Raw genomic sequence first — 101837 nt, 5'->3', positions numbered from 1 at the left:
ATTATTTATGTTCAAAGTAAAATCGTAGAAATTTGTTGCCACGAGATGATACAAAACTCAACACAATTGTAAATAACACGGTGTGTGTGTGGCCTTAAATGATATACAGTATTTTAGAGTAGATATAATAGGCAACGTTTTGGGCAATGGGCCTTCGTCATCGCTCATCAAGACAATGGTATGGGAGAATGTGTTTAGTTGTGGTTATTTGTGCTTGGGCACCACTAACCAACGCAGCATCACCAAATACTTTGTTAACTAATGTGGGAGAACTCCACTTATCCAAGCTCATGTCGGGACCAAGTGACCTTGGGTTTTTACTCCACTTATCCGCTGGGGGATAAAATACAATTGCAGATCGTCACGGTAAAATAGTACAGTCGCGTAGGTAAAAAATAAAATAAAATAAATGAAAACAACTCAATTAAATCACGACGTTTCGGGCGCAACACAAGCTCCCTTCTTCAGGTGGGGACAACTCAGCGAAAGCTACGAAGGACGCTTGTGTTGCGCCCGAAACGTCGTGATTTAATTGAGTTGTTTTCATTTAATTTATTTTATTTTGTACCTACGTGACTTTACCGAAAGAAAGCAAAGAGTATGAATCTTTGCGGTCACGAAAGCTTAAAATCTAGAATTAAAATAGTACAATTTTTGATTTAAAGCTTTCGTGACTGCAGGGATTCATATTCTTGGTTCTTTCGGTAACGTCACGTAGAAGAGAAATAATAAAATAAAAAATATATAAAAAACAATAAAAAAAAATAATGATTGTTTTATTTTATTATTTCCCTTCTACGTGACTTTACCGAAATAACCAATAATATAAAATTGTCCAGTTTATTTTATTTATCCAGATGAAAACTTTTGAGACCAGGATTGTCACAATCCTGACTTGGGTTCATCAACATGGCAAAACCAAAACAAACAATATAAAGTAATGTAAATAGCAATCAAACATAAATCAGAGCAAACACAACTGTGTGCCATGATAAATGGAACACATTGCACAAACGTAAATCAATGCTAAGTAATACATTTCCTGTAGCGTACGTTAACGAGGGCAGATTACTATTTGACTGCTCATAGCGCAATTACAAATTAAGTTATAGAAACATTTAACAAATGTCGGGCGACCATTGTTCTAATTTGTAAATATACGAAGATTTTTGCCTAATTGAATGGTAAGTGAAAGCTATTAAAAAAATCTACATCTCAGCATCAATTTGTAATTTAGATTTAGAAAGTAACCAATGACACCTTTGAAGCGATGGAATTCCACGTGTTTAGGGCACAAAAAGAGAATCGATAAGAGCCGTTTTTATACTGGTAGGAACCTCCTGGTTACACCAGCCCACAGGGGATTATTGTGTCCGTCCGTCGTGCAGGGAGGGGCTGGGTGGGGAGGGAGGGGCTGGGTGGGGAGGGGAGGGTGGGGAGGGGCTGGGTGGGGTGGGGAGGGTGGGGAGGGGAGGGTGGGGAGGGGCTGGGTGGGGAGGGTGGGGCTGGGTGGGGGGTGGGGCTGGGTGGGGAGGGGCTGGTCACCCCGTGGTGCCCTTATAAAACTCAACGTTTAACCTACTCACGCCGGCTTGTGCCCGCCCTCACAGTCGGCCATATTTGCGGAATACACCACGCCGCCGTTGACCCTGGCCATTGACCGAGCAACCCAACGTTCCTACCAGCTCCCTCCGCAGGAATGTGTTTTGCTACTTATCTTCCCTCTTCCGTGATCATGCGGGACACGAGAAAACCGTTTTGCAAAGTAGAGTGGGAAAACCCGCAGATGATTAGGGCACGGATAATGATTTGTCACGGACTTTACAGTTCCCGCAGATTATCGGCTCTGTGGGTAAGATGGTCACAGATACGAGAGCTTAGATTTGAAGTTTTCGTGACAACAGGGATCCATACTCTTTGGTTTTTTCGGTAAAATCACGTAGGTATAAAATAAATAAAATCACGACATTTCGACTGCAACACAAGCAATGATGATGATTGCTTGTGAAATTATTCGCTTGAGTGGCACGTGTTACCTGAATGGAATTTCTAAACAGAAATGTTTTAACTGGAGTGGAACATTGACACTTGCCTCGCAATTTAAACAGATTTGTTTTTTTTGGATTTGACATATAACCTTGCCTGTTTACGCACTAGTGCAATAATCACCCGAAATCCATTTTGATGTTTCCGTAACTTAATTTTACTTTGATTTAGTTTTTGTTTAATACTGTACGTAATTTGTCTGAGCCAACTGTCGCTACAGAAAAAAATATTTTCTTGAATATTGATTTATTGTTTGCTCAATGGACATAATGTATGCACCGCTTCGTTGTATTACTCCGATTTAAATTTGCTTCGATCTTGTCCTTGTTTGCATCGAATTAAAATTGCCATTTTGGTGACCCAAGTCACTCTTGAAAGATTCGAATATCATGCTCTCTTGGTAACTGTTCGTACGTGAAGAATAGCTGGTATACATTTCCACGTAAACACAATCCTGCGGAGGGAGCTGGTAGGAACATTGGGTTGCTTGGTCAATGGCCAGGGTCAACGGCGGCGTGGTGTATTCCGCAAATATGCCCGACTGTGAGGGCGGGCACAAGTCGGCGTGAGTAGGTTAAACGTTGAGTTTTATAAGGGCACCACGGGGTGACCAGTTCCTCCCCACCCAGCCCCACAACTCCCACCCAGTTCCACCCTCCCCACCCAGCCCCTTCCCACCCTCCCCACCCAGCCCCTCCCCACCCTCCCCACCCAGCCCCTCTCCACCCTCCCCTCCCCACCCAGCTCCTCCCTCCCCACCCAGCCCCACCCCACCCTGTCCTGACCACCCAGCCCCTCCCTCCCCACCCAGCCCCTCCCTGCACGACGGACGGACACAATAATCCCCTGTGGGCTGGTGTAACTAGGAGGTTCCTACCAGTATAAGCCACTTCATTGTGATATCATTTGTGGCCAGGTCGCTACTGAAAAAAGCTATATCGTTCAGTGGGCCTTACCTGGTAAAATAAAAATTAGTTTTTAGTTTATAGTATATGGCAATTTAAAAAATTGTTCATCAGGAAACATGAAAAAAAAATGCAATTCTCATCCGGCCCCATGCTTTTGCAGTCTCCGACTCTTTTAGTCCACTCCGTCATCTCAATTAATGACCTATGAAGAAGGTCCGTTGTCTAAAACGTCACCTATTATATCGTTTCGATTCAGTGTCACAGTGTTATTGACTAATGGGTTGGGGTTTGTGTTGTTTATACCCTCCTGAGTTTCACGCGTGATTAAGCAAAAGATACACTCGGGATTAAATGTTTTATTCAACAGGGCTGTGACTCACGTTGGCTGATCATATTCAGAATCTTTAGACTCGAGGAATCCGATGAGCTATGAAGATCTTTTACTGGTAGGAACCTCCTGGTTACACCAGCCCACAGGGGATTATGGTGTCCGCCCGTCCGTCGTGCATCCAAAAATGGGAGGGGTGGGGCTGGGTAGAGAGGGGAGGGTGGGGAGGGGCTGGGTGGGGAGGGGCTGGGGGGGAGGGGGAGGGTGGGGAGGGGCTGGGTGGGGGGTGGGGCTGGGTGGGGAGGGGCTGGTCACCCCGTGGTGCCCTTATAAAACTCAACGTTTATCCTACTCACGCCGGCTTGTGCCCGCCCTCACAGTCGGGCATTATTGCGGAATACACCACGCCGCCGTTGACCCTGGCCATTGACTGAGCAACCCAACGTTCCTACCAGCTCCCTCCGCAGGAATGTGTTTCACAGATGTCCAGTAGGGGCGGATCAGAAAGTTACAACAATACAAAAAAAACCCAATCGGAGTGCAAAATAGAGAATAGGTAAGCAAGTCACGAAGATAATATAAAAATGAATTAGGAATATAAGTACAAACTGTATACTGATAAGTACCGATAATGGTGGCACAAATTAGCATCTCGTTTTAACAGGCGTCAGGTATGGCAGCATGGCTCCACTGCTCTGATGATTCCTTCTAGATTTGAAGCTTTCGTGACTGCAAGGATTCATATTCTTAGGTTTTTTCGGTAAAGTCACGTAGGTAAAAAATTTAAATTAATAAAAGTAAAATAAAATAAAAATCACGACGTTTCGGAGGCAACACAAGCTGTATCAAGTGATACAGCTATCACTTGATACAGCTATCGCTTGATCAAGTGATAGCTGTATCAAGTGATACAGCTATCACTTGATACAGCTATCGCTTGATACAGCTATCGTGCTGTGACGGTTCCACCTGAAGACGGAGGCTTGTGTTGCCTCCGAAACGTCGTGATTTTTATTTTATTTTACTTTTATTAATTTAAATTTTTTACCTACGTGACTTTACCGAAAAAACCTGACGATTCCTAATGAAGGCGACACAGGAACGAACACCGATCGATGCCCTCTGCCTTCCTGCTGCCTCTCTCGTGAAAGACTCGAAGCCAAACGAGTCAGGGTCGCCTTCTCGGCGTTGGGAGGCGCTCTTCAGCCGCTCAGCTCTCCAGCCAATTTGGAAAACTGCTTCGGATTATTTGGTTTAACACATCCCATCAGCCACACGGCATATAATTTATATTAAAAAAATCACATATTACGTCTCGCTCCCATATCTGTCTCTCCGCATGAAAAATACAATTTATTTTTATTTGTACACATTTCATCAGCCACACAGCCTTCTGAGAGCGAATAATGAGAAATACCAGCCGAGAGGATCGATTCGGGAATTGAATTCGGGAATCGCGAGCCGGGGGGTTGAATTTGTGAATCCAGGAGGGTGGGTGGGGGGTGGAGGGGGGGGGGTTGACGGGGGGGGAGGTGTTAGAGGGGGGGTGTTGAGGGGGGGCGTTGAGGGGGGGGGGTTGGCGGGTGGGGGTGTGCGGGTGGGGGTGTGCGGGGGGGGTTGGAGGGGGGGGTTGGAGGGATGTTTGAGGGGAGGGGGGGCTAAGGGAAGGGGGGGGGGTTGGGGGAAGGGGGGTTGAGGGGAGGAGGGTTGAGGGGAGGGGGAGTTAAGGGGAGGGGGGGGGTTGAGGGGAGGGTGCTTGAGAGGAGGGGGATTGAGGGGAGGGGGTGTTGAGGAGAGGGGGGATTGAGGGGAGGGGGCATTGAGGGGAGGGGGGATTGAGGGGAGGGGGGATTGAGGGGACGGGGCATTGAGATAGGGGGGATTGATAGGGGGGTTGAGGGTAGGGGGATTGAGGGGAGGGGGAATTGAGATGGGGAGCGGGGGTTGAGGGGTGGGGGGGTTGAGGGGAGGGGGAATTGAGATGGGGAAATTGAGAGGGGGATTGAGGGGAGGGGGCTTGAGGGAGGGGCATTGAGGGGAGGGGGGGGAGCTACGTCACTTCCACGTCAGTGTGAGAGAGAGCTGAGCTGAGGGAGGGAGTGAGAGTGACAGTACAGTGCTGGTGGAGTGGGAGGGAGAGTGGCTGCCAGAGTCTACCCCCCACGCGGTCCCGGCCTTCTCTCTCTCTCCCTCTGTCTCTCTCTCTCTGTCTATCCGCCTGCTTCTCATAGAACTCGCCGAGGGGAGACGAGGCGACGGGGGAGACGAGGCGAGGCCACGGACGAAGCTTTCTCCGCCGCCGAGAGAGAGACGATGGCGCTCAGCTGACATCGCGACAGCGGTGAGGAGAGACGCGGCGGCGGGGAGACGCAGTGTGTACTGCGGTGTAACACGTGGACTGTCGGTACTCCGTGATACAGTACACGTGATACAGTACACGTGTGTACTGTATTACAGTGCACACGTGATACAGTAGACTGTGTAATGTATTACAGAGTACACACGTGTACTGTGATATAGTACACAGTGTACTGTATTACAGTACGCACGTGTGTACTGTAATACAGTACACACGTGTAAACTGTGCATTGTATGTGTGTACTGCATGGTGTTTGGACTATCTGTGCTGCTCACGCAGTACACGTGTGTACCGTGTGTAGTGTACCGTGTGTGTGTACCGTGTGTACCGTGCGTGTGTACCGTGTGTGTGTGTACTGTGTGTGTGTTTACTGTGTGTAGTGTACTGTGTGTGTACGTTTGTTAGTGTACTGTGTGTGTGTACGTGTGTTAGTGTACTGTGTGTGTGTACGTGTGTTAGTGTACTGTGTGTGTGTACGTGTGTTAGTGTACTGTGTGTGTACGTGTGTTAGTGTACTGTGTGTACGTGTGTTAGTGTACCGTGTGTAGTGCACTGTGTGTGTGTGTACTGTGTGTGTACCGTGTGTGTGTGTACTGTGTGTGTACCGTGTGTGTGTACTGTGTGTGTGTACTGTGTGTGGTGTACGTGTGTGTGTACCGTGTGTAGTGTACCGTGTGTGTGTACTGTAATGTGTGTGTGTACTGTGTAGTGTACTGTGTGTGTGTACTGTGTAGTGTACTGTGTGTGTGTACTGTGTGTAGTGTGCTGTGTGTGTGTACTATGTGTGTGTGTACCGTGTGTAGTGTACCGTGTGTGTGTACTGTGTGTGTGTACTGTGTGTGTGTACTGTGTGTGTGTGTACTGTGTGTGTGTGTACTGTGTGTGTGTGTACGTGTGTTAGTGTACTGTGTGTGTGTACGTGTGTTAGTGTACTGTGTGTGTACGTGTGTTAGTGTACTGTGTGTGTGTGTCCGTGTGTTAGTGTACTGTGTGTGTGTGTCCGTGTGTGTACTGTGTGTGTGTACTGTGGGTGTGTACTGTGTGTGTGTACCGTGTGTACTGTGTAGTGTACTGTGTATGTGTACTGTGTGTGTGTGTGTACCGTGTGTGTGTGTGTACCGTGTGTGTGTACTGTGTGTGTACCGTGTGTACCGTGTGTTGTGTACTGTGTGTGTGTACTGTATGTGTACTGTGTGTGTGTGTGTACCGTGTGTAGTGTACGGTGTGTGTGTACTGTGTGTGTGTACTGTGTGTGTACCATGTGTAGTGTACTGTGTGTGTGTACACACAGCAACATGTAGTGGCGGCGACTGCACCACGGCGCCTGTGCCAGGCTAGGTGCACATTGAGGCCACGTGAAGTGTCGAAGGCTCGCTACTGGCAGGTCATAGGTGCCTTGGGTTGACTGACTGAGACGGCCGGCAGGTGCAACACCTGTGCTCCATATTGTGCCAAATTGCTGTATTTTAACCGCCCGGGCACTCTGCCCGTTGTTGTGAGCGTCGCTCATCTGCCCTCCGCTGTTGGTGGAGGGCGACTGCCTCCAACTGCCCAGTAGCAGCGTCCTTTGCGAGCCTCCTCCGCAGAGGCCGATCTTGGCACCGCTGGTACCATTCAAGTTCACTCAGCTCCACATCCTCGTGTATCACATAAGCCCATTTCTCCTCTAGCCTGTGCCACGCTAGGAGTTGAGCCCCCTCTATCTGGCCACACACAGACTCGCGTGTACAGACACAGAGTTGGCTGTACACCTGAGTGCCTATTATGTAACTGTGGTTGTGACTCATTTATTGTGGCTGCATGAATGAATGGAGACCCGGATTTAGGATTCTTTTTTCGTTAACGAGCCACAGAATGGGCATCAGTAACCTCGATGGCCATAAGCCATTGGCGGGTATTTCAAATTGCTTGAGAATAAGCCTGGTAAAGTGTGGTAAAAAATAACCCCCACTATGACTGACGTGCCATGTGGTGGCAGTCATATCTAGCAGTCGACTGACAACAAGGGCTGTGGATTATTCCTCATCAGCTCATGATTCCGTTTTTCAGTTTCATTTATTAGGTATAGCCCTATGAGCCATGAGGCTCTTGACCCGGGTGCAACCGCAACAAATAAAAAACATGAACAAGGAACATCTTAGAGTGACGACGCACAACAGAAACGTCCAGGAGAAAACAGTAAAATCTTGTTGGGAAGAATGTCGATAATACTAAAAACTACTTTAATTTTTTTTATTTTACCAGCTAAGGCCCACTGAGCTGTACAGCTCTTTTTTCAGATCAATCGACCGCTGGATAAAGCGCTTCCCAAACCTACATCATCGCTGTATAAAATACGAGGTGAGCTCAAAATAACAAGATGCTTGTTTAAGACCAGAATATTTCTACATTTCGGGTGGCTTGTGACTTTGTAAATACTTTAAATAGTTTGGGTGGGTGATGTTGGGTAGTGAGTGACATGAGGTAATGGATTCACTGAATTTTCAATGAATCAGTCATCGGCATTTCAACCTTATGGCGGGACCCCGGGTCCCGAATAAACGGAAGTCAATTCGTAATGAAATCGTAATGAATTAAATTTTTGGCGACTCCGTCCCACCGTGCACATAAACGCCGCGACCCGCCTGGCACGGATCATTCTGTTGTCATGTCGTGTCCACGCGCAGCAGCGAGGACGAATGCGCACAAGAGCTGAACAAGCGAATGCACTCCATGCTCGGGTATGGGCAGGATGATAAGTCTTATCCAAAGCTGCTGCTAAAACTGCCTACACTACTTAAGTCCTTTATTTGTCATAACGTTATGCGTAAGACAGGGAAACTGCTGCCTTATCTTCATTATTATTTGTGACCTACCAATGTCTGCAGCCAGGATCAATCGATGACAATCCTATTACCTGCAGTTATTTAACAGATGAGATGCGTTGCACTCTTAATTCCTCTTGTTTGATAATACTTCTCTTGTCCGTATATATCTGCGCTGATAGTTATTTTTACGGGTAAGCCATCGTCCGCACATACCGCTCGTATCAATGCGGATAAGAGGAGCGGCGACCCACTACTCTGTAGAGTAACATTGGTATAAACGCTTGTTACAATATGAACAGCGCATTGAAAACGCGTACTATTTTATGTGCTGTTTACAAAGTGTGTTCACAAATCCACACTGAGAAATGCGATGATTGACAGAGGGGTGTAAATTATTTTTTCGATAGTGTATTCAAATAGAGGTACTGCAGGTAAGTAGTTTTCAGTTTTAAAGGCATAATCTAGATTTGAAGTTTTAAAGGCATAGTTTAACAAGACAACACTTGCCACCATCCTTCAAACCCATTGGTGAAAAAGAGCAAAGTTTTTGTTTACATTATAATTTAATGTTTATGCGAGACCCGGGGGCTTATGGGACCCCGGGGTCCCGCCATAAGGTTAATTTGAAAAAATACGTGGATTTTATTGTTTTTAAGGACATCCCATTCAGTTTTGCATCGTCTTGAAGGCCACAATGCTTGTTGACTCCCGAGTCTCACGGTGAGTCTTGAATCAGCCTGTATCCGAAATCCCTGTGGCAGGAGCCAGTCTGACAGAGCAACCATCAGAGTGATGCCCATTTCTGTTTGTCGGCCATGACCAAGGTTTTAACTCACAACCTTGTGATTCTGAGACACGTGCTTTAACAGAATCAGAATCTTTTCATTTTCCTGGAGAAATCCGATGAGCTATGAAGCTCTTTGTCACAGATGTCCAGTAGGGGCGGGACAGAAAGTTACACCTGTGCCACCACCAAGTAGGGCTAATGTTTTACACTGGTGGGAGAATGTTTATGTTGTTACTAGGAATGTCTTGTTGAATTTTGAGACGTATTTTGTCAGTGCCATCCTTTGTTTCCATTTTAGCCGATCGATTATTGAATATCTTTGTTCTGTGGATGAAAACTAGAGTGACCGGAGAAAACCCCATGCCTTCCAAGAGAGAACGCTCGCACAGTTCGCTACGCATGGAACTTGTCAGGAACCTACTTGCTATCCTGCCTCGTGCAAGTGCTGCCTTGCCTTCCTGCCGATAGGTGTTTCGTAGTACAGGTGCCATCACAGAGTGATCCGCCGACACCTGTGTATCGCAGCCGGAGTCAACGTGCTGCAGTGTCTCCTTGCAGTGAAGTCACTTTGTGAACTAATGGATGTACGTATTGACGGAACAAGAAATTACCCCGCGGCACTTTGGAATTACACCACCGCCCAATTGCGCGCGAACCGACAGGAGGAAGGAAGGGGGGAAGGCTGAGGTCTGGTGGCATCATCCACGACCTCTTCGCCTCCATTTGACAGGTTGGCCTCGTGATATTTGCAATGACCGCCATTGACTCTCTAAAAAGAGCTCTGCACGTTACTCATTTTGCTCCCACGTAGGATATGGAGGTTGTGCCGTACAGGTAGCTCTCCGACGTGTCTTCAGGATCCACTGTATCGCTGTGTGTTGTTTAGGCACATGGTCTGACGTTCACTCTGCGGTACTGGTTTTATCGAGGTTCAATGTCATTGGCCTGAAATAAGATTTAAGCTGGACCATAGCATCTCTAATTATCATCACGTTCATCTTCTTGGTTCTTTCGATAAAGTCACGTAGAAGGGAAATAATAAAATAATAAAAATAAAACATAATAAAATAATTCTCACGACGTTTCGGCCACAACGCAAGCAGCCGTCCTCAGGTGGAGAACAGGTCTGTCGAGGAGACATTCAGACTCTGTCTCCTCGACAGACCTGTTCTCCACCTGAGGACGGCTGCTTGCCGAAACGTCGTGAGAATTATTTTATTATGTTTTATTTTTATTATTTTATTATTTCCATTCTACGTGACTTTACCGAAAGAACCAAGAAGATGAATCCCTGCAGTCACGAAAGCTTTAAATCGAAAAATATCACGTTGATTATTATAAGACATGGTCACGAGATGCTGTTGCTAAGTCGTGGGGCTGTAATCGCAGGTGGTGTTTGAATGGGCGGTGACGAGACCACGGTGCCATGGCTGTTGTTTGCTAGGGGGTGCAGCACTGTAAGTAGGTCATCGTGTTCGGCCCTCAGTTCACTCCCATTCTCCTAATATGTTTTGTTAAACATTTTTGGAAAAAAAGTGGGCGCAGACAGACTACGCAAGCACAGCATAACGTGTTTATTATTTTACGTAGTCGGTTATGCAAATTGCATCTCGCAACGCTGTACAATTTGTAACACGCGCAACGGAAGCACGAGAAGCCACAGACGAAGATAGAGGCAGCCAGAACCGGTGCTCCCAACGATTGCCCAAGCTCGATGATCTGCAAAGAGGAGGCGATATTTGCCATGTTGTAATCCCAATTTATAATTTGCGAATCTTATTATAAAAGCCCGGCATTCCGTTTGTCCATTTGTCCTTCAACCTTTCAAAAGGCCTGAATGAAAAAGTTATAGAAAGTGGACCCCCCCCCCCCCAGATATGGGGTGTAAAACGTTGCTCCAACAGGTTTCAACAAATTGTCGATCCCTCCCCCCCCAAAAAAGTCACACCCTACACAGTGGCGTAGCTAAGATATTTTGCGCCCGGGGACAAACTATAAAATTGGCGCCCCCCCCGTTTAATCACATACCAAAATGTAATTACATGACATGTAGGCTGTGTGTGGCGGGATATATAAACTTTTAGGTTGAGGTGTAGATTTGTGCAGTAGTTTCAGGCTGCCGCGCCCGCCACAATAAGTTATAATGTAACGTTGTAAGCCTCATTTTGGCGCCCCTTTACCTTGGCGCCCGGGGACATATGTACCCCCCTGCCCCCCCTAGCTACGCCTCTGACCCTACATATAATCGAGTCAGTAATATCTGCACATATTTGGGGGGGGGGGGAAGAAGACGACATCAGTGGGGGCGATGGGCAAGGCGCGAAGCACCGAGAAGCCCTCCATAGGAGCTGGTATGAGGTGGCCATGGGCTGCTGAAATTCTAGTTTTGTCAAATGTGAAGCATGACACCGGCACACAATGGCCTTTCGTGAAAGACGTCAAGGGAGCTATAACGTCCACTGCGAAGCAGACCGCACGTAGTATTTTATGGTTTATTACACACCGCAGTAATAACCAGGGCTGCCTCTCGGTTTAGAATCTCGAACCCATGCAACAATCGGCGAACGATCAACCGCTTGGGCCGCCTCACCGCCTCAACAAGGTCTCCCGCACTTAATGTGAGCTCTTTACATTGAGCGTGATGTTTTTTTTACCAATTGTCAGGCCCAGGCAGTGCATAGCAACCTAATTTGCATTTGAATGGAGGAGACTGGCGAACGTGGAAAGGTGGACTGTGCTGGGCAAAACCCCACTTACAGCCACCTACTATAAATTATGGAGGCGGCAGTGGTGGCGCAGTGGTCAAGGCGCTGCACTGCGAAACCTTCAACCTGAGTTTGATTCCTGGCCACGGCTAATATAAGTTTGGCGAGTTATGTCAAAACTGGTACTTCTCCCTGCCCTTCCTCTTCACCAACCTGCGCCGGCCGGCGTGGTGAAGTATGATCAAACACGAACGAACAACCCCCATGGCTGGTATGGCGGAGGGAGGCATTCATGCAGCGGTGGATTGTGGTAGATGTTTTTTTTATGTTAAATTCCTTTTGGACGAAGAGGCAGGGTGATGCAGTCGTAAAGCTTGTGCCTCACAGCAAGAAAGGCCCGGGTTCGATTCCAGATTCGGGAGCCTTTCTGTGTGGAGTTTGTATGCCCCCCGCCCCCCCCCCCCCCGCACTGTTCTACATCCGTTCCCTCCCAGGTTCTCTGGTTTCCTCCCGTAGTTACTAAAAAACCCCCCCCATGCAACTTAACTGGTAATGCACAACAAATTTCCCGAAACTGAAAAACGACCCGCAAAGTACTCGGTTGGGATTACACGTAGCAGCAGCAGCAGCAGCATCGCACCTTGTTGCAGGAAACTGGGCAGCACCTTGCCGAAAAAAAGAGTCTTGTCACTGAGTGGGTCTTTCGTAGGGTAAACAAGCCTATTATAATAACATTAATAGGAAATAATTTTGTCCTGAAACCGAGAGAACTTCCTTGTGGAACTCGCAGCGAGCGGCACGACTTCACGCTGCTTTCTGTGGAACGGCTCTGGAGGGTGACGGCCACAACAGCGGTCATGCCAGAGCCGTTTCTCTCATCCCACACGGGCATACATGTGCAGCGCCGTTGGGTCCTCCACCCCAGGAGAGGAGCCGCGCCGAGCCCCCTCTCGACTCTTCCACGAAGAACCTGCATTGCGACAATTCGACCAATTGACCTTTTTAAGGAGAGCTCTTTGCGTATTTTTTGAGGAAGTCGTGGGAACAACCGGCAGCGTGTGCAGGACTTGTGGAACGCACGTGTGCGCGTACAGCCCCGTCTGTCAATCCACTTCTGGACAGAGGCCTGCCCAAGCCATCGCTGTCAATCGGCCGTGGTCAGGGTTCGGTAAGCAAAGTAAAAAGAAGAGACATTTTTGTTAATCCGGTTAAAAAAAGTTATTTCAAGATCCGCAATGCACTCTTTGGTTCTTTCGGTCAAGTCGCGTAGAAAGAAAAGAAATTAAATAATAATAGAATACGACGTTTCGATTGCAACACAAGCAACCATCATCAGGTAAGAATGAATGAGAAAAAAACATAGTAAACTTAGAAATATAATGCAATACAACACAGAGAGTTGGCTAACACAACAGTCAACACCCTACCTGGTCGATTACATTCTCCCAAAGATTGCTAAATTAGATGTTAAGTGTGAGTTGTGAGGAAATCCTCCCCGTAGAGGTGGTTCAAACTAGAATCGAAGCTTTCGTGACTGCAGGAATTACTCTTTGGTTCTTTCTGTAAAGTCACGTAGAAAGAAAATAAATAAAATTACCCGCAATGCATTTGAATACGAATTCTAAAGGGTACTTTAGAACTGCTTTTTGTGTTGACTTTGTTGTCCTTCCCCCACACCTCCGATTAAGACGGTTGGCTTCGTACGGTATGAAATTAGTTCAACATACATACATACTTAATCAATAATGTGACGAAGCAGACTTTAAAAAGTCACGTGGCTCCGGAGCCGCAGGTTGCCGACTCCTGGCCATGGTCAATTCACTGCTTCATCACGGCCTCTCCAAGCCCCGTGAGGTCGTGAGAATTACTTGACCGTACCTTGCCACGCCGGTCAGAGGTAGGTTTGGCGATGCATGCAGGCAGTGTAGAATTTCAGAACAGCGATGGATATTTCTGCAACTTGCCTCTGCACCCCACAATGTAGGCGCCGCCGCAGCTTTTGTTTTATGAGTGGTGGTTGCTCCCACCCAAGCACAATCCTGGCCAAAAATCCTGCTTAGCATCTGAGATATGATGGTGTTGGGTGCATTCCCAGCGATTTGGTCATGGGTAATATTTTACTTTCGACGGTTGAAAACATGTGTTTTCCAAACATGGTTCATCGCACGGCAATAATAGGTGGCATAGCAGCCGTCATCGTTTGTTCTCAAAGCTCATCTATAGAATGAGGTGAAGACACGGGCTGAGACCATCAACGCGCTACACTTGAGAATCCGGTTTAATCATGGGCGCCAGGCCCACTATGAGCCTCCAGAGAAACAGATCAACGCCGACACTTCTGACTTGAACACCGGACCTTGTTGTGGTTGGCTCAGCGTCTCTGTCACAGCCATTATGAGCCCTCTGTGAGATGAGAAACACCTATCCCCGGGATTTTAACCTGTGACGCTTGTTGATTGCCCCGACTGGCCACAGTGAACCGACGGAGGGAGAGGTCATTGACTCTCGGGCTGGATATCAAGGACTTCATTTACATTGGATTAGTGCCTGGACTGACACAGGCTTTACAAACCCCCGCGAACTTCCTTTTGCTCCGCGTCTGCGGCGTTTGCGTTTGAACGCGCGCGTGTGTTTCGTTCACGAGTTTCTGCGTCCTAACGCCCGTCCGCCCGCGCGTGTTTTTTGTCTGCGTGTTTCCCCTCCCACCACCACCACACCTCACCTGCAGCTGAACGAAGATGGGAAGTTCGGAAAAGGACGAGACGGTGGTGAACGAGGGGAAGGAGGATGAGATGGTACGTGAGGACTCCCGCTCCTCCCCCCTCTTTCTATCTCTCTGTCCGCCGCACGGTGCGGAATAGCCTTGCGGTGATTCTCCGCCTTCCCTGGCAATTCCAGGGATCGGTCACGATTCGAGTCATCAAGCGATGGTCGCTCGTCTCGCGGTTCTGTTTGTTGACGAGGGTTCTCTCTGTCGGTTTCCGCCGCGTGGCTCGGAGCAACTGCCCACCGATTCACCCCCAGCCTTCCTTGCCATTTGATAACCCGTCACGATTCGGGGCCGAGATTCCATTGATGAACCAATTGCTCGTCGTTTGCTTAGAATTCGCATACCGCACACACGATTCTGTGCACGTATCGCGGATGTGGGGAAGCCTAAAATGATTTCCTGCTCAAGATTAGCGGTGAGGATGGCATTCATCTCCCCCCTTCACAGGCCTGAGCCAGCGGTGGAGATTCTACATTCGTATGGTGGGGGCAATTTGACCCACAGGACAAATCGCCGTTGACTTCCCTAAAAATTAGTACTCATTTTGTTAACGGCGGAGGGGCGATCGGCTGAGTCAACCTGCAACCATTTGCATGCGCAAACTTCCGATTGCGAGCAGCTGGCTAGAGTTGGGCCAAGTAACGATGTGTGGATCCAGCGATTAAAATCGATCTTCATGTTCACGATACACGCGAATCGAATCGTGCGATGCATGCATCGATTATTTTGATGTTGTGTAAGTTGCATTTACTTACTCGCTTCACATCGCCCCCTGCAGCCAATGGAAATGCTGAATTCAACCCAACGGGGGTGATGTAACGCTTTCCGTATGCGTTTGCCCTTGGACGTATTTAATTAGCAGCCAGCAACGGCGAGCTGTCAGCAAAGCGCACGTTTGCCTCTGTGCAAACCGCACCACTGGCTGTAGTTTGCGTGTCTTTCAAGTTTTCAGCAACCCTTTGATGTAGTCCAAACGCAGAGGGTTGACGTGCGATGGTCAAGAATATTGACTGCGGCCTAGGAATGGAACGCGTCCCGAGAGGTCTGTCACCGGGGAGATGGAGCGATGAAATCTGCTCTTGCGCAGGTGTTGGGTGGAATGTTGCATCGCAGGAGAATGAGAGATGGCAGTGGCTTGGGGAGGACTTCATCCAGCAGTGGATTGACCATGACTCATGATGATGATGATGAATGACGTAAGCGTTGGAGCCAGATTAGATGATGACATCGCGTTGCACCTGACGTGGCATCACATGTGATGATATCATCAGACACATGCGCATGGCGTGTGACGTCATCGCCATGGGAAAAAGGCCAAACTTTGTTGAATTTATTGTCGAACTTTAGTCAAGCCTGTGATAAACGCTTCCCGGTTTTCAATCGGGGTATGTCCCCAATAGCGACGAAACATTAAACTTAAAGTTCCGATCATATTGAATTGTCTTTACAAGAGTTAAGTCCCCTTCCCTTAGTTGTAAATCATTAAAAAACTCTCCACAAATCCGAGTGTAAAATAATCCTACCCTACACACACCAGGGGTGCGGCGGTTATCGTGCTGCGTGATAACAAAAACTAACCCGAATTCGATTACCGACCACGGCTAATATCAGTGACAAGTAATGTCAAAATGGCTCTTTCCTCTCCCCAATGACCCGCAAGGTGTGGGCGAGGTCATACTTTCCGCCGCAGACGCCGAGGCGTGCTGCTGACGTCGCTTGAACACACGTGGGGATGATGCGGTGATGCCATGTGTCCTCACGCCATACTCGCTTGGCGTCATTAGCCCGGCCGCTGGCTCTGCTTGGTCCTGGGACAAAATTCAGATGTCTTGTGAGGCCAGGTTTACGCGGTTTAGTTCAAGAAGGGAAATAGCCAGCGGAAAACCACCCGTACCGTAATATGGCACAATGCTGGCTGTGCGCGGACAGGGATTGTGATTATGGCTGGGTTGGCCTGAAAGAACAGATGGCTTTGTCAGGACACTGAACCAGCAACTCTCTCACCTAGGGTAAAGTCCTGGTCTGTATGTCTCTCAGGGAGGTTGATACCCATATCAGTGATTTGAGCCAGAACCTTTTGAAGTTCTGCGATCAATCTCTGGGGCTGGGTGTGCCTGAAGGAAGAGATTTCCTTTGTGGGTTGATGAACCAGCAACGTTGATCTGCTAGGTTGAGATTGCAAAGCTGGGTGTTGTTATTCATTTCCCTCTGGCTCAGGGCCATTGCTTTGAACTCTGCACCAGCTGTTTTGATTACCGTCGATCATGAGGGGCCGTATGCATGTGTGAGCATTATGTGTTTACCTGGGAGTGTTCCTCGTGAAATGAGTGTACAGTCAGCTGAGGGTCAAAGTATGGGGAGATATCTGTGTGCTGGTTAGGAGGGGGTGATGGAGAAGTGAGGGCAGAGTTTGACCACAGTGGACCGGTGAGACGAACGCTGAGACAGCGTGGTTCTCATTTCTTCTGCATGCTTGCAACGCTACTGACGGCTGTGTTTCTATTCGGCTCGCTACGATATGGCGACTGGGGGCGATGACTTGGCCCGGCAAGAGCGCGTTTGCCACTTGTTGCAGGGGTTCGCGGTTCAAATTCGGCAAACCGCCCTGATCATTGCTGTGGAGTGTATTGACCAAAAAATACTACTACGCGTCATCTGTTTCGTAGTTGACGTAACAGATCCCTAGACATCATTTCGAAACGAGGTGTCAATTGTGTTGCCTGCGTCATATTCAAATGTTGCCACATTCGATAACATTACACTGCAAATTACTCACTGGTATTTCTACATAGCACTTCATCAACCCCTACTGGCAGAATAATGTCTGCCTGCAGGCCAAGTGTTAAGTCACCTTGTGTGCAACTGGGGGGTGTTCTTTAAAATGTTTGAGATGAGATATGATGCAAGTCGTTCATCGCGTGTAGAGCCCCGATGTAAACTAATATATTTTTTTATTCTACGATACTAGGCTCACAACAAACGTAGCATCCTATTTTGCAAAATATCTATTTCGTGATTCGTTTGCTCACGTTATGGGTAGCTGATATCACGATAACTGCCATATCGTGGAAATCAACGTGGTATCGTTGACGTGTTGTGTTTATATGAAGCGGGCACGCTGTGATTCACTCTCCCCGGTGATTCAATGCATTTGTCACAGTTCAACTCAAGGATCGATACTCTTCTGCGAATCGATGCTCTTCTCGTGTTTATTGTTTCCGTCGCGCTCTGTCTTGCTTGTATTTTCCTTCGCGCTTGGGTCATTCCATGCCAAATTCAACCAGAGCTGTTGCCTAACCATCTCAAATTTTGCCAGAAAAAAAATCACCTGGGGAGTTTTGGGCTCGCTGAGTTGAGAAATGCTCGTCATTTTTTTATATTTCATCCGAGCTATGACCTGACAAGGGTCAACCTAAAATAAAAATATGACCTTGACTAGAAAACTCACCCTGGGCTCAATGTAGATGCCAAAAAAACGAAATGCCTAATTTCTGAGTTGGCGTGGAATAACCCTGCTGTCAATTGTAGGTTTAATTGCTTGACTAATTCGGATAACACAGAAATACTGTAGCTGCAAATAAAAGTCCCACCTCTGTTCACATGTGTGCCGCTGGACGGGAGGTGATTGCTTGATGATGTCATCGGCATCATCAGCCATGTTACTCTGGGCGTGGCTTGTGTGGGGTTTCCTGCCTTCGGGAAGCAGGATGTGGATGGGCGGCTGCCATTTTTTAAGGGGCCGAAGTAAACAATCAGAAATAAGTAATATTAAAAAAAAAAAATTTAAAACACGCTTTAATGAAATGTACCGTACTAGTAATGGCAGAACTCCACGACTCCAGGAAGTGGCCCCGAGGCTTGCCACAACGTAGGGGACCCGTGGTGATTTACAGCCAACGTCAGTTGAGCGTGGACAATTAGAGCCGTAAAAAAGATTGTTTTAAAATATATTTTTAGAATTTTTAATGATAGAATATCATATTGTCATCAGTATGACATACCTATACCAAGTTTGCAGTCGATACGACATTGGGAAGACGGTTGAAATTGAGTTACAAGATTTGAGGATACGACAACAGACGGAGTGAGTTAAGTAAAAGCGTGTGATAAAATACTAGTCGATTATACATTTTTGTTGATTAATCAACTTGCTTGACTAAACTCTTTGTTTTTGTTCTGTAAAGTCGCGTAATTTTGCTGGAGCAGTCAACACCTGATGACGGTTGCTTGTGTTGCTTCCGAAACGTCGTGATTTCATTTTATTTGTTTTCATTTTAATTTATTTTATATATTTTTTTCACCTACGTGACTTTACCGAAAAAAACAAAGAGTATGGATCCTTGCAGTCACGAAATCTTCAATTCTAGAATTGATTGACTAATTTTCCAAACTCTACTTTTCTTAATTCTAGATTTGTCTGTCTGAACTTGTTTCAATAATTATACTAACCTAATGGGCCATTAACCATTCCACAATCTTAGTCTCGTTTTTAGCAACTAATTTGTATTCTTTCGTCATTTATTGTCTCATAAAATGTGTGTACATCATGAATCATCAATGCTTATATGCATAAATAATGTTTATCAGGGAATTGCGTCAGACCTAATATACAGTCGATCGTAATCATCATCCACGGTCTACCTACTGCTGGAGCAAAGCCCCCCCCCCTCCACCCCAAGCTGTCGCCATCTCTCATGGTCACGCGATGCAACTGACACATGTGGCTTCTCCGCATGAGCTGATTTAATCGCTCCATCTCTCGTGGTCATCGTCCTGTCGGGCGCGTTACCTCCTTTGGCCGCCACTCCGTTGTTAGTCTCGACCACCGGCTGTCAACCCTTCTCGTGACGTGTCCTGCCCCAGGTCCACTTATGCTTCCTATCAGACGTACAGGCGGTCCTTTTTGTCCGTTCGTGTTCATCCTACCCCCCCCCAACCTCTCCACTTGCACGCGGCCATATAGGCACACGGACACACGAATACACAAACAAGCACACGTGGACGTATTGTAATGAATACACAGAGAGGTGGATACACCAACACAACAGGTACATGAACATAAGGAAACACTGACACACTGAGGGACATGGATACACGGATACACGAACACATGGGGACCAGGAGTGGACAGTAGGCAGCAGATGGTGTTGGCTTTGTAGTGGCGACAAGTTGAATTTCTGGATGGGTGTTTACTCATACTATCATTCCTCTGGGGCAGAGAAATAAGTCCAGGTGGTCCATGCTTTTACGACGCCGCCACAATGCGTTCCTGGAAACCCCGTCGTAAATCCTGACCCTATTTTTTCCTAAACTCTCAAAACAGTAGAAACACCACTTGTGATTTAAACTTTTATCGGCCATATTTAACAGGGTTTAGGAGGTAAAAATCCACAAAACCACATGAGGATAACAAAAGCTCCACGCAAAGTGACAAGACCGACTGTTGAAATGCGTTCAGAGTCGTGTCGGAAAAGATGCCTCGTAAATTAAGTTTCTGCGTTGTGAATCGATCCACGGTCGAATAATATCAACGTCGTAAACCAGAGACCACCTGTATTTTATTGAAAAACAAAAACCATGGGAAAGTACGGCGTACGGTCAGACGTGGCCACGTACCGCTCACGCTTCTGAACAGAGCGCGAGTGGTAGAGTTTACTGCTGTGCCCAGAAACCGCGATAAAGTTGTCCTGCAACCAAGAGCATTTATGGTAGAATAGTAGATAAGAATTTCTCACGAATTCACCCTGAGGTTCTTAGAGGCTAGGGGCGTGGGGGCTCTGAAAGCCAAGCAAAACAGCTCCCCACACGCGTCTTTGCACACTTCTCAGTTTTGTGTTTCGTTTGCTTTGTCACGTTCATGAATTTGACACATTCTTGTAAAAGTTTAAAGGCTGCACAGACTAATTCGCATATCTTTTGCAGGCACAATGCTGTGTGGTGCTTTACCTTATCGAGTTAAGCTTCCAATAAGTGCTCGAACCTGCCCTAATCCACCTCTTCATTTCATCAACTTTATGTATACTCTTAGTTTTTTCGGTAAAGTCACGTAGGTAAAAAATGAAATGAAAATTAATGAAAATGAAATAATAATAAAATAAAAATCACGACGTTTCGGAGGCAACTTGATACAGCAAATCTAGCTGTGACGGTCCCACCTGATGACGGAGACTTGTGTTGCCTCCGAAACTTCGTGATTTTTATTATTTTATTTTTTTTAATTTTAATTTCATTTTTTACCTACGTGACTTTACCGAAAAAACTAAGAGTATGAATCCTTGCAGTCACGAAAGCTTCAAATCTAGAACTTTATGTATAATTACATAATTGTTGCTGGTGATGTTACTATTTTTATTCTCTCTGGCCTGGTGGCTCGGCAGTGGAGGGCAATCGTCAGGTTGAGTTAACTCAGCCCTTCAACCTTCTCGTGTCGATCAAACGAGTACCACTCTGTGGGGAAGCCAACAATGGTTGTCCTATGGATAGACTCGCCCCCGCCATTGAAATGTGGAATTTCCACTACTGGCTCATGGCTGTCAACAGGAGGTGTGCACCAGTGCCTCAAGGCTCATCTGAGCTGAAATTACTTTGAATCTTGACTTGTAACCACTGTAGCAATTAGTAGACTCCACTGTAGAAATTAGTAGAAATTTGATAGGTACAAGTGAATCGTCTTATATCATTTGCAATCGCCATGTTGTCCTACAACGGTAGCATAATGAATAACACGATATTCATGTTGTTGTAACAATTTAAACCTCTATACAACCTCTCTGATGTGTTTTCGGCTTGTACCGCCTGTTGTTGGTCACGGTGTGTGACGTTTCGCACCATGCGCTGGGAGCTTCGGCCATCATGCCGAGTAACACATTAGCGGTGCAACCCGTAGCGTACGGCCGCAGAGTGATACAGCACACAGCCGCCAAAACGGATGCAGTACAACCTGATGATGTATCAGTTTTACGATGCGGTATATACAGGGCCCATAAGTTATCTAAACTAAACTAAACATTTTATGAGAATTGGTTTTTTACCCTTCTATCTGGCAACAAAACTGACACCTTTTTTTACAAGGAGTCATGTTTGCATAGACCACAATACCTGCAGTCATAATGCAAAAAAAAACATAACTCTGATAATGTATGCACTGTCCTTGAAGTTGATTGGTCCACACCCGAGACAGCTTTCCTTAGAGCCTAGTCTCACATGGTGTTGGACCAGATGACGCATTATGACCGCAGGTATTGTGGTCAATGCAAACATGACTCCTTGTAAAAAAGGTGTCAGTTTTGTTGCCAGATAAAAGGGTAAAAAAACAATTATCATATTTTTTCTTCTGGCAAATGAGGTTCCAATGGTGTAAACATTTTATTTTACCAGCTAAAGCCCACTGAGCTATGTAGCTTTTTTTCATATGCTACCTGGCCAGAATTGATAGCTCAACGAAGTGGCTTCTCATGATGTGGGAATTTATTGCGGCCAAATACTCGAAATGCATGTTTCTAAATATAGAGGGAAAACCCAGAGGACCCGGAGAAATATCCACGGGGAGAGACATGCAAAGTCCAAACATACAGGCGTCATGGTCGTGATTGAACCCGCGACCTCCTGCTGCGTAGCAGGTGAGGTAGTGAACGTCACGCCACCGCGGCCCCCTCAACACTGGCAACTAAAGCAGGACTCTTAAAGCGCAGCTCGTGATGTTCGATTGCGCCTTCAACAAACATGTTATCGCGAGCACTTGCCCGGCGTTTCAGAGATCGACGTTCAAATATAAGCGCGTGGATTACCGTACCCAAGGGTTTAGGGGGGGGGGGAAAACAAAGGAGGGAACCGAGCTGGTGGTCGAAGTGACCTTGCCACGCGGCCGCAGTGATGCACCGCGCGCCGCCGCCGCAGCGCGACAACGCAGGCCGATTTAACAATTGACGCCCCGTATCGTCACAGTTGTTCGTCTGGTCATCGGTTATTGATTACTAACTAAACATGTGTTGATTCACTCTGGGCGATCGGATGAATTCTCACAATTTGCCACTAATGTTAGATATAAAAAAAATCGACTCGTCGCCCGCTGCTTTGTTTGCTCCCTTTGCCTAGAAAAACATTGGCGTCTGATTTGCATGCCAAGGTAAAGGTGCAGCCTTGCAATTGCTTGTTAACACCACTGTTGGGTCAAAAGGCCTTCTGCTAGAGGGAGTTCTAGAGAGCCCCACTCGAGAGAAGATATTTTGGAGGTGTCAAATACCCACACTTTACCCCACCGTATGTGACCTGCCGATCAATTTCAATGTAGTGTACCCATTTATGCTCCATGTGATTTGAATGCGATTTGCATGCATTGCAAATAATATAATCGGTGCCATTTATATGGCACTTAAGTGCCTTAGTAATTGAAACGGATACCCACAGCCCTTGGACTTAAACACAGGGTCTCACTTATACTGGCCTCATTGCCTTGGCATGGCTATTATAAATGCCCTGAGATAGAGAGATAGACGCTGTGGTGGCGAGATGTTAACTATCTCACCTGCTATACAGGAGGTTGTAGGTTCGACCCCAACCCTGACACCTGTATATTTGGAGTTTGCGTGTCTCTCTCCTCGTGGTCGCGTACATTTTTCTTCGGGTTTTCCCCCTTCACATTTAGAATCAATACGCATTTCGAGTATTTGGCTACTATAAATGTGCACGTGATAAGCCACTTTGTTGAGATTTCATTTGTGACCAGGTCGTTTCTGAAAAAGAGCTATACAGCTCGGTGGGACTTAACTGGTCAAGTTAAAAAAAAATAGTTTTAGTTACATCTTGGACCCAGCAGTGTGGTGATGCTGGTTAAGTGATGGGCCATAATGAGTCCTTTTAAGAGACCGAGAGACACCCAGTGATTGGGCTTAGACCCTGAACAATTGCTATTATGCCATGACCACCATGAACCCCAATGGGTCCACCAACCAGCTTGCTTGTCATTATTGTACAACGATGCTCATGTTTCGATTTAAAGCTTTCATGACTGCAGGGATTCATCTTCTTGGTTCTTTCGGTAAAGTCACGTAGAAGGAAAATAATAAAATAATACAAATAAAACATAATAAAATAATTCTCACAACGTTTCGGCCACAACGCAAGCACCCGTATTCAGGTGGAGAACAGGTCTGTCGAGAAGGCAGACTCTGCCTTCAGGTGGAGAACAGGTCTGTCGAGAAGGCAGACTCTGCCTTCTCGACAGACCTGTTCTCCACCTGAAGACGGCTGCTTGCGTTGTGGCCGAAACGTTGTGAGAATTATTTTATTGGTTTATTTTTATTATTTTATTATTTCCCTTCTACGTGACTTTACCGAAAGAACCAAGAAGATGCTCATGTTCCTGCAGGAATCGATGTTCTGGATGTGATGGATGCAGAACCGGCGCACGATCTTGGTTTTACATAGAAATAAACTCGACACTTTTGTTTCTAATACTGTGGCTTTATAGAGTCAGTATATAATAGGTGTACAGCACAGAGAGGACCCAGAGAGGTGGCCTTGCTGTTTGCTCTGAAAGAAAGGCCATTGCTGGAAATGTCACCTGTTGTATACTTTTTTAAGGCCACAGTGTCATTGACGAATTTTTAGACTTTTTGTTGTTGTTTGTGCTTGCGCACCACTGCCAATGCAGCATCGCCAATTAACTCGTTCAGTTTTTAAGTAGGTTTGTAACCGCACGTAAAATAAAAACCTCCGGTTGAAAACTGTTTACCGGTTTTCCGCGCCTAGAGAATTGTCTGGATCAGTGAAGATAACACCGATGCCTCTGGTGAGTGAGAAACAACGGCAGCTGCACGTTGGACTCTAGGTCCCAGGGGTCCACCGGTCGTGTCCCAGGTCAGCCATGACAGCTGAAATAACGGGGAGCACCAGCGCAGCATAACGCGCGGGCACCCAGCGTGCGGAGTAGCCGTCGCCCCAGACGGCACAGGACGGCCACCGGCCATCGCAGAACGAAGCCTTCATGCTGGCACATTGAAGTTCAACGCGTAGGCTTTCGCTGACCAATGTCCATAATAAAAGTTGTAATTTTTTTTGTGTTCGCTTGCGTGAATTTAAATGTGTCATTAACCAGCCACCACCAGACACAGCCAATTAGAAAGGTTTGTCACGTTAACAAAATGTGTCAATTAGTTACTGCTGCAGCACACCAGTGTGTTGGAGAGTAAACCTACGACATTTAGAATTTTAGTTGAATTGTAAATGTTGAAATATTAACTAATTGGCACGTTTTGTTCAGGTGACAAGCCTTACTAATTTGATGTGTGGGGTGGTGGTGGGTTCGCGACACATATTTACGCGATCTAACACGAACAAAATAACTTTTATTATGGCACATTAAAGATAACCAACACTATATCTTACCTTGAATGAGACGCCACTTAATAGTTGGTATAGCACAATAACCATAATAATTAACTTTTTACATGAGCACAATCTGCAGACTCAACACAATCCTAACTTCTAAACAGAGTTAGTGGGTTATCAGGTAATTTCAGGAAACTCTCTTAATTATGTATAAGCATGCATACAAATGTGCTTACTCACTGCATGTGTCGTACCTGGGTGTGCACACTACAAGGGGTGGAAAGTCCTCCACCACCCTGGCAGATAAACTTACAAACAAAATAACAAAGGGGTCATTGGAGTGTCACGTCACGGTGAGGTGTGGGAGAGCTTCTAGTTCCAGCTTACTGGTGGGATGCAGGCAAGCCAGATGAGTCGGATGCCTTTCTGTGACCTCCTGTCCTAGGTGCTGGCTAAAGTGGCCCCTCGGGATAGTCATCTTGTTGGGTGACTTTAATTGCTGAGTTATAAAACTCTCCAGTGTGCGACTGTGGTCGTTCAGAACAGACCATGCAATTTATATCAACGCAATGCCCCATCCACAAATACGAAGGAGACGTCACGGCGATAGACTCTGCTGCTCCTGATATGGTTATCTGGCTTGACCACCTCAATGTGAAATTGTCGTTGTTGCTCTACATCTACATCAGCCACATTGAAGAATACAGTCTGCCTCAGCAGCAGACTATGCTTTCCCACCTGATGACGGACGCTTGTGTTGCGCCCAAAATGTCGTGATTTATTTTATTTTATACCTACGTGACTTTACCGAAAGAACCAAAGAGTAAGAAGAAAGAATGTTTGAGTGGGTCATGGCACAGGCACCTGGACTGGAGTAATCTGAAGGCATGGACTAGATCGGTTCAATAACAATGCTAGGAGGCTGCTAGACTTCTGTGCTGCCCATGGATTTGTAATCGCCAACACGCTGTTCCACCATCGGAGCATCCACACAACATCATGGGTGTATGCCGGATCCAAGCAAGAACATCTGCTGCACTATATAAGGATGGAATAGTGAATGTGGCCCATGTCCTTGACACCAGGACCCACCGTTTGACTGATCTACCTGCTGATCATTGGCTTGTCATCTGTAAGATGCGCCTGCCATTCTTTCACTGTGGTTGCTAGCCATTCACCTGGGACCCATTTCAACCTCATAAGAACCTCGTCTCGGCTAGCTAATGAAAGTTGCAAGTGAAAATGTCACCATCACTTGCAGCTGGGTTTGGCATCATTCCCCCTCTCTTCCTGATGCCGAGGGGAAACAGGTGAGGTTCAGGGCTTTGGCTTATTCAGCTGCTATTGCTGCATTGGGTACACAGTCCAAACCTCCCTTGTAACCCTGGCTAACGGAGGAGGTGTTCTGGCTAGCTGAGAGAAAGCGACAACATCTCACGTCTGAGAATAAGGGGGCTTCCCGAAGCCCTTCGCTCAGAGGTTTACAGAGCCATGCAGCGCTGCAAGGATGAGTGGCTCTTGCGGGTTGCTGAGGAGATGGAAACTGCTTCATTAGTTCACGATCATAAATAACTCGTATATAACTTGCAGCACCACACCTAGTACTGTGGCTATAAGAAAAAGAGTGGTGATACGATATCTGACCCCCAGGAACAGGTCTGCAGGTTTTCTGAGCACATCTGTGAAGTCTTTGTGGAGGGGAAACCCCTCAGCCAAGTTAAGATCATGGGGCTAGGTGGGGTTGACCCTGCTGGGGCTTCCATGCTGGAGGTAGTAGCCACTCCCTGTGAGTGGCTGGCTAATGTGCCATCTGTTGACGAAGTACGAAAAGTAATCCAGAGTCTGAGCTGGGAAAAAGTGCCGTGCAGAGATGGCCTCCCAAGTGAACTGCTGAGGGAGGGTGGCAATTTTGTGCAGGCTGCCCTATGTGACATCATTATAACTGTCAGGATCACAGGACAGGTTCCGCAGAATTGTAAGGATTCCCTGGTGGTCAGTCCCTCATCTTAACCCTTTCCCATTCCGAGACGTCTGGGTTAATTCTATTTATAGAATCATAGCGCTGCTGTTTTTAAAGACATTGTACTCACCGCAGAGAACTGTAGCGACACGACCGCACTCTATGATAGGTGGCGTCAAACTGTACCAGACGCTCTCCCGCATGGCTTTGTGGGAGCCTCTGTACCAATAAAGTGATTTTATTTCTTATTCCAATTTTGTTCCAATAACGTGCGTGTACGTGATTGGATTGGGACCAGAAACAAAACAAATTATTTCCACGGGTACGTCATCAGAATGGGAAAGAGTTCAGAACGGGGTGCACACAGATTGTTACATCATTCTGAGCTTCTTGGTTCTTTCGGTAAAGTCACGTAGAAGGGAAATAATAAAATAATAAAAATAAAATGTAATAAAATACAATTCTCACGACGTTTCGGCCACAACGCAAGCAGCCGTCCTCAGGTGAAGAACAGGGCTGTCGGAAAGACAGCTGTATTTTATTATGTTTTATTTTTATTATTTTATTATTTCCCTTCGACGTGACTTGACCGAAAGAACCAAGAAGATGAATCCCTGCAGTCACGAAAGCTTTAAATCGAAATCATTCCGAGCATTACAATTGCAGTCATGATCCGGGTGGCTGCTGGATTCAAAGCCGTGATTGCGTGAACGCTAGGCCGTGTTACCGCCCTTCAAGCAGCGGTGGATCGATGTTGGTTGACGTCGCCCCCCCCCGCGTTAACGCGCACGCGCGTGTGTGTGTGTGCGCGTGTGAATGCGCAGGAAGTGCACGCCTTCCGCTGGTGCGCGTGGAAGCTCGTGCTGGTGGGGGTCGGCGCCGTGTGCACGGGCGGCCTGCTACTCCTTGCGCTCTACTGGCTGCCGCGCTGGAACGTGCGGGCGACGTGCTCGCGCTGCTCGCTGCTGCAAGCGAGCATCCTGCTGCTGCGCACAACGGTACGCAAACACGTGTGCAGGTTTGCGTATACGGGCGTGTACAAAGACAAAGATCCCCCGTACAGCCTTGACATACTTTTGGGGCAGGTGCTGTTAGCGAGCACCTATGGAAGGCCGGCAACGGCACACGAGGGGGTGGGTGGCCAGCACCACGCCCGACCGCCTTTGTCTCCCCGGTGGCGATGTTTTTACACGCTGTAGCAGGTACTCCATTAAGGCCGAGTCGACCTACGGGCGGCGTGTACATGCACACATGCAGGCGTGCTCGCTCACAAACACATACTTGCGCTGTTGCTGTGTGCGAGCATATTGCTACTGTGCGCCACAGTATTTGTGCGTGTGGGTGCACGTAGGTCTCGCACACATGCGGCATGCAGGCACACACACAGGTATGTACACAGGTGTGTGTATATACACGCAAGAATGTACGCACGCACGCACGCAGGTATGTACCCACATACATCTGCTGTACCCACGACAGCACATGAGCATATTGCTGAATGTGCACGCACGAGGGTGACGGTGTATGCGTGCACGTGCTTGTGTGTGCGCGTGCGCAGGACGAATTCAGTATCTGGTACCGCGTCAAAGTGCGTCACATGGTCAGCTCCTCCACCAATCAGAAGCCGCTGTCCATGGGGGCAGATGAGACCGATGACATCATTCGTCTGCTGAGCCCAACATCGTCGTCGGCATCCGCGGAGCACGAGCACAGCGTGAGCTCCAGCCCTGCCTGCCGCTCGCCCCCCACTCGCCCCCCACTCGCCCCCCACTCGCCCCCCACTCGCCCCCCACTCGCCCCCCACTCGCCCCCCACTCGCCCCCCACTCGCCCCCCACTCGCCCCCCCACTCTCCAGGCGCTCGCCAGCCGCTCGCCTGCCGTTTGCCCGCCGCTAGCCCGCCGCTAGCCCGCCGCTCACGAACCCTTGCGTGTGTGCGTGCCCACCACAGGTCCGCTACTTTGCACACCATTTCGTCAAGTACCTTTGGGATCCCATGAATTACAAGTTCATCCGCCTCAGGTGTGTACAGCAGTCGTGCACGCAGACATACCAACAACCAACCACGTACATACGCGTGTGTGTGTTTATGTATGCACACTATGACGGCTATACAGAGGATCTTTGTCTTTTTATACGCAAAGAAAGAGCTCCCATATATAGCGATGAGTAGACTTGCGGCAAGCGCTGTCAGCGAGCGGCTATGAAGGCTGGCACAGCACACAAGGGGGTGTGTAACTAGCACCACCATGCCTGGCCACCTTTGTCTCCCTGTGGCAGACATTTAATCACCACACGAGGTAATCTGTTAAGTCGACCTAGGGAAGGCGCAGGACCGGTTCAGATATGGTTCCTAATGCGGTGCGGGATCGTAATGCGGTGCGCTTGGCGCTGCACACCATTACCCAACTGTGCACGCCCATACATGTGCACGCCCAATAATACACACGTGCATGCATAAGCACACACAACTGCCATTTATCTACACACATCCAAACACTTGCATGCATGCACTCTCTCTGATAGTCACACATGCTCACAACAAAGACAAAGATCCCCCGTATAGCCTTAATAAACTGTTGGGAAAAGTGCTGTTAGTGAGCATCTATGAAGGCCGGCATGGCATGCAAGGTGGTGCGTGGCCAACGCCATGCCCGACCGCCTTTGTCTCCCTAGTGGCGATGTTTACACACCGCACCGGGAACTCATTTGTTGACCTCGGGGAGGCCCAGGACCGGTTTAGATAATCGTCACTTGTGTTGGCCGAGAGCGGGAAGCAAGGTTGGGTAGTTGTGTTCGTAGCACAGCACGCTAACTACTATACTACCGCTACCCATATGCTCACAGCAGTCACGCAGTCACACATACAAACACCTTCACAGTCACACAAAACAACAATAACAACCACCATTCACTACGAAGTGGCGGCTATGTGCGGCTATGTGCGGTTTCAGGCCACGTGAAGCGTCACATGCCCACTTAGTGACAGTCACACGCAGTCAGTCACACGTGCTTAATCACAGGCCAGCAGTAAAAAGTGCTACTATTATAGCCGAGTTCATCTGCTGTAAACTTGAATGAATTTCTTGCTTTGTGTTAAGAGGTTAATCGTCGTCACGAATAACATTGCTGACTGGTAAGTTGCCGTGTATCTGTTTTCTTAATTGATGAATGGGTGTGCTATTTAGATTGTTAATTAACGAGCTGCTCCGTCGGTTGCCTTATTTGACGGGCGGACCGGTTGTTTTGTCCTCTTCTACGCACGTTTTGTTACGAGCGGCTTCTGAACAAACAAACGCTTCCGCGGTCGCCCTCTCCCCCCCACACCGAGTGTTTTGTTGTCGTCCTCGGCCGCCCCCTCTCCCCCCCACCGAGTGTTTTGTTGTCGTCCTCGGCCGCCCCCTCTCCCCTCCACCGAGTGTTTTGTTGTCGTCCTCGGCCGCCCTCTCTCCCCCCCACCGAGTGTTTTGTTGTCGTCCTCGTCGCCCTCTCTCCCCCCCACCGAGTGTTTTGTTGTCGTCCTCGTCGCCCTCTCTCCCCCCCACCGAGTGTTTTGTTGTCGTCCTCGGCCGCCCTCTCTCCCCCCCACCGAGTGTTTTGTTGTCGTCCTCGGCCGCCCTCTCTCCCCCCCACCGAGTGTTTTGTTGTCGTCCTCGTCGCCCTCTCTCCCCCCCACCGAGTGTTTTGTTGTCGTCCTCGGCCGCCCTCTCTCCCCCCCACCGAGTGTTTTGTTGTCGTCCTCGTCGCCCTCTCTCCCCCCCACCGAGTGTTTTGTTGTCGTCCTCGGCCGCCCTCTCTCCCCCCCACCAAGTGTTTTGTTGTCGTCCTCGTCGCCCTCTCTCCCCCACACCGAGTGTTTTGTTGTCGTCCTCGGCCGCCCTCTCTCCCCCACACCGAGTGTTTCGTTGTCGTCCTCGGCCGCCCTCTCTCCCCCACACCGAGTGTTTTGTTGTCGTCCTCGTCGCCTCTGCCAGGGGTCTGGAGGAGGCGGTTCCTCTGGCGGCGTTTTACTCGACCCGCTCGCACGGCCTCCATGAGGAAGCGCAGCAGTACCTGTACGTACGCCGGCACACACACACTAAGACAAAGATCTCCCATGTAGCCTTCATATACTGTTGAGGCAGGTGCTGTTAGCGAGGCCGGCAACGGCAAACGAGGGGGTGGGTGGCCAGCACCACGCTCGGCTGCCATTTGTCTCCCGAGTGGCGATGTTTACACACCGTACCAGGTACTCATTTGAGGCTGAGTCGACCTAGGGGAGGCCCAGGACTGATTCAGATCGTCATCACTGGTGTTCGCCGTGAGCGGGAATCGAACTCGGGCCGCCAGGTTTGTAGCGCTGCGCGCTAACCACTACACTACCGCTCCCCACACACCAAGAGACCCCCCCCCCCCCGTGTAGCCTGAACTGCCTGTTGGGGAAAGTGCTGTTAGCGAGCACTTATGAAGGACGGCACGGTACACGCACATCTACGCACACACTCGTACACAGTGGGTGGGGATAGGCTGATATGCAATGGCACGCCATACGAAATGCGTTTACTGACACTTTTCAGATCGGTTTCCCTAATCCTGCACCATGATGTTTTTGTATAAGGGGAAACGGCGGTGAACATAGGCTGTGGCACAAAGAGCCCACATGTATATGCTCACATAAGAAGCTACGATCTCCCTCGTACCAGTCGAGGAAGTTATCATCTTGCTATTGCGGCACGTCAATGATGTGGGTGTAAGAAGCATCAAATTCTCGCTGTCTGCTTCACATTCAACGACGAAGATCTCCTGCCGCAATTCGAAACAGTCCAAATTTTGGTCAAATAAAAAAAATGCCTCGGTTGAGATTCCACGTAGCTAGATTGCTCGCCCCCTACGGTGCAACTACCCTCCTTGGCGAAAGCTTTGCTCTAGAGCAGTGGTTCTTCACCTTTGCTGCAGCCTTGCACCCGTTTGGTTCTCAATCGTAAAAAAAAATTGAATGTTAAACAAGACATAGGTTTGGTGAAACAAAGTAGTTGTACTTACGTGCCCATGCTTAATTTGTCTTTCGATAATTTACATTCTAAAAAAAATCTGGCCATGTCTCGCACCCCCCATCAAGGGCATCTCGCACTCCCAGGGGGCGCGTGCACCCTAGGTTAAGAACCACTGCTCTATAGCAATGGAGCGTGCAAAATCGTCGTTAATTGCTATCGTGTCTGTGTGTGCGCGTGCTCGTGTGCGTGTGTGTGTGTACGTGTGCTCGTGTGTGTGCGCGTGCTCGTGTGCGTGCAGGCGCACGTTTTACGAGGAGAACCAGATCGCCGTCAAGGTGCCGTCTCACCTCAAGCTGCTCTTCAAAGAGGTGCGCGGCCAATGGGCTACGGCAGCAGCAGGCGCAGCAGCAGGCGCAGCAGCAGGCGCAGCAGCAGCAGGCGCAGGAGCAGGCGCAGCAGGCGGAGCAGGCGCAGAAGCAGCAGCAGGCGCAGTAGCAGCTGTAGCAGTCGCAGCAGTAGGCGCAGGAGCAGCAGCAGCAGGCGCAATAGCAGCAGCAGCAGCGCAGTAGCAGCAGTAGCAGCAGCAAGCACAGTAGCAGTAGCAGCAGCAGCAGTAGGAGCAGGCACAGGCACAGCAGCAGGCACAGCAGCAGGCACAGCAGCAGGCCTTCTCGGTGTAAGTCGAGCATAGCATCGCCTCGTACGGTGATACCAATTGTCAGCCACAAGCCCCGTCTCCGTTCTGTAAGATGTGGGTGCTGTGCAGGCTGCATGGGCAGGCTAGGGATGTTTCTCTGCGCCATGAGACGACTCTTAAGGGCCCCTCACCTCTTGTCGGGAAGACGGCCACTGGAACTCCTGCTCGTCCTCGGGACGCAAGGAGAAACGTCCCTCTCCTGCCCTACGCGCACCCCTTCGCCTACCTCGTACGAAATGAGACTGGGCTTGGGGATGACAACAAATAACTCGGTATGTGAAGAGGCTGTTGTGTTGACGCCTTGCTGCGTGGAAAAGCTGCGAAGAGGGGTTATGTGTAAGCTGCTACATCGTTGGTACCTCGTTTGGCACAGACTGTTGTGTTTATTGCTGCGCTGTTGTGTTCCGGGTTTGATGTTCGCTCCCTCGTGGTGCACGTGAGTACATGGGAGAAGAGGCTCCTGGTCTTGGGTGTCCCGGTGGCGAGAGATGTTAACTACCTCTCCCGGTATACAGGAGGGTCATGGGTTCGATCCCGACCTTGACGCCCGTATATTTAGAGTTTGCGTGTTCTCCCCGTGGTCGCGTGGATTTTTCTCCGGGTCCTCCTCTTTTTCCCTCAAACATTTATAAACAACGTGTGTTCAGAGTTTTTGGCTCTGATATATTTACACGTGAAGAGCCACTTGGTTGAGCTATCATTTGTGACCAGGTCGCTTCTAGAAAACACATTCCTGCGGAAGGAGCTGGTAGGAACGTTGGGTTGCTCGGTCAATGGCCAGGGTCAACGGCGGCGTGGTGTATTCAGTAAACATGGCCGACTTTGAGGGCGGGCACAAGCCGGCGTGAGCAGGTTAAACGTTGAGTTTTATAAGGGCACCACGAGGTGACCAGCCCCAACCCGTCCCACCCCCCACCCAGCCCCACCCTCCCCACCCAGTCCCTCCCCACCCAGTCCCTCCCCACCCAGCCCCTCCCCACCCTCCCCACCCAGCCCCTCCCCACCCTCCCCTCTCCACCCAGCCCCACCCCTCCCATTTTTGGATGCACGACGGACGGACACAATTATCTCCTGTGGGCTGGTGTAACCAGGAGGTTCCTACCAGTAAAATATCTGTATAGCCTTACCTGGTAAAATGAACATCGTTTAGTCAAGAGTTTAGGCTCGTGTGAAATCTCCAGACGTGCATGCATCTCGCCCATCACCTCTGCAACCCGTTCCACCGCGTGGCAATGATGGCAACATTAAATGTCTTTTGAGGTGGCATTTCCACATAGGCCGGACAAAGTCTCGCCACGACTTGCATTACGTCTCATCCCTGCACACATTGAAAGGAGGGCACCCCCAGTGGCAGTTGTCCCTGTGAGCAAAATGCGACTCGGCACCTGTCCTGAGAACGGGCGTTAGTCTGCCAGTAGCGGGTAATTATTTCTGCGTGTAATTGCAATGTACTCATTTGCGGTGTAAGTTTGAATTTGGCAAATGCACAAAGGTGGATTTTTCTGCAGCTGCCCTCCGATGACAAAGTAGCCCAGAATGCAGCCCACCTCGCCCATTTAGTGACTGGTGGCCGCACGCCCAAGCACCGTCCAGGCTAAAGCCTGCTCAGCTTCTGAGACGAGACCAGATCGGGTGAATTCTGGGTAATTTGGTCGTAGGTTTCTATCCACATCGAAACATATGAAAGCAATGTCAGGCTAAGTGACTTTTGACTTGTTTTTTTTTAAGTGCTTTGTTTTATAATGTACATGAATGAATGTGATGTGTTATTCACACGCTTCATCCGTCCTGTATCCTCTTTGTATCTTTGTCCCCCCACTACCTGTGTTCTCCTTTCTGTGTGTGCCGATTTGTCACTCTCTCTTCCCATTCCTTCTCTTGTGTGTTGTGTGTGTTCATTTGTCCCCATGTGACCCCGTGTGTCACTGTGCCCCTGTGTGTCCCCGTGTTCTGTCTATTCTCCCTGCGTTGTCCTCGTGTTCCTCCCTTGATGCCTCTGTGTGTTCCCCCCATGCCCCCCTCGTATGCCCCTCGTATCCCTACCATGTCCCCCCCCTGTGTGTGCCCGCGTGCTCCCCCCGCGTGTCCCTGTACAGGTGCTGAACCCGTTCTACATCTTCCAGGCGTTCAGCGTGGCGCTGTGGATGTCGGACGAGTACTACTATTACGCCTCGGCCATTGTTATCATGTCCTTTATCTCCATCGGCACCTCGCTGTACTCCATCCGAAAGGTGAGCAACCCCCTCCCCTATCTCAACTCCTCACTCCCCCGCCCCCCCCCCCCCTCCCTAAACCGTACATACAAAGCCGAAGAGAGAGAGAAGTAAGATATGGAAGAGACGGGGAAACAGAGAGGGAGAGAGAGCGATTGAGAGAGAGGTGCAGAGAATCAGAAAGAGATACGGGGAGATACACTGACACAGAGAGAAGCACACACACACGAAAAGAGAGAAAGACGGCGAGATTGACAGGGAGGAAGGAGACGTAGATATAGGGAGAAAGACACGGAGATATATGGAGGGAGACGGAGAGACCTTTGAGAGAGATGGGGAAGCACCATCTCTGGGGATGCCCCATCTCTGGTGAGTTGCTTTGGGGGCGAGGCGGCTGGGCACATGTCAAGCCGGTGTCGCCACCGTCCCATTATTTGTTTGCCCCGTGCTGTCCTCAAAGGGTGCTCGTTGACCGCAGATGCCCTGAACACTCTGCGAGCCTAAAATGGGGGGGGCATAGCGCATGTTTATGTCTGGGGTAGGGGGATAGTGTAGCGGTGTTAGCGAGCTGCGCTGCGAACCCGGCGACCCGAGTTCGATTCCCGCTCGCGGCCAACACCAGTGACGATTATCTGAACCGGTCCTGGGCCTCCCCTAGGTTGACTCAGCCTCAGTACCTGTGTAAACATTGCCACTAGGGAGACAAAGGCGGCCGGGCGTGGCACTGGCCACCCAACACTTTGCGTGCCATGCCGGCCTTCATAGGTGCTCACTAACAGCACTTGCTCCAAAAGTTTGTTAAGGCTACACGGGGGGGAATCTTTGTCTTTGTTTATGTCTGCAAGGTGCATGGGTAAGAATGAGCACACAGTGGGTGTTCGTCGTGCGTCCGTTTGCTTAATAATTAATTTCGACTGTATTTTTCATGACCTATTTCACGGGCAAAAGCATAACTTGTTAATTATTAATAACAATGGGTGTTGTACCATAACATTTGAAAAACTGTGCCACGGTGTCTCTTCCGACCGCTATAATATCATTGTCTGGATTTTTCCAATCCATTCTTTGAAGTGAGTGGAAACTTTACAAACGTGCAATAAGGACCACTGCACTTTTTCTCCACTGCTGCTGCTGTTCACAATAAAATTGATTTGTGTTTCACGCCGGGTCGTCTCGGAGCGCTTTGTGCGCGCGATAAGTAACTCGCATCTCATCTCGACACAATCGAAGGGCAGAAGTCGGCTCGGCACCTACAAGTGGGCATGATTCTGTCGGCAAGGGGCGAAGATTGCTGCTGTGTGTCATCCCAATTGAGTAGTTTTGCGAGTGCATTTTAAAGTTTGGCAATTTTGGACCGTGACACCGGGCACCCACTACCCTGCTCGCTTAAAATAATGCCAGGGGATCTTTAAAGTCCAATGTGAAACAAATGGGGCACAGTAGTAGCAGTAGTATTTCTAGTCGTAATACACACCGCAGTAATCACCAGGGCGGCCTGTTGGATTTGAACCGTGGACCTCTGCTAAAAGTGTGCAAATGCTCCACTGCTGGGCCGTGTCAACTGCCCCCAAGCTAACGGTCGGAACTAATGAGCAGAATAAACAAGACAGAATGATGCAGACAGTACAGCAGAAACGCATAATGCAGTGTAGTAGGGACAGACGGCCCAGGTGAGACACACAAGGTAGCTTTTAAAGCACAGACGATACAGACGATACAGGTGAGAGACGCACAAGGCGGTGTAGAGGGACAGACGGTACAGGTGAGACACAAGGCGGTGTAGAGGGACAGACGGTACAGGTGAGACAGCACAGACGTGGCAGAGTGAGGCAGAAAGTATAAAAAAGGATGGACAATACAGAAGAGTCATGTAGGTAAAAAATAAAATAAATAAAAATGAAAACAACTAAATTAAATCACGAAGTTTCGGAAGAAACACAAGCGGTTCCACCTGAAGACGGAGGCTTGTGTTGCTTCCGAAACGTCGTGATTTAATTGAGTTGTTTTCATTTTAATTTACTTTATTTTTCACCTACGTGACTTTACCGAAAACAACAAAAGTATGGATCCTTGCAGTCACGAAAACTTCAAATCTAGAATTTATACAGAAGAGACCGAGCAAACAAGATGCTGCAGACCTGTCAGTACAGATATGACACAGGACAAGCGAGGCAGTACAACCAAGACAAAAAAAGTAATCGCATCACCACCCTGAAATCGCAGCAATCCATTGGATGGGATTGGAGAGGGAAGAAAGGTTGTCAGATGTGGGATGTGTGGGGAGAGGGGGTGGGGAGGTAATTCCACCATAGATGACTATTAATAGCAAAGCAACTTTAGCAGGACTTGAACCCTTAACTTTGAAGTGGCTCGCCATTGAGCGGAGCTGCCCCCAGACCTTGACACCGCCCACTTATTGCTGCTGTTGTTGCTGAGAGGGAGAGAGAACAGCTGATGGAGAGATCTCGGCTCCAAAGTTCGCCGTTTGTCCCGAAGCAAGCACATTTTTTCTCTCTCCTCCGTTATCAGTTTTGCGTCAGTGGCAGCCAGCGCTGACCAGTCTGAGCGGCCGTAAGCCAGCAGAACGTAGCAGGGCGTTGGTTATATTTTTTTCTAATTGCATTGTATTTTAAAGGAGCCCAAAGGGTCAATTAGCTGTCGTGCCTGGAAAATATGACCGCCATGTGTCAGTCTCGTGCTGTCACGAAAACTACGAGACCCCCCCCCCCCTAAAAACATCCGTTTTAAGTCGACACACGAAAGACAAAACCGTGCAATATGCATGGAATTCTGTCATGCTTTCTAACATTCGTTTGAGCATTTTAGAGAGCTGTGCGCAGGTTGACGATGTGATTCAAACTTAAGAAAAGTCAGTGGGCTTGTGCATGGCTAGAAGGGATGAGAATAATGTTTAGTTTTATTGAGTGTCGTTCATGCAAATTGCATCCCACAACCGCCGAGCAGCTACGGATGAGCTGGAAGGCAGAGAGGCCATGAACCGAATGCAACAATTGCCCAGGCTCTGCAGTCCTCTACATTTTAAGATGTTTTCAGCTAATTATTGAGTGTTTATACACACACACGAGAGGCAACTGGAACGCCTGGAGAAAACTCATGCAAGGGGGTTGCAACATTGTATCCAATACAGAAGGCACATTTCATATTAGTGCACACTTTGCTATCCTGCTGTCTGATAAACCAGGGTATAGCAAAATAGCAAGCTCAATGCACTCGGGAAGAGAGTATCGCAGCATTTATGCGGTCCACCAACCCTTGCCGCCACAGTGCTGGGTTACAGGCCACTTGCACAGCCACCACCACCGAGTATCTGAACCGGTCCTAGGCTTCCCTGAAGTCGACTCAGCCTTAAATGAGTACCTAGTGCGGTGTGTAAACAACATCAGTACCGTACTGGATTGAGGCAAAGGTCGTTGGACGTGATGCTGGCCACCCTCAATAGGTGCTCGCTATATGCCTATGTGTATGTATGTGTAATGTGTGTGTGTGAGGAGTGGTAGTGTGTAGTGGTTAGCACACTGCGCTACGAACCCGGCGACCCGAGTTCGATTCCCGCTCACAGCCAACACCAGTGAGAATTATCTGAGCCGGTCCTGGGCCTCCTCTAGGTTGATTCAGCCTCAAACGAGTTTCTTGGTGCGATGTGTAAACATCGCCACTAGGGAGACGAAGGCGGCCGGGCGTGGTGTTGGCCAACCACCCCATCGTACGCTGTGTCGGCCTACAATGATTCCTCGCTAACAGCACTCGCCCCAACAGTCTGTTAAGGCTATACGGAGGGTCTTTGTGTGTGTGTGTGTGTGAGCAGCAATACTTGATGCTCCATGACATGGTCGAAGCTCACAACGTGGTCGGGGTGGTCGTCTGCCGCCCAGGGAAAGGTAAGCATCCCCGTGTGTGTTGCTGTGGTGTTGGCTCTGCACGTGGCCCATAGTCCAGCACTCTGGAGGCAGTGACGGTTGGTGGATCACCGCACAAATATTGTGAAACTCCTTTCCTGCGGGCGTCCAGGAGGTACTATAGCCTGGCTCGCCATGATAAGGTGGTTCATTAAATGCAGACTATACCTGTTGTATCGGTATGGAATCAAGTGTTGTACCCTCGCATGTGTGGGGTTTCTCCGGGTACTCCTCCCACACGTAAAAAAAAGACTCGCTCCTCCGTGTGTGACGGATTGTGCCGTGTTGTGAAATGCAGTTTGCATGAATGGTACTGCTTATACTTATTGTATATATGATTGTATAGTGCCTTGGTCCAAGGCGCTTTAAAATTGTACATTAGATGAAAGTGATTCAAATAAAGAGTGGGATTATTAATGAAAGTGGTGTTGTAGTTATGGTGACAGGAGGACAGGTGGAAGTTGGTAAGAAGGGGTTGGGGTAGGGTTAAGGGTAGTGATAGGGGTTGGAGTATGCCTGGTCGTAGCTGTGAACGGGGCAGGGAGTAGCAGTAGGATGGGCTCGGAGAGAAGAGATGAGGGTTTGTTTTAAGGAAGGATCAGAAACGGGTTATTGTGAAGATGATTGTTTTACGTGCAGTGGGAGTTGGTTCCAGTGACGGGTAGCGAGAAGGGAAAAGGATTGAAAGCGAGACTGGGCGCAGGACGAGGGAGGCACACAGAGAGGGACGGTAGAGACTTGAGACCAGAGAGGGATGGGATGGGACAGTGTGGCAAGACACGAGAGATGGGGAAGACACTTTACGGGGATAGAGCTTTGTTTACCCCCCGCGCGTGAGGAGCGGGTTTTCTCCCGGTGCTCGGTTTCCTCCCACGTGTATAATAAACACAGCTTGTCATTACTGGGCTGAAACCTTCTTAAGATAAATACCCAATGTAGCAGCGGCAGCAGGAGCTTCCTGAAAAAGAGTCGTACGACTCCGTGTGGCTCTCCTGGATGAATTAGTGAATTAATTAAACAACTAAATTATTAGGAGCTTGCTAACAGCACTTGCTCCAACAGTCTAATAAAGGCTATAGGGGAAACTTAGTTTTTTTTTGCCCCCGGTATGTAAGTGTGTATGTGTCTCAAATGTGCATCTGTGTCTCTCTGTTTGTAATTCTATGATTGTCTCTGTATCTGTGCGTCTCAGTGTGCTTATGTCTCTGCATGTATCTGTGTCTCGAGTGCGAGTGTGTATTAGTATCTGTGTACGTCCGTGTGTGTGTGCGCTCATCTCTCTGTCCTCACTTCACCCAGACCCGGAGTCGATCCTGTCCACGGAGTTGGTTCCGGGAGATGTGATGGTGATCCCGCCCGGTGGGACCATCATGCCATGCGACGGAGCTCTCATTAGCGGAAGCTGCATCGTTAACGAGAGCATGCTCACAGGTCAGCTAGCGAGTCGCTCGCTCACTTACTTGCTCACTCACTTGCTCACTCACTCTCTCGCTTACGTGCTCACGCAGTCCCCCAATCATTCAGCCGATCGTTTAGTCACTCAGTTATTCATTCACATGGCTTGGCAATCATTCAGGTCGGTTTGTCAGTAAACGATCAGCCAGTCCGTAAATAAAGACAGTCATTCACCTTAGCTAGTGACTTAGTGAGTGAGCTGTTCAGTATGTGCAGTTATATAATCATTAGCTCTCTCGCTCAATAAATAAGTCAGGGTATCTGTCAATCACTCAACCAGTTAGTCAGTCAATGGATCAGTCGACAATAAGCCAGTGAGTGAGCGAGTCCGTAAGATAATCAGTGGGTCTCTAGCTCTATTAGTAATACAGTCAATAAATAAGTCAGGATATCTGTCAATCACTCAACCAGTTTGTCAGTCACTGGATCAGTCGACAATAAGCCAGTGAGTGAGCGAGTCAGTCCGTAAGATAATCAGTGGGTCTCTAGCTCTATCAGTAATACAGTCAATAAATAAGTCAGGATATCTGTCAATCACTCAACCAGTTAGTCAGTCACTGGATCAGTCGACAATAAGCCAGTGAGTCAGTCTATCAGGAATCCATTCAGTCTCACAGCTGCTTCCTTCTCACTTCTCTGGGCTCTTTCCAGGGACTCACGGTAACTCTTATAACCATGCCCGTGTCTCATCTTCACCACCCTGTTTCAAAGCGAGGCTCGTCAGCTCGCTGCGCTTGAGAACCTCGGTGTCAACTCGGATTCGCGCTCAGAATCTCAGCGGTGTGGGCTCAATTTTAATCGCAAGACCGTCATGAACCCCACTGTGAGACATCCAAACCGAGGGCTTGAACCTAGCCTCTCAATGGCGCTGGTTCAGTGCTCTCATCATGGCTCTTACGAACAAAAGTAGCTTGTATATAAGTAGCGTCCAAATGACGCGACTTCGTGAAGGGCGATCGACATGGGATGCGGGGCAGGGAAGCACAGGAGATGGGAGGGAGTAAGAACAGCGCTGTGGCGCAGCTTGGAACGAAGGAACAGGCGCCCAGCACCACCAAAGAACCCCAGGGGCAGCGAGTGCACCAGCAACGAGCTATGGTTCTTATTCTGTTCATGAATAGTGAGACCTATTTAGCTTCAAGTTGTTAAGCTCAGGCATCTTTTACGTTCTGACTCGGTGTCTTTGTGCTTCTTTATCATCATCATCATCATCACAACCACTACCACCACCATCACAACCACCACCACCATCATCACAACCACCATCACAACCACCACCATCATCATCACAACCACTACCACCATCATCACAATCACTACCACCACCATCATCATCACAACCACTACCACCATCATCATCACAACCACTACCACCATCATCATCACAACAACTACCACCACCATCATCACAACAACTACCACCACCATCATCATCACAACCACTACCACCATCATCATCACAACCACCACCACCATCATTACCTTGATCACAACCACCGTGGTCGTCTCCGCTGGCAGGCGAGAGCGTCCCCGTCACCAAGACGAGCTTGCCGCGCCCGGCGAGCGACGCGACGGGGCAGGACGAGTTCTTCGACGCGGAAGCGCACAAGCGGCACGTGGTCTTCTGCGGCACGCACGTGGTGCAGACGCGCTTCTACAGCGGGGAGAGCGTGCGGGTCGTCGTCGTACGCACAGGCACGAGACAGACACACGACACTGCCATTACCCCGCCACTACCGCCTCTACCGCTACCACCCTCTACTACTACTGCGACCGGATCTACCACTACCGCCCCTACCGCCCCTACCACTACCTCCCTCGACCGCTCCGCTACCGCCCCTACCACTACCGCCCAGAGGTCGCAAACGGGTTTTGATTCCTTACCCGTAGCCGTACCCGGCCGCACCAGGGTCGCAAATGGGTACCCGTACCCGGCCGGGTACGGGTAGCCGGGTATCGGGTAGGGTACGGGTATCGGGTACCCGGTTGCGACCTCTGCTACCGCCCCTACCACTACCGCTTCTACCGCTACCGCCCCTACCACTACCGCCCTCTACCACTACCGCTTCTACCGCTACCGGCCTCTACCGCTACCTCTACCCCTGCCTCCTTCTACCGCTCCCTCTACCGCTATCGCCTCAACCACCTTTGCTGCTACCTCCCTTACACCGCTAACTCCCTCTACCGCAACCGCTCCTGCCGCTACCCGCCCTCTACTGCTACCGCTTCTACCGCTCATACCACTACCGCCCTCTACCGCAACCGCTCCTGCCGCTTCTACCGCTACCGCCCTCTACCGCTACCGCCCTCTACCGCTACTGCGACCGTATCTACCGCTGCCGCCCCTACCGCTACCGCTCCTACCGCTACTGCTGTCTGCTGCTACCACCATCACCCTCTCCCGCTACCGCCCTCTACCATTACCTTGGTCCCAGTATCCGCTAGTACCTGTGTTTGTGTGTGTGGGAGAGGTTGTGGGGAGTGGTTTGATTCTCAGCCGTAGCTAACATCACAGGTAAGTGACATCACGGTCCTGGGCCTCTCCTAGGTTAACTCGGCATAAAATGAGTACTCGCTGCAGTATGTAAACATCAGCACTGGGGGAGACCAAAGCAGTTTAGTCTGGTGATGGCCATTCCTCCCTCTCATGCCCAATGCCAGCCTTCATAGGTGCTCACTCACAGCACATGCCTGAACAGTGTTGGTTACGTGAGGATCTTTATCTTTTGCGTGTACGTATTTGCGTGTTAATGCTCTTCTTTAAGCGCGTGCGTCTGTGTACACACGTGCACGCTTGTGTGGGCCTTTCCTGGACTTGCCAGTACGTCTTAGACACTTTTCATGGCCAGAGAGAAATGCACCTCGTCTGACACAAGAGCTGTCACGATGTCACCACCACCTCGTGTGTTAATGCTGTTTCGTGTGCGCATGTGACTACATAGGTGAGTGTGCCCGCATATGCATGTGTACACGTGGGGAGCAGAAGTGTAGTGGTTAGCACTGGGGAGACAAAGGCAACAACAGGGCAGAGGTCGCAATCGGGTACCCGATACCCGTATCCTACCCGATACCCAGCTACCCGTACCCGGCCGGGTACGGGTACGGGTACCCGTTTGCGACCCTGGTGCGGCCGGGTACGGGTATGGGTAGGCCGTGAGTCACTGGTGAGGAACCATTTGTCACTCATTTCCCAACGTCTTGTCTCTTCTCACAATTCAAGTTCCTAGAATCAACCCACCCGCGCCTGCAACATGGCTTCATCCCAGAGGTCGCAATCGGGTACCCGTACCCGTACCCTACACGATACCCGGCCGGGTACGGGTAGCCGGGTATCGGGTAGGGTACGGGTACCCGTTTGCGACCCTGGTGCGGCCGGGTACGGGTAAGGAATCAAAACCCGTTTGCGACCTCTGCAACAGGGGCTTGCTGCTGTCAACCCCACCTCCTGCGGCCGTGCCGGCCTTAATAGGTGCTCGCTAGCAGCACTGTCCCCGACGGTGTGTTAAAGGGGGGGGATGTGTGTACCACGCGTGCAGGGTTCGGCACGGCCAAGGGGCAGCTGGTGCGCTCCATCCTCTACCCGAAGCCGACCAACGTGCGCCTCTACCGCGACGCATTCCGCTTCCTGCTCTTCCTGGTCGCCGTGGCGCTCGTTGGCTTCATCTACACGGTCATCTCCTCCACGCTCAAGGGGGTACGGCTTGCACGCACGCACGCACAGGTTCCACACGCACACAGCTGTTAGCGAGCACCTATGAAGGCGAGCAAGGTATGTACGTATGTGGCCAACCGTGCGGGGAAAGGATAACAAGCTCAACGTAAAAAGTACTTCTAAAGAAATGAAGGGGTGGATGGCCAGCACCACGCCCGACCGCCTATGTATCCACAGTGCCGATGTTTACACACCACACTAGCCACTCATTTGAGGCCGAGTCGACCTCGGGGAAGCCCAGGACCAGTTTAGATATTCGTCAGCGATGTTTGGTTCGGATAATTTCACTGGCGTGGGCCGTGAGTGCGAATTGAACTCCGGGTTCATAGCACAGCGCACTAGTCCACTGCACTACCACTCCCCACAATCAACACACAAAGATCCCCCATATAGCCTTAACAGACTGTAGGGGCAAGTGCTGTTAGCGAGCACCTATGAAGGCCGGAATGGAAATGTTTACACACCGCACCAGGTACTCATTTGAGGCTGAGTCGACCTCGGGGAGGCCCGGGACCGGTTCAGATAATCGTCACTGGTGTTGGCCATGAGCGGGAATCGAACTCGTGTCGCCGGGTTCATAGCGCAGTGCGCTAACCGCTACCACTACCGCTCCCCAACACACAGACACCAACACACCACAGCTTGCGCGCACAAACCTTGTACACACAACTCACACGTAGAGCACGCTTGTACACACAACTCGCACAGCGCACGGGAGGCTCACCATCTTATCACTCGAATGTCCTCGCTCTGCTATGTGTCCTCTGCGAGCTTGTAGGCTTCTTTGCCCAGTGTTTAGCTTGTTTCCAACTCGGGTACCATCTGTGCACGTTTCTCTACACGTTTCATGAGCACCCCTTCCGCTATACGTGTCCTCACGCCTTCCCTTGTGTGTCCCCGTGTGTCCCTGGACGTCCATGTGGCTTCTCGTGCATTTTCTTCACTCCCCGTGTCTCCCGTTGCGACCCGGTGTCTTTCTCCTGCATCCACATTTTTTTACTTCGTATCCTCGTGTCTCTTATGTCTCCCCTGTACGTCGCTGTGTCTCTCCGTGTCTCCCCATGTGTTTCCTTATCTCCCCGTGTCTCCCGTTGTATCCCTGTGACCCCCCCCCCCCCTCGTCACGCATCGCCAGGTCTCACCTTGTGTCCCCATGCGCCCCCCGTGTGTCCATGCCCTCCTGGCGTCACGCGCCCACAGGAGAAGGCGTCGAAGATTGTGGTGGAGGCGCTGGACATCATCACCATCACGGTGCCGCCGGCGCTGCCTGCCGCGCTCACGGCGGGCGTGGTTTACGCGCAGCAGCGGCTGAAGCGCGCGGGGATCTTCTGCCTGAGCCCCAACCTCATCCAGGTGTCGGGGCACACGCACCTCGTCTGCTTCGACAAGGTGGGAGAGGGTGGGGGGAGGGGTCTTGCGCGGGCGCGGCCATCGTGATTCGCACTCGCTTGCTTTGCTGCTCGATCGATCGCCCACTCACTCACCGCTCATTTACTCGCTCGCTCACATGCTCACACACTCATTCGCTTGCACGATCACTCACTCACAGACTCGCTCGCTCACACGCTCCCCCACTCACCCACTCGCTCACGTTCACTCGCTGGCACGCTTACTCACAGACGCTCTCACTCGCTCTCACTCGCTCATTTGGTCGCACACTCATTTGCTCACCCACTCACACGCGCACTCACTCGCTCGCGTGCTCACTCCGTGCATCCGTGTGTGTTTATGCCCTGCGTGCTTAACAGACGGGAACCCTGACGGAGGATGGTTTGGATCTGTGGGGCGTCATCCCGGTGGAAAACAATGTGTACGTGTGACCGCACGCACAACGCAGACGCACACGTGCCAATACTATCACAGCAACAATAGGCGAGACTAGGTTCTCTTATGAGTATGGTGACATCTGGTCGAATAATCCTCACGACCTTCACCGCTTGGGGAGGAGGCCCTTGTCCAGCAGTTGATTGACAAACGGGCTGCACGCGCACACGTGCTCCGACACAGTGTGTGCGCGTGTGTGTACGTAAATATAGAAGTGTGTAAATATGATGTATAATTGTATATATAAATGCGTCTGTGCATTTGTACGTGTGCGCGTGCTTTTGTGCGTGATTCTGTTTGTGCACGCGCGCATACGTGTGCGTGTGTTTAACTGTGTATGTATGTGTTGGTATGGTGTAGTGGTTCTTGCATTGAATTACAAACTTGGCGACCTTTGTTCCTTTCCCGGCCACAGCTGACGTCGCTGGCAATTGACATCGATTGATATTTGAACCGGTCCTGGGCTTCCCCTTGGGTCAACTCGGCCCTAAATGAGTACCTGGTGCGGTGTTTCATCATCGGCACTGGGGCAGATAAAGGTTGCCGGGCGTGAACGTGGCCACACCACCCCGTCGTGTGCCCTGCGCCAGCCTTCATAGGCGCTCGCTATTAGCACTTGCCCCCACAGTCCGTTAAGGCTACAGGGGGGATCGTTGTGTACGCCAATGTGTGTGCAGCTCCTCTTTTGGGGAGCGGTAGTGTCTTGGTTAGCGCACTGCGCTGCCAACACAGCGACCCGAGTTCAATTTCCGCTCACGGCCAACACCAGTATCCATATCACCACTAGGGAGACAAATCCGGTCGGGCGTGGTGCTGGCCACCCACCCCCTCGTGTACCGTTCCGGCCTTCATAGGTGCTCCCTAATAGCACTTGCTCCAATAGTCTGTTAAAGGCTATCCTGGGATCTTTGTCTTTGCAGCTTCTCTCCCGTGTGCACCGAGGTGTCGCACCCCGAGCTGGTGCACACGCCGCTGCTGGCCGCCATGGCCACCTGCCACTCGCTCACCCGCATCGAGGGGCAGCTCACCGGGGACCCACTCGACCTCAACATGTTCAACGCCACGGGATGGGTGCGTGTGTGGCGCATGTGTGTGGTGTGCACACTTGCGCAGCATGTGGTGTGTGTGTGCGTGCGTGAGTGGTGCGCGCATGCACAGCATGTGGTGTGTGTGTGCGTGCGTGTGTAATGCGTGAGTGGTGCACGCCTGCACGGTGTGTGCGCTCACGAGTGGTGGAGACGGTGAGCGAGAGGGGTGAGGAGAGGGGGTGGTGATGAGATCTGTGGTGAGATGGTGTGTGGCGTTGAGGCGGGTGGTTAGGAGGTCGGTAGTGAGATGAGTGATGAGCGAGGTGGGTGATTAGTGCAGTGTGTGGTGAGAATGTAGATATTGTTGAAGTGTATGGTGGTGAGGAGGTGGTGGTAAGTTTGAGGAGGAAGTGGTGAGGATGAGGAGGTGTTTGGCGAGGTGAGGATGTGGTGAGTGGGTAGTGAGGATGTCCTTGTTCCCTGTAGGTGCTGGAGGAGGCCACCTCGGATGAGAACGCCAAGTTTGACACCATCATGCCCACCGTGGTGCGGCCGGCCTGCAACCCCAACGTTGCCACCAATCAGAAAGCGGCGTGTGACGCCGACTCGGCCAATCCCAACTCGGATCCTGACGTGGTGAGTAGCGTTTCACTGCGCGTGGGAATGAAGGCCGAACGAGTCACGCGGGATTCATAACGACAGTAAAGGCATTTGCAGCCATTCAGAGCCACCACCACGGCCGCCCAGCTTTGGGTAGTTGCACTCGCGAGACAACCACGCAAGACAATCTCACTACCGCCGTATAGTTATGGGAAGATAATTCATTATAGTTTGAGAGCGTTTGGTTTTTATATGGAACTAGCGGGAAGTACCCGGCATTGCCCGGGTCTTAAAAATATTTGAAAACTACTCATAAAAATCTAAAAGCAGTGCGTACTGACTGTGGTGGTACCTGCTATGATTACAGCAGTGCATACTGTGGTGGTACCTGCTATGATTACAGCAGTGCATACCGACTGTGGTGGTACCTGCTAACACTACAGTAGTACATGCCGACTCTATAGCAGTATTTATCGACTGTGTAGCACAAAAGTACTCACCTGACAGAGTGGCGTGGTGAGGCCTAGTCCCGTGCAGAGCCTCCGGCCTTGCCTAGATTGTACAGCCGGCCGAGGTGCGTGAGTTGGTATGGGAAGCGCACAGAAATAGCACTAAATCGCTAATTCAACTTATTAAAAGTTGCCGGATGTGAAAAAGGAATAGCGCTTGCTTACCGCGGGGCATATTTTATTTAAAATACCAATGTGATAAAAATGAAACTCTTACTCAAGAAAAACAGAAATGAATAATAAAATAAAACCGATGCCACACATATAAAGGATTTATAGTGAAAAACTTTGTTTTTACGGGTTAATTTTTTATTTTTATGTGAACCCCACCGTTGGAGAGCCAATCATGTGACCACACATACCCACACACAAACCCACACACAATCCCACACACAATTTTTGACTTTTATATATATAGAAGAAGAAGAAGATAGATTAGCCTATAGTTTGACACACACACACATGAAACTGAATGCACCATTGCAGTCCCAGCGTGGATGAACATCCGTTTGTCAGGGCACGTGCGACCCCGCGGTATTTTATGACCATTTCTACCACGTCAAGAAATGTGGACAAATTAATTCCATCTTAATTACAGTCCCAAGTGGTTTGTCCAGGTCCTCTGGCTTTTCCCTCCAGATTTAGAAATATGCGTTTAGGGTATTTGGCTGCTATAAATTTCCACATGATGAGCCACTTCGTTGAGCTTCTGAAAAAGAGCTATACAGTTCAGTGGGCCTTACCTGAAAAAAATAAATAAATAAAAATTGTTGATTAGTTCAGTTCATGGTTGTGAAACTCCCTTCCCGTGGACTTCGAGGAGGTGCCATACCCTGGCCCTTCAGGAGAAGGCGAATCAGCAATTGTAGACTCCACCTGTTGCATCTGTATGGAATCGAGTGTTGCCCCCTCGCAAGTTTGGGTTTTCTCCGGGTAATCCTCTCAAAGGGAAAAAAAAAAACGCTCGTCGATTGCCTGACGGCCATGCAGGTCACACGGATTGTGTCGTGTTCTCAGTTTCGCATGAGTGACGGTGCTCCACAAACACATTCGCGACACCATTCACTCATTTTGTGCTTCGTTTGTCTCGTCTCGGGTGGGTTTTTTTCCGTACGTTCGCTGTTGTTTGTTCCGCTCGCCTCACGTGGTGGCCATTTGCAGATAATCTTCACCGAATGGTAAACGATCGATTCCTCGTGCAAAGCGAGGGAACGAGGGCAATGGGCGACGCGAGATGTTAACTACATCGCCTGGTGTACAGAAGGTCGTGGGTTCGGTCCCACACCTGACGTCTGTATATTTGGAGTTTGCGTGTTCTCCCCGTAGTCGAGTGGATTTTTCTCCGGGTCCACCGGTTTTTCCCTCCACATTTAGAATCAACACCACGCGTTTAGAGCATTTGGCTGCTAGACATGATCAGCCACTTTGTTGAGCTATCATTTGTGGCTAGGTCACTTTAAAAAAAATATATCAGCGTTGTATAGCTCAGTGGGCCTTACATGGTCAAATAAAACGTTCAGTTTAGTTTAATGGTAACGCTTCCTTGTCGTTGTGTTTTTAGGAAATGTACGAGATCTCGGTGAGTGACGTATGCGGCGTTGTCTCCGGGCGCCGTGGCGTCCTTCCTACTCCCCCACTCGCAAAATTAATTCCGCGAGCCCCCCCCCGCCCCTTCTTGCTGCCTCACGATTCACCTTTTCCCTGTGCAAATCACTTGCCCCACCAGTGCGCTAAAGGATGTGTGGGGGATCTTTGTTCTTGTTTGTGTGGGTCTGTGTGTGTGTGTTGATCTGTGTTGACAGGTATTCTGTGTGTGAGAGATCTGAATGGTGTGCGTGTGTGCAGATTGTCTATGAGATCAGTGTCTGTGTGGGGATGTGCGTGCGTCGGTTTGTGCGTGTGTGTGTGAGTAGTGGCATTAAGATTATATGTGTGTGTGTGCGTATCTATGCGTGTGAGTAGAGCGACTATGAGATAGCTTTGTGTGAGTGCGTGTCTGTACGTGTGTGCGAGGAAAACAGGTATGAGATCGTTGTGGTTGTGTGGCTTGCTGTGTATGTGTGTGTGTCTTTGTGAGTGGCTATGAGATTGGTGTGTGTGTGCGTGTCTGTGCGAGTGGCTTTGAGATCAGTGTGTGTGTGCGTGTCTGTGCGAGTGGCTTTGAGATCTGTGTGTGTGTGCGTGTCTGTGTGTGCGTGGGTGAGTAGAGTGGCTATGAGATCGGCGTCGTGCGCGAGTTCCCGTTCTCGTCGGAGCTGCAGCGCATGAGCGTGGTGACGCGCACGCTGAGCGCCCGCTGCATGCACGCGTACACCAAGGGCGCGCCCGAGACCATCATGCGGCTCTGCGTGCCAGCCAGCGGTAGCGCACGCACACGCACGTATATACACAGGACAAACACGTACAAAGACAAAAATCCCTCGCATCGCCCGAACAGGCATTTGGGGCAAGTGTTGTTAGCGAGCACCTATGAAGGCCGGCATGGCACACGAGGGGGTGGGTGGCCAGCACCTCGCCCAGCTGCGTTTGTCTCCCTAATGGCAATGTTTTCACAATACATCAGGTACTCATTTGAGGCTGAGTCGACCTAGGGGAGGCCCAGGACCGGTTTAGATAATCGTCAGCAACGTTTGGGCCTTGATTGAGAATTGTACTTGGGTCGCCGTGTACGTAGCACAGTGCGCTGACCGCTGCACCGCCGCTCTCTCCCTCCCCGGATGCCGTCTCGGTGACTCCGCTCTTCCCGTGCGTCTCCCCAGTCCCCAAGGACTTTGCCGAGGTTCTGGAGCAGCACACGCGGAAGGGGTACCGCGTGATCGCGCTCGCTCACCGGGCCCTGCCGCACAAGCTCAACTGGCACCGGGTGCAGCAGGCGAGCCGGTAACGCAGCCCGTGAGAACGTCGCTGTCATCGTCAACATCGGCATCATTGTCAACATCGACAACATCGCTATTATCGTCAACGTTTCCATCATCATAATCGTCAACATCGTCATCGTCGTCAATGTTGCCATCGTCGTCATCTTCGCCATCGTCGTCATCTTCGGCATCATCAAAATCGTGAGAACATCGCCGTCATCGTCAACATCGGCATCATTGTCAACATCGACAACGTCGCTATTATCGTCAACGTTTCCATCATCATAATCATCAACATCGTCATCGTCGTCAATGTTGCCATCGTCGTCATCTTCGCCATCGTCGTCATCTTCGGCATCATCAAAATCGACATCGTCAACATCGGTATCATCGTCAACGTCGGCATCAACGTCGCCATCATCGTCAACATAGCCATCATCGTCAAAATCGACATCATTGGCATCATCGTCAATATCGGCGGTCCTGGGCCTCTCCTACGTCAACTCAGTTTTAAACGAGTACCAGGTGCGGTGTGTAAACATCGCCACTGGGGAGACAAAGGCGTGATGTTGGCCGCATATGGCCTTGTCTGCTGTGTCGGTCTTCAGCGTTGTTCGCTAACAGCATTTGTCCCAACAGTCTGTCAAGCCTCTACTTTTGGTGTATTTGTTATTGTTTGTCGGCATGTGCACGTGCCTATGCCCGTGTGTGTGTATGTGTGTGTGTGTATGTGTGTATGTATGTGTGTGTATGTGTGTGTGTATGTGTGTGTGTGTATGTGTGTGTGTGTATGTGTGTGTATCAGGGACGTGCGGTCAGGGGAGGCAGGGGAGGCCAGAGCCTCACCTGGCATACGCCAATGAAAGTAGCTGTTACTAAAAGTAAAAAAAAAAGTATAATCAATTAAAATAAATATTAAGATTATTCCACCGATCTGTGTTATAAATGTAATTTCTGTACGATTCCAATCATTTTTATAGTCAAAATCGCCAAATTTGCGGACCTCCGCTGCAAATACAGGAAGAGACGAGAGGTGAGGCAGCGACGAGCTCAGCCTCCCCTCTGATTGCGCAACCCCTCAGTAACTGGATGGAGCGCGGGCAATAAGCGCGTGCCTGTTACTATCTCAGTATGTCACCAATGTAAGGTTTGTAGACACCTTCATTTCATGTTCTCGCCTTCCATACTCCAGGTAACTTTTTTCACGTATGTGTATAAAGATATTTAGGCTCGCTGGTCTCGTCATGCAACTGCAATGAAAAAGCACCAGGGGAGGCAGCTATCACATCTGCCTCACTGAGGGGGACGTGTCTAACACGCCCCCCCTCAGTGAGGACACGCCCCCTCAGTGAGGACATGCCCGCTCAGTGAGGACACGCCCCCTCCGTGAGGACACGCCCCTCCATGAGGACACGCCCCTCCGTGAGGACACGCCCCCTCCGTGAGGCCACGCCCCCTCAGTGAGGACACGCCCCCTCAGCGAGGCCACGCCCCCTCAGCGAGGACACGCCCCCTCCGTGAGGACACGCCCCCCTCAGTGTGTGAATCTGGCTCTAACATGAGCCAGTGCCTCCCCAGCCATTGACCTCACCGCACGTCACTGGTGTGTATGTATTTGTGCGTTCGTGCCTGTACGTAGTGACACGATAGAGAGCGGGCTGCAGATGCTGGGTCTCATCGTAATGCAGAACAAACTCAAGCCCGAGACGGAGCCCGTGCTGCAGCAGCTGAAGGAGGCGCGGATCCGGACCGTCATGGTCACGGGTAACGGAGCGGCACATGGGGACGAACGCAGGGGGGGGCTAACCACGACACTACCGCTCCCCAAGAGAGGAGCTGCACGCGCACATATGTAGACAATCCCCCGTATAGCCTTTACAGACTGTTGGGGCAAGTACTTTTAGCGAGCACCTATGAAGACCGGGAGAGTACACGAGGGGTGGGTGGCCAGCACCGTGCCCCGCCGCCTTTGTCTCCCTAATGGCGATGTTTACACACCGCACCAGCTACTCATTTGAGGCTGAGTCGACTTAGGGGATGCCCAGAACCGTAGCAGATTATCGTCGCGGAAATCGAACTTGGGTCGCCGGGTTCATAGCGCAGCGCGCTAACCGCGACGCCACCGCTCCTCACAAACACAAAACCACATGCACATACACACACGGATGCACGAACCCATGCCCAAACAGCCCGCTGCATTTTTCCGTCAATGTATTCACAGGCGACAACCTCCTAACGGCCATGTCAGTCGCACGGGATTGTGGGATGGTGCACGCCAGCGATGAGATCATCGTCACCGAGGCGACGCCTCCTGGAAACGGTCTCCCGGCAACCATCACGTGGCACCCGGAGCGGCCAATCGGCAACGAGCAGCCGCAACAGGTGGGTGTAGCCATGGTGCCAGAAATGGTGTCTGGCCACACGTGGCAACGTCAACCCCCCCCCAACTGCAAAAATCTAGCAGCGCACTCCTTCTGACTCGGCAAGGCTTTCCTGGGTGAACGAGCGTAACAGTAGGAATACAATGATGGGAGCGGCACTGATTGAGGTAACGTTGGCGGTAGCCTTGGGTGTGGGTTTGGGCTGTCATAGATATTTGTCCACGTAGATCAATGGGCGTGTGTCGGCCTCAACACGTGTGGAAATGCACGGTGTTGGCCATACTCCGACCACCACCGTGCATTTCCACACGTTGGCGCTTACTAACAGCGCCATCGCACCGCAGGTCACGACACTTCACCTTTCTGCTTCTTTCTTTGCACTGCTCCAATTCGTCTCTTCCCAATAACCTTGTTCAATTCAAGAAACGTGTCGACACTTACGACTTTGATAGTGCTGTTTGTTGGCCGTTTGGTGGTTTGGGCCTTTGGGCCTGTGCTCAGCAAGTTTGTGGAAAAAAACAAACCTGGCCCAACAGTCTCTGAGCCTAGATGGGAAGGTCTTCTTCTCATTGCGTGAGCACGTACAGTTGTGATTGTGCGTGCATGCGTGAGTCTGTGATCGTAAATTTTGGGCGTATGTGATTGTTCATATGTGTTTGTGATTGTGTGTTAGCAGTCAACGCGCTGCACTACGAACCCAGCGACACCAGTTATATTCCCGCCAATACCAGTGGCCATTATCTGAACTGGTTCGGGGCCTCCCCTAGGTCAACTCGCCCTCGAATGAGTACCTGGTGCGGTGTATAAACATCGCCACTCGGGAGACAAAGGCGGCCGGGCATGGTGCTGACCACCCACCCCCTCGTGTGCCGGCCTGGGGGATCTTTGTCTTTGTTTGTTCCACAGGGCTACGTGGTGAACATGTCCTCCAGTCATGAATTCCACTTTGCGATGAGCGGAAAGTCGTTTGCCATCATCTTTGACCACTTTCCGGACCTCCTGCCCAAGGTGCTTAGCACACTCTTACACCATCCCGCCCCACGCTCACGCCATACTAGACCACGCCATACTGCTCCACACTACACCACACCAAACTCCCCCACACACCATGCCACACCGCACCATATATCACACCGCACCAAACCTCACCACGCCATGTCATACTGCACTGTTGTACCTGATACACCCCACAGCATTGTGTCGCAATCACCCCACACCACTCCAGCGTACGACAACAAACCAAACCGCATCGCACTGCACCATCCATCGTTCTTCACCACCCCCGCACACGGCACACTGTACCACGCGTCGTTGGACAGCACGATGGCACAGTGGTGACTCGTGTCTCGTGGCAAGAACGACCTGGGTTCGATTCTGACTCGGGGAAGTTGGTATGTTCAGCCCCTGTTCAGCGTGGGTTTTCTCCGGGGTTCTCCAGGTTATCCTCCCATAGCTAAAAAAAAGGGCAATGTAATTGGTATTGGTGAAACAACCTGATGCCAGGACCCTCCTGAGAGTCTTTGGACTTGGTGTGGTTTTTATGGGTAGATCAGTCATTATTTTTATCTTAAAACTTCACCCGCCACGTCACGGTGCACCATACCGCACACTGCATCACACCGAACACCGTGTCACATCACGCCATATGCCATGTCGTGCCACACCACCCCATGTCGCACCACACCACACATCATGTCACGCCAGACCACACACGACGTCACACCACACCAATGCCCCACCACACAACACACACCATGTCATGCCACACCACACATGTTGTGCCACACCACACATCATGTCACGCCAGACCACACACGACGTCACACCACACCAATGCCCCACCACACAACACACACCTTGTCATGCCACACCACACATGTGCCACACCACACACCATGTCGCGCCACACCACACACTGCGTCACACTGCACGCCACGTCGTACCATCTCGCACACCTAAGTGTGGGTCGCGTTTTGTTGACTGCGTGTGATGTGTCTGTGTTCCGTCTTGTGAGGAGCGGCGACATGATTAGTGCACTGTGCTACGAATCCAGCGACTCGAGTTCAATTCCCACTCAGTGACAAATTTGTGAACCGATCCTGGGCCCCGTTTATGTCGATTTGGCCTTACATTTGTACTGGTGCGGTGTGTAAACATCAGCACTGGGAAGACAAAGACGGCCGGCCCTGGTATTGGCCACCCACCCCCTCTTGTGCCGTGCCGGTCTTCATACGTGTTTGCTTACACCTCTTTACCCCAACAGTGTTTAAGGTTATTCGGGGGGGGGGTCTGTCTGTCTCGTGAGCAGATTGTGCTGCGTGGAACCATTTTTGCCCGGATGTCTCCAGACCAGAAAACACAGCTGATTGAAGTTCTACAGGGCATGGAGTAAGACACGCACATTGTGTGTGTGTGTGTGTACGTGCATTCCTGTGCGTGCGTGTGTGCAAGTGTATGGAGCGGTAGTGTAGTTGTTGGCGCGCTGAGCTACGTCCGAAAACTGCGCACGTAAAAAGTTGTGCAGCGTTGTACGATGCAAGTTTTCGTGAATGATGCTGTATTCAAGAGCACCTTCAATTACACTAACCCAGCCCGCTTCGTGTGTGTTTGTGGAAGGATACATGTGTTGCGTGTATATGTATGGATGTGTGTGTTTATGTGTAGAGACGTAAATAGCGTCTCTACGGCATATATGCCGACTACAACTACAATTGGTACGTAGCTCTCGAGGGAGCCGACGGAGACGTGGCGGAGAAGCAGGCCCTCCAGCGCAGGGTCCCGTCGCAGAGAGAGAGAGAGGGGGGACGTGCCAACTCAGGGGAGTGAAGGGGGCCAGGAAACGGGGGCCCGGAGGACATGTGACGCTGGCTCCAGTCCCGTCTCGAGAGACCGTGGATGGAGCGTGGCCGGAGGCGGAGCGAGGCCACGCTCGAGGGGGATCAGAGGGACTGGCGGAAAGAGCAAACCGTGCGGCGTTGCTTCGGGGGTCTTGGAGCGTCGGTCGTTGAGGACTCGGTTTACAGAGACTCCTTTGGGGGTCTTGAGTAACCCCGAGTATTGTTAACCCGTAGCCCTGTTCGGTTGTGAATGCATCGTGGTGCCTCCAGAGTTCTGTGTGTGCCTCGTGAGACACACACTACATATGCATGTGTGTGTGTGTGTGGGAAGCGGTGGCATAGTGATTAGTGCAACTCTGACTCTCGCATTCCTTGATTTGATTCCCGCCCAATGTTAACATCACTGGTGACTTTTAACTAAACCCTCCCATAGGTCACCCGAGCCTTAAATGCGTACCTGGTGTGGTGTTTAAACATCAGCACTGGGGAGAAAGAAGTGGGCGGGCATGGTGCTGGCCACACGGCCGCCTTGTGCACCATTCTGCCCTTAATAGGCGCTCACAAACACCACTTGCCCCAACAGTCTGTTGAAAGCTCTGTGGGCTGTGTCTCTCATCTCATTCTGTACAAGTGCTGACGTGGCCATCTGCTGTTTCACAGCTACTGCGTGGGGATGTGCGGTGACGGAGCAAACGACTGTGGGGTGAGTTGACGCACACGCGCACATACATAATGCATGTGTACACACACATACTGCACGCGTACACACACACACGTACGACGCGTGTACTCTGACACGCACACACGTATGTAATCATGCACATCTGGCCTGAGCGGCTCGCAAGCAGAAGCTTTGCAAGTTCAAATGTATCGCAGCCAACTACTCTAAATGCACGTTGATTCTAAATGTGGAGGGAAAAACCAGACCACCCGGAGAAAAACCCACGCGACCACGGGAAGAACGTACAAGCTCCAAATATAAAGCAGGCGTCAGGGTTGGGATCGAACCCACAACCTCTTGTACACCAGGCGGGGTAGTTAACATCTCGCCACCGCAGCGCCAAGTAACAAGACATTGTGTTGAAAATCCACAAGACTTCTATATGAATCCTAGATTACTGCAATCGACTAACCCTTAAAAAAAACCTTGCTTCAAAAAAACCTGCATCAAACTGCTAATTAAGCATAAAACAATTGTAAGAGGAAAATCCGAAGTGATCAAACGACTTGGGAGCAAACAGTGGTTTGGTAGTGCAGTTGCGGATGGTGTTGTGTATGTAGTGTTATTGGTGGTACTGCTTTTAATAGCCTGTTGGGGCAGGTACTGTGAGCCGGCCTGCCGCACGAGGCAGCGGCGTGGTCCAGAACCACGCCCCTTGCCTTTGTCTCTGCAGTCCGAATGTATTCGCATCGCACCGGATACTCATTTTAAGGCTCAGTTGACATAGGGGAGGGCCAAAGTCGCTCACCAATGATGTTGGCAGTGGCCGGGAATCGAACCAAAGTTGCTCGGTTCGTAGTGCGCTCACCACCGCGCCCACCACTCCCCACAACTCGCACAGGACCACCACGGGGTAAGTGTCGTGCTGGCGGCGGCGGTTGTGTTGCAGGCGCTGAAGCGAGCCCATGCCGGGATCTCGCTCTCCGAGCTTGAGGCGTCCGTCGCTTCCCCGTTCACATCCAAAACGCCCAACATCTCCTGCGTCCCCACGCTCATACGGTAACATACACACACGACACACGGCACCACTCGTGATGCACACACAATACACACGGCACTCGGGATACACTCACACAAACGGCTTGCGTATAGGACACAGATACACGGTGTACCCTGCGGTACACGCGACACACACTCCCGTAACACGTGACATGGGACACACGGGATACAGAGGATGGACAGGCCACGAGAGATAGAGATGCATGCAGCACACGGACATGCACACGGGGTCAAGTGGGACTTTCATTGTTTCTGCACTGTGCTTCGATCCGGCGACCCGAGTTGGATTCTCGGTTGCGAACGTCAATGACGCGTGGTATCTGCAGCCATCCTGGGAATCCCCAAGGTCAACTCGGCCTTAAATGCATATCTGGTGCGACTGCTCGCTTACAGTACTTGCCTCAATGGTCTTTGTCGACTGTGCGGGTGATCTTTGTTTTTGCACGCGTGTGCGTGCGCGCAGGGAAGGACGTGCGGCTCTCATCACCTCGTTCTGCGTGTTCAAGTTCATGGCACTCTACAGCATCATCCAGTACCTGTCCGTGCTGCTGCTCTACTCGGTACGCACACCAACGCAGCTGCAGCAGCGCCATTAGTGCCCTGACCGCCACTTGCTCGCTTGCTCTCACCACGAGGCCGATACGCGTCACACACGCGCACTTTGGAACGACGGCACTCCGACCTTTCATTTCTTTGTCACGGAATATTTCCGTGAGTTGGTGGCACGTGACTGGTTGGAAGGCACAGGCATAGTGAAGGGTTATCTTTAACACTTGTCGCCGTCACACGGGGAGAGATGGTTACGTTCAGGGAAGCAATGCTCGTTTTTTGGGCAAAGACAACCACCCCCCCCCCCCCCCCGAGGGACGTCATCGACCCAGAAGGAGCTGCCACTTGTAAAACCAACACGGGTGAAGACAGCGGAATAAGGGTTCTCATAGCAGTCCCGATGGCCTAGAGCAACGCCGCCTGTTGAAGTCTGTTCAAGCGCAACGATCGGTGCTTTTAAGTTCAGACTCAAACCATTTTTCATCTCCAGCGCCCATTACTTCCAGTCCGGTTGTACGCCGTCCGCGCTTTTGCCGAAATTGATTGATTGAATGCATGCTGGGTGTGGTGTGCATCCATCCCAGAGTAAACAAACACTTTTGAAATTGTTGTTTTTGCAGTGATACGTCCGGTATGTGTTCAAACGCACTTCGACTTTCCAGTTGGTTAAATTTAGATTTTAGGCTTTCGTGACTGCAGGGATTCATATTCTTGGTTCTTTCGGTAAAGTCACGTAGAAGGGAAATAAAAAAATAGTAAAAATATAACAATAACATTCTCACGACATTTCGATTGCAACACAAGCAATCGTCATCAGGTGTGAAAGCCACAGAGACAATTTCAACCGAGAAGATGGATTCTGGCTTAGCAATCATTGGAAGGATTTGATAAACCATTTCGGGTCTTAATTGATTGTATTCACGCTTACGATGACTTTCAGACCGCATTCCATTCTCTTTCTCTCCCCCCTCCTCCGTTCCGAGCATAGATGGTTCGTCCGTCCGTCTGAACAACCGCCAGTTGCTGTCCGTGGTGCTAACGTTAAGACTTTACCGAAAGAACCAAGAATATATTTCCAGTTGGTTGTTAATATTCATTACAAATGTAATGTTGAAATATAACCTAGTGCACAGTTTAAACACTGCACAATAAAGTCCTGGATTTGTTTTCTTTTCCAATTTTATCCTGATTGTGCTTTCGGTGCCATGGGATGAATGATCCGTTTGGATCTCTCGCAGAGCGTCGCTACCCCCTCCGTGTTGGAGTATGGACCATGTAAGCAGATACCACAGAGCTACCTCTGAGATCCCTTCTAGTGTCCGCTGACCCACGCGGTCAAGGGCAGCAATTTTTCAGCCATCCTGCCGCCCAGGAGTGTTCATCTGACGGCATTCAAACTGGTTTTTTTAAATTCTCAAATCTGAAATTTTGCATAAATAAATGCGGATGCACATTTAATGTCATAGTTTTTTTTTGTTACTTTTTTTTATTATGCACTCATTGGTGAGTGGACCACACTTGAGAAACCCACTTTACTCACAGGCAGTGGCTGAACGCCGGATTCGAACCCAGGTATCTTAGCAGTGCCGGTTGAGCATCCCTGACCTCTGAACCACCCGACCACCTCAATACTGTTTATTTTAATTGAGCCCGCAACTGCAAACATAATAGACGGCATCTGAACATGCAAGCAGCAACCACATCACTATTATTGTTATTGCATCCCCTTAACACTGCCACCACGTATCCAGGACCTCAGGGCAGGGATGCTGATGTACCCAGAGGTTCTGACGCGAGGATCGTCACGCCGACAGAGAGAGTCCCCGCCATGGAACCATGATTAGTTAAATCTCTTTTCTTTTTTTCTTTCTTCCAGATTTTGAGCAACCTGGGCGATTTTCAGTTTCTCTTCATTGACTTGGCGATCATACTGGTTCTGGCCTTCACGAGTGAGTATCTCTATCCCCCCAGCACTATCATTATCAGCAACATCACATTAGCGCACCATCATTGTCGCAAGAATAATCTTCATTAATAACACTATAACCAGCACTCTAATCACCATCAGGTATCATCAGCAGCATCGTTAACATCAAGACTCTCAGGAATGGCGCAGTCAAAATTATTATCCTCATTGTTAGTATTGCCATCGGCAACATCGTTGACATTCACGGAGTTAACATCGTTGGAGAGGGTTAGTGGAGAGTGAAATAAAGGTGCCTGAAAAAGAGTGGGCGAGCGAATGGTTGAACGAATAGGTGAGTGAGGGAGATTATATTTAAGTGAGCGAGTAAGTGAACAAGCGCATGAATGAGTGGTATTTGTCTCTCGGCCCCCGCCCCCCCAGTCCCCCTGAACGGTGCGTGGCCGCAGCTCACGGCCATGGGCCCCCCCAGCTCGCTGCTCTCCGTGCGCCTGCTGCTGTCGGTGGCGGCGCAGGCACTAACGTGCCTCGGCGTGCAGGTGTGCGCCTTCCTGCTCACACAGCGGCAGCCCTGGTACCAGCCGTGGGCGCCCAACATCACGTGAGCATCGCTCGCGCGCACGATGAAGCGCACACAATCGTCCATGTGACCTACACGCGCACGCACACACTCTCCAACAAACACGGACTTGTGAAGGAGTCTCGCTCAATGTACCGGCTTGACCATCTTCACTCCTCCACCCCCTCCAGGTTGTGTCCTGGCGAGGAGACGCCGCTCAACTCGACGCACTGGGAACACGACGAAAACAACATCCGCAATGCCGAAAACACGACGCTGTTCTTCGTGTCCTCCTTCCAGTACATCATCGTGTGCTTCGTGTTCGCCAAGGGGAAGCCCTACCGGCAGCCCGTCTACAAAAACCGTACGCGGCCCCACGCGGTGTGCATGTGCGCATACGTGCGCGCGTGTGTGTGTGCGCGTGTGTGCGAACGCCAGTGACAATTATCTGAACCGGTCCTGGGCCTCCCCTAGGTCGACTCAGCCTCAAATGAGTACCTGATGCGATGTGTAAACATCGCCGCTAGGGAGACAAAGGCGGTCGGGCGTGGTGTTGGCCACCCACCCCCTCGTGTGCCGTGCCGGCCTTTATAGGTGCTTGCTAACAGCACTTGCCCCTACAGTCTGTTAAGGCTATACGGGGGGATCTTTATCTTTTGTGTGTGCGCGTGTGTGCGCGTACGTGCGCATGTGTGCGCGTGTGTGCGCGCACGCACGGCGGTTGGAGGTCGTCGCCCTCCAGCAACAGCAGAGAACGGAGGAGCGACGCTCGTAAAAACAAGCAGAGCGCCGGTCGGATAAAATGCAGCACAGTGGGGAGCATAGCTGGCGCATCTCGGTGAACCCCTTGCACCTGGATCTGTCCCGTGATCTCCTCCAGCAGTGAGCATTCCACACTTAACGTGATGGAACGCTCTTCCTTCCGATAGTAGGATGCCACTGGAGCTATGCACTTTTAAATCATCTAGATTGAAAACGAATTTCTTGAGAACTGCTTTTTGTAATTAGTTTGTTGTCCTTCCCCCGCACTTCCGATTTAACACGGTTGGCTATGTAGGGTACGAAAGAAGTTCAACATACATACCTTACGGGCCTTCAGAGGTGCTCGCTAGCAACACTTGCCCCAACAGTCTGATAAAGGCTATATGGGAAATCTTTATCTTTGTACCCCTCCATGTTTGTGCAAGTCATTAGCTCGCTGCACTTGGGTTCGATTCCCAGCCCTGGACACGGCTACCTTCACTGACGACGATCCGAACCGTGTCTCCGTGTCCCTGTGCGAGCAGGTCCCTTTGTGGCTGGGCTCATCATTCTCCCGGCGTTCCTCACTTTCCTCATGTTCTACCGATATCCCGGCATGGACGACTTCTTTGAGGTATCTCCTGCGTGCGTGCGTGCGCACCTGTGTTCGTGCGCGCATCGTGTCGTGTGTGGTGCAGTTGTTGGCGCACTGCACTATGAACCCCGAGACCCGAGTTCCATTCCCGCTCACGCCCAACAGTGGTGACGAATATCTTCACCGGTCCTGGGCCTCCTCTAGGTCGACTCGGATGTAAATAAGTACCTGCTGCGATGTGTAAACATCGCCATTGGGGGAGACAAAGGTGTAGTGCTGGCCATACCACCTCCTTATATACCGTGTTGGCCTTCATATGTGCTCGCTGTCTTGCCCCAAAAATTAAGTGTATATGGGGATCTTCGTGTGTGCATGTGTATCCGGTGCCTTCACAGGTGCTACTCACTAACAGCACTTCCCCCCAAAAAAATCTGTTGGGGCTATACAGGGATCTTTGTCTTTGTACCTGTTGCAGCGGTGAACTTGCGTCAGCGAGCCTTCCACACTTCATGTGGCCTCAAAGCGAACCTAGCCTGGCACAAGCTCCGTGCTGACGTCACCGCCACCTAGTGGCCTATGGCGGCTATTGTCGTGGTGTCGTGTTTTGAACCCGGCGATTGGGGGTGGATTCCCGGCAATGGCTGACATCGTTGGACGAGTGATATCCGCGCTGGTCCTGGACCCCTCTTAGGTTCACTCGCCATTAAATCAGCACTTGGTCCAGTGTACGAACATCGGCGCCGGGGAGGAGAAAAGCGCGGCCAAGCATGGTGGTGGCCGCTCCAACCTCTGGTGCACTGTGTCACTCACCGCAAGAGCGTTAAGAGCTGCAGGGGGGATGTTGTCGTTGTCGTGTGTGTGTAGTCTGTTGAAGGCTATACGGGGGATCTTTGTCTTTGTAGCTGATTTGCATCCCGACGGTGTGGAGGTGCTACATGTTGGGGTTTGTGGCAGCGAACCTGGTGATATCTGTATTGCTCGAGGTAAAGCAGCATACATACACACACACCGCTTCAAACACACACACGCACTCATTCACGCACACACACAGTTATATCCACAGACCGGCAACTTCCACCTGGGTACACACACGTGCACACACACACACACACACGCTTGCACAACCTCATACCCCTCGCTCGCACACAATACACACACCCGCATGTGCAGAGACCCAAACTAATTCACACACATACATGCGCGCTTACATACGGCAAACCCCTTCATGGACACGAAATGCACTCGCACTCGCACAGATTCACATGCACGCACACACACGTGCACAGGCACACGCACAGGCACACATAATTGCACCTATACAGATGTCCGCACCCGTGAAGACATACACACACACAGAGTCCTACAATAATTGGCTGGCTGACCTGGCCATGACGAACCACATCCATAGTTCGCCGGAGTTGGTGGGTCACACAGAGGTAGAACCTGCAGGCCTCCAGTAGGCAGTACACCAAGTAGGTCTCTGGCAGGATTTAATATTTTCTGCTGACACTTCGAAACAGAATCTTTATTTATAGTGGAGGAATCTGAAGGAGTACAAAGCTCTTTTTCACACACGTCTAGCAGGGGGTGGGTCAGAACGTTCCAACAATAAACGGTACAGAGACACGATAGCAATTCAAAGTGCAGGAAAGGTAAATAAATAACTTTAAAAATATAGACGGAAATAAAACGAAACAATTTTTTATCTTACCAGGTGAAGCCCACGGTGATATTAACTTATTTTGCAGAAGCGACCTCGCTGCAAATGATTGCTCAACAAAGTCGCTTATCACGTGGAAATTTACAGCAGACGAATAATGTCAATAATTAAAACGCGTGTTTCTAAATCTGGAGAGATATGCAAACTCCAAGTATACAGGAGTCAGGGGTCTGGATCTAACCCCTGATCTCCTGCATACCAAGCGACAAAAATAACATCACACCGCCGTCGTGCGCCTTAAATAGAAAAAATATATAGTATAGAAGTTCAAATGGCATTTGTATATCGATTTTGAAGCTAAAACAACAGCAAAAACATTCCCAGACCACACCAAGACAAAACACAGTCCCGCAACAAAATTGTATTGTACATTAAAATTGAAGTATTGTTACATTGTTCAGAATAAAATCCATAAATCACATTGGCTAATGTGGCTGTATCCAGTACTAAACTTCGGATGTTCCATCTCAAACGCGTCAAAATATTTTGGTTAAAAACTCAACAAATAATCCATGTGTTATCTCCCGGCACTTCAGTTCTCCTCCAATGAAGTAGAAACAAAATAAAAAAAAACCTCAAGTGGAATTGATTTGAAAGTCCCGAACAACAGGAACCTCCTGAAAAATTTTCCTCTCTGGGGCTTTCTTGGCCGATCGATTATAAAATAAAACGATTGTTACCATTTCCGTAGTGAGTGTGATGCGCTCACACTCGTCGTGAGTGTGATGCGCTCACACCCACGCGCCCAGCCGTGATGCACTGCATGCTTTGGGCATTTGTGTGCCGTTTGCTCGGCTGCTCCAGCTGTGCTTGTGGCGGGCGGCGCGTTGCCGTCGAGCATGCACGGTACGGTACACACCCTCGTCCCGTTCGTCATTGCCCCGTCCCCAATCGTTGCCCGGCGTTACCGCGAGGAACTTCAGCATCAACTCCCATCACCGACAGCCGTAGTCGTCATCAATAGCATCGCCTTTATAAATGCTCCGTCATCACCAGCATCGTCATCATACTCGGCAGCATCGCCGCCAACATCCCGTTATCGTCCCCCACCAGGTAATGTGTATGCATGTACGTTGAACTTCTTTCTCACCGTACGTAGCCCACCACGCTAATCGGAGATGCGGGGGGAGGACAACAAACTATACACACAAAGCGGTTCCAAGGAAATTAGTTTTCATTCCAGATTTAAAAATGCGTAAGTTCCTAGTGGCTCTAGATTTGAAGCTTTCGTGACTGCAAGGATTCATACTGTTAGGTTTTTCGGTAAAGTCACGCAGGCAATAAATAAATAAATAATGCTAATAATAGAAATAATATAAAAAATAATATGGGAAAATGTAATTATTTAATTTATATCATTATTTATATTATTTTTATTATTTACTCCCGAGTGGCTTCCTAATATCAGAAGGAAGAGCGTTCCAGGTGATCGCAGAAGAGTACCTGAAAGCACACGATGCGGTGACCATCTTTAATAATTAATTAATGAGTATAGTTTACATTGCATTACTATTATTATCCTCGTCCCCCTTCACTAACACCCCGTCATGACTGCCAATAAATAATCGTTATTGTCAATAACATCCTTGCCATCATCATCATCTGTCACCATCTCTAATATGTTATCATGAAACTCTTAGCCATTCTCACATCTGTCATCATAAATACCACCGCCGAATTCCTAGCCACTTTCATCATCAAGATTATCATCATCGTCGTCATCATCACCAGTCATCGTCAGCGATAGCCACACCTCGTGCTATCCCGCTGTCAAGTGTCATGTGTCTCTGTTGCGTTGTTGGCTTTGCCGCGGCGGTTTGTGAGTGCACAGTGCATGCCCCCTGTTCGTGACTGCCCCCCCCCCACCCTCCACAGCGATCCCTCGTGAACAAGCACACTCACTAACGAGCACGCTTACAACGAGCCCGTTAGTTCGTGAGCTGACTGGCTAATGAGCTTTCTCTGCAATGAGCAGGGTTCTTAATCAACTATTTGGCTGTTAGTTGCTTGACTGGCAAGCTGGCGAGATAATTGGCTCGTTGACTTGCTAGTTGATTAACTTGCTAGTTTATTCGCCGATAGGGTAATCACTTAGCCCTTCAGCCAGCTTGCTGGCTGGCTAGAGTTTATTAGATGACCAATTGAATGTGTTTCATTGTCTAGTTGAATTATCCGGCTGATTGCTTAGTTAATTATCTGGCTGGTTGATTATTTTGGCTGCCTAGTTGATTGGCTGGCTGGTTATCTTTCTGGCTGGTTAGCTAATTAGCAGGCTAATTAGCAGGCTAATTAGCAGGCTAATTAGCAGGCTAATTAACTAGCAGGCTAGCCTGCTGGCTGGTTAGCAGAGGTCGCAAACGGGTTTTGATTCCTTACCCGTACCCGTACCCGGCCGGGTACAGGTAGCCGTATCCTACCCGTACCCTACCCGAAATGAGTGACAAACGGTTACTCACCAGTGACTAACGGCCTACCCGTACCCGTACCCGGCCGCATCAGGGTCGCAAACGGGTACCCGTACCCGGCCGGGTACGGGTAGCCGGGTATCGGGTAGGGTACGGGTATCGGGTACCCGATTGCGACCTCTGCTGGTTAGTTGGCTGATGAATTGTGTGTCTGTCTCGTCAATGGGCGGGCGGACGCGGTTGGCTCTGAGCTAACGGCTGCGGGCATGGCACACGGTGCCGCCCGGTCTCCCCACAGGCATCGGTAGTCACCGCCGCCTCCTACATCGAGTCCCAGCAGCGCACGGTACACTCCTCTTCCCGGGGCCTTCTACGGACCCCGCTAATAATAGTAACCCTGGTTAACAAGCACTGACCTCTCTAATCAGAACTAACCCCACTAATCGCATACTCACCTCACTAACGAGCATTAAGAAGCGCGAATCTGCAGTGACCTCCACTAACAAGCAGCAATCACCGCCGGGCGCTAAAGACACACAATTAACGTTTGCCCTCTCCTCGTCCCGTGCGTGCACGCGCGCGTTCGTATGCACGTACACACACGCCGACACGTGCGTGTACACGCGGTCAGTAACAGTAGGCGCGTCCATATGGGTGTGCACGTGGGCCACGTGCTCATTCGTACGGGCGTTCGCGCGCGGCCGTTGTACACGCAGGTGTGGCTGTGTGCGCGCGTACATACAACGTGCGCCTATGTACGTACACGCGATCATGCATAAACGCACCGTGTATGTGTGCATGTGCGTGCATATGCGCATATATGTGGGTCTAGTTTTTAATGCACGCGCACATACACGTTACTATGTGTGTGCTTGAAGCTTGTAAAAATCGCTTGGCTTCCTGTGTAAATGAGTAAGAAACGGCGTGAAAGAGTCAATCAGGTGTTTTGACAGACCATTGGCAAACGTGCTTTAAAGCAAACGCTGCTGGAAAGCATCGGTTGGGATGACACGTAATATAGTTTCTTCTCGAAATCTGGATTGGTTAAAAAAAATGTTGTGCCATTGTCAGTGAGCCACTGCAATTTTTACAGCTGATATAAATGCTTTGCACTGCGTTTTTTTTTTAATATACACGTGTGTGTGTGCTTGTGTACATCCACGTGTTTGCTGTGTGCAGCTATACACTCGTGCATGCATACACAAGAACAATTCTTTGGTAATGGAAATTCAAGCACATTGCCTATTTACGCGCGCCGATGACCGAATCACCGGCAATGCACCCGACTTCGTTAGGTCATGAAGCCAAGCAGGTTTACGCCTGGATAGCGCTTGGGCATCAGAGGTCAATGCAACAAAATCCGCTGTTGTACTGTGCGTCTATGCTCCCTGCCCTCACCGACGAGCACAGGCCAGCGTGGTGAGCCGTGGTCAAATAACCCCCTCGATCCACACGGCGTGGGGAGGTCCTCATCCAGCAGTGGAGTTGACATTGACACGCGCACTTGCTGTGTGCATGTTCGCATGGCCTCGTTGATGAATTCCTGCCAACCCGCTGAGTTTGCACGTTCAGACCTCTGTTGATCCGCCGTCCGACACACAGTTCGAGAAGTCGACTCAAATTGGAAGTTCGTGAGTTCAATTCCTGGTCAGGCACATTATTAGTGCGAGGTGAATATGAGTACCGCCTTGTGGGATGTCGGCGGTGGCAGTCGGATGGATAAACTGACTTTTGTCACAGGAATCTTGAATTTACACCACGAGATCGACACTGCCAGTGAATTCTAGATTTGAAGTTTTCGTGACTGCAAGGATCCATATTCTTTGGTTCTTTCGGTAAAGTCACGTAGGTGAAAAATAAAACAAAAATGAAAACAACTAAATTAAATCACGACGTTTCGGAGGCAACACAAGCTTCCGTCATCAGGTGGAACAGCCACAGTAATTTTGTTTTATTTTATTTTTACCTACGTGACTTTACCGAAAGAACCAAATAATTTACTGCCAGTGAAGTGTAGCAGACTCCCAATTTTGTTGTAGCCTGGACACACTTTGAGATTACAATAGATTGTGTGCATTGCTCCATGTGCAGTAATTCCATTACCATGGCATTGATCATTTTTATGTATACACATACATACACACAGGCCATATAATTGACATGTACGTGCGTGTACCTTAGGGTTTATCAAACTCCATTCCACTGATAACCGCCACAATGCATCTTTCCACATTTACCAATCTTCTCCGTTCGGATACACCTTAAGCCGTTACACACTGCACGCGTCTGATGATTGGCCAACATGTTCCGCGTCGATTCAAATTAAGATCCTCGGTATTAACTTTGGGCTACGTTGTGGGCAGCAGAATGCAGTGCATCAAGATCTGTTGTTGTACTGTACTACGCCCCAACGTCTATGCGCCCCACTTTGACCAATCCGTGCTCACCAACGTGATGATTATGTTCTAATGACCCCCATGACTTGCACGGCGTGGGGAGGCCCTCATCCAGCAGTAAATTGACAAAGGGCGCACACGTTGATTTGAATCTCGGCGCTCGCCGCATCTCTTGGCGAAATACGATCGTTATCATCAGGCAATTGCAGAACATGACGACTTAATTTTGTACTTGGAGGTGGAAGATCGGTCGATTTGAAGAGACCTGCCGTGGTGGGTTGCGAAAACCCGAATTTGTAAAGCTGGTATTTCTAACGCACCTTGAGTGTGTGCATTGGTATTACGCGTACGCACTAACACGCACTTTTCCGTCCGCATGCTGTCTTAACGGGTGTGCGTTATAATGTGACCCCCGTGAGGTCACGGTCCGTGTGCCACGCGCCTGCAAACACGCGAGACGCACGCACGCGAGCACTTGTGCGGCATCGCATGACCCACTGCGCAAGGCCCCGTCTACGTTAATATTGATGCTCATGGCCGTCAGGGTGCGCAGTAATAGAATTGAAATCGGACTGAAAATTGTATCTTTAATTATGCAATCAACGTTGATGATGATGATAGTAACGGTGTTAAAATTAATTGATTTTTTAAAAATCTAAATAATTTAGTTCAAATCGTCGGGAAACGATGCCAGTCGAACGTTTTACGCATCGATGGACAAGACGGCGTACGTGTAACCGTTGTTGCCGCCCGAGTGATTGGACTGATTGTGGGTTTAGACTCTGCTTGATGGTGAAATTTTACGCATAAGTATCGATTACTGTGGGTGTGCGACGGACACGATGGGCATTGATTTGGTCAATTGTCGTTTCGATTTAACAAATAATGATGATTGCAGGTGCCTGGGGATAGGATTGGCAAGAGGGTGGAGTGGTGGTAGATGACATATTTAAAGAAATTGTGCATGTGATGACGATGTTAAAAAAAGAATACTGTAAACAAATGTTTTGATCATTTTTATGTAAATGGTATGTTTGTGGTTCAGTTAGATTTGTTTTGAAGAAGCATGAGCCGAGTTACTGAATGTGAAAGCCCTTGTCCTGTTACAAATGGACAAATTGGCCTGTGCGTGGCAGGGCACACGCACGAATCGGGTGACATGGGGGCAAGGTTGGTGACAAACTTAATTTGGAGCTTTCGTGACTGCAGGAATTACTCTTTGGTTCTTTCGGTAAAGTCACATATATAGAGAGTATTTAATTTATTATTTTCTCTTTATACGTGACTTTACCGAAAGAACCAAAGAGTAAGGTTGGTGACCTCACGTCGAGATGGAACCTGCCTGAATTCACCTACCCCCGTGCCTGTGAAGTGGTGGCTGTAAGAGGCAGAATGGCAAGTAGATTTCCAACAGGCCCAATACCGGCGGAATTTGACTGCTATCCCCTCGTGTTTGTGGGTTTTCTTCGGGCACTCAGATGTCCTCCCACATGGATGAAAAGTTCCCCATGAGAGGAATTTGTCAAATATCCGCACCAGGACCCTCCTGAAAAAATGAGTTATGAGACTCGGTGAGGCTCTCCTGGGTACAAGATCATTGTTACAAGACACTATAATTATACGGGAGCTAAAATATACGTAGCTATAAACATACCATTTATATAAGCAGAAAATCTTCATGTGTAACCACCCAAATATGGCTGTATCAGCTCACATGACCGTGAATCGAATGCATCCACAGATAGCTCGGTGGCATCCGTGACGAGATGCGTTTGGTCTGACCCATCCTTCGGTGTCTTATTAAAAAATAACGACTCACATTTCCACCAGCGTCCCACAGCCCTTTCGCCGAAACGAACGACAACGGTGCTCGGTTTGACCAGGTGCTCGCTGGACCCCATGCCCTGTTCGTTAACTTCCCTCCTCAATTCGCCACGCCAAATCGTTGCAATCGGACTTCGGTTTGGTTCCCAGCGATGGCTATAACGTCAGTCGCAAGTTACATCTGAAATTATCCTTGGCCATTGACCAACGCCAAATCGGCACGGTGAAGTATGGTCAAGCAGCGACCCATAACCGCCACGGCGTGCTCCGGACTTTGTCCAGCGGTGGGTTGACGGTGGGCTAGAAATTTTATTATTTATTGTGAGAAGAGCGATTTGTATATTGCTGACAACTCATAGCGATATCGTTAGAGCCAGCATTGCTGAACCTTCTGGCTGGGTGTCCTCACTTTCTTGGGTGCTCGATGGATTTTTACGGCCACTCAGCCAGCACTGCTCGAGGTTCAAGACTTGAATTCAGATTTCAGCCACCTGTGATTGAAACCAGATTCTCAAGAGCACTGAGTTGGTGGTTACAGTCCAGTCCACCAATGACTGCATGTAGAAACAAGACATTTGCTTACGTTTGATTGTTCATTTAGTGTAGCTGTATTCTCCTCGGGGAACTCAAATTGTTAACGTGTATCAGATGTTGGACACGTGGGGAACCACTCGCTACAAAGCATTAAGCAACTCTGTCTCGGACTATACCGTGCTGAGAGTTCTGGTCACAAGCGGCGATGAGGTGTGGTGCTGGTGGCAATGTGGAAATGGTCCATAACAAAGGACATGGTGATTGTCAAATTCCGATGGAGAACAACACATCTGGATGAGTTGTTGGTCATGTCAGTTGAGGATGGCGTCATTTAAAATTTCTGAGACTCGATATATTCTGCCGATGTAACCGACATCACAGAAATGTGCAAAATCAAAATGAAAACGTGGCATAGCACGCTACTGCAACGTAGCGTGTAAATATGTTCCTAAGCGGATCGCTTGTTAAACTCCAAATATACAGCGGTGGTATATTTTTTTGAAATCGACAATCAGTTTTTACCTCTCGTAAAACAAAAAAACTGAATGGGAGAGTGAGTGCAGAATACGTCGGGTCTCTTAAGAAATTGGCAATCCCACCATTGTTATCATTTGTCTCGCAATGAATTTTGACTGCGTCGATTGTTGTTGTCGCTAATTATGAAACGGTCCCCTGCAGAATTTAGCGTGTGATAACACCAATCAGTGGGCGGAAAATTTTCTCCAGCGAACTCGCCGTGGAGACCGACAGGTTTGTGGAAACCCGCGTGCGCGCGCGGCGTACGCAGCGTGCCGTACGCGTTATGTCTGCTTGCGTGTGTTCTTTTTTTTTTACGATTCTGTGCACGAGTACAAGCGTACGCGCGTTAATTCCGCAAGCTCTCTGCAGGCCTACCCGTTTGTGCATGTGCGACGAGCAGAGCGTCGAGTGGATATGATGTATAGCAAGTTGGCGGAAGATCTTTAACCCTTGGGTGTGTCCATCTGTGCCTTGCCGGGTGGTGGTGGTGGTGGCAGCGGTGCACGCCTGTAATCCAGCACCCGCCTGTAATCCAGCACCCGCCTGTAATCCAGCACCCGCCTGTAATCCAGCACCCGCCTGTAATCCAGCACCCCCCGTGGAAGCAGCGAGTGTTTGGTTGTGAAACTCCCTTCCCATGAGCGGTCGAGGTGGCCATATCCTGGCTTTTCCACAGAACGTGGTACAGCAAAGTGCTCCATCTGTATGGGATACGATGTTTGCCTCCTTGCATGCGTGGTTTTACCACAGGTGCTCCGGTCTCCTCCCGCATGCGTGTAAGCGCTCGTTGATTGGCTGCAAACAGCTTAATATGTAAGAGGAGGGCAGAGCATGGGCAATTGTTGGTAGCGCCGGCTGCCTTCTCGCCCATCTGTGGTTCCTCCTCGCGCCGCCGAGTCTTCTGCCCTCTCCCGCCGAGAGGGAGGCGAGCACTGCGCGCGATAAAAGCTGAAATGATGATGAGCCTGCACCACTCTTCATGAGCTCACGTCAAATTTCGATTTAAAGCTTTCGTGACTGCAGGGATTCATCTTCTTGGTTCTTTCGGTAAAGTCAGCGCCTCGCCAGACCTGGTTTTCACCTGAGGAAGGCTGCTTGCGTTGTGGCCGAAACGTCGTGAGAATTATTATATTATGTTTTATTTTTATTATTTTATTACTTCCCTTCTACGTGACTTTACCGAAAGAACCAAGAAGATGAGCTCCCGTCAGTTGATTATTCAACTTGTCACGTCGACTCGGAGTGACCATAACCATGCACAGAGGCAGTGGTGCCGGAGTCACTTAGCGCAAACAATCCCACACTTGTGTGTGTGTTTTGGCTAGTGTTTGTGTGTGTGTGCATGTATGTATGTGCAAGTGTGGCCACTTGCGTGTATATTTCTGTGCTTGTGCGTGTATGGGGAGCGGTGGCGAAGTGGTTTAGTGCCGCGCTACGAACCCGGCGGCAACCTGAGTTTAATTCCCCGCCTCATGGCCAACGCCAGTGACGATTATCTGAACCGGTCCCGGGCCTCCCCTAGGTCGACTCAGCCTCAAATGAGTACCTGGTGCGGTGTGTAAACATTGCCACTGGGAAGACGAAGGCGGCCGGGCGTGGTGCTGGCCACCCACCCCCTCGTGTACCGTTCCGGCCTTCATAGGTGCTCGCTAACAGCACTTGACCCTACAGTCTGTTAAGGCTATATGGGGGATCTTTATCTTTGTTGGGTGGAGCAATGGCATATGGGTTTGTGCACTTCGCCACAATCCCAGTAAACTTGAGTTCAATACCCGACCATAGCTAAAATCAATGGCAAGTGCTCTTAGAACCGGTCTTGAGACTCCTTGCGGTTGACTCGGCCTTAAATGAGTACCTGGTGCCATGTGTAGACATCCGCATTGTGGGAAACAGAGGCGGTCAGTTTGGTACTGGCCAACACCCACGCTCTTGTGTGCGGTTCCGGCCTGCAAAGCTGCCCCAACACAGCATGTACGGGTGTTTGTGTGTGTGCACGCTTGTGCATGTGGGCGCATTCTTGTGCATTAACTTAGCAGCTTGCAAAATGCGCTGCACTAAGAAGCACTTTTGCACCCTTGCTTTCGTGTGCTTGCCTGCGTGTTTGCACACACACACACGCCTGTGTGCATGCATCCCCCCCCCCCATGCCCCCATGCGTTCCAGCGTGTGTACCTGCGTGCGTGCTTATGTTCTGTCCTACTGGCCATGGCGGTGTATGTGGATATTCTTAGGTTTTTTTCGGTAAAGTCACGTAGGTAAATTTTTTTTTAAAATAAAAGTAAAATAAGTAAATAAATTATCTCACTTGATACAGCTATCATGCTGTGACGGTTCCATCTGAAGACGGAAGCTTGTGTTGCCTCCGAAACGTCGTGATTTTAAATTTGTATTTATTTTACTTTTATTAATTTTAATTTTTTACCTACGTGACTTTACCGAAAAAACCTAAGAATATGAATCCTTGCAGTCACGAAAGCTTCAAATCTAGAAGGTGTATGTGGAGACTGGGAGTGTGTGGGGTAGTGCTGGATAGTTAGTGGCAGCTAGGTTAGGGAGGGAGGGGAGGGGGGAGGGGTGGTGGCACAGTTGGGTCTGGGTTCTCTGTTGCTCTAAATCTCGGCTAAAGCGATTATCAGGAGATGCGCGCTCTCTCGTTCACTCGCTCTCTCGCATTCGGTGCGTCCGCACAAATCGTGCTCGTGCATACGCGCGCCGGCCAGCTGCTGAAATTGCCATTTGGGCTACGAATCGACTGTTTCTGTGGGATTGGCGATATATATACATACGAAGAGATGCCGAACAGGCGCATTTAATCCGATCCATTGGCAGTTGGGTTGGTGGATCACGTTAGGAGGTTTTCCACGCGTGTGACTTGGCCGTTTTGTCAATCCACTGCTGGGCGAAGGCCCCTTCCCCACGCCGCGCTGGTCAGTGCGGGTGTGTGGAGGCAGGCGAGCGGAGACGGATGTGAGGGTTTTGTATTACAGCAGAACTGGTAGCCGCTCTCGCACTGCCCGCGCCGTAAGCCTGCGAGGTGCTTTAGGATGCTGCGGGGGTGGGGGATGGGTGGGGGTCACATGAGCGGTCACCGTGAGCCGATGCTCAGACTGCAGAGTTACGAGGTGACCAGGAGGTGGCAGTACAGCAGCAAGGTTGCGTGCACGTCTCTGGGTTTTTGAGTGATTATCAAGGGAAGTCCAGGGTTTTGAATTGGATGATTAAATTAACGATGACATTATTCTTTAATATACCTGGTTGGCCAACTATTTATTTATTTACCTTCACGAATGTTGACAAGTTCCTCTGTTGAAGCTGCAGATGACTGATTGGGCAATCAACTGCCCGTGTGACAGCTGCCAAGGGGCCGTCCATAATGACGTCACGCACCTATGGGGGGGGGGTCAGACATTTGTGACGATGTGTGACGAGGGGGGGGGTTTGAGAAATGTGACGTCACATCAAAATGCGCAACTTTAAATATATCTAGACAACACGTTCCACTTAATTAAATTGACTTGTTGATAAATGTTTTCTACAACATCAGAGTGCAGCGCCACATTAAATACGCACTACAATGACAATAGTTTAAAGCGATTTGAAGCATGTTTTTGGGGGGGGGGGCAGAGCTTTGAGGGGGGTCTGACTTTTTGTGACGTCGTGTAACGAAGGGGGGGGCGGGTCAAAAATCTTCCAAAATCGCGTGACATCATTTATGGACGGTCCCTTACTGCCTGATGTGGCAGTCGCGAGATCCCTTTGTGAACATTATGACGAATGCGCCAATTGCCAAGTGACGACATTCTGAATGACTAGTGGACTAACAGCCTCGCTGTCTTGTGTGGTCGCCTGCATGTGCCTTGACCAACACTGTCTGGTTACCACTGACTAACAAACTTAATGGCTGACTGATGACACGGCTGACTGGTTGCATCATTGAACGGCTGCCTGCATGGCTGACTGACGAACTCGAATGACTGACTGGCTGGTGTGGCTGTCGGCACGTTTCTGCGTCAACATTCTGACTGCCTGACCCAATTGAATGACTTAACAGGCCGGCTTGCCATCATTACTACGCACCATGTCAGGAGTGTGGATGACCGGTTAAAACACGCCCTGCCTGCCTGCTTGCCTGCCTGCCTTCCCGGCTTGGCTCCCTTGTGTGTCTATCTGCAATCTCCTCCTGACTGACAGACGGGCAAACTAAGATTCTGCCTTCCCAACGGACCGCCCGCCCAACTGACTCTGACGTGTTTTCCGGTTGTAGCGTGCTACCGCTCCGCACGATGTCCACCGTTTCGCTTCACATTGCTGGGAACTTGTTCGTGCAGAAGCTTGTGTTGAACAACACGCGGGGTCCAACCCAAGATGTCTTCGAACAGCTATCCATCACAACCACGGAAACCCATGCCGTAGTACAGCTGACTGCCCAACCAGCTGACTGACCAACTGACTGAATGTCTGGCTGACTGATGGACTGATAGATAGACAGATTGTCCAATGCACTGTCTCCCTGGGTGATTGACTGACTGCATGTCTTGACGGACTGAATAACAGTCTGCCCGTCTGTTTGACAGATCGACTGGATGGACTGCCTCTCCCGGCCAGCTGACCAATAGCTGAATATGTCTGAATGAATGTGACTGAATGGACCGGCCACCCACCGGCGCCCACCCGATCTGACCACGTGCCTGGGCCGCGTGCGTGGCGCCTTTTGCAGTTGCCGCTGTCCACGCTGTGGGACGCGGGCCTGGGCGTGCGCCTGCAGCGGCTGCTGCGGCCGGGCGGCAGCGCGGCCAAGGCGCGCTACAAGCGCCTCGCGCTGGAGCTCATGGAGGACCCCGATTGGCCGCCCGTCAACGTGACGACGCAGGCGCCCGACGAGGCAGCCGCGCTGCACGCCGTCACGTGACCCCCCCCCCCCCCCGCCATACGCACGCACGCACTGACACGATGCACGCGCTTACGGACAGACCCTTGTGAACAAACGCAACACGTGTACGGACACACGCAGACATGCATACGCACGAGAACAGAGACTTGCGCAAAACCGCACACTGACTTCAGACGCACAAGCGTACGTGCACAATTCTAAACATGTACGCGCGCTTAGGTATACACGTAGTGCATGGGCCCCGAGCAGCAGTCAGTACCAGCTGAGGTAGCCAGACTCTAATTGTGCCGATTTAATTATTCGGCCAATAGTTAACTGCTCACTTCTGATGTTACTGACCACGTAAATGAATTGGAACCGCAAAAGCTCTGCCACAGCAGGTGGTACCGACGGGTGAATGTTTGGCCTGGTATCGTGGACTAACACACGGCTGTGTTTAGTCATGCACAGACGTACGCAATTATGCATAGACATGCAAGCACAAGATAGGATGCACAAACACACTGGACGCACGTAAATCCACACATGCAAATACAAATACACCAACCCACCCGAAGAGATCAGCGTACAGACACACAGCAGGTCTGATCGCAGGATTCCGTGGCCCCACATTGCACAGCGTTGGTGCCACACCAACTCCATTGGTGCAAAGCCATGAACCTACCATCACCCCGAGCACTTGGATGCGCACGCACACGCACACGTCCATAATACGCACACTCGCCCACTTGCACAATTCCAGTTGCTTCCCGACATTTTTTTTCTGAATCACTGCGGCTGCATTGGCATTGGACTCTGGACCTCTGCTCGCCAGCTCCGATCCCGATCTTGTTCCCGCTCCCAATTCCGCATGTTTTTATGACTTGAAGCCACCAGCTGCATTGATCCGGACAGTGGAAGGGGGTTTATCTTCGTCCCTCCGGATTTGACCAGCTCCTGTTGCCTCGTCCAGAATTTTTTTAATTGTTAGGATCTGAGTTGGATTGACAAAATCCCACAACTTTTTTAAAAACTTGCATCGTCACGTGTACATTGTTTTAATCAACATGCGTGTTCAAAGAAAGGTGGTCTATATAATTTAAAAGAAAGTCATTTAGTACATTGAGCTGACTCGTTCAGAGTAGTGAGACTTCCACTGGTGAGGTCGGGATTGACTCGGCCCCATCGTCATCGTCGTCACCATCATCGCCTTCGTCACCTTCGTGCGCATCGTCGCTCGTCACGCTCATATTCATCATCGGTGTCGTCAGCACCGTCAATACCACCATCGCCGTCGTGGTCCCCGTTCAACATCGTTATCATCCTCACTCGGCGTCGTCATCGTTATCATTGTTATCATCACTCTGGGGTTGATAGGAAATGAGCACCGCCTGGAGAGGCTGCTCTGTCTTGTGCAGTGAAGCCACTGGCGGCTTGTTGGTGTATTTATTTGTGGAATGGACTGGGCTCTGCCAAAGTAACACGGAATTGAATTCTAATACCACTGGCTCAGGACCAGTAACGTAGGTGAGAGCACTGCCTAGCACTCCTCTTTAGAGTTTGACGGTGGAGACCGATTATAATTTTAGTTTGTCTTTTTTAAATGAAGTGCTGCGCAAGTTTCTTGAATCGCGCCGCTCAAATCACGAGCCTGGGAGACGTCTGACAAGGATATTATCGATGTGCATGTATCTCTTAATGAAACATACAAACGCAAAAAACAAACCACTGATCTTGTAACGACATGCCCAGGTGGTGTACGAGCGTGTGTCCCGGGCTGGCCGACACGAGTTTGGAACCAAGTAAAAGTAAAAAAAAACGCCTTTAAAACGGCCGTCAGGAACGCAACCATCGCACTCGAGTGATCACGCTGCCATGTCATCGCCATGCCTGCAAGTCACTTTAAATTCATTTTTTTCATTGATAAATCTCCGAAATTCGTGTGGGACAACCAGAGGCGCAGGTCACGGATACGTGTCGACAAGGCCAGGCGTCTCCTCGTGTTACTGCGTTGCGGTATCCTCCGACGTGTTGGTTACGGGATTCACTTTTACGGGTTTCGTGAAAGAAAATCGGAAGCCAAAAACGTGTCCGCGGAACCGCGAATCGCTTTTATCCACGCGGCATTGAATCGGGGGAGGCCAGGGGTACGAATCCGTCGCTCGAGTCGGCCACAGTGCAACTACAAGGCGTGTTCACGGACTTGTGATTAATGTGGGTGAGCAGAGACTCGATTCGTCGAGAACCTGCGGCTTAATCGCCCCCCGGGCGTGATTCGTCGTTCGCATGTTTGTTACGTGAGCCCGTGGGCAGCGTCTGGGCCTCCTGTTGGGTGTGGGGAGCTGTGGGGGGCATGGCTTGACTCATACCTTAACGCGAGTGGTGACGGGGGTGGCCAGTTCGGTACATCACTGGGGAAGCGAGAGCTAGTGCATGCGTGCTGCTGGCCCGACAACAACCACCACCACCACCACTACTACCAGCGTTAGTGCACATCCACCACTGTGTCTCGCATCAATCTGCATCAGCACTGCAAGCAGCACCGTCATCACGATCACCTGATATCACCAACACTACCACCATTTGAATCACCACCACAACTACAGACACCACCACAACTACCAGCAGCACCACCACAACTACCGACACCACCACAACCACAACTACCAGTAGCACCACCACAACTACCGACACCACCACAACTACCGACACCACCACCACAACTACCGACACCACCACCACAACTACCGACACCACCACAACTACCGACACCACCACAACCACAACTACCAGCAGCACCACCACAACTACTGACACCACCACAACCACAACTACCAGCAGCACCACCACAACTACTGACACCACCACAACCACAACTACCAGCAGCACCACCACAATTACCGACACCACCACAACCACAACTACCAGCAGCACCACCACAATTACCGACACCACCACAACTACCGACACCACCACAACCACAACTACCGACACCACCACAACCACAACTACCAGCAGCACCACCACAATTACCGACACCACCACAACCACAACTACCAGCAGCACCACCACAACTACCGACACCACCACAACTACTGACACCACCACAACCACAACTACTACCAGCAGCACCACCACTTTGCCACCCCTTTGTTGGTACAGTCACAGGAAGATGACGGCAGCCGCTTTCAATTGCAGACAAGTTGTCAAATTGGTACAAGCTCAGATTCATCGGAGATAAGCTGCAAGGCATTCTGGTAAAACTCACCCCACCTTGCACACACCGCCTATTGGCGAGTGTATGCGTGCGTGAGCGGGCATGGCAGCATGATTGACAGCCGGTAGCCTCAAACACCCTCGAACTGTGGCAACCGGCCGTGCAAATCTAAGGTCCACAAAGCGATTACACAGGCCGAGGTCACTAGGTTACCGGACCGTCCGACGCTTAACACGATGTCTCCAGATTTTAGGATGCCTTGCCAAAAAAAATATGTGTTCCAACTGGGGCTGTCCGACATGACCGTAAACATTTCTGCGGGCGAGTTTTACCTGGGACCCTGAGAGAGACACACCCATAGTAGACCTCCAATGCATTTTCGAGGTTTGTACCGCGTGTCCTTTTTTCGCACGACGTCCGAATTAATTCGGTTCCCGTGACGAAACGTCAGACATCGCGCCCACGCGTCACGAGCCGGGAAACGTTTGTCGGGGGGAGCCGCACAGCGGCACTGTCGCGAAAACGCAAGCGGCAGTCGGAACGAAACACGTATCGTTCCTCCTAGGATCGTAATCGGACGAGCCGTGCCGGAGATTAGAAAGCTGGGTAAGCACCTTAACGCGCCACTCGGCGATCCGAAGGACACGGATACTCGTCCTTTAGAGGGCGAGCGCTTACGAGCGCAGCTCAGCTGGGCTCTGCTCACCCTGGGGTGGGGGGGGTGTAGGGGAGTGAGATGTGGCTGGCCGATTTGTGAGCGCGTGCGTCTGTGTCTCAGTGTTGCGTAATTTATGAGTAATTTAATGCGAATGTTCTTCTCAAGATTTAACTTTTAAGTTCCCGATCTGTTTTTTTTTCTTCGTGATACGGATGTCGATCATTTTCAATAGCGTGCCCACGTTTCCAATTTACGGTTTCTATTCATGCGCACCGCTGCAAGCCAAACGTATCCCAATCCCACTTCTACCACCTGGCGAAACAGGGACGACGCGAGGTGTCGACGTCTAGCGATTCATCGCCCACAATCCGATGAATTGCCACGATTCTAATTCACAATTCAATTGAAGAATATCTTTTTTTGTTATTTTTGACCTTCTCATCTCTGCAGTCTCATTGACATCAATTGGCCTTGACGTAACTGCGTAAACTATTGTACACACAAATAAACGATACCCTTGCAACACGTTCAAATCGGTGCATTAACCAACCATCGGCGTAATAAGTTCAATTGAGGATTCGTCAGGTGCCGTTGAACCACACAACTCTTAAAATAAAACATTAGGAGGCATAGCTTGGAGGGGGGGTGGAACTTTACATCCCCCCCCCCCCCCCCGTTAGATCGTCCACGGAGGACAGAGGGAGGGTGTGGAGGAGCGAGGAGGTAATCTCAACAGGGATTAGATTTAGCGCCGTGTGCGGTTGTGGGATTCTGCAGGGTGAAGAGAAGAGTGGATAATAGGGGGAGGGGGGAGGGGGCCTGTGCACTGTCGCTCCACACGACTGCCCTTGTCTCCCGCGGGCTACGGGAAGGTGGCCACCACTCCCCGGTTTTTATCACTTGGAATAAGCAACCAGCCCCCCCCCCCCCCCCCCCAGATTTTGTCTCCAGGTACAGAACCGGAGTTTTACATTGTTCATCTCCACATCGCCATAAAATTCTCGGTTCCGATCGAGTGATGTTTCATTTACACTTTGCATACACTGCTCGTTTAGCTTACATTGAGTAAATGAATATTATTTGTTATGATTTCAGATTAGATGGATAACACTGGACTGTGCGATTTTTTTTCTTTCTAAAAAGACGCACACAAGGACAAGGCTGTCGATTTAAGTTAAATGAAGACGAGTCTGGTAAGGTTCGTGGGAGGGTTTGAATTCCTGCGTGGAACCAGAACTCTGTTGACCTGCAACGTTTACCCATGTCCACACGATCAGTTTTTAACTTTACTTTTTTTTTTATCACTGTCAGATTATTTAAATTATTACAGTTTAATATTATTTAAATTCACGTGTTTTTGTGTGCGTGTGTGTAATGAGTGAATGTTTCGCTGATGTCTCAACCGCGAAAAAATATTTTTAAAAAACATTCTCAAAATTGGCCCGTGGGAGGTGCTCTTCCCCTTATGTTTTTAATTCATAAAATTTTTCACAGCCGATATTTTTGTTGTTGCATCCGCAACCGAATTTTGGCGCAAGTGTGCACTGTGCAGGTCACGCCGATTCAGGCTTGAATAAATAAATAGATCCCCATTTCAAATCTCGCGCCGGATTGTAAAAGCACAAATTGCAAAAACTACTTTATTTATGTACAGTTATACACATACCCTAATTTATGGATTTTTAAAATTATATATATAAATCAATCACGCTCGATACGTGGTAACAAGATACAGTGCAACTCCCACTTGCATGGAATATCTGTACCTGCATGGGGTACCTGCATGGTGAAATAATACAGTCAAGATTGATAGTTCGCACAGCAACTGAATCGTCAGCGAATAGAAACTTAAAGACGTAATAATCGCCGTTCGCAACTGACGCAGCTCAAGAATAGCATTGCCAATAATATCCTAACACCCACTGGCAGAGCCAGTGGGGGCGGGGGGGAGGGTGGGGTGGCACATGCCCCCCCCCAATGATCCGATCGAAATCCCTAATTTCGATCGGATCATTGAGGTTTATTAGTAATAAATCGGCATTTTGCGACCCCCACTGCCACTATGTAGCATATTATTATTATGTGCCAGGGACTCTGAGATGATAGGACAATAGTCCGAGTCCATATTTGGCAATAAGTAACGTCAAAGCAGTTATAAGTGACTCAGAATTGTGTGCAGTTGCGTATACAGCACACGACTTCCCTGAAGGCATCCACCTTCAGCGAGCGCGATGCCGATCACACGACGCGGTTCGAATTCGACGCTCGATCGATGGCTGCGCCATCGCCGCACACGCGTCGAATCAAAAGCAAAGGACAAGTCCTCACTTACTAACAACTCCTCTATCATTTTTCATTGCTGGAGGGGTTGCCCCCTCTACCTGAAAATCCTGGCTCCGCCATTGGTAACACCTGCAATAACGAGTCCGCATATGCAAGCAGTAAAAATCATTGCTAAGGTTTGCTTTTTTGTCATTTCCTAGAATTTTGGGGGCATACAACAACAAAAAGATGTATCTTGTTGCCAGTCCAGTCCTTACTGTGGGACGAGCCTTGTTTTGTCGCTTAGAGATGAGCCCCAGATTGTGGTGTCTGCTGTCCCAGTGAGCTGATCGTTCAGATAAGAGCTGCAAAGTTAGGATTAAGGTTGACGATTTGGCTATGGTGACTCGATTTCCAGCGCGGTGTTTGGTGTTCGAGAGCAAGGTTGGGTGTGAGTGCCAGTGGGCTGCTCGTGCATGTTAGTGTTGTGGTAACGGTTAGGGCCATTTCTGTGGTTTTGCTGTTAAGTTTGAACGTCGGAGGTTGTCTTTCAGGGTAGTGGCACATTTTCGGATGGAGAGCGAGGTGCTTGCCGTACTTTTGGCGACATTTCTAAGTCCTATTCTGTTGACAAGAACGTTCGAGTCCTATTATGTTGCACAGAGCACTCGCTCAGGACTTGGATGAAGATCTAACGAGACCCTGAAACCGCCGCTCACTTATGGCGTCAACTTTCCCATCCAAAAATAAGACGCGGGTCTCCCCTTGTCATGACCGGCCCAGCCGACTCTCGATCGCGCAAATCACTATCGAGCACGAGGCAACTTCAACCCCACTCCCAGCCACCTGGTGCAAAAATCTCCTCTCGTAAATCCACATTTGTTCAGGAGATAAAACAACGCTCTTTATATTGCCCTTCCTAGCGCAAGGGTGTGAACTTTTCTCGGTGCTTGTGGAGTCGACTTCGTACGTTATCTGTCCAACAATCGCTTCGAAGTCCGCGGGGAGTTTGTACCGTTGAACCCTTTCCCATTCCGATGACGTATGTGTGTACGTACGTACGTCATCGGCACAAAAACGGAGGTGAAAGGTCAGGCGGGAGGGAGTTTGGCATAGTTTGGCGCCAGCTATCATAGTGCGGTCGTGTGACTAGAGTTATCTGCGGTGAGTACAATGTCTTTAAAAACAACGGCGCTATGCCTCTCTAAATAAAGTGAACGCTGAACTGCTTGTGCGTTGCGCAATTCAGCGGTGAATGGCACTCACACCTCAGAACGGGAAAGGGGTTAAAAGTGTTCCTCAGCAATCATTCAAGTGTGGCACTGTTTCCCCTCTAGAAGCGCCACGGTGAACAGGACTGTGACCTGCAGTTTTGTCCCCCTAGCACTGGCCCCCGGTGTTGGTGGATGCCAGGCGCGTCCGTCAGCTGTTCTTAAAGGGCTTGCGAACCCGAGGTCATCGGAGGCAGTTTACAAGCGCCCACAGTTTCCTGTTTTCTAATATTTTTTTTTATGTACATAAAGAGATAATGAGAATTCCGAGCTCTCTTCAATTAAAAGCTTTCAGCTAATTATTTATTTAGGTGGCATATTTATTCGCTTTTGCCGAGATTATTATTTTTAAAAAGTTTCAATCATTTGCATTTACAATGTATATGTTTGTCCACACTCGATGGTTTTAAAGCGTTGTGACCTTTTTGGTCAAAATAAGAATGTGGAAGGAAAATCAAAGTATTTTAGTTGAGCAATAGCCGACCAATCAGGACTCCATACCCCAACTTACTTTGTCCAATCAGATGTCGGTGTGTAATCGCCAGCCAGCCAATGAAGTAGCAATCCGTCAATCACTCGTCTGGGGCCGACTTTGCATGTTTTTATTTGATCAAAATCAAATGTATTTCTTGACGTAATTTTCAGAATGGGCATGCATTGTGCAACGTAAATGCTTTTTATTTTTCTGGGAGACGTATTTCGGCGAGTGAAATTGGCTCTGTTGCAACCGTGAAATCTCCGCCGTTGATTTATTTACCCACCCCCCCCCCCCGTGTATCGACCGGTTAAAGGGGGTCCCAATTCCGATCTCCCTGAGGTTATTTTCCGATTGTATCCAACTTCACATTTGCAGTGATTGAATCGGAACCCCATCGAAAAAGAAACCGCCGCTTCCCGAACAAAGTTATCACGGCAAAGGTTTCAAAATGTAAATCTCTGCAGTGAATTAAGCCATTGGCTGTTCAAATTGTCGAGGAAGTAAATTTTTTAAAGTGTTTTTGTAGCAAGTTTGACGTTTTTACAAAATTTCTGGATTGTCACCCGTTTTGGACTGGGTCCAGGGTAAATGTCCGCACGGTGGGCTGATTTGCATCTATGGAAATATTCTCTGTAAGATAAAAGCTTAAGATGCGAGAACACAGACGGGCAGAAACGTCGCCAAAAACATCTCGTCAATCCACGCTCGGTCGTCAAGTGCGATGGATTCGAGCGGCACACGGGAACACCTTTTGAACGCAAAAAAACCCCGTAAGTCCGGTTCTCACAACTGTCGTCAGTAGTAGAGACACTGTTGCTGTGACCATCGTGCTGTGTTGCCGCCCCGCGTGGCAACTTATACAGCCCTGTTGCTGCTCAACATCTGTCCTTGAATTTATTCTCTTTGCCCAGGCGTAGGCGACCTACGGCCCATGATTCCGATACATACGGCCTGTGGCCACGTGACACCCGCTACTTTGAAACGATATTTATCCGCCACTGCAGGCACCTTGGCTGCATTAATCGGGTCCTACGTGGGGGGGGGATGCTTTTGACCTGCCAAAACTGTTTTTAATTTTAGTGAGGCCCAGTCACTTCTGTGACTTGTAAGTCTTGCAGTGATGGAAGCAAGCGAGGTGTGTGTCAATGTGTGGTTGTCCATCAAAGGGGATTTTAAAGTCCTATTCGCCCATCAGTAAGAAAAAAAATTGGTTCTCCACCCTGCCTTGGGTGTCACCGTCAACGGATGTCGTCTCATGTTCTCTAGATTGTTTCTTACAGGCCGTGGCCGGCGCGTTCACGGTTTACCTCTACCATTTTTAATGATGAAATATGCAAGCTTTACGCAATTAGCGTTGATTAAAGTCCTGGCTTTTTTTTCTTATTCGTAATCACATTTTAACTGTTTTTGAGTCCCATCATAACGTGGGGTTTGCGCTTCGGGCGAAGAACATTAGACTTTCGGTTAACCGATTCAAGTAAGAGGAACAGTGGCGGAGCTATCGAGTGTGCAGACGGTGCAGCTTGTACACCGGACCCTACTGACTGGAGAAGGGGGGGGACCAAGGCGGTTGGGAAATTCGATAGGACGCCTCCCCCCCCCCCTTTTCATTCCTTGGACCAGGTCCCATGCAGCCTACATGCTGAGTGTATGTGCCTCCTAAGGCTTGAGTACATGAACACTCTAGCCAGCAAAATTAATCGCACAAATGCAAGCTGGTTTCGTGGGGATGAATGATGAATGAACCAGCGGGGGTTAATCGAGAGTCTACTGTGGGTCCGCTCTGCGGGGCACACCTGGGAAATAAGTTGAGCTGCTCAGTCGGGTTCACACTCGCATTGCGACATTGATCGGCGCGAATTTTGTCGGTCGACGTTCGTTGCGAACCGTTAGCGATGTTTTATTGTTGTTACCATGTTTATACATCAGTAAAATTCCTAAAAGTCTTACAGTCGTATTCTTGGTTCTTTCGGTAAAGTCACGTAGAAGGGAAATAATAAAATAATATAAATATAAAGCAATAAAAATATATATTTATATTATTTTATTATTTCCCTTCTACGTGACTTTACCGAAAGAACCAAGAATATGAATCCCTGCAGTCACGAACGCTTTAAATCAAAAGTCTTACAGGCGGTTTACTGCTTTTACGACACAATGCGTTCCTTGACACCCCGTCGTAAATCGGGACCCTATTTTCCCAAAGATGGTAGGAACGGGAGGAACATCATTTGCCGGTGTATTTTTGTTCCTTTTATCGGCCATATTTAACAGGGTTTAATAGGTAAAAATTCACAAAAACACGTGAGGATAAAAGCGTCACGCCAAGTGACATCGGAAACCAGACTGACGGTTCAAATCTGTTCTGAGTCATGTCGGAAGATGCGTCGTAAGTCAAGTTTCTGCGTGGTGAATCGATCTATGCTGGACTTATATAAACGTTGTAAATTGGACCGTCGTAAGCCGGAGACCGCCTGTTTATTAAAATAAGTGAGTATTAATCGAAGCAATAACTTTTTCCCATTTAATTTTGGTCAATTTGTAATCCACATAAATGAGAAAATCATTTACATGCAAATTTAATGGCGCTTGGTGATGTTTTCAGAGGTGCAGTTTCTTATATCAGCAATTATGTCATCATGCAGTTCACCGGTTACATCATTGTGATATAGTCCGTGAAAAACACCTATACTCTGAATAAGAAAAACAATCTTAAGGTTGGTAACAGCATAACGGATTGTCAGTATCAATTTGAAAGTACACAATACATGCATCGAATCGCGTGTGTAAAAATATATTTATTTTGATTTGTATAAGTTGTATGTGATAGGTTCGTCACCCTGTGAAGCCACGAGGGGGACGCATTACACTTAATTCTTGATTCGAATTGTGACTCAAAATCAATACATTTGTTGAATTGATCGTTATACGACTGGACGAAACGCCGAGAAAATTGTTGAGCCACGGGAAGTCGTACAGGCACCATTGCGACGTGACAACTTGGCGTTCGAGATCACCATTCAAGCTTGGATGAGGAGCAAAGCAGAGGTCGCAACCGGGTACCCGATACCCGTTACCCTACCCGATACCCGGCTACCCGTACCCGGCCGGGTACGGGTACCCGTTTGCGACCCTGGTGCGGCCGGGTACGGGTAGGCCGTGAGTCACTGGTGAGTAACTGTTTGTCACTCATTTCCCAACGTCTTGTCTCTTCTCACAATTCAAGTTCCTAGCATCAACCCAACCGCGCCTGCAACATGGCTTCATCCCAGAGGTCGCAATCAGGTACCCGATACCCGTACCCTACCCGTACCCGGCCGGGTACGGGTAGGGTACGGCAGAGGTGGGACAAAGTCATTGTTATGCAAGTCCAAGTCGAGTCGCAAGTCATCAAATTCATGACTCGAGTCTGACTCGAGTCCAAGTCACATGACTCGAGTCCACATCTCATAGGTGGGACAAAGTCATTGTTATGCAAGTCCAAGTCGAGTCGCAAGTCATCAAATTCATGACTCGAGTCTGACTCGAGTCCAAGTCACATGACTCGAGTCCACACCTCTGGGGTACGGGTACCCGTTTGTGACCCTGGTGCGGCCGGGTACGGGTACGGAATAAAAACCCGTTTGCGACCTCTGGAGCAAAGTGGGCAGCTTCGCGAATGACGTCGGAAAGTTTCCATTTTTATTCCCGGTTCATCGTGGGATTATGCACAAAGCTACCAAACATCCCGGTTGGCTCAACCGGGACACATGGTGGGCTGGCAGTTGCTCCCTTTGTCTCACCCACCCTCAGGCACTATCCACCCCCATCTGCTTTGCACTCTCCACTTGAAAAAAACAGAGAGAAAGCACTTTTTTTTTGCAAATGCTTTGGCGGGGAGGCCAATGACACCGGGGACAGCCTTTGTGGAACCACGGAGACCATCCTCGTCACACCGGAATATTTGGTATCTTTTATGCAAAGTGGTCAAGAATTAAACAGCGCCCTTGTTGTTTTTTTTCGATTGAAAGCTTTCGTGACTGCAGGGATTCATCTTCTTGGTTCTTTCGGTAAAGTCACGTAGAAGGGAAATAATAAAATAATAAAAATAAAACATAATAAAATCATTCTCACGACGTTTCGGCTACAACGCAAGCAGCCGTCCTCAGGTGAAGGACGGCTGCTTGCGTTGTAGCCGAAACGTGAGAATTGTATTTTATTATGTTTTATTTTTATTATTTTATTATTTCCCTTCTACGTGACTTTACCGAAAGAACCAAGAAGATGAGCGCCGTTGTTGTTTCTTTCTGCCTCCGTTGTTACGAAGCCCCGGCGACGTGAGGGGAACCGACTGAGTATGTTCACACGCTGTATTATAAAACATTTTAAAGTTGACGTTCTGACTCATTTAACATTTTAAAGCTGTAGTTGCAAATCTTCACTGCTGGCTTGGATTTGTGTTTTTATGTCTGCCGATGTATTTAATTTTTGCCCTATTGTGTGTGGAGTCTGAAGGGTTGTGCGGAAATGTAATTAAAGATGCTCTGGGAACAAGGTGTACAGTACCTGAGGTGTGTACAATGGATACAGTAAGATCCTGGCAGTCGAAGCCACGCACAAAATAATCGCAAAGGATATTAAATTCAGTTTAACCAAACCACTTTGCTCGTCTGTCTTGATGTTTTATGTCTTACTCTTTGGTTCTTTCGGTAAAGTCACGTAGTAAGAAAATAAATTAAATATAATACGACGTTTCGATTGCAACACAAGCTACCGTCATCAGGTAGAAATAAATTTGAGAGACATACAGACAGTCACACAAGGCCTCGACACAGGCATTGGGTCTCTGTGTTGTCTCTCTCAATTTGTGTCTTCAAGTTTGTTGCATGTCGGGAAGTACGCTAAACATTTTGAACAGACACACATAATCACAACTTTGCCTTTTATATATATGGAGATAGAATCCTGAGACGTTGGAGCATCTTAAAATAGAATGAACTAATAATGACCACTTTAACTATAATAAATGCAATATATGGATGTGATATAAAAGCAAAATATGTGATTTGCGGAATTTCACCGATGGATGCTTCTAGTCTAGATTTGAATTTAAAATGTCGGAGCTCCACGTGGGGAGGGGCTGGGTGGAGAGGGTGGGGCTGGGTGGGAGGGGTGGGGCTGGGTGGGGAGGGTGGTGCTGGGTGGGGTGGGGCTGGGTGGGGAGGGGCTGGTCACCCCGTGGTGCTCTTATACAACTCAACGTTTAACCTACTCACGCCGGTTTGTGCCCGCCCTCACAGTCGGGCATATTCGCGGAATACACCACGCCGCCGTTGACCCTGGCCATTGACCGAGCAACCCAACGTTCCTACCAGCTCCCTCCGCAGGAATGTGTTATCTCGAATGTATTTGGAGTGTAGTCGCCATTATTATTAGCATCTGATTTTACTATCCAGTATTTCGATCGGATTTTCGCGACACTTGCGAGTGTAGTTTTGTTCATGTGCAGAGATTTGCGATAATTTGATACGAAAGGCAATTTATAAAATAATTTGCACGTTCACACGCATTGGTAAACAATAGCTCACGCGCGTAGTTTTTGTTTAATCAAGAGTCAGAGGCGGATATATTGTTTTAAATGATCTATATTTAGATGTTTTCTCGCTGGTTGCTGGCTGGGTTCTTATCCACCCCAACAGGAACAACTGTCAATCTAGAGCTGAAGTTTTCGTGACTGCAGGGATCCATACTTTTTGGTTCTTTCGGTAAAGTCACGTAGGTGTAACATAAATTAAATCACGACGTTTTGATCGCAACACAAGCAATCATCACCAGGTGGGAAAACCACAGCAAGAACATTTTTGCTGAATTTTCTTGCTGTGGTTTTCCCACCTGATGATGATTGCTTGTGTTGCGATCGAAACGTGATTTTATTTATTTTATACCTACGTGATTTTACCGAAAGAGTAAGGGACAACTGTCGTTCGTGCCTGCTGCGGGTCGTTGCCGCCGAAACTAGCTGGGTAACTGGCTAAACAGGATTTGTTTCCGTGTAACAAATCAACACTGACGTCATGGGACCTCCTTTGCCAGTACCAAATTATGAGAATAGGTTTTCCCCTTTTTTCTGGCAACAAAACAGTTGTGTTGAGATGTTAAGACAGCAAACTGAAACCTTTTACAAGGAAGCATGTCTGCATTAACCACAATACTTGTGGTCAGAATGCAAACAAGAAACATACTCTGATAATATTTGCATTGTCCTTGAAACTGATTGGTCCACACCAGAGAGAGCTTTCTTTTGAGCCTCGTCTCGCGCCTTTTGGCGTCCTCTGGTCTAACCCCGTTTTGAGACTCAAGAAAGCTGTCTCTGGTGTGGACCAATCAGTTTCAAAGACAATGCAAATATTATCAGAGTTTTGTTTTTTGCATTCTGACCACAAGTATTGTGGTTAATGCAGACATGCTTCCTTGTAAAAGATTTCAGTTTGGTGTATTAACATCTTAACACCTGTTTTTCCAGAAAAAAAAGGGAAAACCTATTCTCACATAAACACTGAATTGCATTGAAACGGCGAAAGAAGAAATGTGGAAAATAATTGAGAAGAATGTCTGTGTGTAACGCGCGTGACGTCACTCCATGTAGACCAGCCTCCATTAATAATCATGAACAGGTGACGTCCTCCACATGGACCCCGACCCCCGCCATTAATATTAATTAGCGGGTGACGTCACTCCACATGGGGGGGCGAGGCGCTTCTTCCCCCCTCCTCAGCGTAACCTTACAGCCCTCACTACAAAAGCAGAACCCTCACGTCACGCGATGTCCGTAACGCTGTTGAGACATCGAAGTAAAAAGGACGTCATGATGAACAATGGATTATAACCTTTAAATTAAATACGTGTCACCGCGCCCTTACAAATTGCACACGAATTGATGCAATGAATATCACGTCGCGGTCTGCCTTTCGCTTGCAAGTTTCAGATTTACTGCAATACACCCGTCCTTGGACGGGCAAAAGGTGAGTAATTGATAGGTACACAGAAGATGTGAGTGTAACGAATAGAGAAGACTGACCACTGTTCATTTAAAATTGCCTCTTAATTTTCAATTTGTCCTATTATGAACGTAATGATTTTGCCAGAATACTCTTTACATTCTTAAAGATTTTTTTTAAAACCTCGCCATACATATTATCTCCTTGTCATCTTATTACGTAAAAAAAGCTAATTACTTGTAGTGCCCCGAGTACAGGATTGCGAGAAGAGTATTACAATTACAGATTTCTATTATTTTCCGTTGCGGGGCAACGGCTTCTCTACTCGCGGATTAAAGAGAAAGAAAGTCAACATATTTTCTCTGGTAAATATAACAAATATATTGTTTTGGTATTTCAGGTCGGGGGGGAGGGGGGAAGCAATTACCCCTCTTCACCTGGTTACCTCCACTTTGTACAAGTGATGTTGCCAAAACGGTGACGGTTCCTGAAATTTCACCCAAATCAGAGTTTACAGTCGCAAGCGTCGCGTTCCACGTGCGGAGGTACGATGGGTTGCACCACGTGCGATGGGTTGCACCACGTGTGATCGGTTGCACCACGCGCGATGGGTTGCACCACGCACCACGCTGGGGGGTCGGCATGCGGGTGAGTGGCCCAGGTGAAAGCGGCGCAGGTGTTGCCGCTGTGGCAAAAGTGACGAGTGCGATCGCATGGTGTGCGCACAAACGTGAGCGGATGTGTCCGTCTGCCTGCCTGCCTGTGTGCGTGTGTGTGTGAGAGAGAGAGTGCGTACGAGTGTGTGTGTGTTGAACACCAGGATTATCACAAAATCTCCTTAGGGCTATTTGGGTCAAATGGGAGTTAATGTAGCATTAGTAGCTAACACACACGCACGCGCGTGTACGTATATACACACGCATGCACGGCACATGTTATATTGCAAAATGTATACACGTGCATACGTACATAAATGCATGCATAACACGCAACAACTTTATAATTGTGCCATAACAATAAACGTATGCGTATGTACAGCCCTTTGTCAATAGAATGCTTGATGAAGGCGTCTCCACGATGGTGCCGGCCGAAGGGGTTGTTCGACCACACGCGAAGCGAGAGGGCTCAGTCCTTGGTCCAGATGTCACTCGCCACTTGCCATGGCTGGCAATCGAACTTGGGGGTCACCGAGGTCCGTAAACAAAGTGCGCCGTGCTGCCACAATGTTCACTTTGTCGTCAACAACGACGGCCAGGACCTATCCGCTGTTTGGACGAAGACCTCCACCCCCCCCTCCACATCGTAACCATCCCTCGGGGGTCTCGCAAAACCACACGAATCCGTGGTTTTTATTTTATTTTTTAAATTATCTTTTTTAACCTATCTACGTTATCTTCTTGGTTCTTTCGGTAAAGTCACGTAGAAGGGAAATAATAAAATAATAAAAATAAAACAACATAAAATAATTCTCCCCGGCCACCTCCTACGCATTCCACAAGTAGTGACTAATCCCATATCTGCATTTCCCATAAATATGCTAAATTCCTCTTGATATGCAAATTCATTTGTCAAGGCGCTCTTCCCCCTCCAACCCAGCTTAAATATACGCTGCCAAGCCTGGTGGTGTTCATTCAGACGCTGTCTTTCCGACAGACCTGTTCTTCACCTGAGGACGGCTGTTTGCGTTGTGGCCGAAACGTCGTGATAATTATTTTATTATGTTTTATTTTTATTTTTTTTTATTATTTCCCTTCTACGTGACTTTACCGAAAGATTCAAAGAAGATGAATCGGTCCCGTTTTGTCAACGCGCGACCTCACCTCGTCTCCCAGGTTCAGTTCGTCCTCCATAAGCAATTTCCTCCCATTTGACCTGCCATTCGGGATCGGGCTCTTTATCCTCCGGGAGGAATCCGATGAGCTATAAAGCTCATTTTCACAGATGTCCAGTGGGGCACGGGGTCAGAACGTTAGAACAACGAACAATACCAATAAATAAAACCACGATAGCAGTGCACCGGTGGACTTCTGGCAACGTCCTGAACAGCGATGGCTCCCTTTCTCCCATCGTGTCAACAACCCTGATCCGTGAGCCGTTCCTCGTTCTCTCTCCCGTCCAATGCAGTTTCCGGCATGCATCTCTCCTCCGATGCTCTGATAACGTTTTAGTTGTAGCTTCCGTTCCATTTGCTACTGTTCGTGTCCATTTTGTTGTTGTAATAAGTTCAGTCCGAATGCATGAATATAATAACGAGGACTCAATCAATGCACAATTTAGGCGCTTCGTCACCGGGTGTAATGCCTTCAACTAATAGGTGCGGCCAAATGTGATCGCACGTCTTTGATGGTGTCCGTCTGAGAATGGCAGTGGTCACTGGAACTTCGTCATCATCAACATCCCACTAATTGGGGTTTATTTACTGGAGTAGGTGAATGTTTTGAAATGTAAAAAAAAAATTGACCCGCGACACATTTGTCAAAAACACTGCGGCTCTTAAAATGAAAAGTATATAATGTTCATCTTCTTGGTTCGTTCGGTAAAGTCACGTAGAATGGAAATAATAAAATAATAAAAATAAAACATAATAAAATAATTCTCCACCTGAGGACGGCTGCTTGCGTTGTGGCCGAAACGTCGTGAGAATGATTTTATTATGTTTTATTTTTATTATTTCCATTCTACGTGACTTTACCGAAAGAACCAAGAAGATGAATCCCTGCAGTCACGAAAGCTTTAAATCGAAATTTAAGTATATAATGGTCGACGTTTCGGGCAATGCCCTTCTCAACAGTAGAGAGACCAGGGAAGAAGCGTATTTTCTGTGCTCCGTGCACCATTGCCAATGCAGCAGTATCCCCATATACATTGTTTCGTTGTGATATATAGATCGCATAGAATTCTGGTTAAATGATGCAGTCTATTGAGATTCTGTCAGTACACACTACACACACACCGCACGTACACATGTATGGTGTGCATGTTGTTACACACGCGCGCACACACACACGGTGTGTGTGTAGTTTGTATAATGTGTGTATACACACAACACGTGTGCCCAGTAGTGTACATAAAATAAACACGTACGTGCACCGGGCGTTTTTAGGCTTATGCCCCATATGCAAGGGCATATACAGAACACAGTGCACAATATGCATAATGTACATAGTGGTAAGTTGTCCTGATCCGTGGCTAAGAGGATTCTGATTAGGACCGACGTCATCACTAATGTACTGTGGACTCCACCATGACGCATGTGGGGGTGCGCTTGGCAAGGGGACGTGGGGGGGGTGTTGGCATGTACTGATTTGCATCCCCCCCCGCCCGCCCGACTCCAGAGATGTAATGGATTGATCACACTTTGGAGGTTAAGATTCGATTGGAAAAAATATATACTTATTTTTTTTATGTCGTTTTAATCGACTCGTTTACGTAGTTTCGATCTATTCTGTCTCGTACGAACAGTTTTATGCACTACATTAGCCTCCAGGTGATGGTCAAAAGCGCAGCCCTGAAATGCATTGCCCATTCCACTGCTTGCGGATTGAGGGTCTCCGCCTGAGGGAGGGCCCTCTGGAGGGTGTTTTTGGCCTATTCTTCCACGCTGGCCAGACGTCTTGAAAGAAGTGGGATCACCCACACTTTACCCCACCATGCGACGAGACGATCAACTAAACGGTACAATAAGAGTAGCATTCAGATTAATAAGCAGGGCGATGATAATAGTTTTTTTACCCTTCTATTTGGCAACAAAACTGATACCTTTTTTTACAAGGAGTCATGTTTACATAGACCACAATACCTGCAGTCATAATGCAAACAAAAACATAACTCTGATAATGTGCACGGACAGTGCACATTATCAGAGTTATTGTGGTCTATGTAAACATGACTCCTTGTAAAAAAAGGTGTCAGTTTTGTTGCCCGATAGAAAGGTAAAAAAACAATTATCATATTTTACTGGCAAACGAGGTTCCAATGAAGCAGGGCGATGTTGTGGCCAGCAGAGGGCAGTGCAGCAAAGTCGATTGTTGCGTCCAACTTCTATGTCCCCCCCAATCCGTCACCTTTCACCGACCCGCACTGACCAGCGTTTGGTGAAGTATGGTCAAAATAGCACCTGCGAACCCGCGCGGCGTGATGGGAGGCCCTCGTCCAGCTGCGGATTTAGAAGGCCATTAAAGATGGATGGGAGTGGCCCTGCGGTGACATCGCTGGAGGAATATAATAGTTCATCACACACGTAGTATCATTATTATTATTTCTAGATTTGAAGCTTTCGTGACTGCAAGGATTCATACTCTTAGGCTTTTTTCGGTAAAGTCACGTAGGTAAAAAATAAAATAAAAAATTAATCTAAGTAATGATAGAAATAAAATAATAAATTACAATTATTTTATTTTATTATTACCGAAAAAACCTAAGAGTATAATATTATTATGTTTATTCTCATGACCGCAGCTTCGTGTCTATGTAGCCCAAGGGGTCGGCAAACCGAAATAACAAGAAGAGCCATGTGTTTTCGAATTCGGTACAAAACTCAATGCATGTGAATAAATAAGCACGGACATTGCGTCACGAAGCAGTCCGTAAGGAGCCGCAGATGTGGATTAACTTTAGTAGTTCCAATTTAGTACTCTTAGGCTTTTTTCGGTAAAGTCACGTAGGTAAAAAATAAAATTAATAGAAGTAATAATAGAAATAAAATAATTGTAATTTTTTACCTACGTGACTTTACCGAAAAAATCCTAAGAGTATGAATCCTTGCAGTCACGAAAGCTTCAAATCTAGAATTCCAATTTAGTGTTATGTAATTGATAACAATTTACTTATATATATCCAGGAGAGCCACACTGAGTCATAGGACTTTTTTAGGAGGGTCCTGCCGCTACATTGGGGTTTTTAATTATACAACAAAAAATTCAGCCAATTAATTATAAACTTTTATTAGACGAGTGGGAGGAAACCGGAGCACCCGGAGAAACCCCACGCATGCGAGGGGGAAACACTCTATGCCCGTACAGATAGAAACACAAGGTGATTATGCCACTTGCTGTACCGCCTTCTCCTGGTGAGCCAGGGTATGGCACCTCATCGACACGTCCACGGGAAAGGAATGTCCCAATATTTGTGTGACCCACCAACCCTCGCTGCCTCCACAATGCCGGGTTACAGGCGTGCGTCGCCACTACCGCCCAGCTTGACATACACACAATGGTCGAACAATCAGCAATGTTTTGATTTAAAGCTTTCGTGACTGCAGGGATTCATATTCTTGGTTCTTTCGGTAAAGTCACGTGGAAGGGAAATAATAAAGTATAATAATAAAAAATATATTTTATTATTTCCCTTCTACGTGACTTTACCGATAATAAAATAATAAAATATTTTTATTATTTCCCTTCTACGTGACTTTACCGAAAGAACCAAGAATATAATCAGCAATGTGTAAAAATTTAAAGAAAAACAGCACTGGGGAGACAAAGGCGACCGGGAATGGCCTGGCCACATCATCCCCTCGTGCGGCATGCCAGCCTAAATTTGTGCTCGCTAACAGCACTTGCTCCAACAGTCTACGTATAGGCTATACGGGGGATCTTTGTCTTTGTGAGTTTTGCGAATGACACTTACATCCGGCTGCCTGTGCACCCACGTGAAGCCACCCATTTATAGTGGCACAGATTCATCGTCGTCGTCGTCGTCATCACTTTGATCCATTGCGGAGTAGAACACAACTTGGTAAATACTCTTGACCGCACAGAATTACACAACAGAGGAATTGTGATCATCACAAAATGGTCTGTTTCACCAAACAAAAATACAGCACGAGAAAATATTTTTGGTCACCAGCCCCAGGTACCTTGCGGACCAAATGTTCTCCGTCGGCATTTGGCGAAGCGTGCAAACCCCTGCACCGGTTTCAAGTTTCTGAGTCTCGTCGGCAGAGTTCCGCCCGGAGAGCAAATGTTCAAGGCAAGGAGGCATGACGACCACAATTGTGGCCCATTCAGAACAGTCCAGGAAGTTTGTAGAAAAGAGTGTTTGTCTTCATCACCACGGCCGTCGTCACCACGGCAATTAGCACTCTTTCCACCTCTTAGTTTTTTCGGTAAAGTCACGTAGGTAAAAAATTGAAATTAAAATTAATAAAAGTAATAATATAAATAAAATAATAAAAAATCACGACGTTTCGGAGGCAACAGAAGTCTCCGTCATCAGGTGGGACCGTCACAGTTAGATTTGCTGTATCACCAGCAGAACTGAACATCACCATTATCATCAACTTCGCAATAATCACCACCACCATTGCCATGATCCCTACCACCAAATTAACCACATCATCGCCCTTGCCATCACTAAATCACTGTCATTTCCACTTTCACCACCACCATCGCCATAATCTCTACTAGCAACGTCACCACCATCATAATCCTGCCATCACTAAATCACCGTAATTTCCACTATCACCATAATCACTATAATCACCAGCACCACCGTCGCCATCATCCCTGCTATCAACGTCACCACTTTCACCATCATCACCATAATCACCACTATCGCCATCATCCCTACGATCAACGTCAGTCACCACCGCCATCACCATCATCAGTTGGTGATGTAACGGCGATGCTTAGGCACAGAGTCAGATTAAGCGGCACGCTGGATTTCTGAGTTTCAATTACCTGATGAAGCTCAAAGCAGTTTGAGAAAAAAAAACATTGTATGTGTTTGCGTTGAGTTCAGTCAACACCAATGAGCTTTATTGGTCAGTATGCGATCAATACATTGGCACGAATAAACAATATCCGTGTAAACGTGACAATCATGTTGGGTGGTGGAGGGTTCATTGTCATAATCAGAATATTTATTAATACTGGAGGAATGCGATGAGCTACAAGGCTCTTCCACACAGATGTCCGGTATAAAACTACCCCGTGGCCTCTAAATGTGCTGTGAAGAAGGACAATTGCCCAAAACGTTGCCTATTATAGACTTTCTTTTAAGGCAGTGTTATTGGCGGGAGTGTATTTGTGTTTGTGCACCACTGCCGATCGAGAGGCAGCAGCAGCATCACCAGATAACTTGTATATTAAAAAAAATCATGGATCATCATCATCATCACTACCGTTATCATTACTTCCTCGACCACCTCAATCGCCACCGTCACCATCATCGCAACGTTTGAGAAAACCAAATTGGCGGACTGGTTCTTTTTTGGTTTGCAATTTTAATTCCCCGGTGACCCGGCTGAGGCCAATTAGCTCGCTTGCACTTGAGAGGGCTGTTCGTGTCATTGTGTATCTTCGGGATATTCTTTAACGAGGGATCTTGCACATCTGTAATAGAGAACGCGGGTTTTTGGTCCATTTAACGGCTCATCGGTAGAAGTTAAAGACATCCGCAACAAAAACAACAAAAAACATCCACGCAGAGAGAGAGAAAAAAAATTGTCAATGTATTCAACAAGCCAGGTAAAGCCAGCGCATCAACTGAGCCTCTTACTTTGAAAATGAGCTTAGATAATACGTCGCCCCCCCACCAAGCCTCGCCGTTGAATCTGAATAAGCGGCGGTTGTGCAAGGTGCGCGCCACTTTGCCCCGAGCGGTGGGCACGGCCGCCGTGTCAGTGACGAGCTGGGTAGTAAAGCCAGCGCAGTAAGTGAGCATCCGCTCCCATTAAGGCGCTTACGAGGATCTGGCTGCCCCCCGTGCGCCGTGATCAGGAAGGACGCTGCTGCTGCTGTTGCTGCTGCCACGTGAGTTGGGAGGCTTCAGGAAATGCGCCACTCGCTTTAATCCGCACCGCCCCCCCCCACCTCTATAATCGCTCGGCTACAAAATAAATAAGCAGACAACTCGGTACGCCCTTTTCATCGTGTCTGTCCTTCCACATCCAAATATCAAAGTCTTTTTTGACACGTCTCATCGGCCGCACGGACCTTCTGGGAGGGTGATTTAGTTTTACTGGTATGAACCTCCTGGTTACACCAGCCCACAGGGGATTATTGTGTCCGTCCGTCGTGCAGGGAGGGGCTGGGTGGGGAGCGAGGGGCTGGGTGGGGAGGGGAGGGTGGGGAGGGGCTGGGTGGGGCTGGGTGGGGGGTGGGAGGGGTTGGGCTGGGTGGGGAGGGGCTGGTCACTCCGTGGTGCCCTTATAAAACTCAACGTTTAACCTACTCACGCCGGCTTGTGCCCGCCCTCACAGTCGGGCATATTTGCGGAATACACCACGCCGCCGTTGACCCTGGCCATTGACCGAGCAACCCAACGTTCCTACCAGCTCCCTCCGCAGGAATGTGTTCTTCAGCAGAATTGAGTGTCTGGTTTAATACAAGCAGAACTCTGGACCGGTTTCGACACGCAGCGTCTCATCAGCAGAGCCAGGCTTGCTTAAGTCAATGCTGATGAACTAGCAGATTTTTTAATCGGTAAGGAATCCCTCTCTGGTAGTCATGGGTCCTAGTTCGGCACAACACTATACGATACAACATAATCATTATCACCGGGCATAGTCACTTGACTCTCCAACGGAGAGTGTATAATAACGGGCGCTATTCCGTGCACACCATGTCATGTATGTTGAACTTCTTTTGCACATTACGTAGCCAACCATGCTAATCGGAGGTGCCAGTGTGCAGTTACAAGCACGTTGCCGTTGCTTTTCAAATGAACACGATACGTATCTCTCCCACGTGGTTTGCGGGTTGTGCCGCGTGGTGTATTGGGCAACGAAATCCGACGTTGCGCCTCACGTGGCGGGAGCTTCTTCAGGACCTCGTTTCGTTCGTCGAGTTGTTTCGTCCGGCGCGTCGGCTTTTTTTTTTGTTTTGCGACCAAATTTCGCGGCTCCCGATTGATTTCTGGGTCAGGTGGGGCGCGAGTCAAACTGTGTGTCACAACACCCTCCTCCACCTGACGCCCGCCAATTGACAGAGGCGTGTCGCGTGAACAAAACACGTGCCAGTTGATGACCGCTTCGATGCAAATCCGCGACACGGATACACGTCGTAGGGGGATAACACATTGTCCTGCGGAGGGAGCTGGTAGGAACGTTGGGTTGCTCGGTCAATGGCCAGGGTCAACGGCGGCGTGGTGTATTCCGCAAATATGGCCGACTGTGAGGGCGGGCACAAGCCGCGTGAGTAGGTTAAGCGTTGAGTTTTATAAGGGCACCACGGGGTGACCAGCCCCTCCCCACCCAGCCCCACCCCTCCCACCCCCCACCCAGCCCCACCCTCCCCACCCAGCCCCTCCCCACCCTCCCCTCCCCACCCAGCCCCTCCCTCCCTACCCAGCCCCTCCCTGCACGACGGACACAATAATCCCCTGTGGGCTGGTGTAACCAGGAGGTTCCTACCAGTATTACATACATTCACCAAGGACACTCAATGCTGAGTTGACCTAGGCGAGGCCCAGAACTGGCTCTGATTTTGTTTGCATCCAAACTCAGGCTCCCGGGGGGGGGGGGGGGGTCGTAGCACGGTTCGCTAACCACGATGCAAACCGCTCGCCATAGTGTATGGCACAGTACTCAAACACACACCGCATGCCCACCAGCACGTGTCATTTGACCACCATGACACAAAAACAATAACCGCGAAGTAAGCGAAACACCCCGGGGTCTCACAAAGTGTGTCCACATTCAACGAAGATCCTAACCCAGTCTCTGGAAATGCAAAGAGGGCAGAGGGGGGTGGGGGGTCGTGTGTGTGTGTGTGTGCCCGAGTGTGTGCACGTGTGTGTGTGTTGCATGCCGCGTGTATTTGGTGTCCGGTTTATGTAGTTGGCAGTGCGGCTGATGCATCTGCCAATGTCGCCCCCTTGCCATATGACCTGGAGGACTTTGTTCACTCTTGTGAACTCCGGCCAGCCAGACAGCCACTTCACATGGCCTCAGAGTGCACCTATCCTGGGCACAACGCTCCTGTGGTAATATCGCCGCTATTTAGTGGCTAATGAAGGCTAGTATTGTGCTTGTTTTGTGTGCGTGTGTGTAGCGGTTAGCACGTTTTTTTTTTCGCAAATTCGCTTTAAGTTTGACGTTTCTTTATTGAAAGTGCATCTAATAAATAATTATACGCAAGCGACAAAGTGGATTTGGTGTCTTTATTTATTTCTTCAGCACTTGAGACAAAAGGTAAGTCTAATTTATGCTTCTACATTATGGTGAAATAGACATTTCTCGGTGATTTCCCAGATATTGTATGGATTTCCAATTTATTTCAACCCCAGTGACCGAAAGCAGAAGAAAATAAAGTATCAGTGCAGTGAATTTGAACAAATTGAAGGTCAGTTATATACAGTGCTACAGTGAAATGCAGTGAAGTGTTTGATGACTTCGTTTTGTGCAAAATTCACTGCCATTAAATTTACACAAGATGCAATTATACTCTACCCAATTTTTTCGTCAATATTACAGCTTCCGTCCTCGGACGGGCAAACAAGCTCGGATATTTACACAATAGGCAACGTTTCAAATGTATGGCCCTACTTCATAGCACATACTATCTCCAATCTAGCTTCACCGTGAGTGCGTGTGTATAACAGCACTTGCCCCAACATTCCGTTCAGGCCATACGGGGGATCTTTGTCTTTATCTTGCGTGGGCTCAAAGTGCA

The 101837-nt window shown here is 49.2% G+C and overlaps 1 protein-coding gene across 12 annotated transcripts; it reads left to right on the top strand.

Moving 5' to 3' along the window:
• The first annotated feature begins 5365 nt into the window (after positions 1-5365).
• LOC144719540 (polyamine-transporting ATPase 13A3-like) lies at positions 5366-88880 on the top strand. Of its 12 annotated transcripts, XM_078595564.1 has the most exons (34): positions 5366-5623; positions 14669-14735; positions 27824-27997; positions 28558-28713; positions 28950-29020; positions 30973-31053; positions 32270-32339; positions 34765-34899; positions 38708-38780; positions 40098-40229; positions 41772-41948; positions 43790-43947; positions 45166-45354; positions 45714-45775; positions 46710-46860; positions 47304-47453; positions 49488-49505; positions 50134-50287; positions 50686-50806; positions 52424-52548; positions 53006-53166; positions 54072-54173; positions 55474-55553; positions 56663-56705; positions 57613-57722; positions 58186-58282; positions 60148-60220; positions 60619-60796; positions 60946-61118; positions 62041-62129; positions 62993-63073; positions 66514-66561; positions 71648-71719; positions 76206-88880. In XM_078595564.1, the coding sequence occupies exons 2-34, from the start codon at positions 14679-14681 to the stop codon at positions 76395-76397; spliced, it is 3753 nt and encodes a 1250-aa protein (XP_078451690.1). In that variant the 5' UTR covers positions 5366-5623; positions 14669-14678; the 3' UTR covers positions 76398-88880. The 12 variants fall into 12 exon arrangements, 10 of the variants coding, with proteins under 10 accessions (XP_078451690.1, XP_078451694.1, XP_078451689.1 ...); XM_078595568.1 differs by lacking the exon at positions 66514-66561; XM_078595563.1 differs by lacking the exon at positions 76206-88880 and having other exon boundaries at positions 71648-74035.
• The last annotated feature ends 12957 nt before the right edge of the window (positions 88881-101837 follow it).

The sequence above is a fragment of the Lampetra planeri genome, chromosome 6 (assembly GCF_965212315.1).
Source record: "Lampetra planeri chromosome 6, kcLamPlan1.2.h2, whole genome shotgun sequence".
In the NCBI taxonomy this organism is placed as follows: Eukaryota; Metazoa; Chordata; class Hyperoartia; order Petromyzontiformes; family Petromyzontidae; genus Lampetra; species Lampetra planeri.
This window is presented reverse-complemented; position numbering and strand designations above follow the sequence as displayed.

Coding starts and splice junctions, on each gene's coding strand:
- LOC144719540 (XM_078595559.1), top strand. CDS start 14,679: ATGGGAAGTTCGGAAAAGGACGAGACGGTGGTGAACGAGGGGAAGGAG. Junction 41,949..43,789: donor GGTCGTCGTCGTACGCACAG/GCACGAGACAGA, acceptor CCACGCGTGCAG/GGTTCGGCACGGCCAAGGGG. Junction 50,288..50,685: donor GCTCTGCGTGCCAGCCAGCG/GTAGCGCACGCA, acceptor GCGTCTCCCCAG/TCCCCAAGGACTTTGCCGAG.